The sequence below is a fragment of the Pantherophis guttatus genome, chromosome 5, assembly GCF_059756535.1.
Source record: "Pantherophis guttatus breed Tessera chromosome 5, ASM5975653v1, whole genome shotgun sequence".
Taxonomy (NCBI): Eukaryota; Metazoa; Chordata; class Lepidosauria; order Squamata; family Colubridae; genus Pantherophis; species Pantherophis guttatus.
Genome location: NC_142067.1, coordinates 83,219,650 through 83,363,828, shown reverse-complemented (window position 1 = coordinate 83,363,828; position 144,179 = coordinate 83,219,650). Strand labels below are relative to the sequence as shown.

At 40.7% G+C, this 144,179-nt stretch overlaps 1 protein-coding gene across 1 annotated transcript; it reads left to right on the top strand.

Moving 5' to 3' along the window:
• The first annotated feature begins 28,249 nt into the window (after positions 1-28,249).
• GRPR (gastrin releasing peptide receptor) lies at positions 28,250-107,716 on the top strand. The gene is made up of 3 exons (XM_034435995.3): positions 28,250-29,029; positions 105,249-105,600; positions 106,536-107,716. Exons 1-3 carry the CDS (start codon positions 28,614-28,616, stop codon positions 106,938-106,940), a joined length of 1,173 nt encoding a protein of 390 aa, XP_034291886.1. The 5' UTR covers positions 28,250-28,613; the 3' UTR covers positions 106,941-107,716.
• Positions 107,717-144,179: the final 36,463 nt, after the last annotated feature.

The window sequence follows — 144,179 nt, the reverse complement described above, 5'->3', positions numbered from 1 at the left end:
AAAGCCGCTGAGAGATCTAATAGGACCAGGATAGAGGAACAACCCCTATCCCGAGCCCTCCAGAGATCATCCACCAACACGACCAATGCCGTTTCCATGCTGTGCACAGGCCTGAAGCTGGACTGGAGTGGATCTAGATAGACAGCTTCATCCAGGTACTGTGGAAGCTGCCGCGCCACCACACTCTCAACAACCTTTGCAATAAAGCTAAGGTTGGAGACTGGATGATAGTTAGCCAAAATAGCCAGCTCCAGAGAGGGCTTCTTGAGGAGGGGCCTCACCACTGCCTCTTTCAAGGCGGCCGGCAGGACACCCTCTCTCAAGGAAGCGTTAATAATCCTCTGGACTTCCTGTTGGCACCGCAGGCTCTGTGGACGGTCATGTATGACCGCCAGCCCTGTGTCTCCGTAAAAGCCGCTTTGACAGCACAAATCGGCTGTCTAGTGGCTGAAAAACTCTCCTTCAGGAAAAGAAGGAGAGGAGAGCTGGTGGGCGAGAGTAGAGCCCCCTGAAAGTCCTCTGGATTATTTCCAGAGGCTTGGAGGGTGAGAGTTCCTCAGTCAGCCTGCCAAGCAGCTCCGGAGCCAGGACGACTCTGCAAAAGCAGAGCGAGAAGCCACGATCTGATCCTGCTTTTAAAAAGTGAGTTTGATTGATCCCAAGCGCAGGCAGAATGGAAAACAAGAGAACAAGCCTTAAAAATACAGAGCTTAACTCCAAAGTTACTTTGTTTCAATTTGAATCTCGAGCAGAGGCAGAAGATGGCGTCTTTGTTAGGGCTTTGAAAGTGAAAGCCAGAAATGAAAGTGCTTGAGAACTTTGCACTGGGAGAGTGGATTAGCTGCCTATTAACTGCTGGGAACTGAGAGTGTGGAGGGAAGAGAATAAAGAAAAAAAAACTACTTTGTCTGGCAATTTAGAGACTATAAATTAACATCTTTAAAGACTTTGTTGCTTTTGAAGAAAAGAGGGGGAGGAGGGAAAAAATGGCTTCTAGACAAGTGAAACAAGGAGTTGTTAAAGGAGGGGGAGGCTCTCCAGTTGTGTCAGTGGTGACACAGAAAGCACAACTTCCGGCTGATCCACAGAGCCAGACCCAGAGTCAAGATGTAGCACTTAATGATTTTAAGGAAGCTATGAAAGAAGCCATGAATAATCAAGCAACAGTAATGAGAGAAGCAATGAACAATTTAACACTACTTGTTGAAGGGAAGTTTAAGAAAATTGAGGAAGATATAAGCTCGATCAAGCAGTTGCAAAGGAGCATGATAAAATAAGAGATGATATTGTTTTTGCTGTATCAGGACTCTCAAATCTTGTTATCCAGCTTGATGGGAAAGTTGAAGAAATTAATGAAGCCAACTTAAATCTGGAAAGCAAAATGGGTGATGTCATGACCAGAACAGAGAAAGTGCATGATGAATTGGTAATGTTACAATACAGATCTATGGAGTTTGCTCTGAGACTGAGAGGCCTGAAGGAAAATAGCAAAGAAAATTTAAAAGACATTTGTGCTGATGTTATGGCGGAGATAATTAAAGAAAGACCAGAAGATGTGGCAATTCAAATTGATAAAATTTACAGGGTTAATTCCTGGTTGGCAAAACAAAGACAGCTGCCAAGAAATGTTATAGGAAAAATGACGGACTAGGCCAAGCTCTTCAATGCAGGAAAGAGTTTATTGTGCATGGTTCAAACAGTCCAAAAGGTCTGATGGCTGATTTTGACCAGATATTTATACAGTATAAAGGCAAAGTTATTACGAAGAGTGCGACATTTCACACGTAGAAGTTACCCTTTAATCTATCTCTAGGAAAGACATAACAGCCCTGTTCCCACAGGCTCAGGTTCTCAGCTCCGGAGCTCAAGACATAATAAAAGGAGATAAGGGGCTCAAAGGCGCCTCACGAGCAGTAAAGAGGACAGTAAGGAAAGCAGTATTTCTTCTCTAGAATCTACATGACATTTGGGGTGCAATAAACATTAAACAACAGGATGTATCTGTTTAGGATCAGTTTGCCCTTTTACAATTCTGTACCTACATCAAATACCGTTTGTCATCTCAGCACCTTGGCACAGAAGAGGCACTTCTGTCTTGACCAAAGATTTGGATTTCTAATATTTGAGTTTTATCCCAATATCGAATCTTAGCCTGGCTCAGAGATGTGGTGATTTACTTCACAACTAGGAGGATCAGAAATGAAATTCTACAAGCTTCTTACAAGATTTGTTGTATGAAAAAAAAGTGGATAAAGTGTTTAAGGGTCATATACTGAGAAATGCATTGTTGAGGGTTTGGAAAAAGTACCAATATAAGTTGAACTATAAGATACCTATATGGGCAAATCCCAGACATGTAATAGAAAATATAAGTGCAGAGCAAAAAATAGAGGTGATTATACTTGGTTTCAGTATGGTCAGCTTCAAGCTAGATGGAGGGAGGATCAAAAAATTGGGGTTATGCAAAATGAGGAAAATTTGGTGAAGCAGATTAGAGATCAAAGTCAGATGCATATTAAAAGGTTGTATAATGCATTACTGGAAATAGACTCAGAAACTGAATTGGTTAAGGATTGTATGATAAAATGGGCACAAAACTTTCAGGAACCAGTGATGATGGAAACGTGGGAAAAGATTTGGGTCAGAAATGTTAAATTTACGCAAGCACAAAATTTGAGAGAGAATTTTTATAAAATGTTTTATAGATGGCACTTAGATCCTAAGAAATTATCATGTATGTACTCGAATTTGCAAGCTAAATGTTGGAGATGTGAATGTAATGATGCAACTTATTATCATATATGGTGGACTTGTAAGAAAATCAAGGCATTTTGGATAAAAATTTGGTGGGTGATGCAGAACATTTTGAAAAGAAGGTTGAAATTTACTCCTCAATTGTTTCTATTGGGTATAATTACGGACTGTACAGTTTCAGAGACTAAATTGATTTTCAATTTAATATCAGCAGCTAGGCTGCTGGTAGCTCAATATTGGAAGAAGGACTCTTTGCCTACTATTGAAGAGTGGATATTGAAAGTAACTAACCTAGCAGAAATGGTGAAAATCTCGGTGTACTTGAAGGACCACACGCAAGAAAGATACGTATCGGAATGGAGAAGATGGATTGATTATATTCAAAATAAGTATCAGACAAGAAAATATCAAATAGCTTATGAATGAATGTTAGTATTAGAAGTATTTGGTTATCTGTAGTGGAGTTAAGGTTTCAGTGGGGGAGGCAGTACTTTGAGGATAAGTAGATTAATCTAGTTTATGTTTGATTAAATGAAATACCTTGTATTTTGCTCTGGGAAGTCGGGTGGGAGGGTGGGATGAAGGGGGGAAAGGGGGGGGAACGGGGAAAAAAATTTTTTGTATTTCTTTTTTGTAAAACTTTTCAATAATAAAAAAAAAATCCTCTGGAGCCAGCCTCGTGTAACCTCCGGGGAAGCCAGCACCAACCAGGAGGGACACGGGTCCAATAAACATGTGGTCGCATTCAGCCATCCCAGAATCCTGTCCACGTCTTCGGGAGCCACAGGATCGAACTCCTCCCAGATAACGCTCTCAAGACCTGCCTCAATCATCCCATCCGGACATACCCAGTCAGTGGCCAACCCTTCCCGAATCTGAGCGATTATATCATGCAGATACTGCACAAAATCCTCAGCTCGACCTTGCAAGGAGTCATCCCGCACTCCCAGATGGAGGAGGGAGCAGGTCACCCTAAACAGGGCGACTGGGCGATTATCTGATGATGCAATAAGAGCGGAAAAATAGCTAGATTTTGCCACTTTTATCACCACTAGGTAGGCCTTAATATGAGACCTCACCAGTGTTGGGTCAGATTCGGAATGGCTGGTCCTCCAACTGCTCTCCAGGCATCTTTTCTGGCGCTTCATCTCCCTCAGCTCCTCAGAGAACCAAGGAGCTAGTTGAGTTCGGTGCCAGGTCAGAGAGCACAAAGGCATGACTCGGTCCAAGGCCCTGGCGGCCGCACCATCCCAGGCGGCCACCAGGTCCTCAGCCGAGTCATGAGCCAGAGTCTCAGGGATTGGCCCAAGCTCCATCTGGAACCTATCAGGATCCATCAGGCACCTGGGGCGGAACCACCTAGTTGGTTCCGCTTCCCTGCGGCGGGGTTTAGCAATTAGAAAGTCTAGTCGAAGGAGTGAGTGGTCAGACCATGACAAGGGTTCGATGACTATATCCCCTATATCAAGGCCACTCGACCACTGACCAGAGATAAAAATTAAGTCCAGAGTGTGCCCACCTATGTGAGTGGGGCCATGAATTAACTGAGTCAGGTCCATGGCCGTCATGGAAGCCATGAACTTCCGGGCCACCTCAGACGTTTCGCCGATGGATGGCAGGTTAAAATCCCCCATGACCAAAAGCCTGGGGGTATCAACCGCCACCCCGACTATGACATTGAGCAGCTCCGACAGGGCCATTGCCATGTGGCAGGGAGCCAGGTACGTGATCAACAAGCCCATCTGCACCCCACGACCCCACTTCACAAAAAGGGACTCACATCCGGCTATCTGAGGTACAGTGGTCTCCCTCGGATCCAGACCTTCCTTTATAATAACCGCCCCCCCCGCCCCTACCCGGAGCCCCCGGCTGATGGAATGCACGGAAGCCTGGTGGGCACATATCCACGAGGGGAACTCCCCCCTCCTGGCCCAACCAGGTCTCCGTAATAGGCCCACTCCCCCCTCCTGAATAAGATTGTGGATGAGGGGGGCTTTATTAACAACGGACCTGGCATTGCACAACATCAGCCTAAGGCTCTGGCCCTGAGAAAGTGGACAGCCTGGGGAACAAGAAAAGCATTGGGGACCGGAGTGCGCAATCGCTCTAAGATAGCGAGTGCGCACTCCCCAAACATGATGTGGCCCCCTGCTTCCACCATATCTGCCCCTCCCACTCACTATACTGATGGAACAGCCCTCTATAAATTGCACTCCAACCACCTCCCTGACCTCCGGTTCTGCATCCCTAGTGTCGCAGCCCTCCGCAGAGGCTGGTCTTGAACCCAGTGGATTTCCCCCCAAACCCACCCTAATCCCCCCCAAACCCCTTAAAATTTTTGTTAAAAACTCACTTAAAAACCCACTTAAAAAACCCCTCAAACTCTTCTTTGCCGCATGCCATCTCTCGGGGTTCCAAAGCCCGTCATCAAGATAGGCCCTCGATAACGAGGAGGGCCAGACCTGCGAGAGGGGGGAATCTCGCAGAGCACGGAGTTCGTTCACCAAATACATCTGAACATCAAGGGGAGGTAATGACCCATGGCCAATAACCAGGGGGCAGTTTTGATGTTATCACAGTCAGAAGGAGTGAAATACCGGACTTCAATAGAGCTCCAGTGGAACACATGGGACCTCATTGCCCTCTCACGGCAATGGCGGGAGTAAAATGCTGTTCGATCCAGTAGGGGGTGACCCAGCCCCCTTCTCACGGCGGCTGGTCAACCTCGATCATCCAAAAAGCCAGAATTGAAACAGCAGCTGTAGACCCACTCCACCAAGACTTGAATCCCCAGATGTAACCCTCCATTCAATAGAGGGAAAATGGGATCAGGTCAGTCCTCATAGTCCAAAACAGGCTCAAACTGCGGAGATCATAATAGTCATAACTCCAGGGAAATCAAGATGACACCTAAACCAGGAGATAATTGTCCAGCAAGCACGAGCAGTATGGCATCGCCAATAGACTTAGTCCCTCAAAGAGCCTTAGCAGGCTTCAGGGAAATGGGAGGTAAAAAGGACAGCAGAGGCAACAAAACGCCACAGGGGAAAACCCCTCAGTCATGGTCCAGCTCTCCCCAGCCCCTCCCAGATCTTCCTTATGGCCATACTGCTCACCTCACCCAGCCTCCATAAATCCTCATGGAGGTCTCTGGGACAACCAAGGGGCAAACAACGCCCCATGATCACCCAGGAGGTCCAATGTAACAAGCGAGCAGCTGCTACAAACATCTCCAACGCTCCCATGCACCGACTCCAGCGACTCCTTCCTCATCCTGGCAGCCGCCATTTCCACGCCGCCAGCATCGCCGCCGCTGCCAGCCTCCTCCCTTTAATTATGAAGATTGTAAAAGAAGTGTCCCTAATTAAAGATTATTCTGTTCTTAAATATCACAGATTAGACCAGCCCTTCCCAATCTGGTAGGCATCAGAAGTATTAAGAGTTCATTTTTCAGAACTCCTAATCATCATGGCCTAAAACTGTAAGATCCATCTGTAAGAAAATAAAGGCAATCCTTGATTACCACTGGGACCATTGAGCCCAAAATATATGTTGCTAAGTGAGACAGTTAAGTGAATTTTGTACATTTTATGACATTTCTTGCCACAGTTGTTAAGTGAATCACTGCAGTAGTTAAGTTAGTAACACAGTTGTTAAGCAAGTCTGGCTTCCCCATTGACTTTGCTTGTCAGAAGTTTGCAAAAGGTGATCACATAACCCAGGGACAGTGTCTATGGAGATTCTCAGTCATCCAGGTCCTTGTTGTCCTGATTATCAGAGCTGAAGGAGCTTCTTGGATGAGAAGCAAAATGTCTTCAAAGAAAAACCAGAAAGTCCAGTTGCCTCTTGAAAAAGCACCTTTGGACCAGGGACAGTGCAATCATCATAAATACATGGTAATTGCTAAACATACAAATTTTGATTGATTGATTATTTATTTATTTTGTCGCATTTCTATGCCGCCCAACTCCCAAGGGACTCATGTGATCATGTGACCGTGGGGATACTGTACCGATCATAAATGTGAAAAATGGCCATAAGTCACTTTTTTCAATACCATTGTAATTTCAAACATCACTAATGAACTGGTGAAACTTGTGGACTACCTGTAGAGCCAATAAAATAGAAAATGGTATCTTTGCGTTGTTTTGACTGAAGCTTATTTTGAATATCTGGAAGAAGTGTGAAGGGCAAAGGAAGAGCCCTGAAAACAAATACATGGACAGATATCCTTCTGTTCTGCTTAAAGGAGTTAAATGCACCCTTTTGTTTCACTCTAAAGGCAATTCTCAACTCTAAATGTGCCTTTCAATTTAATACAAACCTGAGTATTTATAAATCCAGAGTTTCTAGTCTCACATATCTAATAAAAACATTATTTTTCCTCATCTTGAGTCACTAAATATGAACATAATATTTTGGGGAAGCTTTAATATTTAATATAATAATTTTGCAATAAGGACTTTATTTTTATTAGAGGATTCCACCCAGTGGTGGGCTGCTACCGGTTCGGACCGGTTCGGGTGAACCAATTGTTACAATTCTCCACAGTTTGGCAAACCAGCAAATCCCACCACTGGCTGGTCCCGCCCATCCTGCTCCGCTCTGCCGTGCTCTGCCCCACGCTCCATCCCTCCCTATATCACCTTGAACCTGCTAGTCATGCCTACAGTCGCGCCCATCTACTCTCAGGCTTGCTCGCCCAGACCACGGGGCCCAGACCATGCTGATCTCCATGCCTCACCTGCTTGCCTGCCTTCACCATGGCTTACCACACTGGCCACATGGCCCAACTGATCTCCATGCCTCACCTGCTCTGCTCACCATGGCTGCCCGCGAAGGTAAGCCACCTTTCGGGCTTGGCTCTCTCAATCCTTCTGCCCACATGCCGCCCGTTCTCTCTTTGCCTCGGGTTGGGGAATGCACCAATCCCTGGCTCTGGCATTCCCAGGGGTCTCTGCCTGCATGCCACCCACTCACCCTTCACTTTGGGTTGGGGGATGTGCCAGTCCCTGGCTCTGGCCTTCCCGGGGCCTCCACTCACATGCCACCTCTGGCCTCAAGCTACAGCCCCCGGGCCAATGCAATTTATCTGGCCTGCGGCCTGCCATACTCAGCCAAAGGGTCATGGGTGGGTGCAGCGCAGGCACAGGGGGGTGCAGGGGCCCCCAAATGGACACTTACCTGTGACCATGCGGAAAGCGCTGCAGCAGAGAGAAGCAGCCGGTTTCAATCTCCAGTGTCGTTATCAAGTTTCAGCTGCTTCTTCAGGCCCTTGGTGTTGGGCGAGCCACGGTTGCTCATGGAGCCCCTCCACATGCCCTCCGAGTCAGCGGCCGCTTCTCTCTGCCGCTGCTCTTGCTGAGAGAGCACACAGCACAGCGAGTAGCATTGATGAGCCACCACTTTCCTTGAAGTCCCATCTGCGGAAAGCGCTGTGGTGGAGAGAATAATGCTTCTCTCTGCCACAGTGCTTTCTGCAAATGAGACTTGGAGGAAAGTGATGGCTGATGGCTTCTACATTTCACTGTGCTATGTGCTCTCCCAGCAAGAGCAGTGGCAGAGAGAAGGAGCCTCTGACCCGGAGAGCACATGGAGGGACTTTGCGAGCAACCAAGTCTCCCCCAACACCAAGGGCCTGAAGAAGCAGCTGAAACTTGACAATGACACTGGAGATTGAAACTGGCTGCTTCTCTCCACTGCAGTGCTTTCTGCATGGGACTTCTTACAGGTAGGTGTCCTAATCCGATTTGGCCCCCTGCGCCCATGCTGCCCCCCATGACTCTTTGTCTGAGCACGGCAGGCCACAAGCTGGATAAATTGCTTTGGCCTGGGGAGTCCGTAGCTTGAGGCCAGAGGCAGCATGCGGGCAGAGCCCCGGGGAAGGCCAGAGCCAGCATCTCTCTCCGCCATAGCGCTTTCTGGGGATGGGACTTTGAGGAAAGCGGCTGCTACATTTCGCTGTGCTGTGCACTCTCCCAGCAAGAGCATCAGCAGAGAGAAGCATCCGCCCACCTGGAGAGCACGTGGACACCGCCACATGCTCTCCAGGTCAGTGCTTCTCTCTGCCACTATTGTGGCCCGCTGTTGCCTCTCGTCTTTGTTAGGGAATGGGGTTGAGGGGTACCCTGGACCGTGAACCAGCTCACGAGCAAACACACTGAGACTGAAATAAATCTGACAGAGATGTCTTGTGTAAAAATATAATTTACTTTAAAACATTTAAAAAGCACTATGTCTTTAAGAAAGCACATTAAAAACAAAGTCTTATCTTGGTTATGTGAAGCAAGGCCATCTCCCTAGATTCCTCTCCACAATACCGAAACAGTTCACAAGAGAATAAAGCTAACATGAAGATAAGCAGCTTCGGCGTCGATACATCATCGAGGTAATAGAAGGGGGGCAGCACAAACTTCACAGCTAAAAGTCACCTGAAGTAAAAACAGTTCAAACAGCAAACATTGCTTGATGCTTGTGGGAGGAAAAAGGTCCAGCAACAGCAGTCCCAATGATAGCTTGCGTGCTACAAAACAGCAAAAGGCAAGCATCCGTGGGAGTTTCTCTGCAACGGCGTCTGGAGTCCTTATCTGCATTCTTCTCCCCTCTGTGGCATTTGCACTGAGCTTCCTGCAGGAGCTGTGCATTTAGGCCTAAACCGGAGTCTAGGCCCAAGTAGCAAGCGAAAAGGTCCTTGCTTATATGGGGAGTTAACCTGCAATTAACTAGGGCGGGGAAGGCTTGCAGGTAATTACAAACAGGAGATGGCTTGATTGAAACCATACTGTTTGTGAGTAGGCAAGTAGCCACAGCAATCCTGGAAACACTCGTGACAGTCTTACACACTACAGCAAAATGTAGCCCTGCTTTCCCAGCAAGAGCTCTTCTTCTGTTCCTGTGGCAAGGGCTTACCATATCCATATGGCTGTCAGGGAGGGGAGGGGGTCCAGGCCAGCTAACCTAGGCTGTCTGTATCCCAGGCTTATTTGAATCCTCAGTGATGTGTGACACTTGTATTCGAGTTGACCATGCCCACCCAGTCTCATGCCCACCCAGCCACACCCACCCAGTCATGCGACCACCCAGCCAGCCATGCCCAGCCACACCCACCCAGCCAGTCATTAGGGCAGAGAACTGGTTGTTAAAAAATTATATATATATTCCCTTTATTATACTGTTCTGGTAGTATCCCCAGCAGAAATATTTCTGGTTTCAGTTCTATGTGTTGTTTTATCATTTTTTCTAGCCAAGTATGTATTTTAGTCCAGTATTTTTTTGCCTTTGGGCATGTCCACCACATATGATAATATGAACCTGGTATCTGATTATAGTTTCAACATTTAGCTGATAAGTTTTGAAACATCTTTGCTAATCTCGCTGGTGGTAAATGCCATCTATAAAACATTTTGTATAGATTTTCCTTATAAGCCATTGACATTGTTAATTTACAGTTTCTATCCCACCGTTTTTAACCCTAACCCTAACCCTATAAACTTTTGAAATAATTACTATAACAGAATATACCAACATGTTGATAGGGTTATCTCTTCTTTTCAGGCTGGGTTCCGCACCAAGAGAAGCTGCTGTGAGCAAGTTCTGACTCTCATGTCATATATTGAAGCTTTTTTCCAAAAAGGACTAAAACTTCCATGGACTGCATCTTATGACATGGTGTGGCTTGATGGTTCGATGCTCAAGCTGAAGAAAACGATTCTGTGTCTAAAAGTAACAAGCCTTCTGGAGAACATGTTTAAAAAACTAATACTTCAAGGTCATTATAGGACACACCACTAGTAATTCCTTTTCTACTAAGAATGGCTTGCCACAGGGATCAGTTCTAGCCCCACTTCTATTTAATTTACTGTAGTATTCCATAAATAATGCAAAGATGATTGTGTACATCTTAATCAGTTTCTTTCCAACCACTTCCAGGACAAACATATAGTACTGACCATCCAAACAAGTAGTACCTTCCACCATATACAATGGTGTATCATTTAATGTGATGAAAATTAATTTTTGCAATTTTTTTCAGTGAGAGATTCTAAAAATATGTTTTTTTTACACCAAGAATTCAAATCTGCTGTTACTTTTGCAATTGCACATTTAGCTTGGTATGGTAAATCCACATTGGATCTGGAATGTGTGGGAGTAGGAACACAGACGAGAAGCCAAACTTCAACCAGCAATGTTTATTGCAGATAATGACTCAGTAAAACCAACATGCAATTTCCGGCTGATAGCCCCTTTTAGAAGAAAACTGTCAGCCTTTAACCAATAACATTAAAATATGTCTCGCACCTGCGTGGCAGAAGAAAAGTCTCTGCTCACGCCTGCGCAGACATAACACTCCTTCCCTCTTCCTTGGGGAAACTTTGTATACCACAAACATAATCATCCAGATACATTGGTCTACAGCGGCTTCACGTCGACTGGAGGCTCTCCTGTATTTCTGTCGGACCCTCACACATCGACTGCATTCTCGACGATTCTTCAACTACATCAGATGGGGGGCCCCACTGAACATATCCCTCAGTTGGAGATAGAGAAAAGCGAGATGACCTCCGTGGCAATGGACCCTCAATAACAGGTGTTTCATTCTGCGCTGGCCTCAGCCCTTCAGATACCCTTTCACTGCATTGTTGTCCCTCTCGTTCTTCTGGATTCCCACCCAGGTTTATTTCTTCCAGCTCCCTAACGGCTGTCCCCCCCACTCAGCTCCGAAGCTGATCAATATGTTGGCACCATAGGTGCCTATCCTTGAGCTCCACCCAGTATGAACGGGGACCCGTAACATCTGTAATCTGTGCCAGCACCCATATGGGTTGACCAGTATAATTCCGGGCATATAGTAGATCACCTTGCTCAAAGGTTCTGACCGTACTTTCCCAGTCTGTGAGGGTTTCTGTTGAATAATCGGGGTGTATTCTATCTAAATTTGTTCTCAGCCGGTGACCCATAAGTAATTCAGCTGGGTTCTTTCCGGTGGCTACATAGGGAGTGACATGTTGGTTGAGCAAATACTTATCATGTTTCTCTTGATAGTCCCCTGGATCCATTCGAGTCAAGGCCTCTTTCATTGTTCGCACCATTCATTCTGCCTGCCTGTTACTCACGGGGTGAAATGGCATGACCAGAGCGTGACGTATTCCTCAGTTTACTAGGAATACCTTGAATGCCGTTGCTGTAAATTGCGGCTCATTGTCTGATACCAACACATCTGGCAACCCATATGTCACAAATATTTTGTTTAATACTCTCACAACAGCGTCTATTGTGGTTGACCTCATTATGGCCACCTCCAGCCATTTGGAATAGGCATCCCCAACAATTAGGAAGGACAGCCCCTTTATCAGCCCTGCAAAACTGAGATGTATTCTAGACCAGGGGCCTTTTGGTGTTTCCCAGTCCCGGGGTGGTGCTGCAGGAAGTGCCGGTCTCGATTCCTGGCATGCTTGACACAACGCCACCCACTCCGCAATATCTCTATCTATATTTGGACACCACAGATAACTACGGGCCAATGCCTTCATCCTTACAATTCCAGGGTGGCCTTCGTGTAGAGTCTCTAATAATGATTTCCTTAGCCTTGAGGGTATCACTACCCGATTCCCCCCCAATAGGCAACCCTTCTGCATTGAAAGTTCTTATTGCCTTGCCCGGAATGGCTTAAACTCTACACTCCCTGTCTCTTTAGGCCATCCCCTCCACACCCAGTTTAACACTTGTATGATCATTCGGTCTTTTCTCGACTGGGTTGCCACTTCTGCGGCCGTAACAGGAATGGACGGCATGGTCTCAATCAGCAGTACTGATGCTGCTGGAACTAGATCCTCCACTAGATTAGGTAGCAGACATCAGCTTAGACTGTTCTATGCTGGGTCAATGTATAAGTCAATAACTATATGCTGCTAAGAACTCTGTCCAATGCGTCATTCTTGGGGACAGGACCTGTGGTGTTTGCTGGTCCCCCGCGATTAGTCCCAAAAGTGGCTTATGATCTGTCACTAAATCAAATCTCCTTCCATAAACATATTCGTGAAATCTCTTAATTCCAGCCACCGCAGCCAATGCTTCTTTATCAAGTTGGCTGTAGTTTCTCTCGGCAGATGATAATGTCCTGGAAAAGAAAGCCTCACGATTGTCTGGAAGGCAATGACTCAAAACTCCCCCGACTCCAAATGGGGATGCATCACATGTCAGGACTAATGGCAGACGTTCATTAAACTGAACTAAGATGCTATCCAAGGAAATTAATTTTTTTACCCCCACAAATGCAGCTGCTTCTCTGCGCCCCCATACCCATGGCACCTTTTTCCCCAATAGTCGATGTAGTAGTTCAGCGACAGATGCCTTTTGTTGCAAAAACACACTATAGAAATTGAGGAGCCCTAAAAAGGCCTGGAGTTCCATCTTATTCCTTGGTGTTGGTGCAGCCTGTATCGCTTGTACTTTCTCCTTGGTGGGGCACAATCCGGATGCATTGACCAGGTATTCCAGGAACTCAACTTGATTTACTGCTACTTTATACTTTTCTTCCTTTACCTTTAGTCCAGCCTCTTGAAATCTTTGTAGTTTCTTTATCTGAATGTCATAGTCGTTCAAATAATTCTATTTTATTGGTAATGGAGATGAGCATGTCATTAAAATAGGGCACAACTCCAGGGATGCCATATAACAAATGTTCCATCAGGCTTTGAAACAACCCTGGGGCCACGCCCACCCCAAACTGTAGGCAGTGACAATGGAATGCCCCCCGATGCGTTATGATTGTTTGGGCTTCGGCAGTGGCGTCATCTATAGGGAGCTGCTGATATGCTTGGGCAAGATCTAACTTTGCGAAGATCTTAACCCCCCCCCCCCCACGAATGTAACAAGTGCTGCACCACTGGTAACGGATAAGCATTATGTTGAAGAGCCCTATTCAACATACATTTATAATCCGTGCAAATTTGGACCGACCCATCTGGTTTCACTGGTATCACAATAGGAGTCTCCCACTTGGCATGGTCCACCAGTTCTAGTACACTTTGCTGAATCAATTTATCTAGTTGTTTGTCAACTTTGGGCTTTAGTGCAAATGGCACCCTCCTCAGTTTCATTCTTATTGGTGCCACTTTGGGGTCCAAACTGAAGGATATCGGGGTACCCCTATATTCTCCCAACTTTCCATCAAACACATCGGCAAATTCTTTACTCAACTCTCTGGTGGTTTCTCCATAGATTTTATAAACCCCGGCAATCTCTAACCCCAATGTTGCAAACCAATCCAGTCCCAGGAGGTTAGGCAGTGCACCTTCAACAACAACCAATTTAAGTGGCCTGGAGAAGTCCTTATATTCTATGTGGAACATTCCGCTACCCTTAATGGGGATGTTATTTCCTTGATAATCTCTCAAACAAATATGACTACGCATAAGCTTCCACTTGTATGCCATCCGTGTGGCACCAATTTCCGTAGAGTCTGCCAGGATACAAATGTTGTTGCTGACTCTGTATCCACTTCCATCCAGCAGGGAGATCCCACAATAAGGACAGTAATGTAAATTTTACTACTTCCCGGAATCCCAGTTTGATTGCTGAATGACAAGCGTCCATGTTAATAGTAAAACAGTCGTCCTCTGGAGTTCTTAGCCTCGGTGGGCCATGCTTTCCCCCCATTTCGAATTGAAGTCTTTCCAGTTGGGAGGGGAAAGCAATGCAGCATGGCAAACTTTTGCTAGGTGACCCTTCTTCCCACACGGTCTACAAATGATGTTTTTATGGTGACACATAGCTCTCAGATGGTTTCCACCACACCCTATACATGAGGAGAACAACTTTCGATCTTCTGTCCATCTACGGTCCTTGCTAGCCACTCTCAACCAATGGACATCATCATGATTATTTCCCTCATCTTCAGTGTCTTCCCATAATTCCACCTCTCCCCGATGGACGGTTTCCCCCCTTCTAGCCACCAGGGAGCTGCCCGACTTCTGTATCTCTTCCATCGATCTATTCAATGTTTCGGTGGCTTGTGCCTCCTCTACTGCTATCTGTAGCATTAACTACAGAAAAGCATTGGTTTTGTCAATAATCGTCTCTGTAACCGAACATCCTGAACCCCACAGACCAATCTGTCTCGAAGGGCTTCATCTAAGTTGCTAAATTTGTAATAGATAGCTGCTTTCCTGAGGGCTGCCATATAACAACTGATAGACTCACCCTCTGCCTGGTTCCTATAGTAAAAAGCATGTCTTCTAGCAATGCAAGATGGTTGAGGAGCATAATATTCCCTCAATTTGCTTAATAATATGTCTCAAGAAACTGTCTGCAGGGGTTGGGGTGCAATGAGGGCCCTCGCCATCTCAACCACTTCTTTTCCACAAATGCTCAAAAAAAGTGCTCGTTTACGATTGTTTGTGATATTTGTATAATCATTAGCTTCCAATATACAGTCAAAAAGGATTAGATAAGAATCCCATGTCTGTGTTTCAGGATCAAACGGAACAAACTGTGGTGAGTTAGCCATTCTCTTTCCAAAACAAACAGTCTCCACTCATGCATGCCTCTTTTATCTCTACATTGGCTCAGGGCCCAGCAATTCCTCCTTCGTCGCCAATAGAATGTGTCAGAGTAGGAACACAGAGGAGAAGCTAAACTTCAACCAGCAATGTTTATTGCAGATAATGACTCAGTAAAACCGACATGCAATTTCCGGCTGATAGCCCCTTTTAAAGGAAAACTATCAGCCTTTAACCAATAACATTAAAATATGTCCCGCACCTGCGTGGCAGAAGAAAAGTTTCTGCTCATGCCTGCGCGGACATAACAGGAACATATACCCCACAAAAGTCTCTTGTAACACAAATACTGTTAACATTATCTTCTCAAAATTACACCTTGTGCTACAAAAGTTAAAGGTTTTTCCTGCATGAATCTTATCTAGCTAAGCAAAAAATAATCCATGCAACCATAAACTAACATCAAAAAGCAACTGTCAGAGTTACAAAAACGTTTAAGCGAGTTTAATCAAATCTTGTCTTGATTTGTTCTGTGACATCAGCCACCAACTCGCTTCCTGATATAACCCTCACATTTCTCACGTGTATAAACATTGCTTGCTGCTTCTTTGACCTGTTTCACACATCTCTCTATTGATTAGACATGACAGAGCCACTCTGGTACTTGCATTGGTTTGTCAATGAACTTCTTTATTTCCGCTGTAGTCAGCTTGCACGTCAAAGGTGGTTCATATCATCTTCAGACCAGTCAATCAGCTCCAGCATAGCAACATTTTTTAAAAGTTTTATTAATTTTCTATTTTTAATTAATTTTCTATTAGCAACATTTGTTATTGCTAATCTAAGTTTCACAGTGAAAGTATCTTTGACATCTAGCTTTCTTCTACCAAGAGATATGTTTTTGGCTTGATCCCAGCTCTCTTGGATCTTGTTCAAGATTGTTACTTGTGAACTTACAACAGGGGTCACAAAAGAACTATTCGCTCATTCCCACTTTTCAAGCACTTTTGGATATATGTCTCTTGCAAGACTGGCTGCTGGGTAGTTTCTAGCATCATTACTACTTTGTTCTCTTAACAGTAGGCCATATCTGAGAATGTTTCACAGTGTTGGGAGTTCAGAAGGCAACAAGTCTCTGCCACCCAATTAGGTTGCTCATATGAGTGAATATTCTCAGATTTGTTCTTTTTTTCAGAAACCATTACAGATCAGTTATCACACTCACAGGAAATGAGGCCAGCAGTATTAATACATTCAGACAAAATAACACTTCACAGAGGAAGACAGCTGAACCTGTGAAAAGAAACAATCAAAATGATAAAAAGTTGTGATATTCATGTAGTTATTTACCAAGCACATCTAAATTATATTAAAGTAACCAAAATATCTTTACAATCCCCAAGGCATGTCACAACATTTGATCAACCTTAATGTTTTGAAATTGAAAGTTGAAAAATTTGACATGCCCTAAACAATGATAATTATAGGAAACTACTACAGATGAATCAGATGTGGATTATATTTTAGTGGGAGAAATGATTGAATAATTGTGGGGTGAGTAGCTGGAAATTCTAAAATTTTTAAAACTATGTGACATAATATTCAAGCTACCCTGGAGTTTACTTTTGCCTACAGGCAAATTTTTATCATTTTAGACTTTTTTTAAATCCATCAATTTGAAGCTGAGTTTGGATCTATGATAGGTTAAAGTACTTTTGCCAAGCAGATGTTTCAACCACAACTGTTTTTGAATCTCAACAAATAACATCCAAGCTTACTAATGCTGTGCCATGTGCAGCCTTTGGTGATCTTTTCAGAAGATGGAAACATGTTGTGCAAGGCTGCTATTTGAGACAAATGATTGATGATGCATTTGGGTGGTTTAAAAAGAGCTGTAATGACTTTCTCAAAAGTGACATAAAAGATTTATAAAGCCATTCCAAACATTCATTATTGTGTTTATGGATACAAGTATAGTTGAATGTACAATCGATCTTAGTATTAATATACTCGTCAATGAAATATTTTCTATAACAAATTAAAGGCATCAGTAAAAATAAATACTATTTAATTAATTTGAAGTCTCTTTTAATGTGATAATAACATTGTAATCAATAATTATGAAAGTCATTGGGAGTATTTTTTTAACCTAGTATTTACTTCATTTTTTATTTGTTGGAAGTTTACAAAATATAAACAGAGTACCAAAAATACACTATTTTAAAGTTTAGAGTACTCTGAGTCCTAGATTAACTGTAATATCAGTTCTACAATAAAATCAGGTGAATTATCTCAGGAATTAATTAGTGAATTTTATTTCTGTTCTTCTGACTTGTTAGTGGCCATAACATGAGACAGCCCATTCCCATTTGGAAAGCAAAATTAACATTCTATACAACATAAACTGCAGAATATAACCACATTAAAAATCAAGCAAGCATCTTGAACTCACAAAAATGTGGCATTTTGAGGTTCAGATCAACTTCTGTTTTGCATTAAAAAATGGAAAGAAATGGGAAACAATTTGTCACTTAGGACTTTTTTTTTTTTTTTTTTGCATTGTAGCCTTATGCTACTTGACTCCACTATAAATTAGCTAGAAATTAAATCTATGTTAGAATTCTGCATTAGAAATCCCTTTCTGGATTTTAACCTTTTTCTCTGTTTTAGCCATTGTAATTGTCTGGTCTTCTGTCCTGACTGTGATTGCCATTGCCTTTGCTTTTTTACTTGCCCCACCCATACTAGAAAATGATATATTTTCAGGGCATGCAGTTTCCATTAATAGACTATTTTTTATGAGCTGCTGTATGCTGATTCCCCTTGTAGTTGATATTTTCCTTCCCTAGCTCCTCTTTTTACCATTCTTATTATTCCCTGACCTAGAAGAACATGGCAGAATTTCTGTCAGTTTCATTTGGTTTAAAACAATGGAAATGTCCACTGTTAAATTGGCAAAAGAAATTTAAAGGCCCACTGATGAAATGAAGGGAAAAATAGCAAGTTCATCAAATGAGGTCCCTTCAGGAGTGAGCAGGCAACACAGAAGCTCAGTGTTAGAGAACAAAATGGCCTTGAGGGCATTGGTCAATCAGCATAGGGGATGGAGAATTCTTGTCACAGTGCAGAAAAGTGCCAGTTGGAGTGGAAATGTTTATTTACAGTGCATTGAAGCACAACAAGAAACCTGAACCGAATTGCTTGTGTCAGGAAAATCACCTACTAAGTGGGCAAACACTATTCCAATAAACCTATTGAATCAGAAAACACTACTTTTGATATATAGTAGGAAAATGATGGAGGTTGCCTTCTTGGAGGGCTGAGGTTTGATAGAGGACAACAGTGTGCATGCCTACCTTCAAGCAACACTCATGCTGAGGCAGCTTAGGCATCCTTACTAATAATATGCATTTCAGTAAAAGGAATTTTTGTGATTGGCCAGACTTCAATTATTTTTCAAACTGAATTAAATCACCCATGGCAGCCTTTATTGACTTGGTTCTTTTTGTAAATGCACATATTTACATTGGAAAATGCAGTATAGCAGGAAAAACAATATGTCTATGCCATTGCTGGGGAACATGAACAGGTTGATACTATTATAGTCATCTTATTTATTGCTTTCGCATAGGTATTTGATTGCCATTGGTGAAGATTGTCACTGCGTTCTTTTATTTACCAGCTGAGCTAATCATTTCTGGACTGTCTGACTTTCCGTAGCTTGCTAACTTCTTATCAGTAAGCTACGTGTTTCCGGATCCACCCACATTCCTTCACACTCTTTTTCCTTTGTTCCCTTGCCACGATTGCCGGTTGCTGGAAAGCAGCTGGCCCGAACTATTTCAAAATGTAGCAATTATCTTTCTTAGTTAGTGAGGTGTTTTATTTTCTTTATAACAAATAAATGAGTTTTATTAGAGAACTTTTCTTCGGGTTTTCTTTTCAGAATATTGCAACTTGGAGGAAGCCACGATCCATCTCCTCTAATTAAATCAGGGTGATTGTCCCAGAGCCAATTATGGGATTAATCAATGCCCTGACATCTGGTAGCTCGGACGGTTTGATTTATGGCTTTTTTTTCTTGTTTGTTATTTCTGATAAGAGTGCATAGGCAATTAGTTCTTAGCTACTGAGGTACGCTAATTATTTTGCTAAAATGCCCAAACAGAAGAAAAAGGGAAAAATGAAACTCAGAGTATTCCCTATTAATGATTTCAATCTCTCCTACGAAGAAGAACAGGAGATAGTAATGCCCTCAAGATTCCAGCCCCTTGCTATGGCCACACGCCTGGAACAAGAAGCCGTGGGAACAGAAATGGAGGGAGATAAGACAGAAGCTGTTTTTGAAGATAATGAATTATGACTGAGGTCAGTAACATTTTCTTCTGATTTTCAAAGCTCTGAAAAAGTCCTCCCAGAACCTTCTGAATTTGTAACGCTCGGTGCAAGGCCAAAGCAAACTGCTGAGCAAAATTCCTCCCACACAGAGAGAGAAACAATTTATTATTCTCCTCAAAGCCCAGAGCTCACCCAGCGTGAGGTGGCCATCAAATCCTATCGTGTGCATGTAAAATATTATGAAAATGAACTGTCTCGATTTAAGAACGCTTTGTTATGCTTGAGCAAGATAAGGGAGAATCTCGTGACTTAAGATTTTCAAAAAGCGCCATCTTGTCTTCTTCCTCAGAGCCAAAGACACTCCCCCTGGTGGATTCTGTGTCAGGCCAATTAAGACAGAGAGCACTACATACGTCACATGAAAGTCTCCCTGATCAAGTTACACATGTCTTACATAATCACTCTTACTCTAAAGCATACAATGCCAGGTATGCAAAGCTGCCCGAAGCTAAAGGTGCAGCACCATCTGCTGGCGAAAGTAATTTACTACAGGAAGCTGAAATGCCACAAGTGTCTCCACGAGCCCAAACTCCAACAACCCCTGGTGGTGATGGTGTCTTTTTAGATGGAACACAACCACGCTTAGTGCAGCAAAGGCAAATGACTGCATCTACAGCAGGTCATGCCAATATTGCAGATCAAGCACAAATGGCAACTGGAATACAGCAGATTCTAATGCCACAGCAGCTACAAATGCCTGCATATGTGCCCCAGCCACAAGTGCAAATACGGCCACCTCCTGGCCCACCTCCAATGGCACAACCAAGACCATTTTTAGGTCCACAACAGGCACAGCAAATACCACAGGCATTTCTGCCAGCACAGCCAGCATATCAAATGCAGGCTCCTTATCAGGCATTTTCTGTCTCTCCACTAACTGGTGAGTCAAAATTAAAAATGTCAGGACACAATTACAAAGCCTGGGTCAGTGAGATTACACTATTGCTTCTTAGAGAAGGCACTCACTGCATGGTTTTTAATCCTCCTGCTCAACCTTGGACTTATGCAATAAGAGATTTAGAGATAAGGGCTCACACAACATTATTGATGTCCATGGATACTGAACTGCAGGTCACTTTTCCACCAAACACAACAGCCCGACAAATTTGGGCTCAATTGGAAAATTGCTACAGGCCTGTCTCAATTGAATCTTCATGTTTACTCATGTCTGAACTCCACAGTTCGAGATTGAAACCCGGTGAACAAATTGGAGGACATTTGACCAAACTGAAAGGTCTGAGAACAGAATTGAGAGAAAGAGGCCATAACATTGAAGATATTCAAATGATCAGCATCATTATTAACTCTTTGAATTATGAATGGAAAGATGCTGTTACAAAAATTAACCAAGTCCCAATTGCTCAACGCACAGTGGACAATGTCTGTAGACTTTTAATTGAAGAAGAGGCATTCATGTTGGCCACGCCACACTTGAGAGGACCACCTGCATCAAGAGCTCCAGCTAGGCGCCCCTTCAGAGGAAGGACCTACGCTCCAAGGATGCCAAGATGCTACACCTGCAATCGTGTGGGACATGCCACTCGGGATTGTCCCCAACGAGTTCCAGCTCCTGTCACATACCAGCCCAGAGGAACAGATTCCAGAGGCAGAGGCAGAGGCGGAAGACAAGGTCGTCATGGTCCCCGGCGTGATCCACAAACTCCACTCGCCACACTGGCTTTAACCAATGATCCACAACCTCAACCAGAGTACGACAGACGACTCCTGTGGACTTTGGACAGTGGTGTAGCATTGCATGTTCCCTAGAGAAAGGAACTTTTCACAGAGATGCACGAGCCAGAACCAGAACTACGTGAACTTTATTCTTTTTCCGATCATCCTTGTCAGATCAAAGGAAAAGGAACTGTTTATGTTGAAGAGCTTGATGCACTCATTCCTGATGTTTATTACATACCAACAGCAACCAGTAATTTGCTTAGTTAGAGTCTAGAATGTTAAAATTCCAGGTTCACCACCTTGAAAATGCAAGTTACATAGTTAAAGATGGAGATATTGTTGCTGGAACCATATTAATTGGTGGTGTTTATTACTTAAAGCCAAAGTCTAAAACACAAACACAGGCAAGTATACAAATTCCAAAAAGGGAGAGCACAGGCCCAGAGAGAGATGCTCCAGAGAGAGATCCTGTTGCTGCTCCAAAGGCTCCTAAAGCCAACAAAAAGAGAGTTGGTAAACAGGTTGCTCAGAGTAAGCCTGAGGTTCCACATAAAAATGTTAATGTTGAGAATTCACTAACTGGTAAACCTTTGCATTCTAGGTGTATCCGCAAATGGCATAGAAGATTGGGGCATGTCAGTTTCCGTGTTCTTAGGAAGATGCTGGCGTTCGCAAAAGGTTTGGATCTAAAGGGGTGTAAGGTGTTTTTGGATTGTGCTGTCTGCAAAAAGGCCAAATCCAAAGCAGCAGCCATTCCCAAACACGCTACACGCCTGTCAACACGCATTTTTGATTTGGTTCATATTGACATAGTTGGTCTATTTCCGCCATCATTTGGTGGTAGAAAATATTTTCTAACAATTGTTGATAATTACTCTAGATATGGATATGGATATCCTATGAAAGAAAAATCTGAGACCTTTCAGATCTTTAAAGACTTTGCAGCCCTTGTTTCTACCCAACACCAAGTTCGCATCGCCAGAATCCAGAGTGATCGTGGTGCCGAATTCATGTCTCAGCGTTTCCAGGACTGGATGCGCAAGAATGGAATTATTCATCAGACTTCGGCCCCTTACACACCGGCTCATAATGGAGTCTCAGAACGAAGACAAGGGGTCCTGCAAACCATGATGCATTGTCTCCTAGAAGACGCCAACCTTGGTAAGATATACTGGGGTGAAGCTATAAAATATGCAAATTACATTGTCAACCGCACTTGGAGCAGTGTAAGAAATCAGACTCCTTTCTTCATGTTGTATGGCTACAAGCCCGATCTTAAAAAACATCCATATTTTTGGTTCATATGCTATGGTGAACATTCCCTTAGCTCAAAGAAGAAAAGGAAGTCCAGCAGCAAAGAGACTGAGATTTATGGGTATTGATGATAATTCAAAATGGAGCAAGTTTATTGACTCTAAACATATAATTGTGATTTCCCAATCTGCTAATTTTGAGGAAGATATTGACTGGTCCAGGATTCATTCCAATGATCCTGGAGTTTATTTTCCTAGAGATGATACTGCTGATGCCACGCAGATTGATGATCAAGATTCCACTGATTCTTCTCAACTCGATGTTCCATCTTCGCAAGCCGCGGATGCTGACGCTAGCGATGAAGGTGAGGACAAGGACGAAGCAGAAGAAGACTGGACAGTTGTCCCGAGACGTTCCAAGAGGGCCACAAAAGGAATCCCTCCACAACGATATTCTTGGCAACTGACAAAAGCACCCTTTCCTTTGATTTGCAATGTTACACTTCCACCTGATAATTTCACACAAATCAAGCAGCTCCCTGATTCAGAGCAAGACAAATGGTATGATGCAATGCAGGTTGAAATGGACAGTCTAAAGAAACTTAAGGTGTTTACACCTGCAAAACCTCCAGCAAACAAAAAGGTCATTGGCACTCGATGGGTCTACAGAATCAAAAAGAAACCAAATGGTGAGTCATTGCACAAGGCCAGACTTGTAGCTCAGGGTTTCGCTCAACGTTATCCTGAGGACTACACAAATACTTACTCACCGACAGTTCGAACTGAGAGTATAAAAATTGCTTTAGCAACTGCAACTATCCTTGGTCTAGAAGTTTTCCAGTTTGATGTTGACACGGCTTATCTACATGCAGACCTAGACGAAGAGATCTACGTGAGAAGTCCTCCAGGATTCCGACAGCAAGAAGGGGATACCTGGTTCCTAAAGTCTTTATGGTCTGAAACAAACTGGTTTAATGTGGTACTTATGTCTTACTGACAAACTAAATTCAATAGGCTTTATTAAGTCCGAAACTGATGAGTGCGTGTTCACAAAAAGATCTAACAATGCATATGAGATAGTTCTTGTTTATGTTGATGATATTGTTTATATTGGTCCAAATAAGCAAATGAGTGAAATTTTTGCCAAAGCTTTGCAGAGATACTTCACACTGAAATCATTAGGTCATATTAGCACTTATTTAGGTGTTCAGATTGAAAAGACACAGAAGGGGTTTAGTCTTTCACAAGAAGATAAAATTGAACAAATTTTGCATCATTGCAACATGAAAGATGCTAACACAACAAAGACACCCATGCAAACAGATTTTCATAACTTGACACAAGAAGCAAGTCCTGAGTTCGAGGATCAAACACTTTATCGTTCAGTCATTGGGTCACTATTGTACATTACTAGTTGGACCAGACCCGACATTGCACTTACTGTTAATCTCTTATCTCGACACGTAGGTAAGGCAAAACAGTTTCATTGGACATGTATTAAGAAATTATTGAGATACCTAAAATACACCAAACATTTGAAGTTATTGTTAGAACCAACACATACTGATTATGCAGAATTATGTTGTTATGCAGATTCTGAATGGGCGAGTGATAAGAAATCACATAAAAGTACTTCAGGTTATATGATGTTCTTAAATGGATGTCCTGTTTATTGGCAAGTGCGTAAACAGAATTTTGTTTCTTGTTCATCTACTGAAGCTGAATATGCTTGTGTTTCAGATGCATGTAATTCTCTAACTTGGTTTGATACTTTAGTCACAGATATCTGGACGCACCCGATCCGACCAATCACAGTGATGGAAGACAATGAATCGGTGGTTTATATTTCTGAATCACATTTCACAGGTTCTAGGTCCAGACACATTGACATCCGTTATCAAAACATAAAACATTTAGTGAAACAAGGTTTTGTCAAAATGCAATATGTATCTACACATGATCAAATTGCTGACATGCTCAACAAACCACTTCCAGCAGCTCAACACGAGTATCTGCGTAAGAAGATGTGCCTTATTTGATGATGTACTGATATTCGCTCAACTGGCAAAAGAAGGGGAATGTCACTGCGTTCTTTTATTTACCAGCTGAGCTAATCATTTCTGGACTGTCTGACTTTCCATAGCTTGCCAACTTCTTATCAGTAAGCTACGTGTTTCCGGATCCACTCACATTCCTTCACACTCTTTTCCCTTTGTTCTCTTGCCACGATTGCCGGTTGCTGGAAAGCAGCTGGCCCGAACTATTTCAAAATGTAGCAATTATCTTTCTTAGTTAGTGAGGTGTTTTATTTTCTTTATAACAAATAAATGAGTTTTATTAGAGAACTTTTCTTCGGGTTTTCTTTTCAGAATATTGCAACTTGGAGGAAGCCACAATCCATCTCCTCTAATTAAATCAGGGTGATTGTCCCAGAGCCAATTATGGGATTAATCAATGCCCTGACAAAAACAAAATGATGGATTATATTAGGATTGTGCACTATTAAAGTGCAACTTAATTTGAATTTATTCAGATAGATGCATTAGAATTACACCTGAATCTAAGTTAGATTATTCTGAAGTAGTTTGTACTCACTTCAAATGGAGGCCTTCAGAAGATTATTTACCACAGAGGCAGCAGGTTGACACACACCATCTTTCTGCAAGAACTGATGCGATCCTTATTGCTGCTCATTTATGAGGTGGTAATGACACAAAAGAGCCATTTTGGTGTAGTGGGTGGAACATCAGATGAAAAACTGGGAGACTGTGAGTTCTAAGCCTATCTTAGATACAAAGCCAACTGGGAGTCCATGGACCAGTCACTCTCCCTCAGACCTAGGGATGAGGCAAGTTCTGAAAAAAAAACTTGCCACGAAAACCTGACCAGGCAGTCACCAGGAGTCAACATTGACTTGAAGGCATTGCTCCCCAAAGATGCAAGAAGTGAACCACTTAATTTAAACTGGAAACAGTTTAACATTTAATTAACATGTTGTTATAGCCAATACAATATAGATAGATTATAGGCTTGGAGTAAAGGAGAAGACAGAGAAATACTTCCCATTTTCTAAAGTAATATTAAAAATTGCATTCCTAGATCCCACAATCTCCACCAAATCATTATTTCTGGAAAACAAAATTAACAAACTCCAGCAAATTCTAGAAAAATTCCGTATTGCATTATTTCAACATTCCTCCTAAAGCACTTTGAAATTCCTGCTAATATAATTCACTGTCCATTGAAGATAAAGCTGCCTGCGTTAAAGCTACAACCTCTTCTCCCCATACTGAAATTTTCATGGTATGGAAATCTTGGGAAGTTTGAGGAGGCTAATATTTACTGAAAAATTAACTTACTCGTGTCATGAGAAATAATAACATGTTTCTTTGCATATCCTTTATGTTCCAGGTCAGAGTTGTATCCAAACTGGTGTTAATACATTGTTTTGCTTTAATGACATAGCCCTGCAGTTCTGAATTTTACAAATTTGTTGTTTAAATTGCATCTGTGATATGTGTATATTTCTACTGTTGGGAGGAAAATGCCTCCCAATGAGGATTCTTCCAGCTGGGAAACAACGCTTTGAAGAATAAATGGAATAGCAAAGCAAAGCTGCCAGAAAGAAGTCTTTTAATGGCAAGAAACCAAGACGAGTGACATTCAGCAAAGTTTCTTGGCTAGCTAGAGTGATTGACATCCAAACATGAGTTTATATATTCTTTCTGAGTCTTTCAGCTTAACACATGCCCTTGATAATTAAATCCTGTATTTGGTGATGTATTAATTCTATTTCTATTGATGGGATCATTTTCTTAGTTTGACTTTGTCTGGAAGGAAAAAAGGGTTTATTTCTGTTGAAAATAGAAATGGAGTTGGGAAATTTGACTAGTTCCTGTGTCTTGTTTATTTAACAAAAGATGGTAATTGGTTTAACAAGATATTGCTACTGGGTTACGTGTTTGGCTACTTTGTTGCTACATTCTGATGGTTTTGTTAGTCTTTCTGATTAGCCCTCTGGCTGTCAGTTCTGGAAATGAGTCAGACAAGGCTAGTGTTTTAGTTGAAAGGATTTAAACGGTTGTGATTTAATCATTTGTATTTGATTTATTTGTATTATGTTTGAATTATTTACTGCCTCATAGTTTCTTCTTCTATCTGGGGAGAGGGACCTTTCTTCACTACAAAAAGAGAGACTTTAAAATCCTCTTGAGAACAATCAAGTTTTGGGCTAAAGATTCCATGGAAAGAAATTTACATCAAGACCTTTTGTCCTAAAACCAACATTATTGAGAACCAGGGCAAAATATAAATGCCAACATAAATTGTAACTTTAAGGGTGAATGTGGCAGTAATAAAATGTGCATTTGTGACCAAATGGATAAAGTGTCATTGGCCAATGGTTTCCTTTTGATTTCCTGGTCCGTGTTTTTTTAAAATTCAATTTCTGCTGACATTGCCTTAACTGAATTTTTGCGATGAGATTAAAATCTAACTGCAAGAAAATTGCCTGTTTTGCTGCTCCGGTGTGCTCCCTACCAGTCCTCCAAATTTTTCAGTTCTGATTGTCACTTTCCACACATGGAAAGAAAGAAAGAAGATTCTAATTTCTGTGCTTCCCTTTTTTGCTTCACTAGGGCATTTTAAAAAAGAGCTTGAATGACCTGGGTTTTGAAAGGGTAATTGCAAAAAATATTCTTTCTACCCAGAAAAAAACAAAACTCCATTTCCTCTTTCTACTTTATTGTCACTTACCAGTAAAACAGAGGTGATGCTTTTGCTTTGGACAGTTCATGGGGGTTTTGGATGATGTGGAGTCCTCAAACAAATGAAACCTAATTTTTTGCATCTGTTATCATCTGAGAAAAATAATTCAAGTTTTCCTGATATCTGACTTTTTTTCTGATTTAATTTTGGAGGAGTTCTTATTGCTGCTTTTTTAGTACTTGCTTACCACCTATCTGTAATGCAATCCTGAGAGAAATAATTTCAGAAGTAATACTTTCTGGGACACCAGTTGTAGTAATTGTAGTAAATTCTGCCTTCCCCCAAGCAACACTAGCCAAATAAACAGATGTGAAATTCAGCTTGTTTGCTGGACAGCACTTATGTCCTATTCACTGGGACTTACTCCTTCATAAGTTGCTGGATTCTGATTCTCATCATTTCTGGCCATACTAGATGGAGCTGATAAAAACTAGAGTTTAATAATATTAGAAAAATCAGTTTTCCTTCCACGATTATATATCATTTGCATTATTCAACTGAATACACAGAGCCTTTCCCTAACTCACATTTCTAAAATAAACCATAAACTATTTTTTCTTTCTCTTTTCCCCTAAACCAAAGGCAAAAGTCTGGGGCTTTTTTCACAAATGTATCCTACAGAGAAACATTAGAACAAAAATATTCCAAACAGATTCTGACTCTATTTGGTGGGGCAATGATGAACTTGTCCAGTAGGTGGCTGGCATGCCCCAAAAAACAGGCAAGAAATTTCCTACATCTATTAAATAAATATCCATTGAAGGAAGCTTGCAATATTATGTGAAGTAAAGCAAGCAGTGCTGACGTCCCAGAGATCCTGCCTCTAGCATTTGTGTGTTTAAAAGAGCTGCTCCTTACTTTTGCTGTAAACACAACCTACAAATGCAGGCTGAAAAGACAAGGCAGGCAGCAATGACCAATTGTTCTTGCAAAATGTGATATATATATTTTGGCAGTGAAAGCTGCATAGATCTTGGACCTGGATAGCTTTGCATCAATGGCATCTTTTGCTCTTGACAAACTAGGAAAATATTTATTCACCATTCTAACTAACTGACAAAGAGAACAGTTTTGGAAATGAAACTAGGTTGACACTTGCTCATTTGAATAAGCTTATTTATTATGAGTGTCTTTCATGATAAGGAATATCACATATAACCACTTCTGTCAATAGTTACTGAGGAGGAAGGCAAACAACTCAAAACAATTTGCTCGTGCTTTTTCCTTTTAAACTGAACATTCATTTCCTAGCCAAATCCCAAGAATGGCCGAGGACTGCATTTTTCTAGATACAGAACTCAGTGATTTAATTCTTTGTAATGTTTCTACTGATCAACATACAAATTTCTCTTTCTCGGGTGAGGACTTGTTTTATTACAGATTCCTATATGCAATTCCAGCTATTTATGGGATCATCATTTTGATTGGGCTAATTGGCAATATCACCCTGATTAAAATCTTTTGTACAGTAAAGTCCATGAGAAATGTCCCCAATTTGTTCATTTCCAGTCTGGCTTTTGGAGACTTGCTTCTTTTGATCACCTGTGTTCCTGTGGATGCCAGCAGATATTTGTCTCCTGAATGGCTTTTTGGTCGAGTTGGATGTAAACTTATTTCTTTTATCCAGCTTACTTCAGTGGGGGTATCAGTCTTCACCCTCATGGCTCTTTCTGCAGACAGGTACGTGCCTTTTTGAACATCTCTTGAGATTCAGTCGTATTGTCTGAAGGCAAACCTTGATTGCAGTTTTAACATGGCTGAAATGTAATCAAGAAAAAGATTATGACTAATTTATAATGAGAAGCCAAGAAAATCATGCTTAGTATCACTTAAAGCTACATATGAAACATGGTAAGATAGTTAACTTTTCAAGGGGGATGGCTGTGATATCTTTTAACTTCAGTAATCTATTTTTGTGCTGAATCATTATTATAATGAAATTTGATACAAGTTTATTCAAAGTAAACTCTTTGAATTCAATGGGATTTACATACCTAAATGTATAGATTTAGAGTTGCTGCTTTAAACTGCTTTTAACATTTGAAATCAATGCAAATAACTTTTAACACTTGATAGGTCTACAGGTGGAATATTATTTACTCATTTTGTTTTTTAATTAAAAATTCAAGAAATATTCTAAGCTTATTTGTAATATTTAAAATATTTTGTATTGAAAAAATAAGGTTTCCTAGTGATAAATCTACTTAAGATAATTTACAATTAACACATTTGTAGTTTGTATTCCTTTGTGATGAATTGAGGTAAAACACATGTTCAGAACCCATATTAATTTATTTTTCTGCAAATCTTAGGAGTTTAATGAAACACCTTAATTATCACAGAAGGAACAGCTTTATTTGGTGCTAAATTCTTTTGCTTCAATTATTTAGAATAATACAGAACAAAAGAGAGCTTTGCATAGATTTTTTAAATTAATAAATTCCTTAAGATAAGGAATTTGTTCCTGAAGAACAAAAATAATCTATATTAACCAATTCACTAGGCATCTACTTGTATTGTGAGCTGCCCTGGGTCTTTGGAGAGGGGCGGCATATAAATTGAATAAATAAATAAATAAATAAATAAATAAATAAATAAATAAATAAATAAATAGGAAATGAATAGTCTGTCTAATAATTTTTCCATTTAGTTTTATATATACATTCATTGCTTAAATAAGCTAATTTCTTCTAAAAAGAATTAGATGCAACCATTAAAAAGTACCTCTTCATAATTAAATTTATTTTGGTTTAAAATTATGTCTAAAATCTAGAATTCTTTGTCCAAAACAAATATGACAAAGAATTGACATCTGGCATAATTTCAAAGTAAATTATATGATTATTTTTGGGGTGGGTTTGCTTTCTGGGCATTTAGAGAAGGAAAGTGAAAAGAACAGCCATAGGTGTTCCCCAAAGCTGTGATTTTGTGCCACATTTGTACATCTTTGTACATACTTGTACATCTATCTGTGTCCTTTTATCCAATTAAAAAATATCATTGCATAAAGCAGAACTCATTCAAACAAAGTAAGGACTAGTATTAAAATTGTAAGGGAAGGTTATTATCTTGACTTGCAACAAAGAGACTCTTCATTTAGTATTAGCTACAGAGTCATTTTGAAGAGATTCATAAACAAAACATGATTAAAAATCATTTCTACTTAATCCCATTGTCTGGTCATCTGACTAGTGACTACAGTACATTTTTTAAACATGAAGAATGAATTTGTGACATTGAAAACCTCAATGTCTCAAAGCCAACAGATTTTTCTTTTTGTAATAATAAAGTTCTTTAAAAGGACACAGATAATAGACATGTCACAAAGCCATTTCACATATTATCCAGAATGAACTGGAGGAAATTTGTACTGAACTATGTTCTTTGGAAGGGGAAATAACTTTTTTAGAAAAGTTGTCTTAAAAAATAACTCCATGGGCAAGTTATCGTTATCTAAAAATATGAAAAGCTAACTGGCAATAGGCAGCTTCAAATATGCATAATAAGTCTCTGAGTGGCTTCTACAAATATGATGATCGTGTAGTAACATGAATTTCCCATGGTCCCAACAGAAGATGAGGTATAACAGCACCCCTTATAGAAAATAATAAATGTATGCATGGATTTTCAATAACTTGCAAAAATGCTGTATAGAAATGTATAAAATTAATATTTAATATTGATATATGAGGAACACAGTCCAAATATGAAGGAAAAACAAATACACTTATTTTTATTGAAATAACAGCCTTATATTCCTCAACCACTTAACCAAAAAACAGTGTAATAGAGTTGCAAGGGAGGCCTAGGAAGTCTTCTAGTCCAATCCCCTACTCAAACAGAAGACCCTATATCATTTCAGACAAATGGCTGTCCAGTCTCTTCTTAAAAATCTCCAGTTATGGAGCACCCACAACTTCTAGAGGCAAGTTGTTTCACTGGTTAATTGTTCTCACTCTCAGGAAATTTCTCCTTAGTTCTAGGTTAGGTTTCCTTGATTAGTTCAAGGAATTAGTTCTTAATTTAAAAGTTCTTAATTTAGTCACTTTGCTAAAGTATGCAATAAGATTTGTTTGGCATGGTTTGTTTTTGACAAATCCATATTGGATTCTTAGTTTCGTTAGAGCTATGAAGTGGAACTGATACATAGGGCTCCTTTAGATAGACTGACTATCTATATATATATATGGAAGTCAGGGATCTTCTGATTAAGCTTCTCCAATAGGATGCCTTTCAGACTAAAACATATTTTACTGGTAGTCCTCAACTTACAATTGAAAGTGACTGTTCAAAGTTACAATGGCACTGAAAAAGGGACTGATGACCATTTTTCAAATTTATGACCATTGTAGCATTCCCATTGTCACATGATCAAAATTTGGATATTTGACAACTGGCATGTATTTATGACAGTTGCAGTATCTTGGGGTCATGGAATTGCCTTTTGTGACCTTCTGACAAGCACAGTCAATGGGGAAGCCAGATACATTTAACAACTGTGTTATTAGCTTAATAACTGCAGTGATTCACATAAAAACTGTGGCAAGAAAAGTCTTAAAATGGAACAAAATTCCCTTAACAATTGTCATGCTTACCAAGAGAAATTCTGGCTTAATTGTGGTCATAAAACAAGGATTACCTGTATTTATTTGTTTGTTTATTTATTAAACAAATTTATATAGCTGCCCAATTCTGGTGACTTCAGGTGGCTTACAAACCTTCCATTCTTTCTTTCTATAGCAGCGGTTCTCAACCTGGGGGTCGTGACCCCTTTGGGGGTCGAACGGCCATTTCACAGGGGTCGCCAAAGCCCTCTCTTGCCCCCCCCATGCCTTCACTCACCCTCACTCTCTGCTCTGTTGGATCGCCGGCCGTTCGTTTACCCCGCCCACTCCCAATCTATTGCTGCCTCCGATGGCTAGAGGAAAAAAAAAACTGTTTAAATTCTTGCCGCAGGGCTTCAAAGGGCCGCCCTATAGCCAGTGGTGCAGCTGAACCGTTTGTTAAATTGCTGGCTTGCCCCGCCCCTCCGCACCACTATTTATTGCCAATAAATAGTGGTGGGTGAGAGGGGCGGGGGAGCCAGCAATTTAACAAAGGGTTCGGTGTTTTTTTGTAATTTTATTGGCCCCCGGAGCTTCAGCATAGGCTAATTAGCCCTTGCTTAGATCGGCTCAGCTGTTTTGCTCAGAGCTCTGCTGCTTGCTTGGAAAGAGTGCAGCTTTTTTTCCCCCTAGCTATACTGAAAAACGAAAGAGAAAGTAAAGCAGGCTGTTGGTTTTGCACGTTGGAAAATTAGGCAGGCAGATTTCTTTTTCCTCACCAAAAAGGTAGGTGCAAACAACGGGAAATTTAGGGAAAAAGAGGAGATTTTAAAACACAAAAGAAAAAAAGCTCTATTTAACTAGGGAATTGTAATAATTGAGATACTATTAATTGTATATTGTGTTGAAAGCAGAAATGGTTAAGTTTGATTTGGAGGAATATATGGGGGAAATTATTTGGTTTATTATTATTGGTAAATATAATTAATTGATTTGTAAGAAATTGGATTGCATGGAAATAATTGGAATATTCATGTTCATATTGATTAATATACAAAAAAGGTAGTTATATAACTAATTGATTTATATTAAAATGTTGAATTCATATTAAACAACTGTAATATTACATAATTAACCAATGTAAGGATGGATATAAAAATAGATGACAATGGGAAGGGGTATAATATAGAATAGAAGGGAAAAATTGAATTTGATTAAGATTAGAGATGAGGATGAAGGGTAATATTGGTTTTTTACAAAAATAGATGAGGAATAAATATGGCAAAAAGAAAATATAGAAATTGTAAATTTAATTGAAATGACTAAACACTGTTTAAATTTATGAACCAGCCAAATACTCTGTTCAAAGAAAATACATTGTATGTTTGTATGTGTGTTTCTAATTATTGTTATTTATTCATATTTGTTCTCTTTTATTCTTTAAAGTTTAACAATTCATTCTTTATCTTAATATCTTTATATTTGTTTGGGGTTGGCTTTCTTTCCTTTCATTTTTTTATTGTACAGCAATCTTTCTCCTCAAACCTACCACCTCTCTCTTTTCTTTCCTTCTTACTTTCTCTTCCTCACCCTCTTCTTCTCCTCCCTACTTCCTCTTCCTTTCTCCTTCTCCTCCTCTCTTCCTCCCTCTCTTACCTTCACTCCTATTCTAATTTCCCTTCCCTTCCTTCATCCCTCTCTATTGCTGTATCCTTTTATGCATATGGACTACTCAGAGGGCTGAAAAAGTTATTTCTGACTGGTCCTCGCACTTTTGACCAGTCTTCAAACTTATGACTGTCCTCACATTTTACATTTTTGCCCTATCTTGTCACCATGGTGAAGAGAAGCAGTTGTGAAATGAGTGACACATTGTTAAGAATGCTACAATGGGCATAAGTGTGAGGACCAGTCATAAGTGCGAAGACCGGTCAAAAGTGCGAGGACCTGTCAGAAATCACTTTTTTCAGCCCTCTGGGTAGTCCTTTTGTGCATATGGACTACTCAGAGGGCTGAAAAAGTTATTTTTGACTGGTCCTCGCACTTTTGACCAGTCCTCGAACTTATGACTGTCCTCACATTTTACGTTTTTGCCCTATCTTGTCACCATGGTGAAGAGAAGCAGTTGTGAAATGAGTGACATGGTTGTTAAGAATGCTGCACGGGCATAAATGTGAGGATGGTCATAAGTGCGAGGACCTGTCAGAAATGACTTTTTTCAGCCCTCTGAGTAGTCCCTATACACATAGCCATGGCCACCTGGTCACATGACCAGCTAGCCACACCCACCCAGTCACATGACCTCCAAGCCACGCCCACAAAATAAGCCACGCCCACAGAACCGGTAGTAAAAATATTTAGAACCCACCCCTGGTTGGGGGTCACCACAACATGAGGAACTGTATTAAAGGGTCGCGGCATTAGGAAGGTTGAGAACCATTGTTCTATAGGATATCTGACTGGGGATGATGGGAGTAATACCCATATGGAAAGCACCTATGTCTCCTGTTTATCCAATGTTTGTCTTATTATCATTGTAATGAGCTTCAATTCAGTTATTTAGCTGGAGCCATATTCTCTTGCTCAGGGAATATCCTGGGTTGGGCATTGTGTGCAAGGCAGCTACTAAGAAAGAATTAGGACTAATCTGAACTTTGTGGCTGCCTCTGCTCCAGGATGGGCCACATGCCAATTCAGAAGGCTTTAATGGATAATGTCATGTCCTGCATAACTTTAGCATGCTGGAAAGGTGATCTCCACTGAGGTAATTTTCCCTCTGCCTAAAAAGCAATGTTTAGCTGGCATAACTGGAGCAATCCAGTCCATCTGCTGAACTACCTTTTATCTTAAATAAATGCCCCTGTACCAGTTGACTGGTACTCTATGGCTCTTGGCCTTCAATGGCTGTTTTATACTGGGCTGTCTGCCAGGAAAAGCTGGACTTTGTAATTTAAGTGAGGAGAAGAACTGTAAATATGTTCTGGCTTTTTGTTTGTTTTTAACCTGTCCTCAAAAGACACCCCCAGATCGGGGAAGTAATTGCTGCTTGCTTTTCTTGTGTGCAGAGGAGGAGAAAATAAGCACATTGGGAGCTAGGTGAATCCAAAAAAAAAAAAAAAGTGGGTATCACAGTAGCCAAAATGATGGAAGGAAATGAAATATGTGAAAGGATTTCTTAAGACAACTTCATTTCCAGTTGGTCTACACAGAGGAGACACAGAAGCCCTTAGTTTTCTGCACATTCTGACCTTCTCTGTAGGCTGATTTCAAATGTATTTATTAACTTGGAAAGGCATCTTAGTCAACTTAAAGGGATTTATGAAGAGAATTTAGCCTTCTGTTTCCAGAAATTCAGCATCACTGAAAGTACTAGCTTTAACAATGAAAAGGAGTTCTGGCAAAACTGTACTAAAAGTTGATAGTCCAGGATCTCATATTGGAAGCAAAATTCCCTTGAGTCTGTACTCTAAACTGCTGTTCATAAACTGATGCCACTAGAGAATCAGAACTAAGAATACAGTTCAGAAAGTTTTCAAAAGAAAATGCTCTATAAAATTAAAAAGAAGATAAATAATTATAAATGACAGCATTGATGAAGGTGGTAGTTGAAAATATCAGACATTATTGTATAAGAGAATAAAATGGCTATTATATGCATATAATAATGTTATCTACACTTTGGACAAAAAAAGAAATGAAAAACTGGATTTGAAATAACATAATCATACATTTATTTTTAATTGTGGAATTTATTTTTCAAGAATTGCAAAAATAAAATGGGGAAGAGATGTGCTATAGATGTGTTTATGATGACCCTTTTGCAAATTCCTCACTGAATATATAAAGAGTTACAGACTGTGCATTAAATCATATTTTTATGCATAGATCATACTAGAGGGACTCAAACAAATGAGGACAGAATATGCAAACAATAACCACCACTTCAAAATCAAAAATATTGAATTATTTTGCAAGCAAAGAAGCAAGCAAGAAAAATAACATTATTCATATATTAATATGCTTAATAAAAAGTCTAATATTAAAAACTCAGTGTTCAAATAAATAAGCTTGTAATTAAAAGGGAATTTAACTCTGGGAATTAAAAAAAATGATGATAAACAAAAACAAGAAGTATGATTAAACTTAACCTTGCCATCTGGATAGAAATGGTGCAGAAAACAATATCCATGTGTCCTTAACATTTCCCTAATTATTAAGGGAAACACAAGCATTCTTGCACATTAAAATCAGCAAGATTGCAAGGTCCCAGCCACAAGGTTATTGAATGATCATGGGTGATTCACTTAATCACCACAGCAGAACTGACAAAAGGCAAAAAGGCACTGCCACATGTTTCACTTAACAAATCTATTGCTTAATAACTGAGTTTATTTATTTATCAAATTTACAATCTCACAATACATGACTCTGAGAGGCTTAGAACCACTGAATCACATCAAATTTAAAAAACAGGCAATACAAAACTATAAAATCCAGATTAAAATAAAAACTATAAAAACAAATATACCAACCCTTGGAAAAGGGAGGAAAGAATGGGTATCTAGCAATGGAGCCATCTGAATATATCTCTGATTCCCTGGGAGCTCCAGGCCTGATTACATATCTAGGTATTGAGGGCCTTCTGGAGTATGGATGGAACTAATCTAATTTGGGGAATGGAATAATATTCCATAAAAAAAGTGCCATGGCAGAGAAGGCATGTCTCTGGAGAGTCCCAAATGTAGGTTCCTAGCCAATGGTACTCATTGCATGCCTACTCTGACGGATCTAATGGGGTGAGCCATTGTACCCAGGGAGACGCAGTCCCTCAGATATCCCAGTTCCATGCCATGCAGGGCTTTAAAAGTCAAAATCAGTACCTTGAATTAGTCCTGGAAGCAAACTAGCAAACTGCAGAGCAGAGGGATAACATGTGCTGTTCTAGGATTGCACATAATTGCCCACATCATTGCATTCTGTACCAGCTGAGGCTTCTAGATACTATTCAAGGACAAAATCTTGTACAGCAATTTGCAGTAATCCAATCTGGAGGTGATAAGGCCATGATCCAGGAACAGTAGTTGCCAGTCCTAGTTGTGGCTGTTAACAAGGATTGTATATCACTGTTGAGCTGTCAGCAAAATGTGAGCAGCCCCTGTCCTCAGATTCACAATCTAAAAAAATATGCAGGAATGAAGGTGGGAGAGAATGAAATACTTGATATACAATTTTATTTATTTATTTATTTATTTATTTATTTATTTATTTATTTATTTATTTATTTATTTATTTATTTATTTATTTATTTATTTATTTATTATTCAAACTTCTATACCGCCCTTCTCCTTTCGGACTCAGGGCGGTGAACAGCCAAAATAAAAACATTTATACATAACATTACAGTTAAAAATAGATTTAAAATAATTAAATAAATTTGGCCCGTAATTTAAAACTTGTCAATTTAAAATCCGTATCAAATTTTAAAACCTACCATAAAATCAAGACAGACCGGCTAACTGAAAAAAGTAAGTTTTTAGGGCCCGACGAAAAGTCCGGAGGTCGGAGATCATTCATATCTCTGGGGGTAGATTGTTCCAAAGGGTAGGTGCCACCACAGAGAAGGCTCTCCTCCTGGGGGTTGCCAGCCGGCATTGTCTGGCCGACGGCACCCCGAGGAGGCCCTTTCTGTGGGAGCGAACCGGCCGGTGGGAGGCTATTGGTGGCAGAAGGCGGTCCCGTAAGTACCCCGGCCCTAAGCCATGGAGCGCTTTAAAGGTGATCACCAGCACCTTGAAGCGCACCCGGAAGTCCACTGGAAGCCAATGCAGCTCGCGCAGGAGAGGAGTCACATGGGAGCGCCCTGTCGCTCCCATAATCCCCCGCATGGCCGCATTCTGCACCAGTTGGAGCCTCCGGGTGTACCCCAAGGGGAGCCCCATGTAGAGAGCGTTACAATAGTCCAGACGAGAGGTGACGAGTGCTTGAGTGACCGTGCGTAGGGAGTCCCGGTCCAGAAAGGGGCGCAACTGGCGTATCAGGCGAACCTGATAAAAAGCCCCCCTGGCCACGGCCGTCATATGCCCTTCTAAAGACAGCCGTGCGTCCAGGAGGACACCCAAGTTGCGGGCCCTCTCCGTGGGGGCCAATAATTCACCCCCAATAACCAGCGATGGCATCAGCTGGCTATACCGGGACGCCGGCAGCCACAGCCACTCGGTCTTGGAAGGGTTGAGTCGAAGCCTGTTTCTCCCCATCCAGACCCGCACGGCCTCCAGGCACTGGGACATCACTTCCAAGGCATCGTTGGGATGGTCTGGGGTGGAAATGTACAGCTGAGTATCATCAGCGTACTGATGGAACTCCACCCCAAAACCATGGATGATCTCACCCAGCGGCTTCACATAAATGTTGAACAGGAGGGGCGAGAGGACTGACCCTTGTGGCACCCCACAAACAAGGCGCCTTGGGGTCAACCGCTGCCCCCCTGTCAACACGGATTGCGACCGGTCGGAGAGATAGGAGGAGAACCACCACAAAACGGTGCCCCCCACTCCCAATCCCTCCAGCCGGCGCAACATGATACCATGGTTGATGGTATTAAAAGCCGCTGAGAGGTCTAATAGGACCAGGATAGAGGAATAACCCCTATCCCGGGCCCTCCAGAGATCATCCACCAATGCGACCAATGCCATTTCCGTGCTGTACCCAGGTCTGAAGCCGGACTGGAGCGGATCCAAATAGACAGCTTCATCCAGGTACTGGGGAAGCTGTCGCGCCACCACACTCTCAACAACCTTTGCAATAAAATGAAGGTTGGAGACTGGACGATAGTTAGCCAAAACAGCCGGATCCAGGGATGGCTTCTTGAGGAGAGGCCTCACCACTGCCTCTTTCAAGGCGGCCGGCAGGACACCCTCACTCAAAGAAGCGTTGATAATCCCCTGGAGCCAGCCTCGTGTAACCTCCTGGGAAGCCAGCACCAACCAGGAGGGACACGGGTCCAATAAACATGTGGTCGCGTTCAGCCGTCCCAAGATCCTGTCCACGTCCTCGGGAGCCACAGGATCGAACTCCTCCCAGATAACACTCTCAAGGCCTGCCTCAGTCATCTCGTCTGAACTAACCCAGTCGGTGGCCAAGTCTTCCCAAATCTGAGTTATTTTATCATACAGATACTGTACAAAATCCTCAGCTCGGCCCTGCAATAATCACACAATCATTTTTATATTGTGCTATTGCCCTGTACTCACTTCCTATTGAAAGTCTTTAAAACTTATCATTTATATATTTATATTACTAATATTGTACTTTTCTTCTGAGTGCACTATGTAGTATCTTAACATGGTATTGCCAGTATCTAAGTATGGCATATCCTATTATGCCAGGTGATGGAGAAAAAGGAAGAAAAAAGCAAGGCATTTAAGGGAGGGGGTGAATGGTACTACTTAATGCTTTTGGAAGAGAGTAACTTTCTAATTCAGTGATTTGGGTCTAGGCTATGAATGTACAGTGGTGAGCAAGGGAAATATCCCTTGAAAGGATAAAAACAGGGATTACTGTTACAAGGGTTATGTCTGCAGTCTTGGCAGGATTAATTTGAGATGGATTCCCTGACTCTCGAGGAATGCCTTCAGCTGCGTCTATGAGGTATTTCCGGTTCCTGTCATATGTAGATATATACCTGTAATGATGGCTTGTTGGGGGTTCTTCTTCTACTTATGATTAAACTTACCTGAAACATGGTATCAGAAGTCTGAATCCATGTTTTCCGGATACATTTGAAGCATACTTCTGAAAGCTAAGCAGTGGAAGTATGGCAGTTGCTAACAGTATACCTCTGCCTGAGCCTATGAGGATGAGTGGAAATTGCGGCAGCAATTGGAATAAGTTCAGGGCAGAGTTCGAAGATTATGCCTTAGGCACAGGCTTGGAAGAGAAGTCGGCAGCAGTTCAAGCTGCCACATTAAGGAGATTGATGGGCAGTGAATGCCTCCATATCTACAGACACACCTTAACCCTTTCTGTGGAGCAAGAAAGAGATACCAAAGTTATTCTAGATGCTTTAGAGACTTATTTCAGACCTCTCAAAAATGTAATTTTTGAAAGATACATATTTGGCAGCTGCAAGCAAGAAGAAGGTGAAACGATAGATAAATTTGCCCCACACTTAAAGGAAAAAGCAACCAGTTGTGACTATGGCCCCTTAAGGAATGAGCTCATTCAGGACAAAATAGTTTTGGGCATTACTAGTGAAAGCACATGCCGCTGTCTCTTGAGGGAGCATAATTTAAGATTACAAGCAGCAATTGAGATGGGTCAGAATATAGAACTTACTGACAAACGACTGAGAGTCTTAGAGCGGGGTAAGGATTGTGTTAATAGAGTCTCTAAACAACAGCCAAGTATGATGAATTATCAATACTATAATTTTAAATTATTGGGATTTTTTAATTGTCTTGGGCTAAATTATTTAATCTGGTTTTAATTATGTGTTTTAAATTTTGTATTTATGTATTTTATTTTGTGCCTGTTCACCACCCTGAGTCCTTTGGGAGTAGGGCGGTATATAAATCTAATAAAAGAAAGAAAGAAAGAAAGAAAGAAAGAAAGAAAGAAAAAAGAAAGAAAGAAAGAAAGAAAGAAAGAAAGAAAGAAAGAATACAAGTATCAGAATAGATTCGACTGGAAGCATCGCGGCGAGACAGTCGAGGATTAGCAGGCTATGATGAACCCTGCGAAATCCAGGGCTGACGAACCGCTTCAGAGGGGTCTTTGGATAAGATCTGTCCTGCAGGGACAGAGAAGAAAGAGAGGCAACTCGGAAAACCAAGAGGAACAGGCAAGTTCCTCAGAGGTCGGAGGTTTTTCTCTCTGACTTTGCAGCAGGGGGCGGCAGCCATTACGGCCAGTAAACTGGGGCAACCGGATTAAGCAATGGGCAGGAGCAGAGAATTGAACAGAATATTGAAGCCGGGTGAGTGATATTTAACTCATAGGAGAAAGAAAGAAAAAAAGACTTTTAAAATAACTGTAAAGTCCTGGAGCTATAATAGCAGCTAATAGGTGTGAAGGACAGAAGAAGAAGATTAAGGAGGAAGTTATAAAGTGATAAAACTCGACTAGAAGTTTGTTTTGGATTTAAGTAATTGGAGAACTTTAAAAAAAAAATCAGAAGAATTAAGAACCCAGAAAAGGTTCCAGAAAAGTTACGGCTGAAGAGACAAGCGGTCAAGGCAAGATATGACAACTCAGCTAGAGATTTGCCAGAATTGAAGATCGGATAACGGATTCGGATGAGACTGCTGCCTGGAGATTGAACAGGTCACTGGAAAATGAGTAGTTGCTTACACCAAGTGGCTCCACATTCCTATTTAGTGGATGTTGAAGGAACTTTGTATTGTTGCAATCGGGTAGATTTGCGTGTAGCTGAGCGACCAGACTTTACATATCCTGTGGACAGGTCAGACGTATCTGGTATTACCATGCCACATTTACCCATTGACAATGAGGAATGCACAGGGATGGGGTCTCAGATTAATGTTGATGAGAGCTCGGAGCAAATGGGTATACCCGATAGCACTCGAGCGCCGGACACCCCAGTAAGCGGCGAGAAGAGCTCAGCAGTTCCAGTGAGGTCGGAGAAGCCCATAGTGCAAAGAGAGCCAGTTGGCGCAAGAGGGCCAGTTGCAACCAATGTTAGCGACCACCTGACAGACTCAACTTGTAGAAAGTGTTGATATTGTTTTTTTCTACAATCTAACAGACTCAATTTGTACAAAGTGTTGATATTGTTCCCTTTTACAATTTGAACTCTTTTGTAATGTTTTATAATGTTTTAATATGTGATAATTGTGTTAATATGAAGGGAAGATGTTACAATTGCTTGCATCAGAATGTTACATGTTTCACAATGTAGTGTTTGTAGTGTTTTAGTAATACAGTGTTTTATATCATTTTAATGTATATATGTAATGCTTATAGGGTTAGTGAGGTTTTTTAATGTTTTAAAATGTGATAGTTGTATTAATGAAAAAGGGAAGATGTTACAAGGGTTATGTCTGCAGTCTTGGCAGGATTAGTTTGAGATGTATTCCCTGAGTCTCAAGGAGCTGCCTTCAGCTGCGTCTGTGAGGTATTTCTGGTTCCTGTCATATGTAGATATATACATGTAATGATGGCTTGTTGGGGGTTCTTCTTCTACTTATGATTAAACCTACCTGAAACAATTACCTGTTGAGGAGAGAGGCAGGATGCCAGAAATCAGTTACCTCTCAGAAATCAGATAGACCTCTCCTATCAATAGAAAATCAGTGTTGAAAGTGCCTGTTTGGTAGTGTACACACAGAACAGAATCAATATTGTGAAGCTGTAAAAACGTCTAGGAGTTTGCCTTTTCAGACATTTCTCAATTTGATTACTTCCTGCTTTGACGCTACTTTATTGACTTCATTTTCAAAGCACTATTGAGTGCTTTTAAGGTTTCCATTGCAAAACTGCCATCTATGGAGAACTTATGGATATGCAGCAGCTAGATTATGATGTGCCAAAGCAGCTAATACAAGAAATTACAGGATGAGCCTACAATTGGTGAAAACAAAAATTAATCTGTACTTCCAACAAAAGACCAACATCCAATGAAGGAGCAAAGAATTTTAGAAACAAACCACTGGCTTAAAAACTGGTGTCATCAACAGAACTTTGGCTTCCTAGACCATGATCTGCATTACTATATGGAGGGCTACTGGCAAGGGATGGGGTGAATCTCACAAGAACTGGAAAGAATATATTAAAAAAACAACTGGCTCATCTTATCAAAGGGGCTTTAAACTAAAATTGAGGTGGGATCCCTCCCACCTCAATTTTAGTTTAAAGCCCCTTTGATAATCTTCATGACGTTTAGAACCTAATTCCAAACAAAAACCACTAAATGATCAATCAAATAAGAAGGAAGGGAGTAAAGAAAAAAAATAAAAAAAGAAAAATATAAAGAAATAGAGAATGATGGAATGGATGGAAATCCCAGTTACAAAGTAGGAAATATAAGAAATCTAAGACCCATAGAGGACTCAAATTCCTATACACTAATGCTCAAAATTTAGGGAACAAACAGGCTGAACTTGAAGTATTAGTACATGAAGACAGGTATGATATAGTTGCCATTACTGAAACTTGGTGGGATGAAACTCATGACTGTAATATACTGATGGAAGGATAAAACTATTCAAAAGAAATAGACCTAACAAAAGAGGAGGTGGAATTGCATTATATATAAAAGATCACTACAAAACCAAGGATGAAAACCTCCTAGAATCCATATGGGTCAATATAAAAGTTTTTTTTAAATGACATTGATATAGGCATATACTACAGGCACCCAACCAAGAAGAAGTAATAGATGAACTCTTTGCTAATCAATTAACAAATGTATGTCGGAAGCATACCACAGTAGTAATGGGAGACTTTAATTACCCTGATATCAACTGGGAGACAAACTTTGCAGCAAATGGGAGATCGAACAGATTCTTTTTTTTTTTTTTGAAATTTTTTATTAAGCACTTATTGGACACAGTGTAACCGTCATGGCATTATCTTTGTCATACATACTAAAATAAACAATAAGTATCATATATACTTTGCTACTTATATACATTTGATCTATTCAGTATTTACATATATAAAGACATCATTTTTCTATCTATATTACCTATACATTTGTCTTATCCTCTTTCATTCTATTGTAGTTACTTACATACCCTTAGTTCTCCATTCTATAAGTTCTAGTCAGTTCATATTTTTCATTCCTCCTTTCCGTTCCAACCATTGATAAAATTTGTTCCATATCTTATAATAATCTGACTCGACTTTATTTTTCAATTCCAACGTTAATTTGTCCATTTCCACACATATCAATTTTTTTTTTTGATCATTTCATCTTCTAGGGAAATTATTTTTACAATTTTGGGCAAAAATCATTCTTGCTGCTGTTATAATACATATTATTAAGTAAATTATCCCTTTACTATATTTCCCATTTATAATTCCCAATAGGAATAGTTCTGGTTTATATTATATTTCTTCTCCAATTACTTCTGTCAGCCAATACTGCTTTGCTTTTTTACATGACCACCTCATATGGTAGCATATGATTCGTGATTGCATTTCCAACATTTTAGTGATAAATTTCTAAACATTTTTGCCAATCTCTCTGGTGGAAGATGCCACCTGTAGAACGTTTTGTATAAATTTTCTTTATACGATATTGCCAGTGTTATTTTCCTATTTTTTCCCCATAATTCTTGCCATTTTTCTTGTTGTATATTGTACCCAAAATTTATTACCCATGCCACCATTGTTTCTTTGACCTGTTCTTCTTCCATTTTATAATCCAATAAGAATTAATAAATTTTCTTTACCAATTTATCATTTGTCCCCAGAAAGATCTTTTCTATTATCATTAATTCCCTGTTAATGCCCAACTCTTTCATGTCTTTCAAGTAATGTGATTGGATCTTTAAATAGGACCACCATTCCAAATCTACCCCTTATTCTTTTAATTCTTGCCTCGATTTCAGTCTCCCTTCTATCCTTATATGTAACATATTTTCCCTGATTGATGAGGTTTGGGAACAGATTCCTAACCAACTTAGCTGACAACTTTGTTACCCAAAAGGTAGAGAAGGGAACTAGAGGAAAAGCTATACTGGACCTAATTCTTACTAATAGAGAAAAAGTGACAAAGGGAGTTGAAATTGCCAGAACCTTGGGCAAGAACCACCACATCATACTGGAATTCAACATAATGCAAACACAAACAATAGAATATAATCCAACCAGTGTCTTAAATTTTAAAAGATCTGATTTTAACAAATTCAGAGAAAGCCTAAGCAAAATTTCATGGATAAAAATCCTAAAGGGGAAAACAACTCAAGAAGCATGGGAAACACTGAAAAATATTATCATAAAAGCCCAGACCAATACAATACCTCTGAAAAAGAAAATCCAAGAAAAAAACAGCATGGTTGCTCAAAGGTCTCTCTGATAAACTGAAAGACAAAAAGGATAAGTACAAAAAATGGAAAGAGGAACACATAACTAAGGTAGAATATCAGCAGATAGCCAGAATCTGCAAAGATGAAGTCAGGATAGCAAAGGCTCAGAATGAACAAAGACTTGCAACAAAACTCAAAGATAACTAAAAAAAGTTTCTGTCAACATATAAATAACAAGAAAAAGGTCAAGGAAACAGTCAGTCCAGTAAAATGAGAAGATGGCAAAGAAGTAACAGGCAGTGGTGGGCTGCTACCGGTTCGGACCGGTTCAGGCCAACCAGTTATTATGATTATGCGCAGTTCGGCGAACTGGCAAATCCCAGCACTGGCTGGCTCCACCCATCCCGCCATGTTCTGCCACACTCCGCCACACTCTGCCTCATGCTCCGCCCCACTCTATATCACTTTGCACCTGCCTTGGCCGGTGGCTAGTCATGTCTGCGGCCGTGCCCATCTACTCTCTGGCTTACTCACTCAGACCATGTGGCTGAGACCACGCTGATCTCTGCGCCTCACATGCTTGTCTGCCTTTGCCACGGCCTACTATGCCAGCCATGTGGCCCAACTGATCTCTGCACCTTGCAGCCCTCCCCTGCTTGCCTGCCTTCACTGGGCCTACCACACCAGCCATGTGGCCCAACTGATCTCCACGTCTCGCCCGCTCTGCTCACCATGGCTGCCTGTGAAGGTAAGCCACCTGTCGGGCCTGGCTTTCACCATACTTCCGCTGGCATGCTGTCCACTTGCCCTTCACCTCGGGTTGGGGCCCAGCTGGGGACGTGCCAGTCCCTGGCTCTGGCCTTCCGCAGGGCCTCTGCCTGCATGCCGCCTCTGGCCTCAAGCTACAGCCTCCCAGGCCAAAGCAATTTATCTGGCCTGTGGCCTGCTGTGTTCAGCTGAATGGTTGCAGGGACAGCGGGGGCGCAGGGCAGTGGTGAAATCTGAACTGATTTACTTCCAGTTTGCTGGCTGCGCATGTGTATGCAGTGCATGCCAAAGAAGGCATGGGGTAATTAGAACAGCGCATGGGGGGGTGATCAGCTGTGGCGCGCTATCTTTTTTTTTTTTACTTTTAAAAATAAATTTGCCCAAATAGGTTGTAAAAAAAATGCTTTTAAAAGTAAAAAAAAAAAAAAAAAAGCTGTGATGATCAGGCAGCTCAGCTATGATTGTCAGAGCCTTTTTTAAAAAAACTTTTAAAAGCATTTTTTACAACCTTTCGGCCAAATAGGTTGTTAAAAAATGCTTTTAAAAGAAGCACCAAGCAGGCAACCGGTCAATTGGGTGGGCATTGACTGGGGGGGGGCAGGGATTTTTGTTACTAGTTCTCCGAACCATCCGCCACCATCGCTACCGGATCAACTGATCCAGTCCAAACCGGGACCATTTCACCCCAGTGCAGGGGGGTTCAAGGGGCCCCAAATGGCAGAGAGAATAAAGCTTCTCTCTGCTGTAGCACTTTTCATGGATGGGACTTTAAGGAAAGTGGCAGCTCATTGCTGCTACATTTTGCTGTGCTGTGCACTCTCTCAGCAAGAGCAGAGGTGGAGAGAAGCATCCACTGACCTCGAGAGCATGTGGAGCGGCTCTGTGAGTTACTGAGGCTCACCCAACACCAAGGGCCAGAAGAAGCAGCTGAAATTGATGATGACGTCGGAGATTGAACCCAGCTGCTTCTCTCCATTGTAGCGCTCTCCGCATGGTCACAGATAAGTGTCCATTTGGGGCCCCATGCGCCCCTCTGTGCCTGCGCTTCCCCCACACGACCCTTCGGCTGAGCGCGGCAGGCCGCAGGCCAGATAAATTGCTTTGGCCTGGTGGCTATAGATTGAGGCCTGAGGCGGTATGTGGGCAGAGGTCCCAGGGAAGGCCAGAACCAGGGAAGGCAAGAGCCAGCATCTTCTCTACACCACAGTGCTTTCCATATGGGACTTCTTACAGGTAAGTGTCCCAAACTGCTTTGGCCTTCCTGCTCCCGCGCTGCCCCTCATGACCCTTTGGCCAAGTGCTGCAGACCACAGGCTAGATAAATTGCTTTGGCCTGAAGGGGCTGAAGTTTGAGGCCAGAGGCGGCATGTGGGCTGAGGCCCTGGGTAAGGCCAGAGCCAGCATCTTCTCTCTGTTGCAGCACTTTCCGTGGATGGGACTTTGAGGAAAGAGGCTGCTACATTTTGCTGTGCTCTCTCAGCAAGAGCAGCAGTGGAGAGAAGCAGCCGCTGACCTGGAGAGCATGTGGATGTCACCACATGCTCTCCGGATCAGCGGCTGCTTCCCTCCGCCGCTGCTGTTGCCTCTCATCTTACGCAGCACAGCGAAAGGTAGCCTCACTTTCCCAGCAAGAGCTCTTCTGGTCCTGTGGCAAGGACTTACTGTATCCATATAGCTGTCAGGGAGGGGAGGGGGTCCAGGCCAGCTAACCTAGGTTGTCTGTGTCCCAGGCTTGTTTGAATTACCAGTGATGAATCATGATGTGTGACCCTTATATTCAAGTTGGCCATGCCCACCCAGCCATGTGACCACCCAGCCATGCCCACCCGGTCACATGACCACTCAGTCATGTGACTGCCCAGCCATGCCCAGCCACGCCCAGCCACGCCCACCCAGCCAGTCATTAGGGCAGAGAACCAGTTGTTAAAAATTTTGCAGCCCACCACTGGTAACAGGAAGTAGAGAGAAAGCAGAACTGCTTAACTCATTTTTTGCATCAGTCTTCACACACAAAAAAATTATAGCCCAATCTACCAAAAACATAACTTGTTAAAGACAGACTAGAAATAAAATAAAATAAGCAAGAAAACGATAAGAGAACATCTGTCTGACCATGGTGAATATAAATCACTGGGACCTGATGGATTACATCCCAGAAGAAGCTGGCAGATGTTATCTCAGGACCATTGTATCATATCTTTAAAAAATCTTGGAGCACTAGAGAACTACCAGATTTCCTAGTGAAGAATGATTCTAGTGAAGAAGATTGGAAAAGAGTTGATATGGTTCAGAGGTGAAATCTAAAATTTTTTGCTACCGGTTCTGTGGGTGTGGGTTAATTAGTGGGTGGGGCTTGGTGGTAAGGTGACTGGGAGGGCATGGCTTGTTGGTCAGGTGGGCGTGGTCAAGTCACTGTCACTTCTTTGCCCTTTTTAACCTACAAAACACAACACAACACAACTGGCTTACCACAATATAAAAGCAGCTGTGCTAGACCCCAAATGGCCCCGCAACAAGCAGGAACCTCACACAGCCACAAAAAGCCCAAAAAACCAACTTTCACACTTTACATATGTCAGGGTGTTGATTAATCCCATTCTGCTTTTGGGATAATTGTACCTGATTACGAGGAGTGGATCGAGGCCTTTCCTTGCGAGTATAGTTTAAGAAAATAAAACCCGAAGATATTTTCTAAGAAAACTCATTTATTTGTTATAAAGAAAATAAATCATCTCACTAACTAAGAAAATTAATTGTTACATTTTGAATAAAGTTCGTGCCAGCTGCTTTCTCAGCAGCCGGACCTCTGGCAAGAGAACAAAGGAAAGAATGTGAAGCAAGTGAAAGAATGCGGACATGCGTAGTATCAGTTACTGATAAGAAATTTTGGCAAGCTACAGAAAGTCTGACAGTCCAGAAATAATGAGCTCAGCTGGTAAATACAAAAACGCAGTGACATCCCCTTCTTTTGCCAGTTGAGCGAATATCAGTACATCATCAAATAAGGCACATCTTCTTACGCAGATACTCGTGTTGAGCTGCTGGAAGTGGTTTGTTGAGCATATCAGCAATTTGATCATGTGTAGATACATACTGCATTTTAACAAAACCTTTTTTCACTAAATGTTTTATGTTTTGATAACGGATGTCAATGTGTCTGGACCTAGAACCTGTGAAATGTGATTCAGAAATATAAACCACCGATTCATTGTCTTCCATCATGGTGATCGGTCGGATTGGGTGTGTCCAGATATCTGTGACTAAAGCATCAAACCAAGTTAGAGAATTACATGCATCTGAAACACAAGCATATTCAGCTTCAATAGATGAACAAGAAACAAAATTCTGTTTACGCACTTGCCAATAAACAGGACATCCATTTAAGAACATCATATAACCTGAAGTACTTTTACGTGATTTGTTATCACTTGCCCAATCAGAATCTGCATAACAACTTAATTCTGCATAATCAATATATGTTGGTTCTAACAATAACTTCATGTTTTTAGTGTGCTTTAGGTATCTCAATAAATTCTTAACGCATGTCCAATGAAACTGTTTTGCCTTACCTACGTGTCGAGACAAGAGATTAACACTAAGTGCAATGTCGGGTCTGGTCCAACTACTAATGTATAACAGTGACCCAATAACTGAACGATAAAGTGTTTGATCCTCGAACTCAGGACTTGCTTCTTGTGTCAAGTTATGAAAATCTGTTTGCATGGGTGTCTTTGTTGTGTTAGCATCTTTCATGTTGCAATGATGCAAAATTTGTTCAATTTTATCTTCTTGTGAAAGACTAAACCCCTTCTGTGTTTTTTCAATCTGAACACCTAAGTAAGTGCTAATATGACCTAATGATTTCAATGTGAAGTATCTCTGCAAAGCTTTGGCAAAAATTTCACTCATTTGCTTATTTGGACCAATATAAACAATATCATCAACATAAACAAGAACTATCTCATATGCATTGTTAGATCTTTTTGTGAACACGCACTCATCAGTTTCGGACTTAATAAAGCCCATTGAATTTAGTTTGTCAGTAAGACATAAATACCACATTAAACCAGACTGTTTCAGACCATAAAGACTTTTGTTTAGAAACCAGGTATCCCCTTCTTGCTGTCGGAATCCTGGAGGACTTCTCACGTAGATCTCTTCATCTAGGTCTGCATGCAGATAAGCTGTGTCAACATCGAACTGGAAAACTTCTAAGCCAAGAATAGTTGCAGTTGCTAAAGCAATTTTTACACTCTCAGTTCGAACTGTCGGTGAATAGGTATTTGTGTAGTCCTCAGGATAACGTTGAGCGAAACCCTGAGCTACAAGTCTGGCCTTGTACAATGACTCACCATTTGGCTTCTTTTTGATTCTGTAGACCCATCGAGTGCCAATGACCTTTTTGTTTGCTGGAGGTTTTGCAGGTGTAAACACTTTAAGTTTCTTTAGACTGTCCATTTCAACCTGCATTGCTGCATACCATTTGTCTTGCTCTGAATCAGGGAGCTGCTTGATTTTGGGTGAAATTATCAGGTGGAAGTGTAACATTGCAAATCAAAGGCAAGGGTGCTTTTGTCAGTTGCCAAGAATATCGTTGTGGAGGGATTCCTTTTGTGGCCCTCTTGGTCTTCTTCTGCTTCGTCCTCGTCCTCACATTCATCGCTAGCGTCAGCATCCGCGGCTTGTGAAGATGGAACATCGAGTTGAGAAGAATCAGTGGAATCTTGATCATCAATCTGCATGGCATCAGCAGTATCATCTCTAGGAAAATAAACTCCAGGATCATTGGAATGAATTCTGGACCAGTCAATATCTTCCTCAAAATTAGCAGATTGGGAAATCACAATTACATGTTTAGAGTCAATAAATTTGCTCCATTTTGAATTATCATCAATACCCATAAATCTCAGTCTCTTTTCTGCTGGACTTCCTTTTCTTCTTTGAGCTAAGGGAATGTTCACCATAGCATATGAACCAAAAATATGGATGTTTTTAAGATCGGGCTTGCAGCCATACAACATGAAGAAAGGAGTCTGATTCATTACATTGCTCCAAGTACGGTTGACAATGTAATTTGCATATTTTATAGCTTCACCCCAGTATATCATATCAAGGTTGGCGTCTTCTAGGAGACAATGCATCATGGTTTGCATCCAGTCCTGGAAACGCTGAGACATGAACTCGGCACCACGATCACTCTAGATACTGGCGATGCAAACTTGGTGTTGGGTAAAAACAAGGGCTGCAAAATCTTTAAAGATCTGAAAGGTCTAAGATTTTTCTTTCATAGGATATACATATCCATATCTAGAGTAATTATCAACAATTGTTAGAAAATATTTTCTACCACCGAATGATGGCAGAAATGGACCAACTATGTCAGTGTGAACCAAATCAAAAATGCGTGTTGACAGGCGTGTAGCACGTTTGGGAATGGCTGCTGCTTTGGATTTGGCCTTTTTGCAGACAGCACAATCCAAAAACACCTTACACCCTTTAGATCCAAACCTTTTGCGAACTCCGGCATCTTCCTAAGAACACGGAAACTGACATGCCCCAATCTTCTATGCCATTTATGGATACACCTAGAATGCAAAGGTTTACAAGTTAGTGAATTCTCAACATTAACCATTTTATGAGGAACCTCAGGCTTGCTCTGAGCAACCTTTTTCCTGATTTTCTTTTTGTTGGCTTTAGGAGCCTTTGGAGCAGCAACAGGATCTCTCACTGGAGCATTTCTCTCTGGGCTTGTGCTCTCCCTTTTTGGAGTTTGTATACTTGCTTGTGTTTGCGGCTTAGGCTTTGGCTTTAAGTAATAAACACCACCAATTAATATGGTTTCAGCAACAATATCTCCATCTTTAACTATGTAACTTGCTTTTTCAAGGTGGTGAACCTGGAATTTTAACATTCTAGACAAGTGACTCTGACTAAGCAAATTACTAGTTGCTGTTGGTATGTAATAAACATCAGGAATGAATGCATCGAGCTCTTCAACATAAACAGTTCCTTTTCCTTTGACCTGACAAGGATGATTGGAAAAAGAATAAAGTTCACGTAGTTCAGGTTCTGGCTCATGCATCTCTGTGAAAAGTTCCTTTCTGTAGGTAACATGCAATGCTGCACCACTGTCCAAAGTCCACAGGAATCATCTGTCGTACTCTGGTTGAGGTTGTGGATCATTGGTTAAAGCCAATGTGGCGAGTGGAGCTTGTGGATCACGCCGGGGACCACAACGACCTTGTCTTCCGCCTCTGCCTCTGCCTCTGGAATCTGTTCCTCTGGGCTGGTACGTAACGGGAGCTGGAACTCGTTGGGGACAATCCCGGGTGGCATGTCCCACACGATCACAGATGCAGCATCTTGGCATCCTTGGAGCGTAGGTCCTTCCTCGGAAGGGATGCCTAGCTGGAGCTCTTGATGCGGGTGGTCCTCTCAAGTGTGGCATGGCTAACATGAGTGCTTCTTCTTCAATTAAAAGTCTGCATACATTGTCCACTGTGCGTTGAGCAATAGGGACTTGGTTAATCTTTGTAATGACATCTTTCCATTCATAGTTCAAAGAGTTAATAATAATGCTGATCATTTGCATATCATCAATATTATAGCCTCTTTCTCTCAATTCTCTTCTCAGTCCTTTCAGTTTGGTCAAATGTCCTCCAATTTGTTCACCAGGTTTCAATCTTGAACCATGGAATTGAGACATGAGCAAACATGAAGATTCAATTGAAACAGGCCTGTAGCAATTTTCCAATTGGGCCCAAATTTGTTGGGCTGTTGCATCAGGCGAAAATGTAACCTGCAGTTCAGTATCCATGGACATCAATAATGTTGTGCAAGCTTTAATTTCTAAGTCTCTTATTGCAGGGGACCAAGGCTGAGCAGGCGGGTTAAAAATCATACAGTGAGTGCCTTCTCTACGAAGTAGCAATCCAATCTCACTGACCCAGGCCTTATAATTCTGTCCTGACATATTTAATTTTGACTCACCAGCCAGTGGAGCAACAGAAGATGCCTGTTGAGGAATGTGGATTTGAGGTGCTGGCTGTGGAAGTAAAGGCACTTGTTGCACTGGAGGTGGACCAGGAGCTGGCCCTGGTTGTACAGCTGGAGGCACTTGTGCATGCATTTGTGGTTGAGGCTGTTGCACTGGAATCTGCTGTGTTCCAGCTGCCATCTGTGCTTGAGCTGCAATATTAGCATGACCTGCTGGAGATGCAGTCATTTGCCTTTGCTGCATTAAGCTTTGTTGTGTTCCATCTAAAAAGACACCAGCACCACCAGGGGGTGCTTGAGTTTGGGCCTGTGGAGACACTTGTGGCATTGCAGCTTTCTCTAGTAAATTACTTTCGCCAGCAGATGGTGCTGCACCTCTAGTTTCAGGCAGCTCAGCTAATCTCTCTGCATACATGGCATTGTATGTAATTTGATGAGAGAGAACACCATGTGACAAATGTGACGTGGGCACAGCTCTCTGTTCTGATTGGCCTGACACAAAATCCACCAGGGGGAGTATCTTTGGCTCCGAAGAAGAAGGCAAAATGGCGTTTTTAGACATTTTGAAAACACTAGACTCTCTCTTATCTTGCTCAAGTATAAACAAATCCATTTTTGCCTGGGATAGCTTCTGTTCAAAAATGTCTATCTGGTCACGATAGTTTCTTATAGCTTGCTCTTTGGGAGTGACCCTGAAGGTTTTTATAGTTTGCTCATCCAGGGCGAGCTGAGAGCTTCGAGGAGAATAATGAATTATTTCTCTCTCTGAGTGGGGGTGGAAATGCTCGGCCGTTTGTAAAAACTTTGGCCTTGCACCAAGCGTTACAAAATCAGAAGGCTCTGGGAGGACTGTTTGAGAGCATGCATATTCAGAAGGAGACACTACTGACCTCAGTTGTAGCACATTATCTTCAAAAGCAGTTTCTCTCTTATCTCCCTTCGTTCCTTCTCCCACGGCTTCTAGTTCCAGGCGTGTGGCTGTAGCAACGGGCTGGAAATCTGAAAACCTCCTGTCTGCCACCTCTTCATTGGAAAGATCAATCAAATCATTTACGAAGAGTGGTCTTAGTTTCATTTTGCCTTTTTTCTTCTTTTTCGGCATCTTAGCAGATAGATTAATTAATGTTCCTCAGTCGTAAATCAATCATCTAGCTAACTTGCCTAGAGGTCTTATCAAAGTAACAAGCAAGGAAAAAAAAACATAATTTCAGCCGTCTGACTGCTACCAGATGTCAGGGCATTGATTAATCCCATTCTGCTTTTGGGATAATTGTACCTGATTACAAGGAGTGGATCGAGGCCTTTCCTTGCGAGTATACTTTAAGAAAATAAAACCCGAAGATATTTTCTAAGAAAACTCATTTATTTGTTATAAAGAAAATAAAACATCTCACTAACTAAGAAAATTAATTGTTACATTTTGAATAAAGTTCGTGCCAGTTGCTTTCTCAGGACCTCTGGCAAGAGAACAAAGGAAAGAATGTGAAGCAAGTAAAAGAATGCGGACATGCGTAGTATCAGTTACTGATAAGAAATTTTGGCAAGCTACGGAAAGTCTGACAGTCCAGAAATAATGAGCTCAGCTGGTAAATACAAAAATGCAGTGACAACACACACACAACACAACACAACACAACTGGCTCATCCACAATGTAAAAGCAGCTGTGCTAGACCCAAAGGGCCCGTGCAACAAGCAGGAACCTCACACAGCCACAAAAATCCCAAAAAACCAACTTTCACACTTTACACACACAAAATTTCACATACAGCTTTGTGAGATTTTGTGTGTTTGTGTAGTTAGAATGAAACATTACAGAAACACACTAAATCTCAGAAAGCTGGGGGGCAGGGATTTTTGCTATTGGTTCTCCGAACTGCCCGCCGCCATTGCTACCTACTTGCTTGAGCCGGTCTGAGCTGAGAGGATTTCACCCCTGATGTGGTTCCCATCTTCAAAAAAAGGGAAAAAAAACAGACCCAGGAAATTACAAACCAATCAGCCTAACCTCAATACCTGGGAAGATATTGGTAAAAATAATAATAATTTAAAAAAAACAGATTTGTGAATATCTAGAAACAAATAAAGTTATAACTAGAACCCAGCATGGGTTTGTTAAAAACAGACCATGCGGGGCTTCCAGTGGCACCGTAGGCATTGGAAGATGTTCCTTTGGGAGCGCCAGCCCCAGATCGCGTTAAAACCTCTAGGACAGCGCAAATCAGCTGTCTAGCGGTTTGGATACTTTCCCCTTGGGAAAAGGGGGGGAAGGTGAGCAGCCGGGCGAAGGTAGAGCTCCCCAAGACCCCCAGGAACAATTCTGGGGCTTGAAGGGTGAGAGCTCCCTAGAAGCCTGACAGAGCTCTGGATCCAGGACACTTCTGCTTTAAGCAGAGCAAGACGCCACGACCACCCCTGCAACAATTTCTTAAAAAGCATTGATTCAAAAGCAGGCAGAGCAAAGGCAGGAGTGATTATAACTGCAAGTACTAAACTTTAACTCTGATTGAGCATTACTTCCTTCTGAGATCATTAAGAGGGAGAAAAGAAAAAGGGAAAGGAAGATGGCGCCGTAACTTTAAAGGGTGTGAAAGTGAAAGTTAAGAGGAAAGTGCTCGTTAGTGCTGCTAGCCCCATTCAAAATTAATGGACTTTACCTCAGAAGAATTAAGATTTAAAGACTAAAGAATATAGCACTGATTCTTTACAAAGTATAATATTTACAACTAATTGGACTTATTGGACTTGTTGATTTGGCTGTGGAAAAAGTGCAATTTGAAATTTAGAAAATGGCTTCAAAGCAAATAAAAACTGGTGTGCCTAAAATTGCTGGGGGATCCCCAGCTTTACCATTTAAAATGCAGTCTTTGCCAGCCCCAGCGGATTCACAAACATTGACACTTGAAGCCCTTCAGGAGGCTTTAAAGGTGCAAGCTTCTGTTTTAGAAGGAAAAATTACATCTGTTCTCGAGGAGAAAATTAAAAACGTGTCTGAGGAGATGGCTGAAATTAAGGAGGTAATTTAAATTCGAAATAAAGAAATAAGAGAAGACATTGTTTTGGCACTTAAGGGTCTGGCAGGCCATATCGAATCGTTGGAGGAAAGGGTGGAAGAAATCAATCAGTCCAATGTGACTTTGGAGAATAAAATGGGTAAGGCTCAAGCCAAGATGGAAAAGGCAGACGCAGAAATTACAATGATACAATACAGAGAGATGGAGTTTGCCCTGAGGGTAAGAGGTCTGAGAGAAAACAATCAAGAGAACTTGAAAGAGATTTTTGCAGACGTCTTCGCACAGCTAATTGGAAATTCAAAGGTAGAGATAGGATGGCAAATAGACCAAATTTACCGTGTCAATTCATGGCTTGCCAGACAGAGACAATTACCAAGAGATATTGTAATCTACTTTACCACCCAGAGGACACGAAATGAAATTTTACAGGCTTCTTATAAAAACAAACTTCAGGTGGTGGGACAGGAGGTTTTAGTACTGAAAGAAATCTCCCCAAAAATGTTGAGAACTAGGAAGGATTATGCCTTCTTGGTCGAAGAACTCAGAAATCATCAGATAAAGTACAGATGGGAGGTTCCAGCTGGATTAGTGGTGAACTACTCAGGAGAAAGATATCGTCTCAATACAGTTTGGAAGGCAAGAGATTTTGATATCAATGTGCTAAAGGCTGGATGCCCACTGTCTCCAGAAATTAGAAGAAGAAAAGAAGCAGAGGTGACAAGAAAGGGGGAGAAAGAAGGGCTTCAGGCACAAGCTCAAGAAGAGGCCTCGATTACTCAAGAAGATTTATTGCAACTTTCGGGTACTGTTCAAGCTCTGGAATTATTTGAAAAAAATAGAAGAACCAAAGGATCAACGACAGACTCGAGCAGCAACCAAATGTAAAGAAGAGGAATTAAAGATACAGCAAACTCAGTCGACAATCCAAGAAATTACAAATACAGAAGCAGTGGGAGGAGCAAGGCCGAAGAAGAAAATTCAGGAGGATTTTCAGTTGGCGCTCCAAAAGCTTCAAGGTGCTAAAAATGGCAACTAGATTTTTAACCTGGAATGTTAATGGTTTAAATTCACCGCAAAAGAGGAAGAAAGTATTTCATTACTTGAAACATTTTAAAAATGATGTAATTTGTTTGCAAGAAACACATATTAGAACAAGAGACCAAAAGTATTTAATAAATGCAAGATTGGGAACACATTTTGTTGCATCCGCTCCAGACAAGAAAAATGGTATAGTTATACACTTAAAGAAAGACTTAATGGCTAAATTAATTGAAGCAGATGTTCAAGGAAGATATATAGCAATTGAATTGTTAATAGAAGGGAAGAAAATACTTTTAATTGGAGTATATGCACCTAATCAACAACAAGAAAAATTTTATAAGCTTTTGCATACTAAATTAATACAATGGGATTACAAATTGTGTATATTACTGGGTGATTGGAATGGAGTATTGAATACCCAGAAAGACAAAAAAGGACTCTTGCAAAATATCCAAATGCGTGCTAAATTGCCCAAATCTTTTTTTGATATGATGGATGACATGGAACTGAGAGATATTTGGCGAGAACGGAATGTTGGAGAACAAGATTTTACATTTTTCTCTGATAGGCACCAATCTTTTTCTAGAATTGACTTTATATTAATTACTAATGATTTTTTTTCTAGGGTGAAGAAAATATGTCCAAGAACTTTAACTGACCATAGTCTGGCCTGGATGGAATTAGAACATGGCAAAGGTCTTAGGAGGTCTTGGAGGTTAAATGAAAATTTATTCAGATATGAGGAAAATGTGAAAGAATGTAAAAAATTAATGAAATATTTTTTTGTTATGAATATGTATAAGGGTACACCCATGGAAATGGTTTGGGATGCAAGCAAAGCATATATGAGAGGTATTTTAATATATTTGAACAATACACACAGATGTAGACAGGGATTAAAACGGACGGAGTTAGAAGAGGAAATAAAAAAGAAAGAGCAGATGTTAATATTGAATCCAGTGGATAGGAAAACAAAAGAAGCAATTACACTATTGCGAAGGCAGTTTAATATGTTGATGGCAGATCAACATAATTTGTAATATGCTAAACATAATACCTTTTGTAATGCGAACAAACCAGGTAGGTGGTTAGCATATTTGTTAAGGAAAAAAGAAAAGTTATGTACTATAGAGAAAATAGAATACAAAGATAAAGAGGTGTATCAACATAATATGATTAAAAAAGCATTTTTAGAATTTTATATGAGGTTGTATGCTAGTGATAAAATCCAAGATATAGACATAGATAGATATTTACAGAGGGAGAATATTCCTACAATTACAGATGAGCAAAGGGAAAGATTGAATCAGCCGATAACCTCTGAGGAAATTATCTTGGTAATCAAGCAGTTAAAAGTTGGTAAGGCTCCTGGAACAGATGGTTTGACAGCTGTTTATTACAAAAATTTGCAGTTAGAAATGGTGGAACCACTTAGGGAACTATTTAGTAAAATACAATCCGGAGGAGAAGTGCCTCCATCTTGGAGAACAGCCTTTATCTCTTTGATCCCGAAAGAGGATCAAGATCATAGTCAGCCAAAAAATTATAGGCCTATATCATTACTTAACACAGACTACAAAATTTTTGCTAAAATATTAGCAAATAGGTTAATGTCAGTTATGCAACAAATGACTCACAATGATCAATCAGATTTTATAAATGGGAGACAAATGTAAAGCAATGTAAGGCAAATTGTTAATATATTAGAGTATTTGGGGAAGAATAACCAAGTCCCTGCAGTGCTTATATTTTTGGATGCGGAGAAAGCATTTGATCGATTGAATTGGCATTTTTTACTGAAAATAATACAAAAGATGCAGTTTGGAGAGTATTTTACACAATCCATTAAGGCAATATACCAGAAACAAACAGCAGAAATAATAATTAATGGTAGCTTAACAGAAACCTTTAACATTGAAAAGGGAACAAGACAGGGGTGTCCCCTGTCTCCATTATTGTTTATCTTGACTTTGGAACTTTTGTTGAACAAAATACGTGAGTCAGACAAAATAAAGGGAATTAAAATTAGGCATTATGATTATAGACCAAAAGCATTTGCAGATGACCTGGTTGTTACTTTAACCCAACCAGTGCAATCAGCTATAGGCTTAATGGATATAATTAATCAATATGGACAAGTATCTGGATTTAAAATAAATATGGGGAAAACAAAGATAATAACTAAAAATATGACTATAAATCAAAAAAATGAATTAGAAAGAGTAACAGGATTTGAAATAGTAAAAAGGTCAAATATTTAGGGATTTACATTATAATTTCAAATGTAAAATTATACAAGTATAATTATGAACTGTTATGGCAAAAAATTTAGAAAGAGATGGACAATTGGAAAAAACTACAATTGTCTTTGTTGGGAAGAGTAGCAGCAGTAAAAATGAATGTTTTGCCTAAATTTTTATTTGTTTTTCAAATGATACCTATACTTTAAAAAGATGCAAATTTGAGGGAATAGCAAAAAGGTATTAATAATTTTGTTTGGGCAGGGAAAAGACCAAGAATAAAATTAAAAATAATGCAAGATATACGTGAAAGAGGAGGTCTTAAAATGCCCAATTTAAGACTATATTATGAAGCAGCAGCCTTATCAGCAATCAGTGACTGGATTAATTTAACAGAAAGAAGAATATTGAATATTGAGGGATATGATTTGATATATGGATGGCATGCCTATTTATTATATGATAAGAAGGTGGATAAGATTTTTAAAAGTCATATATTAAGGAATGCTTTATTGCATGTCTGGAAAAAATATCAATACAAATTAAATGATAGGATACCTATATGGGCAGTACCCAGACATGTCATAGAGAACATAAGTGCAGAACAAAAACAAGATGTGATTACATATAAAGAGCTTCTTAATATGGAAAGAGATACATTACAGTTAAAGTCTTTGAATGTATTAAAAGAAGAAAGGATAATTCAAACTTGGTTTCAGTATGGACAGCTACAAGCTAGATGGAAAGAGGATCAGAAAATTGGCATCATGCAAAATGAGGAAAACTTGGTAAAACAAATCCGAGATCAGAGCCAAATGCATATAAAAAGGTTGTATAACACATTGATAGAAATAGATTCGGAAATGGAGTTAGTTAAAGATTGTATGATAAAATGGGCACAAAATATTGAGGAGGCAATAATGATGGAAACATGGGAAAAAATATGGATTAGAAATGTAAAATTTACACAAGCCCAAAACTTGAGAGAAAATTTTTACAAAATGTTTTATAGATGGCATCTAGATCCTAAAAAGTTAGCTTGTATGTATCCAAGCTTGCAATCCAAGTGTTGGAGATGTGAGTGTGATGATGCCACGTATTATCGTATATGGTGGACATGTAAAAAAATCAAAGCATTTTGGATAAAAATATGGTGGATTACGCAAAATATTCTTAAAAAGAAGATAAAGTTTACTCCACAGCTGTTTTTGCTGGGTATAATTACAGACTGTACGGTTATAGAGACTAATTTGATTTTAAATTTAATAACCGCAGCAAGACTTTTGGTGGCACAGTATTGGAAGAAGGAAGATTTGCCTACTATTGAAGAATGGACACTAAAAGTAGTGAACTTAGTAGAGATGGCCAAAATTTCGGCGTATTTGAAGGACCTTCAAATGAAAGATATATTTTGGAATGGAGAAGATGGATTGACTATATTCAAAACAAATATAGGATTAAAAAGTTTCAAATATTTTATGAATGAATAAAGAGACTTTATGTCACGAGTGTTTCCAGGATTGCTGTGGCTATTTGCCTACTCACAAACAGTATGGTTTCAATCAAGCCATCTCCTGTTTGTAATTACCTGCAAGCCTTCCCTGCCCTAGTTAATTGCAGGTTAACTCCCCATATAAGCCTAGACTCCTGGTTTAGGCCTAAATGCACAGCTCCTGCAAGAAGCTCAGTGCAACGCCGCAGATGGGAGAAGAATGCAGATAAGGACTCCAGACGCCGTTGCAGAGAAACTCCCACGGATGCTTGCCTTTTGCTGTTTTATAGCACGCAAGCTATCATGGGACTGCTGTTGCTGGACCTTCTTCCTCCCACAAGCTTCAAGCAATGTTTGCTGTTTGAACTATTTTTACTTCAGGTGACTTTCAGCTGTGAAGTTTGTGCTGCCCCCATTTTGATTGCCTTGATGATGTATCGACGCCGAAGCTGCTTATCTTCATGCTAGCTTTATTCTCTTGTGAACTGTTTCGGTATTGTGGAGAGGGATCTAGGGAGATAGCCTTGCTTCACATACCCAGATAAGACTTTGTTTTTAATGTGCTTTCTTAAAGACATAGTGCTTTTTAAATGTTTTAAAGTAAATTATATTTTTACACAAGACGCCTCTGTCAGAATTATTTCAGTCTCAGTGTGTTTGCTCATGAGCTGGTTCACGGTCCGGGTACCCCTCAACCCCATTCCCTAACAGTTGGTAGCAGAGGATGGTTTAACGAACCTACGCTCATGTGGTAATGCGCTAGACTGGAATGTCTGCAGTTGAACAGATGTTGACTAGGGCAGCAGCAGCAGCAAAAAGTATGAAGTCACAAACTGGACTGTCTGGGGCTCAGGCCAAAAATGTTTTGGCTGAAAAACTCCAAACTCTAATTGATTTAGCAATAGTGGAGCTGTAAGTTTTGGAGCAGAGGCCTCAACTTCTGAAGGGCCTAAGATAGTGAGTAAACCATCATCACCTAAAGAAGTAGAGACTGGAAGAATGCCACTTCAGGTCTTGAAAACAAATACAGAGGTAGATGATGAATTTAGGAAGGCAATCCTTCAGTTTTTAGGTTTGCCTACAGTAAGTCAGAATCCGACTGCTGATTCTAGCAAATTATTAAAGAATCCAGCCGTAAAAGGAAAGAAGATCGAAGTCCTAGAAAACACCAGACCGGTAAGAGACTTTCAATCTTTTCCTAAAACCCCCACCTCAGACCATAAGTGGAGAATGGGGGATAACAGACTGCCTGATTCGAATGTTCCTGCTTCTTTGTTAAACCAGCATGGCCAAGTTGATATTGCGCCACCTGCTGTTGAAGCCATCATAGATCAGGCCATAAAGACTTTAGCTCCCTTGATGACATCAATGACTTCTGCTAAAAATTTAAGAGACTCTCATGTTGAGCGCAAGGTTGCAAGTGTGATAGAAACCTTGGCAACCATTTTAGGTGATGTTTTGCAGGAGCCATCGGCCCAACAAATAATAGCTGCACATACCAAAGTACCCCTGATGTCTGTAACTAATTCAGTGCATGCCATGAGTGGGATATATCCATCCGTGATGACATCGACATCCAGGACGGTTCCGGAGGCTGCCTCAACTGAAGATAGGAATTTGGGAGCGTGTCCAAAAATTCCTAGAGATGTGCATCAGAGAGGACCCTCGAGCTTTTGTGATCAAACCAGGATGAGCTTTGCATCCGCACAACGTGAAGTTTTAATCCCTCCCATTGGGGAGGAACGATAGTCAGAATGCCAGATGGAAGACACTGTGCTGTGAGCTTTCATTCCAATGCCTTATTGCCCGTTCCAGGATGGACCACATTTTGAACATCAATTAGTGTCTGTTTCCATGTTTAATAATGTACAGGTCCTTCCTCCTAATTTTAAAAGTTTAAGTGTGGGTGGAGGAAATTTTAAGGAATGGGTTAAGAGTATCCAAGTAATCTTAATGAAAGAGAATGTTTTATCATTGTTGTTAAAACCCCCACCTAGACCATGGTCCTTAGAAGTCGATCTTTTACATCATAAGGCCTTTTGTATTTTATTGATGTCCATTGACCCTGCATTATATCCCAGTATATCTAGTAACCTGACCGTAACAGAAGTTTGGGTGAAACTGCATAAGCTATTTTGTTCAAAAAGCTCCCATGTTACAAACAGAGTTTATAGGGAGTTCTATTCCGCAAGGTTGAAGGCGGGAGTAGATATTAATGAACACTTATGTGAGTTAAACAGGTTAAGGCAGGAATTGATGTTGAGGGGGGAAACAGTGTCTGACAAACCCTCATTACTGTTATACTCAATTCCCTTGATCCTAGCTGGGATAATTTTATATCGCAATTGGATAATGTTAGTTGTAATAACTTATCTTTAGAAGTGTTATCTGGCAGATTGATTGCAGAAGATAACCTGTGAAAATGCAGGGCGGCTTTTCACAAAAAGGAAAATCCTTTAAGAAGGCCCGATAGTTCAGATAGAGCATATACTATCGGAGAATGCTTCAAACATTATAGAAGGGATTGCCCACATAATGTGAATGCTAGGGCATGCTCAAAGGTACCTTCTGATAATAAATGTAAAAGGAGGCCATTACCTCCTGGTAGAAAGCCAAGTGTCGATGTTCCTAACCACAGAAGGGGTAAAAAGCCGAATGAAGGCAACAAAGGGAACAATCCCAGGTTTAATGATAGCTCTGTAGGTATAGTGGAAACTACTGAGTCAGAGCTTACAAGGGAACAGCAAGAACAACTATGGTTAATGGACAGTGGAGCCAGTAACCATGTTGTCAGTGACCGAAGGTTGTTTGTTAATATGAGAAGGCATCAATCCATGGTCAAAGTTGCAAACGGTAAAAAGGTGAATGTTGTTGGCATTGGAGATGTTTATATTCCTGGGATAGGACAGATTCATGGAGCATTGTATGTACCAGAGATAGATCATAATTTGCTAAGCCTAATGAGGATATGTGAGAACCCCAGAATGGAGATTCTGTTCTCAGGAGGAACAGCTGTGATCAAAAACAACAAATGTGTGATTGGGGAGGTTTTGAAGATAGGTGGCTTGCTTTATTATTCCCCCAATACGAATGCTGAGACCTGCAGTGATAGCAATTATACTATCTCATTTGGTAATAATAATGAATCACAGTTAGAACTAGGTGATGAGGATCAAGACTTTCACCAGAGGAAGCCTTGTAAAGACAAATGTAAAGTTAATAAAAAGTTTTTAAATTTTAATTTAGAATCAGATAGTAGGGAACCTGAAAATGCTAATGAAATTGCTTATAGGTGAGCTGCTGCACAATGAATGTGCTCACTTGATGCATCGCAGGTTAGGTCATGTGAGTTTTCCTATAGTGAAAAAGGTAACCGAACACTCAAGGGGAACCAAGATCAATGATTGTAACACATTTCTAGACTGTTCAATTTGTAGGAGTGCAAAGTTGAAGGTGAAATCTGCGCCCAAAAGGTCTCAGAGGTACTCTGAACACCCGTTTCAGCTCGTCCACATGGATTTGGTGGGTCCATTCGTACCTTCCGTGGGTAAGAGACGGTACTTTCTTACCATAGTAGACGACCATAGCAGATTTGGATTCGTTTTTCCCCTAATGTCCAAGAGTGAAACGTTGACTAAGTTTAAGGAATTTTGTAACTTAGTCCAGAACCAGCACCAGGTCAGAGTTAAGAAGATCTTAACTGACAGGGGGACTGAATTTAATTCCAGGCAGTTCTCCAGCTGGTTGAGGAGTAAGGGCATAGTCCACTTACGCACCGCGCCTTACTCTAAGTTTCAAAATGGTGTCGTAGAACAGCGCAGCGATGTATTACAAACAATGATGTGGTGCGCCCTAGAAGATTCCGGATTAAACTTCGCGTATTGGGTAGAAGCAGTTAGATACGTGAATTACACCCTGAACCGTGTGTGGTCTAGCGTGGTGCAGAAGACCCCATACGAGGTGCTATACAGCCATAAGCCTAGCTTGGCACACCTCCACGTTTTCGGAGTGATGGCCCATTCCCTAACACTTTAGAAAGAATTTAAATTTAGTCATGTAAAAGGGGAGTTAAAAGTACAAGAGGGAGATAGGAGTCTATAGATAGTTAGCATATGTTAGTATATGATTGTTAAATGCTATACCCTGTATTTTGCTCTGGGAAGTCAGGGGTGGGAGGGTTGGGGAGGGAGGGGGGAGGGGGAGGGGAAAACATTTGTAAATTTTAAAAAAAACTTTTTAATTAAAAAAAAACAGATCATGCCAAACCAATCTTATTTCATTTTTTGACAAAGTGACTAAATTAGTGGACCAGCGAAATGCTGTGGACATTTATTTATTTAGACTTTAGCAAGGCATTTGACAAGGCAGACCACAACTTATTTCTTGGTAAGCTAGAAAAATGTGGGATAAACAACATCACCACCAGATGGATTTGTAACTGGCTGACAAACCATACTCAATGAGTAGTCCTCAATGGTATTGCATCTACATGGAGGGAAGTAAGCAGTGAGGTACCACAAGATTCCATCTTAGGCTGAGTACTCTTCAATATCTTCATAAATGATTTAGATAAGGGAACAAAGGGGAACTCATCAAATTTGCAGATGACACCAAGCTGGCAGGACTAGCCAACATCCCAAAAGACAAGCTCAGGATCCAAAAAGATCTTGACAGATTTGAACAATGGGTCCTATCCAACAAAATGAAATTTAATGTGGAAAAAAGCAAGGTTTTACACCTGGGCAGGAAAAAACAAAGGTACAAGTACAGATTAGGCAAAACCTGGCTGACAAACAGTAACTGTGAGAGGGACATTGGAGTCCTAGTGGACAATCACTTAAACATCAATCTGCAGTGTGCAGCAGCAGCCAAAAAAGCTACCGTAATACAATCCTTGGTTTATAAACAGAGGCATAGAATCAAAATCACGTGAAATATTACTACAGATTTATAAAGGCTTAGTAAGACCACACCTGGAATACTGCATCCAGTTTTGGTTACCACATTATAAAAAAGATGTTGAGACTTTTGGAAAAAGTGCAAAGAAGAGCAACTAAGATGATTAAAGGCCTGGAGAAGAATGGTTGCAGGATTTGGGTTTTGTTAATCTAGAGAAAAGAAGGACTAGGGGGATATGATAGCAATAGCAATAGCACTTAGACTTATATACCACTTCACAGTGCTTTACATCCCTCTCTAAACAGTTTACAGAGTCACCATATTGCCCCCAACAATCTGGGTCCTCATTTTACCGACCTCCGAAGGATAGAAGGCCGAGTCAACCTTGAGCCTGGTGAGATTTGAACTGCCAAGCTGATGGCAATCGATAGTCAGCAGAAGTAGCCCGCAGTACTGCATTCTAACCACTATGCCACTATGATAGCAATATTCTAGTATTTGAGAGGCTGTCACAATGAGAAGGAGGTCAATTTATTTTCCAAAACACTAGAGGGCATGACAAGAAGCAATGAATGGAAATTAATCAAGGAGAGAAGCAACCTGGAATTAAGGAGAACCTTTCTGACAGTGAGGACAATTAACCAGTGGAACCAGCTTGCCTTCAAAATTTATGGGTGTTTTATCATTGGAGGATTTTAAGAAGAGATTGGACAGCCACTTGTCTGAAATGGTATAGGGTCTCCTGGTTGAACCAGGGGCTCAATTAGAAGACCTCCAAGATCCCTTCCATTTCTATTCTGATTCTGATTCAGTTGCACAGGTGTTCAGTATCTGATTTTTCAAAAGGCACAAAAACATTCATTTAGACTTGTACTCAGATCTCTCTGAGCATATGTTTTCCTAGCATACTCATTTCTGTGCAATTTTGGATTCAGCAGCTGATTACAAAATTGAAGATAAATGAAATTACTAACATAATTGCTTTCCAATCTGCAGTTTAGTCCAGGAAATTTAAATTCGGTTTGTTGCAATCTGAGTAACTTTTATTTATAGAGATAAAATCCTTTAAAGAATTACTTTGATAGGAGAACAGCAGGGCTAATCTTTCTAAAAATAGTCCTCAACCATTCATTTAGTGATCGTCTGAAGTTACAACAGCACTGAAAAAAGTGACTTATGACCACTTTTCACATTTATGACTGTTGCAGCATCCTTGTGTTCACATGATCAAAATTCAGATACTTGGCAACTGGCATGTATTTATGACAATTGCAGTGTCCTGGTGTTATGTGATCAGCTTTTGCAACCTTCTGACAAGCAAAGTCAATGGGGAAGCCAGATTCACTTTACAACCATGTTACTAACTTAACAACTGTAATGATTCACTTAACAACTGTGGCAAAATAGGTCATTCAATGGGGCAAAATTAGGTTAACAGCTATCTTGCTTAGCAACAGAAATTTTGGGCTCAGTTGTGGTTGTAAGCTGAGGACTACCTATATTACATTTCAATGTTTACAGCTGATCTGATGTAACAATATCAGGTAGGACAGACCAGATCTAACTCCGCAAGTTTGTCTGGAATTGTACTTTATTAATACACACTACAATAACAGAATCTTAAAAGCCTGGCTTCATTTTTCTTCTTTCCTCTAACAGAGATGTCGGATGGAGCCAGACTGAGTCCCTTCCTTCCTTCCTTCCTTCCTTCCTTCCTTCCTTCCTTCCTTCCTTCCTTCCTTCCTTCCTTCCTTCCTTCCTTCCTTCCTTCCTTCCTTCTTTTTCTGCCTTTATTATTGTTCTTCCTAGGGTTTTCTTTGTTTTCAAAACTTAAAGCATACTTTTATATATGTTGAAACTATCTCAGCATAATTCCTCCAAGATCTTCTCTGTGCTTCTCTATAAGAGATCAGAACTTAGAAGTTGGCCATTACAAATTGAAATCCTCATTCACCCATTATGTTTACTGAGTGATCCATGGCTAGTCTTTCATTCTGCTTATCCTACCTTGCTGAGTTCTTTTGAATATAAGTGTAATACATTTTTATTTTCCCTTTAAAACAAATCCTGAATCCACATGAATTTGTGACCAGGCAATTTCCTTAAAGCTCTCAATAAAAACAGACTTCCTCCAACAGTAAAGACTGCTACAATAAATTCTTAAAAAATTGCTTCCCAGTTATTGTTGCTTAATAATATTTATTGCATTCCATGTTTAGCCCAAGTTCAGCTAGACACAATTAATTTCCAGAAACTGACATCCTGCATTGCTTGCACACTCACTAGTACCAATAAAGGAGAATGAACACTAACTGGCAGTCAGAAGACATGACAAAAATTATTTAATTTCACAACATATAGACAGATTTAACCATAGTTTCAATTGGAAAAAATGTGACAATCCTAGACCAGGCCAAGTCTAAAAAAGCCAGGGAATTTTTAGAAGCCTGGCACTCTGACAAATCAGCCATCAATAGACACATAGACATCAACAACATCTATAGACTATGCAAAAGATGCAATCAAGCATCCCAAAAGAAAAAAAGACTCCAGCACCTCTCCACCAGTAATCAGCACTCAGATCAGCATAGATTATCTTCAAGGTTAACTTCAGACAAACAATCAAGTAAGTAATACCCCAATCAAGAAACTGCCAAAGAAACCAACAGCAAACAGCCCAACCAAAAAATCTCTAAGACTGCCCCACCCACACAGACAGGCAAGACACCAGAATATAAACAGCAAACAGCACTCCTTACTAGATTGATGATGTTACCTAGTTAGGGTAATGAAATGTCTGCAAGAAAACAAGCAAGCTCAGAGAGCATCAAGGATCCCACACACTCACTAATGGATGAGGTATTTGGATTTGCATTGTTTCATCTTTCTGATTAAGAGTCACAGCGCAAACATCAGAGTGCTCTGAATTGAAAACAATTCCCAGAGCTATTTTGAATCACACATTTATCCTTTTGCAAAGTGTATGACATTTGTGAGTGTGGGCCAAAGCTTCATTGCGTGCACTGTGCATGAAGGAATAAATATTTATGTTTACAAAATAGGAATGGATGGATTGAGTGATTATCCAAAATGCCTACCAATCCTAAGAACGAACCAGATCTTCACTGCCAGAACAAAATAAATATGGAATGGAATTAGAATGCCAAGTCATGTTTCCTATAAAACAGTACACTTGGAGAGGGCTATAGATAGAATTATCCATATGACAATAGAATATCCATGGATAATAGAATTATGGATAGAATTAGCCTTATTTGAAAAAAGCTATTATTACTATTATTTATTCCTAAATACTATTTTCAGCCTGAAAGTTCAAAACCAGAATAAAAAGTGTTAAGAGGCTTACATATAGTATATAACAGTAGCATATATGTACCCATTTATAAACACATAGTCATTTTATTTTGTGGCAATATTCCCTAAATTGTTGCCCTGAGCTGAAAACCTCATAATCCTAAAAATGAATACTCATTGGCCTTGTAGGCTAACAATGATAGTAGTTGTAGTCTAAAAACTTGGAAGGGAGCAGGTTGGGGAAGCTCTCATTATCCCCTAAAGCATCAAAAAGCTATGCCGTTATACATCTTCACCCCTGGTAGAGCAAGCCATGCCGCTTATGTGGTAACCCAGTGCCTGGGGGCTGTGAAGGTCTGGATGGGGAGGAACCAGCTCTGACTCAATCCTAGAGAGAGATGGAGTGGCTTGAGGTTTTTAGCCCCTCTGAATCCAGAGAGGTGTCATATTTGACTTCTGATGGAGTAGCAGTTGTTGTGGCCCGCCAGCAGCCAGCGCGGATTGTTGCTGATCCCGACAAGGAGGAGGCTGGTGTGGTGCTGTGCCAGCAGTCTGTGCAGCCGGCGCTCAAGTCGGACAGCAAGGAGGCTGAAGAAGATGTGGTGCCAGAGGCAGGGATTCAGTCAGGGCCTTCAGAACCTCCAGAGGCTCCTCTAAGTGAAGAGGATGAAGAGGAGGAGCCTCTTCTCAATGCACGGGCATGCAGAGCTACCAAAAAGCAGAAGTGGCTCCTCAGGAGGATGTCTCCTCGAGAGTAAGGCTTGGGGCTAATTGGCCATTCCCTTAGCCTATTTAAGAAAGTACGCAGCTGATAACAAGCTGCAGGAAACAACTTTAGTTCGCTAATCATCGCGTTGGGATGTCTCTGCAACCTTGCTTCTGGACCTTCTGCCAACTCGAGTAAGACTCTGACTATCTTATCTGTGGAATTCTGGCAGGCTGTTAAGAACACTTTATTAACAGCCGGCATTTGCTAAAAGTGCGTTATTTGAGTAAACTAAGTTTTGTTCAGAGTTTGTGTGTGCTGTGTTCTTTGGGATCCGTAGCTGTTGCAGAACAGCAGTTCCCCAGGCACAACTGGTACACAATTTGGAAATTCTCTTGGAATCGCAGGTCCATCTCAAAAGCAGGTGGTAGCTATGTCCAGGGAATTTTAGGCAGATCCATCCTGTGGCAATTATGCTCATTCCCAGATCAGGAAGACCTGCTCACAGTCTCTTATGTCTTGGTCACTTCCCAGTTGGATGACTGCAATGTATTTGGGACAGCACTTGAAGATCAGATTTAGAATTGCTTCAAAATTGCAGTGGCAGTGGAAGCATTATTTGCAGCTTTGGGGTGAACTGTCATTCATGTGTTTGATGATATCTAATTCTGAAAATTGAAATGAAGTGAAAATGGAAGTAAAGATGTTAATGTTACATGAACTCCCGGGTTTGGTATATGTCCACTCATATTCACAGGTAGTTGAGGTATGTAAGCATTTACAAATAACATTTTCCTTTGTTTCCTTAACCACTTGTTTCCCTCTTATCCACTTCACCAAGCAATCTTTAAGCAGCATTCCTGGCGTTTATTCTGCTTATGTCCCTGCTTCATCTTTAGTTATGGCAGTTTCAGCCTAGTCTCAAAATGTGAAAGAACAAGTTCAAACCTAACAAAGGCAAGATTGAATTGTTAATAGTTTTGGGGACTTTGGGAATTAATGGGATGTGTTCTGAATGAGGTTGCATCCACTCTTCTGAATCAGATTTGTGCCCAAGGATCCTCCTCAATTGGTCATTGATGCTGGACAGCAATATAATATTGGTGGCAAAGTTTATATACTTTGGGTATATAAACTGGGTGCATTCTTGCCTGGAGGAGACCTGGCTGCAGTAACATAGGGTATTAGTGATTTTATTATTAGATTACTGTTAGGCACTTTTCATAAGGTAGTTTGAAGATAATATAAAAAATGCAACTGGCCAGAAATTGTGGCATATAGGAGTTTCCACATGTATTCATATCAAAATTGCTATAATTTCTAGCCCAATTAATGGCGCTCATGATGGGTTTAAAAGTCTTTAATAAGTAAGGCAGAAGTGGGTAATCCATGAATCATGTATTTTCCAAAACTAATATTTTGCTACAATTTCTTCTCTTATTATTATTTGACTTATATCACCACCCATCTCATATAACATTCTGGGTACCTCACAGCAACAACAATACAAATGTATATGAGAAACAACAAAGAAAACCAAAATCCATGTTGCAAGAAACAGCTCTCCAGCCTCATCCTATCCTTATCTTTAAGGAAAGAGCCAACTTTTTATGACCTTCTGCAAGGCTCAAAGGCTGAGGGCTTGCCAACTCTTGGGGAAGGGTATTCCACAGGAGTGGGGCCACTACTAAAAAGGTGCACTTCATAGGTCCCACTAGATTACAACATTTAAGGGAAGGGACCTGGAGTACCTTTTTTGACCTAGTGCAGATGTTTCAGAAGATGGCAGATACCTTCAAAAAGAGGCAGTCTCATAGTTAACTTGACCATACAATTTTCCATATCAGGAATAAAACACATTCCCTCTTTTCTATGATTGTTGTAGCATAATTCTTGTAATGATGCCTGTTGTATTAGTATTGGATTGAACCTCAATTTCTCAAGTTTCATCATTTACAACTGTCCCATTATCTAGTTAGCATAAAGAAAAAAAATCAGGAAGTATAGGGTAGAGTATATGAAAATGCAAGTATCTTTCTTCAGGCTTAAAAATTAATAAAGACAATCTCTTTATGCAATAACCATTGGACATCAGCCATCATTCTGATGTGATGATTAAAAGAAAGCAAATGATCTGGAAACAGCTAGAAGAAAAGAATTACTCGTATTACAGCAAAGTCAGAGGCCCACAGGAGAAGTAAATAAAGAGAACAAGTGAATTCTGATAGGAGGGTTGCAACACCTGCCCTCTGGAACAGCATCCCTCCCTGAGGATCAATCTGCTCCCACTCTGCTATTTTGGATAGTTATTATTTTGGATAGTTGTGTTTTTATTTTTTAAAGTAATTTCAGTTACAATGTGTTTTGTTGAATTTATTTTAATATATTTCTACTGAATATACTGTAAAATGGGAAAACTACTTTGAGAACATCATTATATTTACACAAAAAAACAGATTTATTAAGAAATATATGAAAAGAACACAAGCTAAACTGTGATTAATGGAATGTGAAATAGGGAATTTACCTACTGCCTGTACAAGTAGTCCTTGACTTGCAAAAGTTCATTTAGTGACCATTCAAAGTTACAATGGCACTGAAAAAAGTGACTTACAAAAGTGACTTTTTTTCACTTTTGACCATTGCAGCATTCCCATGATCACATGATCAAAATTTAAATGCTTGGCAACTGACTCATATTTATGATGGTTACAGTGTCCCAGGGTCATGTGATCATCTTTTGCAACCTTCTGGCAAGCAGTCAATGGGGAAGCCAGATTCACTTTACAACCATATTACTTAACTGCAGTGAGTCACTTAGCAACTATGGCAACAAAGGTCATAAAATGGGGCAAAACTCACTTAACAAATGTCTCATTTAACAGAAATTTTGGGCTCAACTGTGGTCATAAGTTGAGGACTACCTGTATTTGCAGTAACCACTCTGGTTGGATTTATACAAGTCAAATAAACAAGTCAACCACATTTTAGGCTAGCATGACATCTTCATTTAACCATGACTTGCAAGAGGGATTTCAAGCAGGCTTAGTCACTGGCCACATGGCTCTTGATTGTAGCAGAACAAAAGGAAAGCAATTTTTTTTCTTCACATCACAAAGATTACTTTCACATAGAAGCAATCACATACCTCCCATTGCTATAGAATTATTCCTGATTCTCAATTCTGATTGTGTTTAACTTTCAAGCTCTTAACTATTATTTATATTATTCCATCTGATTCAAACTAGAATATTCTTTTTTGTGCATCTGCATAAAATATTTAAATAAAGTGCACACCAGTGGTGGGTTGCTCCCGGTTCAGCCCGGTTCAGGGAAGCTGGTAGTGGTGATGATGTAATGTCAGCGAACCAGTTCTCTATGACTGTGAGCTGGCTCTCTCGCCCGCCCCCGCATTATACCTAACTTCATTTGTCATTTTTTAGCCCAGCTGATAGGCGCGGCAGAGTGGATTGCTGCACCTCAGCTGGGCAGAAATCTAATGAGCTTGCGTGAAGAGAACCGGTGGTAACACCGGTTGGAACCCACCACTGGTGCACACAATCAAATAATTCCTGGAAGCTATATTTTTTTTCAGTGGAAAAGCTTTAAATAATACCAAGTAAAAAGATATTAGGCATTAGACTGTTGGATATTATGGTACCTCTGCTGAAAATTCAATAATAATTGGGTAATTAAAGAAAGGAATATTTTTTTATAGGACAGTTTTAAGTAGAAAAGAAAAGCTATGAAAACCAGAGTTTACATTTCTGGCCATTTAAATTTCTAGTGGACAGCTAAGTTTCTAGCAGCAGCAAGAAACAGGAGCACTAACCATTACATGCAGGAGTAATCTTTTAATAAGATAGTGGTAAAAATCATATATTATCCTTGGTTTGCCAAACCAAACCTGGACATGCCAGACAGTTGACATGAGTAACTGGAGTTTCAAAATGCAAAAACAGATTTTACTAGAATGATCATTCTAGATGGCAAACTAGATGGCCATTCATATAAAACCTATGAAAAATCATGAAAATGCATGCTTCTCCATGGAATCATCACATGACAGAGTTTGAATTGAATGTCTTACCTCCATTGCTTCTCCTTTCTTATCTTCATTTATCTCACTTTGATCCATGGCTAAATTAAGGTCATGAAAAGCCCTAGTGGACCATGATGATCTCTCTCTAATCTAGCTCTCAACTCTAAAGATGTACCAAAAAAGAAGGAAGCAATTTTATGCATCAGTTATGCAAAGTGGTAGGGAATTTTCATATTATGAATTTTAATGAAAATCATATTTTATACTGTTGGAAAGCAAAAGCTATTATTTTGTTTGTGAAAGAAAAGTAACACACCTCTTAAGATCTTTATCACTTCACTTGTGAAGCATATAAATAGCACTCAGGAGACATAACCTCTCCCTCCCTCCCTCCCTCCCTCCCTCTCTCTTTCCCCCTCTCCCTCTCTCTCTCTCCCTCCCCCCCCCACACAAACAAACAAACTGGAGAAAGAAAGACACATAACTTGACTCACTTCTTTGGAACAAATGGTCCAAAAAATAGGTAATAGAGACAGGTATAATAATCATTTTTCCAAGGAGGAGGGAATCAGTAAATTCCTTCCACAAGCCCCAATTCCTCAGAACATTCTGTTCCTAAAATAGTAATAGTTTTACACTTAGTTCTTAATATGTAAAATAGAAATGGAGATTATGCCCAGCCGCCATTATTACTTAAGGTGACCAGATGTCCCGCTTTTGGCGGGACAGTCCCAATTTTTAGCAATTTGTCCCGCATCCCGCGGCGTTTTAAAAAAGTCCCGATTTTTCATTCTGCCTCCTGAGTCCCAGCTGATGGCTAGAGGAAAAAAAACTGTTTAAACTCTTGCCGCGGGGCTTCAAAGGGCCGACCTACAGCTGATCAGTGTTAAAAGAAAACAAATGAGTAGACCCATGTCTGCAAAAATAGAAAAAACAGCCCCTTACAGCTTCCGCATAGGTTAATTGGCTGCAAAGAGTTCCTGGAGCAGATTTTTTTCCCCCTAGCTATGCTGAAAAAGTGAAAGCGAAAGTAAAGCTGCAATGTGACAAAATGAGGCAGAGAGAGATTTCTTTTTCTTTTTCTTTTTCCTCACCAAAAAAGGTAGGTGCAAAACTGCAAACAATGGGAAATTTAGGGCAAAACAGGAGAGTTCAAGATTTTAAAACACAAAAGAAAAAAAGCTCTATTTAACTAGGGAATTGTAATAATTGAGATACTATTAATAATTGTATATTGTGTTGAAAGCAGAAATGGTTAAGTTGTGGTTCGAGGAATATATGGGGGAAATTATTTGGTTTATTATTATTGGTAAATATAATTAATTGATTTGTAAGAAATTGGATTGCATGGAAATAATTGGAATATTCATGTTCATATTGATTAATATACAAAAAAGATAGTTATATAACTAATTGATTTATATTAAAATGTTGAATTTGTATTAAACAACTGTATTACATAATTACATAATTAACCAATGTGAGGATGGATATAAAAATAGATAACAATGGGAAGGGGTATAATATAGAATAGAAGGGAAAAATTGAATTTGATTAAGATTAGAGATGAGGATGAAGGGTAATATTGTTTTTTTTAAAAAATAGATGAGGAATAAATATGGCAAAAAGGAAATATAGAAATTGTAAATTTAATTGAAATGACTAAACACAGTTTAAATTTGTGAACCAGCCAAATATTCTGTTCAAAGAAAATACATTGTATGTTTGTATGTGTGTTTCTAATTATTGCTATTTATTTATATTTGTTCTCTTTTATTCTTTAAAGTTTAACAATTCATTCTTTATCTTAATATATTTATATTTGCTTGGGGTTGGCTTTCTTCCTTTTCATCTTTTTTATTGTACAGCAATCTTTCTCCTCAAACCTACCACCTCTCTCTTTTCTTTCCTTCTTACTTTCTCTTCCCCCCCACCCTCTTTTTCTCCTCCCTACTTCCTCTTCCTTTCTCCTTCTCCTCCTCTCTTCCTCCCTCTCTTACCCTCACTCCTACTCTAATTTCCCTTCCTTCATCCCTCTCTATTGCTGTATCCTTTAATGCAGTGGTCCCCAACCTTTTTATCGCCGCGGCCCGCTGAGCGCGCACAGGGGTGGGAGCACGGCCCAGGAGCTTTTGCGCACGGCCCATTGCGCACGGCCCAGGAGCCTTTGCGCTGCAGCGTTCATGTCCCCCGGCCGCTGCGCGGCCCGGTGCCAGGTACTCCACGGCCCGGCACCGGTCCGTGGACCGGGGGTTGGGGACCACTGCTTTAATGCATATGGACTACTCAGAGGGCTGAAAAAGTTATTTTTGACTGGTCCTCACACTTTTGATCAGTCCTCAAACTTACGACTGTCCTCACATTTTACGTTTTTTGCCCTATCTTATCACCATGGTGAAGAGAAGCAGTTGTGAAATGAGTGACATGTTTGTTAAGAATGCTGCACGGGCATAAATGTGAGGATGGTCATAAGTGTGAGGACCAGTCAAAAGTGCGAGGACCTGTCAGAAATGACTTTTTTCAGCCCTCTGAGTAGTCCCTATACACATAGCCATGGCCACCCGGTCACATGACCAGCTAGCCATGCCCACCAGTCACATGACCTCCAAGCCATGCCCACAAAATAAGCCACGTCCACAATGGTGTCCCTCTTTACCAATGTTAAAATCTGGTCACCTTATTATTACTACATCTAGCAGCCCAGTTCATTTTTGTCTTTTTTTTTTTTCTTGAGCAGGGGTGGGTCAAGGGTTGAGCTGCAACCACCCACATGAGGCAATGTCTCTGGGACCTATTTTGGGCTTAAATAAATTGAAATCTGACTGGATCCTGACTGAGAAAGTCAGGCAGATATAAAGGGAGCATCTGTGGGCATATTGGATCCATGTGTCTTTCAATCCATGTGTCTCCATATTCTTGTGAAAATGATACATTCAAAATCATTTAAAAACTGATCCTATTGAAGCAAACATTTAATTTCTAGAGACAGACACTGATTCCTGTAGCTAAAAATTAAATTGTATATTGATTTCTGCCTTCTGTATCCATACAGTTGCAAATTAACTTTGCACAACTTGGATTATAGTTCATTTGATTTTTTTAAATGAAGATTTCAATGAAATTCTCATAGAAAATGAACTTTCTCAAATTGTTAAAGTCAGAATAGAAAAGAGTGTGCATGATTGTACTATTATCTTTCCAGTGTTCTTAAGCCTTGTAGTTTTCCTTACTTCTGTTGACCCTCGAGAGAAGCCACCATAGAGGAACTTCTCCCAATTAGTTTTTGCTTTCTGTAATCAGAAGGTATATGTGTTTATGTGTATGTGTATGCATGCATATGTGCACAATCTAAATCCATCTTTTCTTCTATTTATCCCTTCTTTTCTACCTTCTTTCTTAGACTTACCCTGTAATCTTTAACATTACTTTATATATTTATTTATATCAACAAATTGGACAGTAGAATTGAACACTTAATCCAGTAAGTATATCACAGAGCAGGGCCAAGGAGATTTGCTTGTGGATTTGCTTTAAGCTAAAAAATAATGAGCATGACCAAGTCAGAAGCTGTATCTAATTTCTTTTCATGTACACTGAAATGTAATTAAAATTAAATGCAATGAATATGATTATTCTCCAGTCATGTATATGAAGTCATTTATAGTATCTTCTAGAGTCATTCAACCATCACTAGGCCAATATTGCATAGGCTTTATACTACAATAAGAATAGGCTTTATACTACAGCACTGGCTGGGTGCATTATAATCACAGCTGCAGGAGAATGGACCTAAATTTAGCAAGGTAAGTCACTTATAAACTGTCAATCACTTGCCACTTGTATTGTTCCCTGCTGTGATCATCTGGGCTGGAGGTCCTTCTTTTGCTTTCTCAAGACCTTTACAACCAAGTACCCCAAGTTATAGTCATAACAGTGGTGGGTTGCTATCAGTTCACCCCGGATCGGGCAAACCTGTAGCAGCGGTGGCGGGAGGCTCTGCCCACCTGCCTGGACACTTCTGCACATGCACAGAGACTTCTGCACATGCACAGAAGCATTGTGTGCATGTGCAAGCGCATGAGCACGCGAGCACCCATGAGCGAACCGGTAGCAACTGGTTTTGAAACCCGCCCTTGAGTCTTAACAATCTAAGGGCATAGGTTTAACAGATTAACAGAGTTGGAAGCCACCTTGTAGGTCATCTAGTTCAGCCCCCCTCCCAAGCAAGAGATCCTACATCATTTCTGACAAATGGCAGTCCAGTCTCTTCTTGAAAACTACTAGTGATGAAGTTCCCAGAACTTCTGAAACCAAGCTGTTCCATTGGTTGATTGTTCTCACTGTCAGAAACTTTCTCCTTATTTCTAGGTTGAATCTCTCCTTGATCAGTTTCCATCCATTATTCCTTGTCTAGACTTCAGGTGCTTTGGATAATACCTTGACCCCCTCTTCTCAGTGGCAGCCCTTCAAATATTGAAACACTGCTATCATGTCTCCCCTGGTCCTTCTCTTCACTAGACTAGCCATGCTGAGTACTTGTAACTGTCCATCATATGTTTTAGCCTCCAGTCCCCTAATCATCTTGGTTACTCTTCTCTGCACTTTTTCTAGAGTCTCAACATCTTTTTTTATAGTGTGATGACCAAAACTTCTAGGTGTGGTCTTACTAAGGCTTTATAGAGTGGCATTAGTACCTGACTTGATCTTGATTGTATCCCTCTGTTACTGTAATTTAGGATTGCATTGGCTTATTTGGCTGCCACTGCACACTGTTGGCTCATATGTAATTGGTTGTCGACTAAGATTCCAAGATTCCTCTCACAATTATTGCTAGTAAGCCTGGTTTCACCCAGTCTGTATGTGTACTTTTGGTTTTTCTCGCCTAAGTGTAAGACTTTACTTTTCTCTACATTGAATTCCATTTTCCTAGATAGGGCCCAGTTTTCAAGTCTGTCAAGATCCATCTGCATCTTGAGCCTATCATCTAGAGTGTTGGCTATTCCTGCCAGTTTAGTATAATCTGCAAATTTGGTAAATTCCCCTTCTATTCCCTCATCTAAATAATTTACGAAAATATTGAAGAGTACTGGGCCTAATACGGAATTTTGTGGTACCCCACTGCTTACTTCCCTCCATGTAAACGTAATACCATTAAGGTCTACTTGTTGAGTATGGTTTGTCAGCCAGTTACAAATCCATCTGATGGTATTGCTATATATCCCACTTTTTTCTAGCTTACCAAGAAGAAGGTGGTGGTCTACTTTGTTGAATGCCTTGCTGAAGTCTAAGTATATTACAATATGTCCACAGTATTTTGCTGGTCTACTAATTTAGTCACTATGTAAGTACTTGGTTGTAAAGGTAAGGACAGATGGGAAGGATAATAAGTAATACAGCCATATTAGGTGGTTTGATGTCCCAGGAAATAGACAGTGTTGTAGGAATTAGTTATTTAACAGAGTGATAGCATGGTGGTGGTGGGGGACTGTCTTTGTGTCTGGTTGTTTTGGTGTGCATTGTGCAAAGTTGTATAGTGTAATTTTGAGGGAAGAAGTTGAAACAGTTTATGTCCAGGATGTGAGGGGTCTGTAGCAGGGGTGTAATTTGGACCGGCTCAGATGAGTAGGTAGCGATGGCGGTGGGCAGTTCGGAGAACCGGTAGCAAAAATCCCTGCTCCTGCCCCCCATGCCCAGCTGAGCCCCACGATCATCAGAGCCTTTTTTCCTTTTAAATGGCTCTGACCAGCCAAGTCTGACATCCCAGCTGAGTTGCCTGCTAATCAGGCAACTCAGCTTGGATCGCCAGAGCCATGTAAAAGAAAAAAGGTTTCTTTTTTTCTCCCCCCCTCTTCTAGCCTCCAGCTTGCTTACCTTAGCTGCTGATCGCATGACAATCACAATCCATGCATCAGCAAGCAACTGAATCTCCCTGCCTGCAATCAAGCTCATCGGTGAGCATCTCTTTCTGCCTGCCTGTCTTCCTGGCTAGACTTGTGGACTTCAACACCCAGCAAAGCTGGCTGAGGAATTCTGGGAGTTGAAGTCCACAAGTCTTAAAGTTGCCAAGGTTGGAGACCCCTGTTCTATTGGGTAAGTTTTTTTCCCCTTTGGGAGCTTTAAAAAAATAGTTAATTGGGGTTTTTTTTTAGTTGTTCTTTTTTTAGATCTAGCCATTTAAAGTTTAGGAAGTTTTAAATTCAGCTGTTTTATATAAAAATAAAAATAAAATAAAATAATATTTGTGCAGCTTTCTGAGATTTTGTGTGTTTCTGTAGTGTTTCACTCTAACTACACAAACACACAAAATCTCACAAAGCTATATGTGGAATTTTGTGTGTGTAAAGTGTGAAAGTTGTTTTTTTGGGCTTTTTGTGGCTGTGTGAGGTTCTTGCTTGTTGCAGGGGCCATTTTGGGTCTAGCACAGCTGCTTTTACATTGTGGGTGAGCCACTTGTGTTGTGTTGTGTTGTGTCTGTGTAAAGTGTGAAAGTTGTTTTTTGGGGGCTTTTTGTGGCTGTGTGAGGTTCCTGCTTGTTGCGGGGCCATTTTGGATCTAGCACAGCTGCTTTTACATTGTGGGTGAACCAGTTGTGTTGTGTTGTGTTTTGTAGGTTAAAAAAGGGCAAAGAAGTGACATTGACTTGGCCACGCCCACCCAGTCACCTTACAACCAAGCCCCGCCCACTAATTAAGCCACACCCACAGAACCGGTAGCAAAAAAATTTAGATTTCACCCCTGGTCTGTAGACATTTTTACAGCCCTGTTTCTGGCTCATGCACTATATAGGTCCTCAATGGAAGGCAGAGGGTTGCAATTATTTTTTCTGCAGTCCATTGAAATCTGTGTCTGTCTTGTTTGGTTGCTTTGTCAAACTAGACAGTTATAAAGGTGCAAATGACAGACTCAGTAATTCCTTTGTAGAACTGTATCAGCATAACTGAGATTACACAAACTAGAATAAACCAAATAGTTATAAAAGCACTAATAAGCATTAAAGGGTCGACTCCCTTCAGATTAGTATAGTTTATATTTTTGAATGACAATAGTACTCTTGGTAATATCAGGAGAATGTATAGTTAATTACTTCCATAGAAGGAAGGAAGGAAGGAAGGAAGGAAGGAAGGAAGGAAGGAAGGAAGGAAGGAAGGAAGGAAGGATTTCCCATGCAAATTAGGGCAGATCTTGCTCCAGGTTTGGCAGATTCTTCACTAAGTAAGAGTCTTGGTTAAATGCTTTCATTGTAAACATTTGTTTGAATGTTAGTAATTTATTTCTTCCTGGACCTTATCCGGTTGGGGTTTATATGATGCTTTCCTATAGAATACAAATTGTTTTTAAAATCTCAGTGATTCCCCGCCCCCACCATTTTTCTTTTCTTTGCATCTTTATGATCTTTCTCTCATGTCCATTTTTTCTGGCTTTTATAAATTTTCTCATTTGTTCTCAGTTCATATTGTTAAATATCTACAGTGCATTGTGGAGATTGTTCTAGGAAAAGTCAGTGCAGATAATCAATAAGGATATGCGATAGCTAGGATTCAAAGGAAAAAAGCTTCAGACTTGACAGGAAAATGAACTCAGTGAGTGTTTGCAGCTCCTTAAAGCTGCATCTTAAAGCATTTGTGCTGTTTAACAAGCTATACACAGATAAACACAGATGTTCCCTTGGCCTTTGAATATGAAGCAGTGTATGGTACTACTAGTTAATGAGTATAGATGCTATGGTAATGATCAATCAATGATGATAAAAATTAGAATCAAACAAATAGCTACATCAACAATAACAGATATTTTATGATGTGTTTTTTCCATAACTAGGTTATTCCAGACAGCCTCTTTTTAATCCTAGATTCTTGAGTTGTTTTTCCCTTCAGGATTCTCATCCATGGAATCCTTCCCAAGTTCTCTCTAAGTTTATTGAAATTAGCTCTCTTAAAGTCCAAGACTCTTGTTTGACTTTGTTCTATTGCTTTTACTTGCATAATGTTGAATTCCAATTGTTGAATAGTGGGTTCAATCAAAGGACACAGGACATGTCCAGCAAAGTCAACAGGTTTATTCAGCTCCAGTAACAGCAATAGTAATGCGAGCCATGGCAGCTCTTTGTAAATGGGAGCTGTCCGCAGCTTCAGCCACTGATGCACGCTTAATTTTCCCGCTCTAGCTATGGGCTCCTGTGCCCATCTATTCAATACCTAACACCCCTCCCTTCTAGGCTGGCACTGTCCAATCAGGCTCTTCTCAGGCAATGTAATCACGCAAGTAAGTGGGCCGTCTTTAGGTGTGACTTGACCTCCGTAGTTCAGTTGACTCAACGGCTTCATGGAGAGAGGTTGGGTTCTGTGTCTCTCCTGTGGGTACTCTTGGAATTCTTTCAAACTCAGCTATTGGCGTGGATCTAGCTCTTTGGATATTTATTTCTTTGTTCCCCTGCTGGACTGGTGGACTGTCTCCAATGTCAAGAACTCATCGCTGGATATCAGATAAGTGCCTGCTGACTCTATTCGGGTTTGAGTGTTGTTGTTGTGTGTTTGGCTGTGTATTGGGTAGGGCCTGGTCTATTTCTGTGGTTTCTGTGTGGTGTTTCCTCTCCTGCTCTGAGGCTTCCTCTTGTGTCCCATGGTCCCATGTTCCTTTCTAACTATTCGGCCTCTGAGTTGGTCTATGTATCTCTTTCACCCTCGGCCGTCCTCTGTTTCTATTCTGTATGATAATGGGCTCGTGATTTGAGTTATTTTCGCTGGAACCCATAGGGGATTTCTGCTATAATTCTTCGCATACACCTTATCCCCCACTTGGAACGGTCTATGGTAGAATCTACTGGGTTTTCTCCGTTATATTGGGGGTGTAGCCTGTCTAACTGAGATCTCAGCTTCCTCCCCATCAATAGTTCTGTGGGACTTCTGTGTGTGGTTGCACTGGGAGTTATGTGTTGTATGCTTAGTAGCTTATCTATTTTTGCTTGGATTTCCCCGGGGCACATTCTAGCTAGTGTTTCTTTGGTTGTTCTCACCATCCGTTCCACCTGTCCATTAGTGGACAGATGTCCTGGCACAGATAGTGCATGTCTGATCCATTGGCTAGCTAGGAACATTTCAAATTGATTGGCAGTAAATTGTGGCCCATTATCGGAGACTACTAAATCGGGCAACCCATGTGTTGCAAATAGTCTCTGTAGAACCCTGATGACTGCTTCTGTTGTGGTCAATGATATGAGGTTTACTTCTAACCATTTAGAATATGCATCGACTGTGATTAAAAATGTGTTTCCCTGGCAGGGTCCTGCAAAGTCAATGTGTATGCAGGACCATGGTGTCTTGGAAGGGATCCAAGATGACGCTTCTCTGAAACCTGGTTAAATGAATCAATTGAAGATAGCAGCCTGCGTATTCCAGGGTTTCAGTTTCAATGATCAGACAGAATTGCAGAACATCTGGTAACATCTGATAGGTTCCAGATGGAGCTTGGGCCATTCCCTGAGGCTCTGGCACACGCCTTGACTGGAGACCTAGTGGCCGCCTGGGATAGGGTGGCCGCTGGAGCTCTGGATCGGGTCGTGCCTTTGCGGCCTCTGATCCGGCGCCGATCTCATTTAGCTCCTTGGTTCACTGAGGAGCTGAGGGAGTTGAAGCGCCGGAAAAGACGCCTAGAGAGTAGTTGGAGGGCCAGTCTTTCTGAATCTGACCGGACACTGGTAAGATCTCATATTAGGAATTACCTAGTGGCGATAAAAGCAGCGAAATGTAGCTATTTTGCTGCTCTTACTGCATCATCAGATAATCGCCCGGCCGCCCTGTTTAGGGTGACCCGCCCCCTGCTCCACCAGGAAGCGCGGGAGGACCCCTTGGAGGGTAGAGCCGAGGATTTTGTTCAATATCTGTATGACAAAATCACTCAGATTCGGGAAGATCTGGACTCCGACTGGGTAGTCTCAGGGGCAGGTCTTAAGAATGTTATCTGGGATGAGTTTGATCCTGTGACCCCTGAGGACGTGGACAGGATTCTGGGTAGACTGAACGCAACCACTTGTTTATTGGACCCGTGTCCCTCCTGGTTAGTGCTGGCTTCTCGGGAGGTGACACGAGGCTGATTCCAGGGGATTATAAATGCTTCGTTGGGTGAGGGTGTCTTTCCTGCCGCCTTGAAAGAGGCGGTGGTGAGGCCTCTCCTCAAGAAGCCTTCCCTGGACCCGGCAATGTTGGTAAATTATCGTCCGGTCTCCAACCTTCGTTTTGTGGTGAAGGTTGTTGAGAGTGTGGTTGCGCAACAGCTCCCCCAGCACCTGGATGAAACGACGTATCTGGATCCGTTCCAGACGGGCTTCAGGCCTGGGTACAGCACGGAAACGGCATTGGTCGCATTGGTTGATGATCTCTGGAGGGCTCGGGACAGGGGGTGCTCCTCTGTCCTGGTCCTGTTAGATCTCTCAGCGGCTTTTGATACCATCGACCATGGTATCATGCTGCACCGGTTGGAAGAGTTAGGGGTGGGAGGCACTGTGTTGCGGTGGTTCTCCTCCTTTCTCTCTGACCGGTCGCAGTCTGTGTTGACAGGGGGACAGAGGTCGACCCAGAGGCCCCTCATATGTGGGGTGCCGCAAGGGTCGGTCCTCTTGCCTCTCCTGTTCAACATTTATGTGAAGCCGCTGGGCGAGATCATCCGTGGTTTCGGGGTGGAGTACCACCAGTACGCTGACGACACCCAGCTGTACATCTCCACCCTGGATCACCCCAATGATGCCCTTGAAGTGATGTCCCGGTGCCTGGAGGCCGTATGGATCTGGATGGGGAGGAACAGGCTCAGGCTCAACCCATCCAAGACCGAGTGGCTGTGGTTTCCAACGTCCCGATATGGTCAGTTGACGCCATCACTGACTATTGGGAGCGAATCATTGGCCCCCACGGAGAGGGCTCGCAACTTGGGCGTCCTCCTGGACTCACGGCTGTCTTTAGAAGAGCACTTGACGACCGTGACCGGGAGGATTTTTTATCAGGTTCGCCTGATTCGCCAGTTGCGTCCCTTTCTGGATCGGGACTCATTACGCACGGTCACTCATGCCCTCGTCACCTCCCGCCTGGACTATTGTAATGCTCTCTACATGGGGTTCCCCTTCAGGAGCACCCGGAGGCTCCAACTGGCGCAGAGTGCGGCCGCGCGGGTGGTAATGGGAGCGACATGGCGCTCCCATGTAACACCTCTCCTGCGCGAGCTGCACTGGCTCCCGGTGGTCTTCCGGGTGCGCTTCAAGGTTTTGGTTACCACCTTTAAAGCGCTCCATGGCTTAGGACCTGGTTATTTACGGGACCGCCTACTACCACCAATAGCCTCCCACCGGCCAGTACGCTCTCATAGAGAGGGACTTCTCCGGGTGCCATCAGCCAAATAGTGTCAACTGGCGGCCCCTAGGGGGAGAGCCTTCTCTGTGGGGGCACCTACCATCTGGAATGAGCTCCCCCCGGAGATACGGAGGATCCCGGATCTGCGCTCCTTCCGCCGTGCTGTGAAGACCTTTTTATTCCATCAGGCGGGCTTCGCCTAATTTCTTCCCTTTTTAAATATGTAAATTTTAATCTGTTTTTAAATTATTGGGGTGTTTTAATCTGTCTGGGCCAAAATGATTTAATTTGATTTTATCTGGTTTTTAAATTTTTTGTATTTATGTATTTTATTGTTGGCTGTTCAGCGCCCTGAGTCCTTCGGGAGTAGGGCAGTATACAAATCAAATAAACCTAAACCTAAACCTAAAAAGAAGGGAGGAGGCTTATGCTTATATATCAACAACAGTTGGTCTCAGGATATAACTATAATGTATAAATTCTGTGACGAAAACCTAGAGACATTAATTATCAACTGCAAACCTTGTGAATTTTCCTCATTTCTTCTAATTGCTGTTTATATACCACCACAACCCTGTGTAAACAAGGCATTACGAACTCTAGCTGACCAAATTATGGAGATTGAAGCCAAATACCCTGATTCACTGGCCTTTCTTTTGGGAGATCTATACAAGGCAAACTTAAGGAAAGAGCTACCAAAATACTTTCAGCATGTCAATTGTCCCACTAGAGGCAAGAATACTTTAGACCATTGCTACACAACACTAAAAGATGCTTATTGGTCCTTACCATGAGCAGCTGTGGGACACTCTGATCATTGCATGATTCACTTCGTACCTGCTTACAGGCAAAGACTTAAAACCACAAAACTAACAATTAAATCAGTGAAGATCTGGATGGAGGAGGCAAAGTTAAAGCGACAGGCCTGCCTTGACTGCACTGATTGGAATGTTTTTGAAAGTACCTATGCAGACTTAGATGAACTCACAGAGACTGTAACATCATATGTCAGCTTCTGTGAAGACCTATGTGTACCTACCAGGAACTTGCGAATATACAGTAACAACAAACCTTGATTCACAGCTAAACTTAAGCAGCTACGTCATTCCAAAGAGGAAGCCTACAGAAAAGGTGATAAAATGCTATACAATCAGGCCAGAAATGTATTAACAAGGGAGATCAGAGCAGCAAAAAGAAGCAACTCTGAAAAGCTAAGGAATCAGTTTTCAACAAATGAACCAACAAACATGTGGAAAACTCTTAAAAATATCACCGGCTATGGCAAACCTCCTTCCCAGACTGAAGGAAATCAACAACTGGCAGATGACCTGAACGTGTTTTACTGCAGGTTTGAAAGGAAACTACAGCTACCTATCTCCACAACCCCCATCTTAGACACACTAACAACAGCCAAGCCTTCTACAATTGACCCTGTCCCATTGGGTTTACAGCCCCTAGTGATCACAGAAAAAGAAGTGCAAGGCCTATTTCACAGACAAAAGCCAGGAAAAGCTCCAGGCCCAGACAAGATAACTCCTTGTCTGTGCTGATCAATTGGCCCCCATCTTCACCCGTATCTTCAATAAATCGCTAGAGATGTGCTATTTTCCTTCTTGCTTCAAACGCTCTATTATCATCCCAGTGCCGAAGAAGCTCACCATAAGGAACTGAACAACTACAGACTAGTTGCTCTAACATCTGTAGTTATGAAAACCTTTGAAAGGCTAGTGCTGTCTTACTTGAAAACCATCACCGATCCGCTGTTAGACCCCTGCAATTTGCATACCGAGCAAAATGATCAACAGATGATGCTGTTAATATGACTCTGCACTACATCCTACAACATCTTGAATCTCCAAAGACCTATGCAATGGTCCTCTTTAGTTCAGCATTCAACACCATCATTCCAGACACACTTCTAACAAAGCTAAACCAGCTACAGGTACCTGAACACACTTGCAAGTGGATCATAAACTTCCTAACAAACAGGAAGCAGCAGGTGAAGTTAAATAGAATCGCATCAGATACCTGTACAATTAGCACAGGGGCCCACCAAGGCTGTGTGTTCTCCCCACTTCTCTTCTCTCTGGATACCAATGACTGCATCTCTAAAGATCCATCTATTAAACTACTGAAGTTCACAGATGACACAACAGTTATCGCTCTCATTCGCATACAGACGGGAGGTTAAACAACTAGCCTCGTGGTATGACCGGAACAATCTGGAACTGAACACATTCAAAACTGTAGAAATGGTGGTAGATTTTAGGAGAAACCCTTCCATACTTCCACCTCTCACAATACTAGACAATACGGTATCAACAGTAGAGACTTTCAAATTTCTAGGTTCTACCATATAGCAAGATCTAAAATGGACAGCTAACATCAAAAAAGTCATCAAAAAAGCAGAACAAAGAAAGTTCTTTCTGCGCCAACTCAGAGCTGCTGATACATTCTACAGAGGAATTATTGAGTCTGTCATTTGCACCTCTATAACTGTCTGGTTTGGCTCTGCAACCCAACAAGACAGACACAGACTTCAGAGGATAATTAGAACTGCAGAAAAAACAATTGCTACCCGCCTTCCATTGAGGACCTGTATACTGCACGAGTCAAAAAGAGGGCTGTGAAAATATTTACAGACCCCTCACATCCTGGACATTAACTCTTTCAACTCTTAACTTCAAAATGATGCTTTAGAGCACTGCACCCCAGAACAACTAGACACAAGAACAGTTTTTTCCCAAATTTCATTTCATTTCATTTCATTTCATTTCATTTCATTTCATTTCATTTCATTTCATTTCATTCATTTCATTTCATTAGATTTATATACCGCCCTACTCCCGAAGGACTCAGGGCAGTGAACAGCCAGAAAGATATAACACACAAACTACAAAATTTAAAGACAATATAAAAACCCATTAAATAATTTGGCCCAAAACAATTTAAAATACCCCTAATGTTTTAAAACCAATTTTAAAAGTTACAATTAAAAGGGAAGTTAGGCCAGGCCAGCCTGTTGAAATAAATAGGTCTTGAGGGCATGCCAGAAGGTGCGTAAATCCGGGATCCTCCGTATCTCCGGGGGGGAGCTCATTCCAGATAGCAGGTGCCCCCACAAAGAAAGCTCTCCCCCTGGGGGCCACCAGTCGACACTGTTTGGCTGACGGCACCCTAGGAGCCCCTCTCTATGTGAGCGTACTGGCCGGTGAGAGGCTACTGGTGGCAGAAGGTGGTAAATACCCTGGTCCTAAGCCATGGAGCGCTCTAAAGGTGGTAACCAAAACCTTGAAGCGCACCCGGAAGACCACTGGCCATCACTCTGCTAAACAAATAATTTCCTCAACACTGTCAAACTATTTATTAAGTCTGCACTACTATTAATCTTCTCATCATTCCCACCACCCATCTCCTTCCACTTATGACTGTACTACTGTAATTTTGTTACTTGAATCCTTACGATTTATATTGATATTGTTTCCCGATTGCTTATTTGTACCCTATGACTATCATTAAGTGTTGTACCTTAGGATTCTTGATGAACGTATCTTTTATGTACACTGAGAGGATATGCACCAAGACAAATTCCTTGTGTGTCCAATCACACTTGGCCAATAAAAAATTATATTCTATTCTAGGACTTTCCCAATCATGTGTGGGTGCTGCGTGTGGTGTTGGCCGAGATTCTTGGCAGGGTGTGAATGTCATTACCCATTTTTCTATTTCCTAGGGCCGTGATGGTGAACCTATGACATGGGTGCCACAGGTGGCACGCGGAGCCATATATGTGGGCACATGAATGTTGCCCTAGCTCATTTCCAGCATGCGTGCGCCAGCCAGGTGGTTTTCGGGCCTTCCGGGCCTGCCAGAAGTCAGGAAATGGGCTGTTTCTGGCCTCTGGAGGGGTGGGGAAGGCCATTTTCGCCCTCCCAGGCTCCAAGAAAGGCCCTGGAGCCTGGGGAAGGTGAAAAACGGGCCTACCGGGCCCACCAGTAACCTTTTTGCTGTCATGTGCCAAAAGCAGGGGGAGCGCAGGGGGGTCACACGCGCATGCGCAGGGGGGGTGGGGCACTGGGAGGAATTGAATTATGGGTGTGGGCATGCAGGTGCATGAGCCTCCCCTCACATTCCTCCTGCTTTTGGCATGCGACGACAAAAAGGTTAGCCATCACTGTCCTAGGGCTACTATGAAGAGAGCTGGAGAACTTTCCTCCCTGCAGTCACATGATTCACTCTCTCAAACAGACACTCCTCTTCCCCCTAAAAACAAGCAAATTTACCCATGAGGAGAGCTGGAGGACTTTCCTCCCTGCAGTCACATGATTCACTCACCCAAACAGACACTCCCCTTCCCTCCTAAAACAAGCAGATTTTTTTTTAATTTGATTTATATGCCGCCCTTCTCCGAAGACTCAGGGCGGCTTACAATGTGCTCAGCAATAGCCTTCATCCTTTTGTATATTTATACAAAGTCAGCTTATTGCCCCCACAAACTGGGTCCTCATTTCACCTACCTTAGAAAGGATGGAAGGCTGAGTCAACCTTGAGCCTTGGCGAGATTCGAACCCTGCAGTAATTGCAGGCAGCTGGTCTTAATAACCAGCTTAATAACAGGGTGCCTTAAACCCCTGTACTACCAAGCTGGAGAACTCTCCTCATGGGTAAATCTGCTTGTTATTAGGATCTATAGAGCCTGCGTCCTGAGCACACTCTTGTACTGCAGTGAGTCTTGGACCCTCTACGCACGGCAGGAGAGAAAGTTGAACACCTTTCATATGCGCTGTCTCTGACGAATTCTTGACATCACCTGGCAGGACAAAGTTCCAAATAGCGCAATCTTGGAACGTGCTGGAATTTCTAGCATGTATACACTATTGAAACAGTGATGTCTACGCTGGCTGGGGCATGTCCTGAGAATGGCTGATGGTCGGATTCCGAAAGATCTCTTGTATGGAGAATTAGTGCAGGGAAAGCTTCTCAGAGGGAGACCACAGCTGCGATATAAGGATATCTGCAAGAGGGACCTAAAGGCCCTGGGAATGGACATTAATAACTGGGAAAACTTGACCTCCAATCGTTCAGCTTGGAGGCTAAAGATGCAGCATGGCCTTCTCCAATTCGAAGAGACACTTGTTCCACAGGCTGAGGCAAAGAGGCAGTCCTGTAACCAGCAAAATCTGGGGGCTGGGCAGGGGACAGAATGTATTTGCCCTCAGTGTGGAAGGAATTGCAGCTGTTGGTATGCCTGGGCCAGGTCAAGCTTTGTGAACTCTTTTCCCTGACCCAGGGAATGCAACAGGTGTTGCACAACTGGCATAGGATATGTGCTCTGCTGTAAGGCTTTATTCAGTGTACTTTTATAGTCACCGCACAAACACACTGACCCATCTGGCTTCACGGGGGTTACTATCAGTGTCTCCCACTTAGCATGGTCCGTCGGCTCTAAGACCCCTTGGGCAACGAGTTTATCCAGTTGCTCATCAATTCTGGGCCATAGAGCAAATGGGACCCTCCTTGGTTTTATCTGGACAGGGGCAACTTCGGGATCTAGGTTAAAGGAGATGGCGGTCCCTGTGTACTTGCCTAGTTTCCCATTGAAAACATCTGCGAAGTCCCTTAGTAGTTCCTCTTCCCAGTTGTTGTCTTCAACTTGGTTGATTCCCATCACTGCCAAGCCCAGAGGTTCAAACCATTCCAGCCCCAGTAGGCTAGGTCTGTCCTGGTTTACTATGGTTAGGGGTAGCTGTCCTTTGAAATCTTTGAAAGCTACATTGAAATAACTGATTCCCATTACTGGAATTCAGTTTCCTTGGTAGTTCTTTAGCATCAGTTTCTGCAGCTTGAGTGTGCGGGCTGTGATTCTGGGTACTAGTTGTTTGATGGTTGTCCAGGAGACCATTGAAAGGTAGGATCCTGAGTAGACCTCCATCTTGGAGGTCAACTCAGGATTCTATCTCAATTGACCTCCAGGAAACGGTCACCGCCATCTTCTTTGGAAACAGTTGCCGCCATCTTCTTTGCTTTTCCAGTGCTCAAGTGGCCAACTATTATGGTCTGGTGTGTCTCCCCTCTCTGAACCATTATCCTCATTTTGGCAGTTTCTTCTGAACGGTTGTCTCCTGCTGCTTATTTGGAAATTCTTTGAACGTTGTGGAGAGCTGGATTGACTGGATCTGTGGGAAACTGGTTGGGATGCTGTGCAGGCTCTTGGGATGTGTTCTTTTCAGTCACAGCGCTAGCAGATGGCATCTTGGAATCTGCACTCAGTCCTGGGATGGTTTCCCTCACATTCAGCACACCAGAAGTCCTTTTTTCCTTTTTCTTGGGGTCTTCCTTTCTGTTCCGAATGGAGATGATGTACTTCATCCTCATCTCCATCCTCGGATTCGGTCTCAGCGTCCTCATAGTGGACGGTGGTGTCTTCATTTGCTTGCATTAGTTTATTCATTTTTTTCATCGCGGCTACGGACTTTTGTGATGCTTTGGTCGCCGTTGCTTCTTCCATGGCTTCTTGGAAAGTTATTCTTGGTTTCACAAGCAATTGGCTTTGTAGGGTAAGGTCTCGCAGTCCCAATACCAACCGGTCTCTCATCGCTTTGTCCAGGTTGGAGAAACTGGCAGGTGGTGGCTATTTTGCACACCGACAAACTGGCTGATGGATTTTCCTTCCCATTGGTCTCTCCAGTAGAATTTGTGTCATCTTACAAGGGACGATACTTGGGGAGTGTAGTGTGCCCTCAGGATTCTTTGTAGTGCTGGCCAGGTCATTGCTCTCAATTCCACTGGAGAAGATAGGGCTTTTGCCATTTTAAAACTGGCAGCTCCGCATTGTGTGAGGAATAGTGCTCTTTTCCTTTGTTCGGAAGAGCTCAAGAGGTTGTTGGCTTCCAGGAGCATGTGGAAACGTTCCATGTAGGAATCCTAGTCTTCTCCCACTGAGTTGAATGGTGTGGGTGGAATTATCGAATATATCTTGCGCTGGCCAGTTGTTGAGTTCGATGGCCATCGATTGCCACGTGGAGTGTCTGTTCAGCCTAGTGCCTTTTGTTCTTCTGAAGATCCCACCTTCATTGTCATTGTTGAATGGTGGGTTCAGACAAAGGACACAGGACACGTCCAGCAAAGTCAACAGGTTTATTCAGCTCCAGTAATAGCAATGGCGATGCGAGCCGCGGCAGCTCTTTTTAAATGGGAGCTGTTCGCGGCTTCAGCCACTGACATGTGCTTAATTTTCCTGCTCTAGCTACGGGCTCCTGATTGGTTCCTGCACCTGTCTATTCAATATCTAATATCAATATTGCATGATCAACCCCCACCCCCCAACAAGGCCCACAAGGTTCCTGTAGCTTCAACACCTTCTATCATTCTCTCTGTTAGTGAGAATTAAGTCCAATATGGTTGATTCCCTAGTTCCCTTCTCTATCTTTGGGGAACAAAGTTGTTTGCTAAGTTTGTCAGGATCATGTTTGATCTTCCACTTGGTGCAGAGTTTGTCTTCCACTTGAGACTTGGGGTAGTTAAAGTCCCCCATTACTATTGTGATTTGCTTCCTACATACCTTAGTTACCTGAGTAGGAAAAAGTTCATCTATTTTGTCTGTTTGGTTGGGTGGCCCATAGTATACATAGTACACATCTATGGCAATGTCATTTCCCCCCTTTTATATTTTTATATTTCCCCCCTTTTATAGCTATTCAACAGTCTCTGTCTCTTCGCTCTGATCAATAGTACCACTCCTTATGTCTGAATATAGTTTTCCAGCATAAGATCTTTGACTTGTCTTCAAATCTCATAGAATAATAGAATTGGAAAGAGATGCTTTATCCTCAAGAATGTGTCATTTACTTTTCTGTTTTCTATCTTGCTACATCCTTGCTGCTCTTCTTGGCTTTTCCAACTCCATCATCATTTTTCAAAGGCCTTTTGTTGTCCAGAAGTGGAAAATACTCAGAAAAATGGGAAACCTGGAGTAACTCAATGTTCTCATGAGAAACGTATACATAGGTGAGGAAACCACAGTGTCAATAGAATATGGCAAAACATTTGGCTCCAAGTTGACAAAGGAGTGCCACAAACCTGCATATTCTTCTCTTATTTATTCAACCAATATGCTGAATATATATTAAGAAAAGTAGGATTGGAAGAAGTTGAGAGCAGTTTTAAAACTGGAGGGAGAAATATCAATAACCTGTGCTATGCTGATGACACTACTCTGATAGCCAAAAATGAAAAAGAGTTGCAACCCTAGCAGTAAAATGAAAGAGCACAATTTTAAAAATCGGACTAAAATTAAATATAAAGAAAATCAAACCAATGACAGTAGGTACTGTATTTTCCGGCGTATAAGACGACTTTTTAACACATGAAAATCTTCTCAAAAGTCGGGGGTCGTCTTATACGCCGGGTGTCGTTCTCCTGTAACCAGGCAGACCAGCCCGAAAGGCTCTGACGAGCCTTAAATGGCTCTGGCGATCCCAGCTCTGACGGTCGATCCCAGCTCTGACGATCCCAGCTGAGTTCCCTGCAACTCAGCTGGGATCGCCAGAAACCATGTAAAAGAAAAAAGTCTTTTCCCTTTTACTCTGATGATCCCAGCTCTGACGATCCCAGCTGAGTTCCCTGCAACTCAGCTGGGATCGCCAGAAACCATGTAAAAGGAAAAAAGTCTTTTCCCTTTTACTCTGACGATCACAGCTCTGACGATCCCAGCTGAGTTCCCTGCAACTCAGCTGGGATCGCCAGAAACCATGTAAAAGAAAAAAAGTCTTTTCCCTTTTACTCTGACGATCACAGCTCTGACGATCCCAGCTGAGTTCCCTGCAACTCAGCTGGGATCGCCAGAACCATGTAAAAGATAAAAAGTTTTCCCCCTCCAGCTTGCTTACCTCAGCTGCTAGTCCCAACGCTTGCCTTGCTTCGCTTGCCTGAATCTATTCCATCAGCAACTAACTCCCTGCCTGCAATCAAGCAAGCAGGGAGTTGTGGACTTCAACTCCCAGAATTCCTCAGCCAGCAAAGCAAAGCTGGCTGAGGAATTCTGGGAGTTGAAGTCTACAAGTCTTAAAGTTGCCAAGGTTAGAGACCCCTGTTCTATTGGGTAAGTTTTTTTCCCCTTTGGGAGCTTTAAAAAAAATAGTCAATTGGGTTTTTTTTAGTTGTTCTTTTTTAGACCTAGCCATTTAAAGTTTAAGAAGTTTTAAATTTAGCTTTCATATAAAAATAAAAATAAAATAAAATAATATTTGTGCAGCTTTCTGAGATTTAGTGTGTTTCTGTAGTGTTTCACTCTAACTACACAAACACACAAAATCTCACAAAGCTATATGTGGAATTTTGTGTGTGTAAAGTGTGAAAGTTGGTTTTTTGGATTTTTGTGGCTATGTGAGGTTCCTGCTTGTTGCAGGGGCCATTTTGGGTCTAGCACAGCTGCTTTTACATTGTGGGTGAGCCAGTTGTGTTGTGTGTGTGTAGAGTGTGAAAGTTTTTTGGGGGGCTTTTTGTGGCTGTGTGAGGTTCCTGCTTGCTGCAGGGGCCATTTTGGGACTAGCACAGCTGCTTTTACATTGTGGGTGAGCCAGTTGTGTTGTGTTGTGTGTGTTTAGAGTGTGAAAGTTTTTTGGGGGGGCTTTTTGTGGCTGTGTGAGGTTCCTGCTTGTTGCAGGGGCCATTTTGGGTCTAGCACAGCTGCTTTTACATTGTAGGTGAGCCAGTTGATGTTTTTTTAATTTTTATTTGGTGTGCATTGGAAGAGGGGTAGTCTTATATGGCGAGTATAGCCCAAACCCTATATTTTAACAGGAAAAGTTGGGGGTCGTCTTATACGCCCAGTCGTCTTATACGCCGGAAAATACGGTAGATTAACAAGCCTTAGAACTGACAATGAAGATATCAAAATGGTAGATAGCTTCTGCCTTATAGGATTAACTTTCAACAGTAAAGAAATTAGAGTCGCTCTTCCTTTTGAACTTTGTAACACACCATACCCAGTGCTATGATTGACTTGGTTCATCTGCTCAGTCCCTACTTTCTATCTTCTTAAGGTCATCACTGCTCCTAAGCAGAGGGTGGAAAGTGCCCTGTAACAATAATAAATAAGAACTGATTCCCAGTTACAAATAGTGCTCATGTACAGTGATATTTTGATTAGAAGCATCTTTCAAGAAGGCATTTGTCTTGAGTAATGCAAATATTATGGTTCTTGAAAATATATGAAATGTCATGTTTATATCAGTATACCTGGTCCCTTTTAACTACTTCTCAGGTAACTTGGAAAAGGACATCTGGCACTATGAAACTTCCAATGGCAGAATATCATAGTTATTTTCATTGCTGTAATTTCCCTTTTTACAACAATGTAATTTCTTAATTTAGGGTAGAATTGGGGCTTCTTTAATTACAATTTTCCCCCTCCCAACTCCCATCTCATGAATAAAAATTTCAAATTATCAAAGGTATTTCTTGTTTGCTTCTGCTACCCAAATAAAATCCTGCTTTTGAAAAATATTATATTTGTATAACTATGGTAACAGTTTCTTTTAAAAAATTGTTTTTTTAATTGAGATAATGTCCTGTGATTTCCAAGTGATGCAAATTGGAATATTGTGCAGAACAAGAGAAAATTCATTTGCTAAGAATTTTAGTTTAGGGAGACTTTTTAAAATAATTTGTTGGAGAAAAGTGCTAATTTATTAGCTCATGAGGCTTGATCAATGGTTGGATTAGTCATTAGGTTAAAAGGTCAGAGGTCTTGTCGAATGAGTTTTTTGAAGCACACTGATTATTCTGACCTAGCAGCACCTAAATCTGTTCCTTGTCATACATGTCCAATTATTATTTAAGTCTATCACATTTTACAAATCTTTAGCAAACTATGAAGTCTTTGTTTTGCAACCTACAAATTTATTAGGTTATTTTCTCTACAACTTTGTCAGATAAAAACAATTTGTACTGAATTTTCTTTCATCTGGCTTTCTAAAATATATGCTTGTTTTGTATTTAAATTTCTTAAGCATGTGTTGCTTCATTATTATTATTATTTTTGCTGAGAAAAATATACCATGATGGAGTCCTTATGTGCTTACCATTTTACCCTAAAGAAAATATGGAGTCAATTTCTTTGTTTTCTTCTTTTAAAACAAAACATACTGTGTGGATAGATCCACTGGTGGGATTCAAATAATTTAACAACCAGTTCTCTGCCCTAATGACCGGCTGGATGGACGTGGCCATGGTGGTCATGGCCAGGGGGTGTGACAAGCAGCACTTGGCCTCCTGCACCCCCCTGGGAGCGACAACGGGGGGGGCTGTGCTGCACCCTGTGCCCCATTTTGGGCCTAGGAGGCCTCCCTGAAGCCTCTTTGGAGCAAAAACAGGCCATGGGGGGTGCACTGCACACACACACACACGCACTCCATTTTGGGCCTAGTAGACCTCCCTGCAGTTACCTGGGAGCTAAAATGGGGCCTGTGGGAACTCCTGGAATGGGCAGGGTGGGGAGGGGCAGGGGCAGCCAGCCATTGCGGCCAGGAATGCGACCACATGTTTATTGGACCCGTGTCCATCCTGGTTGGTACTGGCCTCCCGGGAGGTGACGCGAGGCTGGCTCCAGGAGATTATAAATGCTTCTTTGAGTGAGGGTGTCTTTCCCACTGTCTTGAAAGAGGCGGTGGTGAGGCCCCTCCTCAAGAAGCCCTCCCTGGATCCAGCAAATTTGTATTAGCAAATTATCGTCCTGTCTCCAACCTTCGCTTTGTTGCAAAGGTTGTTGAGAGTGTGGTTGCACAGCAACTGCCTCAGTAACTGGATGAATCGAATTATCTAGATCCATTCCAGTCGGGCTTCAGGCCCAGATACAGCACAGAGACAGCATTGGTCGCATTGGTTGATGATCTCTGGAGGGCTCGAGACAGGGGTTGCTCCTCAGTCCTGGTCCTATTAGACCTCTCAGCGGCTTTTGATACCATCGATCATGATATCATGCTGCACCGGTTGGAAGGGTTCGGGGTGGGGGGCACTGTTCTACAGTGGTTCTCCTCCTTTCTCTCTGACCGGTCGCAGTCTGTGTTGACAGGGAGGCAGAGGTCGACCCCGAGGCCCCTTATATGTGGGGTGCCACAAGGATCAGTCCTCTCGCCCCTTCTATTCAACATTTATGTGAAGCCGCTGGGTGAGATCATCCGTGGTTTTGGGGTGAAGTACCATCAGTACGCTGATGACACCCAGCTGTACATCTCCACCCCAGACCACCCCAATGATGCCCTCGAGGTGATGTCCCGGTGCCTGGAGGCCGTACGGATCTGGATGGGGAGGAACAAACTCAGACTCAACCCATCCAAGACCGAGTGGCTGTGGTTTCCGTCGTCCCGATATAGTCAGTTGGCGCCATCTCTGACTATTGGGGGCGAGTCATTGGCCCCCACAGATGGGGTTCGCAACTTGGGCATCCTCCTGGACTCACGGCTGTCTTTTGAAGAGCATATGACGGCCGTAGCCAGGAGGACTTTTTATCAGGTTCGCCTGATTCGCCAGTTGCATCCCTTTCTGGATCGGGACTCGTTACGCACGGTCACTCACTCCCTTGTCACCTCACGCCTGGATTATTGTAATGCTCTCTACATGGGGCTCCCCTTGAGAAGCACCCGAAGGCTCCAACTGGTCCAGAATGCGGCCGCGCGGGTGGTAATGGGAGCAATGTGGCGCTCTCATGTAACCCCCCTCCTGCGCGAGCTGCACTGGCTCCCAGTGGTCTTCCGGGTGCGCTTCAAGGTTTTGGTTACTATCTTTAGAGCACTCCATGGCTCAGGACCAGGGTACTTACGAGACCGCCTCCTGCCACCAATAGCCTCTCACCGACCAGTTTGCTCCCATAGAGAGGGACTCCTCAGGGTGCCATCGGCCAAACAATGCCAACTGACGGCCCCCAGGGGGAGAGCCTTTTCTGTGGGGGCACCTACCATCTGGAACGAGCTTCCCCCGGAGTTACAAAACATCCAAGACTTACGCATATTCCGCCGTGCCCTGAAAACATTTCTATTCCAACAAGCTGGTCTGGCCTAACTCTCCCTTTTTAATTGGCTTTTAAACTGGCTTTTAAATTGGGTTTTAAACCTCTTTAGATAAATTTGGATGTTTTTTAATCTTTGAGCCTAAATTACTTAATCTGTTTCTAAATAGTTTTTAACTTCTATATGTATATGTATTTATTATGGCTGTTCACCGCCCTGAGTCCTTCGGGAGTAGGGCGATATACAAATATGAAAAATAAATAAATAAATAAATAAATTTAACTATCTGTTTGTCCAAACTGGCCTGAACCAGCTGAATCCCACCACTGGATAAATCTCTATAGGTATAGGGATAAACATAATTTTTGTAAGTTTGTAAATCAGTTGGGACCCAGAGAGAGTGATGTCCTTTTAGTTGAATCTGCATTATGTTTGTTAACAAGTCTGCTCCATCAGTTGTTGTTCCATGGGAAAAATACAGGGTGTCTCATATTTATCTGTTTAACTCATATCTCATTATTCTTAGAGGTATTGTAAAATGTATGGATCATGTGAGAGTCATAAATCAAAAATAAAAAAACCCTAATGCTTTCAAATAAATAAAATTCATGTAGTGTTGACAATGTCTACATATTGTGTCAAGGGGGAAAAGAGAAAAAGAGCTAAAGTATTACTAGAAGTTGAAGCATTCTGTGTGCACACATGAGCACCCCTGAAACCAGAAATCTAATCTCAGCATTGTTTAATGAATCAAGCTTTATTACAGAGAGGTTTATTTATTTCTAAGAAATATATTTCAGACAAAGCCTAATACCTTATTAAATCCATCCTACCAGGAGAAGAGTCAAGACATATGCATGCCTAGAAGGAAGGCGGCGGTAAATAACCTGGGATTATCTCTTAGATAAAGTTGGCAAAATGAATGACAAAGAGAAGACAGGGTATAGATACTTAACTGTTCATTTACAGCCCATTGATACATTAAAAATTCAACCATTACTGGATTGAGAGCAGGGGTGAAATGCTCCCGGTTCGGACCGGCTCGGACGAGTAGGTAGCGATGGTGGCGGGCAGTTCAGAGGACTGGTAGCAAAAATCCCTGCCCCCGTCCCCCATGCCCAGCTGAGCCAGGCAATCATCAGAGGCTTTTTTTCTTTTAAATGCCTCTGATGATCCAAGCTCTGACGATCCAAGCTCTGGCGATCCCAGCTGAGTTGCCTGCCAATCAGGCAACTCAGCTGGGATCGTCAGAGCCATTTATTTATTTATTATTTATTTATTTATTTATTTTTCATATTTGTATACCGCCCTACTCCCGAAGGACTCAGGGCGGTGAACATCCAAAAATAAAATACAAAGACATACATTCACCCCAAAACCACGGATGATCTCACCCAGCGGCTTCACATAAATGTTGAACAGAAGGGGCGAGAGGACCGATCCTTGCGGCACCCCACATATAAGGGGCCTCGGGGTCGACCTCTGCCCCCCTGTCAACACAGACTGCGATCGGTCAGAGAGAAAGGAGGAGAACCACTGTAAAACAGTGCCTCCCACCCCCAACCCCTCTAACCGGTGCAGCATGATATCATGGTCGATAGTATCAAAAGCCGCTGAGAGGTCTAATAGGACCAGGACAGAGGAGCAACCCCTGTCCCGAGCCCTCCAGAGATCATCAACCAATGCGACCAATGCTGTCTCTGTGCTGTATCCGGGCCTGAAGCCCGACTGGAACGGATCTAGATAATTCGATTCATCCAGGTACTGAGGCAGTTGCCGTGCAACCACCCTCTCAACAACCTTCGCAACAAAGCGAAGGTTGGAGACAGGACGATAATTTGCTAACACAGCTGGGTCCAGGGAGGGCTTCTTGAGGAGGGGTCTCACCACCGCCTCTTTCAAGGCAGCGGGAAAGACACCCTCACTCAAAGAAGCATTTATAATCTTCTGGAGCCAGCCTCACGTCACCTCCCGGGAGGTTTTTTCTTTTAAATGGCTCTGAAGATCCAAGCTCTGACGATCCCAGCTGAGTTGCCTGCCAATCAGGCAACTCAGCTAAGATCATCAGAGCCATTTAAAATAAAAAGTTTTTTTCTTTTAAATGGCTCTGACGATCCAAGCTCTGACGATCCCAGCTGAGTTGCCTAATCAGCAGGGTTTTTTTAAAAAACCTTCTGATGATCAGGCAACTCAGCTGGGATCATTAGAGCCTTTTGAAAGCATTTTTTTACATGGTTTTACATGTAAAAAATGGTTTTAAAAGTAAAAAAAATGGCCACACCCACCCAGTCACATTAAGCCATGCCCCCAGAACTGGTAGTAACAAATTTTAGATTTCACCATTGATTGAGAGGCACTAAAGACTGGGTGCTATTGGACCCCCATCCTCAACAAATATGTATCACCATTTGATGATATTCAAAATGTTTGTAAGACTAGGCATATTTTGAAAATAAATCCCACTGGTTTGTTAAAAAATAAGATACCCTTCAAGTTGTATTCATTTTTTTAGACTACATGAATAGTTCTATAATAGGTAGTACTAATACCGTATTTTTCAGAGTATAAGTCGACCTTAGTTTTTGGGGAGGAAAATAAGAAGAAAAGCTGATTGGTGAGTGGATCGGCCTCCCGGAATACCCCCAATCAGCTGTTTCCAGAGGTGAATTTTAGCAACAGGTTCGTTGGTTGTGAGCTCTGTGCCTTGCTTTTTTTTTCTGCCTCTGAAACTTCTGAAACTCCATTTCAGAAAAAAACTTTTTTTTCTGCTTCTGAAAGCCTCCGGAAAGGAGCTTCAGAAAAAAAGGCTTTTTTTCTGAAGCTCTGTTTGGAGGCTTTTTTTCTGAAGCTTCTTTCAGAGGCTTTTCTTCTGAAGGACCAGGGGTGGGTTCTACTTACCTTTACCACCGGTTTGCAACGGGATGCGCAGATCGCTGGTGATGACATCCGGGGCAGTGGGTGGGGCTTCTGGCCGGTTTTACTACTGGTTCTTGCGAACTGGTCCGAATCGGGGGCAACCCACCACTGTGAAGAACTATCTGTACTCTGTTCAATCTCCTTTCTTTGGTATTGGTATGTAGAGTAACCTCTTCCGATCTGTTGGTTATTGTGTCATTCTCCAGATTTGTTAACATAGTATGGTTAGAGCCTTTACTGATTCTTCTTTTGTTGCTTGCCATATTATTTTAGATAAAAGCCTTTCAGAGGCTTTTTTCTGAAGCTTCTTTCAGTGGCTTCTTTCAGCCTCTGAAATCTTCATTTACGAGGCTGGGCAGGGCTACATTCAGAGTATAAGGCACATCCAGATTTTCACCCTCTTTTTTGGGCGAAAAAGGTGTGTCTTATACTCCGAAAAATACGGTAGTTTATCATTCTTTTGATTTTTTTTTAAAAAAATCATTATTTCTGCTTTATTTGCAATATCAGTTACATAGAGAGAAAACATTTGATAAAGTTGATTAAAGAACAGTAACAGAAGTGAAGAAAGTTACAGAAATATAATTATATTAATCATTTGATACAATATGAAACAATTGGAAAAATGTAATATGAACTTCAAGCGTTAAAACAGTTACATTTAATATATATTTCTGACAGTTTGCTGATCTAGGAAGAGAATTTAAAAACAAATCTTCTCTGTTACTGCTAAACTTGATACTCAGTGCTGTTCATTCATTAATATATACAAATTATGTTGTTTTCTGGACTGATGGTTGCTGTAGCAACACAAAATACCAGGTGTGCAATTGGCTTATGGGACTGGTGTGAACAGACTATGGATCAGTAGTTTAGCTGGTGCTTACAAGCTGAAGATACCACATTCAATCCCTGAATAAAAAAATGCCTGAAAACCTGAAAAGATGCTACCAATCAGAAGAAATCAAAGTAGTAGATGGGGTAGGATTACAACTAGTTGCAAAGCTTGCTCTCCTAAGACTAATTTAGATGTGACAATAGCAATTACATGTGATGAAACACAATTCTATCATCTTTATTTGAGTATATATATATATGTGTGTGTTTGTGCATGTAAGATTGTGTATTTGAGAGAATGAGAGTGCTATAACTGCATAGCTAAAGTCAGGAAAATCCTGCAGATGAAAAATCCCACCTCTCATTTAGACCATATTAGACTAAGTAAATGAAAATTTTGCCACAGCTGACATTTCTATTTCATTTTAGGAAAATAATTTGATCTTTTCTAAAGTAATCTGGAATGTTCATATAAAACCAGGAGTGGGGAAATATGGACCCTTTATGACCTGTGGGCTTCAACTCCCAGAATTCCTGAACCAGCATGGCTGGTGTTGAAGTCCACAGGTCATAAAGGGGACATAGTTTCCACCCCTGAATTAATACTAACATAGCTTATCTTGTTAGGTGAGAGTTCATGAGGGGTTCAACAAGTTGCTTTTCTTGCACCATTTTCAATCTACCCATTGACATCACTCAGGCATAGATCTAAGATTCATTAGAAAGCAGGTTATTATAAATCCTGAGGTATGCAGATACAGATATCCTGCTATAAATATATTGTGTCATTGCTATGGATATAAAAGCTTATTATTTTCATTAAGTAGTAGATCATCCAGTTGCTACATTATCCTTGCCTCTGTTTCTTCTTCACATTTTTAAACCAACATGAAGAAGAAAGAGAGGCAAGAATAAGGCTGCTCCTAAAAAAGAAATGAAGCCATGAGCTGATACAAAGTAAAAAAAGCCTAGTTGAGGTTCAGCCTTTGGTGGGGGTAGAGGAAGAGATTTTTAATTCAGGATTCCTGCTTTCCAAGAATATTGGCATCTTATTTTTTAATTATTTTTAAAGAACTGCATAAATAGATATCTGCATATACATCTCATAACTTTCAGTTTGTACCCATGTTCCCCCAATCTTCAAATTACAAGATTACTCTTACTCCAGAGGTTGCTATTTAATATATACATATAAATAATAACCATAGTTTTTCAATCAATCAGAATAGAGCTGGAAGGGACCTTCAAGGTCTTCTAGTCCAACCCTCTGCTCAAGCAGGAGGCCCTATATCATTTCAGACAAGTGACTGTCCAGTCTCTTCTTAAAAACCTCCAGTGAGGAAGTGTCCACAACTTCTGAAGGCAAGCTGTTCCACTGGTTAATTGTCCTCAGTTACAACAGCACTGAAAAAAGTGACTTAAGAACATTTTTCATAGTTATGACGGTTGGAGCATCCCTATAATTCATATGATCAAAATTAAGATGCTTGGCAACTGACTCATATATATGACAGTTGCAGTGTCCCAGGGTCATGTGATTCCCTTCTGCGATCTTCTGTCATGCAAAGTCAATGGGGAAGCCAGATTCTCTTAACAACTGTGGCAAGAAAAGTCATAAAATGGGGCAAAACTCATTTAACAAATGTCTTAGCAACAGAAATTTTGGGCTCAGTTGTGGTCGTAAGTCGAGGACTATCTGTATTTTAAATATTTTTAAATTATTTTCATTGTATGTCTTCTAAAAATATCTCTAGCCGAGTTGCTTCATGATTTTCTTTACTAAAATTCTGGAATAATCAAAGTGAGCAATATCAAGCCACAGATAAGCCTTTCATATGCTATTGGCTCCAGTAAGATTGATTAACTTTCCATTGACATTCATTTTAAAAATATTGCTTTTAGAATATTGCTTTTTCTTATCAAAGAATGGTCATCTAGAACAAACATAAATCAGTCTGTGATTTGACATTGACCAAGATGTGCTTGACACAGACTTGTTCCAACATCATAGATTCATTTTGACATACATTAGCTACCCTGAATCCTGTAGCAATGCATTTTTATATAGTGTATGGCAAATTCTGTTATGACATATTGTTTGCCTAGTGAACTGATTTAACAGCACCAGGTGTTTGTGGTCACATTGCTTGAAAACTACATTTTGAAGCACTGTATGTCATTGATTAACAACTGTGAGCATAATAGCTATGTAGTGTTTTATCAAGAAGGATAATAGATTCCAGCCTCAAATGATGAAAGTAGTTATCATAACCATTAGATACATAGATCTACCAAAAATATGACAATAGCATTATGAACAAAATAGAGAAATAGGCTTCTTTCGGTTTGGTCTCAAAACATCAACATCTTTGATAAACAGTTGTGAGCATGATAGCCATGTAGAGTTTTATCAGTTTGTGAAGAAAAAAATAAATTCTAACCTCTGATGAAAATATTTATCATAGCCATTCAATACACAGATCTACCAAAAGTATGACAGTAGCATTAAGAGCAAAAATGACAAATAGACTTCTTTCTGTTTGGTCTCAGGCTATCTCCTGTAGTTCTTATTAATTAATTAATTCAGAAATTAATTCTGAACACCAAAAATAATCTTTTTCTGTACCAAATTTGTGAGCGGAAAACTTGGATAATGGATTTCCCTTTTGGCAGTAACTGTACTGTTGAAATATTAAAAAGCCCCAGGTCTTCCACTGGAATTTAATTGAAGTGTGGAAGACCAGGAAACTACAGTTTGCTGGACAATATTATATCCAACCTTTGGCTATGTCATAATGACATAAGTGCAATTCAACCATGATAATTTATCTGAAATTCCCTGTATTTCCCAAAGCAAATCTTTTTTGCATCGATCTGAATTGATAGATAAATACTGGAAAATTTTGTTGAAAAGAACAAATTGCTTCATTTGTCAATGAAGCTTACCTTTTTCACAAAATGTCCAGGTGAAGTTTTGATTAACTGGTGTCATAACTGGAACCAATTCCCTAAGAAAGCTTCCTGTTTACTTATCTAATTAGCAAAATTAAGTAATTTTACATCATTGAAGAAACAACAATTATTATGCAATCTGTGGTACTGTAATTCAAAGAAACATGGAAGGAAACTGGGTGAGAAACAAAAAAGTAAGCATTAGCTGGCATATGTTGATGTTAAACGCAGCTCCAAAATTAACCATACATAGAATAAATATGCACACTTAGCAATATGTAATATCAGCTATGGGAAATCAAAGACAAGAATAAACATTTATTTCTGTAGTTTGGAAATAGACACCATCTAAACTATTATATGCAGATGGAAAAAAATGTGGCACTGACAAGGTAGATTCTTTCCTTTCAATTAAGATTGATTATGGCAAAGAAAAGGAATAACTCCCTGTTTATACTTGCAGCTTAAGAGTTTCCTGTGATTTTTATTTAATTGTTGAATCCCGTCATCATCTCTAGTTTGATTTCTACAGAGTTTCCATTGGAGATTTAGTGTCTTTATAAATGAACAACTATTCATTCATGTTCAGCAAAAGAGATATTACAATTCAATATACTGTAGATTCAGTGCCTAGGGTGGAGAAATAAAGCAGAAGGTGCAATCCTGCTTTAGTATTTAAGGAACCATCTCCCCCCCTCCCCCCGTAAGTTGTATACATTTTACAAAAAAAGCACTACTCAATATGATTCTGTCCTAATAAAAATCGTCTGATTTGGTCAATAACAGAACTCTTTCTCTTGTCTTTAGGTATAAAGCCATAGTGAGACCAATGGACATCCAAGCTTCACATGCCCTGCTGAAGATTTGTTTGAAAGCTGCTACAATTTGGATTTTCTCCATGCTGCTGGCCATTCCAGAGGTTGTGTTTTCAGACTTGCATCGTTTCTATGACAAGGGCACTAATAAAACATTTATTAGTTGCACACCTTACCCACTTACCAATGAACTGCATCCAAAAATTCAATCCATGGCTTCCTTTCTCATCTTTTACGTAATCCCGCTGTCTGTTATTTCAGTATATTATTATTTCATTGCAAAAAATCTGATCCGGAGTGCTTACAATCTACCAATGGAAGGAACTATTCAGGTTAAAAAGCAGGTATGTTATGTTTGGTTTACAAAGACATATACATACATAAAGGTAAAGGTAAAGATTTCCCTCGCACATAAGTTCTAGTTGTTCCCGACTCTAGGGGACGGTGCTTATCTCCATTTCTAAGCTGAAGAGCCAGCGCTGCCTGATGACAATTCCGTGGTCATGTGGTTGGCATGACTAAACACCGAAGGCACACGGAACGCTGTTACCTTCCCACCAAGGTGATCCCTATTTTTCTACTTGCATTTTTACATGCTTTTGAACTGCTAGGTTGGCAGAAGCTGGAGCGTACTGATTAGGTAAAATGCCACCACACAAGAACCTCTAAACATAGATGGAAAAAATACTTAATAATATTATGATTTGGTAATGCCTAGTTTGTATCAGGGTAAGACAAAGACTGCCATCACTAAATATGCTGAACTATACTTACTCTGCCCCTTGCAGTAAAGCTTGTATACTGTATAATAGCAGCCAATAAGTGACTGATATGAGGATCAAAATCTGGTCTTGTAGCATATGAGATTTAATGCAGAAAACATGGCTGCTTCTCATGCTGAGTATCAAGTAGCAAATATAAACATGGAGCACTAATTTCAAAAGGTAGTCTGGGTCAGATTATGTAGGCCTCTGCCTACATAATTACATTACAATCTGGTCCTAAAATACAAAGGAGATAAAAGTCATATTCCTATAAAACATCAGTATTTGGATGGGACTTCAAATGGCTGTAATTAGGGATGCAGAGCATGAGTGATATTTAGAATGACCAATTTCAAAAGAAAAGCAATTCTTTAAGAAAATAAATAAAGACTAACCCAAGAGAACTGGAAGTCAGAGTGATCATCCATGTATTACTGTCTAGATAACTAAAACTAAACATAGGATTTCATCTTATCTTTGGCATTGTTGAGCTAATATCTCTTTTTTCTTTTCAGATGGAATCTCGGAAACGCCTCGCCAAGACAGTGCTAGTTTTTGTCTGTATCTTTGCTTTCTGTTGGCTCCCTAACCATATCATCTACTTATATCGGTCATACCATTATTCAGAAGTGGATACATCTGTCCTGCACTTTATCACTTCTCTTTGTGCTCGAATATTGGCATTTATTAACTCTTGCATAAACCCTTTTGCCTTGTACTTGCTCAGCAAAAGTTTTCGGAAACAATTTAATCACCAGTTATCTTGTTATAAAACCCGTCTTCTCATTCGATCCCAGAGTACAGCCAGAAGCACCACCCGGATGACATCTTTCAAGAGCACCAACCAGCAGTCCATGATCACCTTCAGTTTTATTAATGGCAACCACAACTGTCATGAAGAAAATGTACAGTATGCATGAAATTAATACTCACTGCCAGAGTTTACTAACTATTGCTGCCTATTTGTATGTAGTCAGCAATAAATGTACATACCATAAAGAAATGGATCTGTGGCCAGACCATGAATTAGGTAGTGTGCAAGAAAAAATAATAATGCAGATTTAAAGGGCTGTCCATACCTGCATTTTGTTTTTATGATTTCCTATTATAACATGCTGGTCCATTTTCATTCACATGGTGTCTGATCCTTTGTAGATGTGAAAGGACTGCAACACAAGCCAGGAATTCTGAGATTTGGAATCAAAAAATATTTGGTTAGATGTTAGATAAAGGGTGGTCTAGTATAGTTAGTTAGTGTTAGTTATCACCTTTAAAGCGCTCCATGGCTTAGGACCTGGGTACCTACGAGACCGTCTTTTGCCACCAATAGCCTCCCACCAACCAGTTCGTTCTCACAGGGAGGGACTACTCAAGGTACCGTCAGTCAAATTATGTCGACTGGCGAATCCCAGGGGGAGGGCCTTCTCTGTGGGGGCTCCAACCCTTTGGAATGAACTGCCCCCGGAGATACGGAATATCCCTGATCTCCGTGCTTTCTGCCGTGCCCTCAAGACCCTGATGTTCCAACAGGCGGGGCTAAACATACGAACATGTAAATGATTTTTTAAATGTTATCTAATTCTGGGTTTAATTGACCAAACTAAGTAATAATTTTAATTAGCAATTTTATGATGTTTGTGTGTCTATATTTTTCTTGACTGTACACCGCCTTGAGTCCTACGGGAGAAAGGCGGTATAGAAATATAATAAATAAATAAATAAATAAAATAGTGTTTCCCAATTTTGGCCCTTTGAAGATATGTGGACTTCAAATCCCAGAACTCCCTAGCCAGCATGACTGGCTGGGGAATTCTGGAGGCTGAAGTCCATACAACTTCAAGGGGCCAAGGTTGGGAAATACTGTTCTAAAGCCAAATAAAGGCAGGGGGCTTAATGAAAGAAAATAATTTTAGAGAAACTATTTTATATATGCATATTCTTTCTAGCCAGGTTTTACCTACGTAAGCTAAGATGTTCCACAACCCTATATATATATATGTATATGTATATGTATATGTATATGTATATGTATATGTATATGTATATATATGTGTATATATATATGTATATGTATATATATATGTGTGTGTATATATATATATGTGTGTGTGTATATATATATATATATATATATATATATGTCTTTTTTCCTTTTTCGTAGGCTTTTATGTGCATATTCTTTCTAGCCAGGTTTTAGTTTTAGTTTACGTAGGTAAAACCTGGCTAGAAAGAATATGCACACACACACACACACACACACACACACACACACACACACACACACACACACACACATATATATATATATATATATATATATATATATATATATATATGTACACATATACATATACATATACATATACATATACATATACATATACATATACATATACATATACATATACATATACATATACATATACATATACATAAGCTTTGGACTTTTATTTATTGCTGGAATGAGCCTGTCCGTCACTGGGTTATCTGTGATATACAAAAAACAAGCACAGGATTCAGTGCAAAGCCAGCTTTTTACTCCCTTTTGAACCTTTCTTCTTATCTTCCCCACTTCTATTACACCATTGATATTTAACTTCTCTTTTTTAAAGTGGAAGGTCACTTTAGGACCTTCCTAGGAGTTTCAGGACAAACTGAAGAACTCTAAAGGCCAAGGCAGAACAATGCCATGCACTTGCATTCAGTTAACAGATAAATGTGTACAGCATGAGATTGTTCTTCTCCCTTGGACTGATATGTTAGATTTTTACAGTCTCTCAGTTTCTATTGATAAAATAATAGAATCTCCATTTATCCATATTCAAGCTTAAGAACATACATTCCTGGTTCTTTGCTTTCTGTATTAAAGAAAAGTAAGCCAGTTTGCTAAAGAAAAAGCACCATTTCTTCAAAAAAAACATGTTGAAACATGTTTAGAGTCATGTAACTAAATGGAAGAGCATGCTGCTGCTGCTGCTGCTGCTGATGATGATGATGATGATGATGATGATGATGATGTCTTCAGTTCAATTCACAGTCTGGGACTGATAAAAACAGTTCAAGTCCTAACCATGTACCTAAGAGCTGTTAAGGTAACGTCTGTGTATATAGGCAATTCTGAGTAGGGTGGTTTTTTGCAAAGTCAAAATATTCAGGTCTAATAAGTTCAAAATTCCTATGTATCTAGGCAACCTTGTGGGTATTGCTCCAAGGACTCCTATTATTATTGGTACAACCATTGATTTCTTCCTCCACAATCACTCAACTTCAATTTGCAAATCACAAATAACTCATTTTTTCTAGTTGTTTCTCTTTAATTTGTGCATTATTGGTATTGTAATATCAATGAACCAGACTTTTTTTCTTTTCCACAATAGTGATGTCAGGTATATTGTGGGCCATATGTCTGTCTGTTTGGATCCAAAAGTTCCACAGGATCTTGACCTGTTCATTTTCAAGAACTTTATCAACTTGGGTGTTCACACTGATTTTTCAGGCAGTATTAATCCATGGTGCTTTTTAAAAGGTGTAAAGAGAATTAAGCTTACTGGGGTTTGTCTCACTACTTTGCCCCCATCTGAATGAAAAAGTATAGTGTATATAATTTGAATGTGAAAAGTGGTGCCATTTCAATAAATGTAAGCTTCATTATATTTACAGGTGTATGCATTTTACATATGTGGGGTAGAGTGTGGGGAGAGTAAAGCACTCAAATGTCATAAAGTTTTTATAAGAATGTTTTTAGCCCATGTATCAATGTTGTCAAGATAAGTCATATTGTGCTCTATACATGTTTTGTTATGGTGAACAAATGTAAAAGGAATCTCCATGTTTTCCTTACATTTTCAAAGATAGACTATAGTAATGATGTAAGTGATCAATGCTAAAATCTCAACCATTTTTCTTCTTCTGCCACATTATACTTCCAGATGATATAAGTAATATAGTTTAAATGTTTTGATATTAATAGACGCAAAACAAATAGAAATTCCAGATTTTGCAATGGTGAAAACATTTTTAACATCTGGCATGTATTATAATCAAAAAGGATGAAACATGATGGAAAATAGCTGGCTTAAAGCTTGTCTTATTCTCAGTTTGATTCCCCATGGGGAGATCAGCCATGGGAAAAGCACTGACAAGACTTCCAAAAATAGTTATCGTATTATAATTTTGGATGTAACAGGAAAAAAAAATCATAAATATGGAATGACAGAACAATTATACTAAATGTAAATTAAAATTAATTTAAATATAAATAAAATAAAATGTAGCTTTTGTCCTAGCATCATCCCTATTTTTTGGAATGCTGTCTCCCTCTACATTCTGGTTTCTGATTAGGTGGATTACTAAAACATTAAAACAAGTAAATATTTGGCTTTTATTTTATTTTATTTCTTCTATCCTGCTTTATTATTTTTACAAATAACTCAAGATGGCGAACATGCCTAGTACCCTTCTCCAATTTTCCCCACAACAACAACCCTGTGAGCTGGGTTGGACTGAGAAAGAGTACCCTAGAGTCACTGAGTTGGCTTTCATGGCTAAGAGGGGCATGAACTCATGGTCTTCTAGCTTGGTGTCTTATCCACTAGATCAAACTGACTCTTACAAAAGCTATAACAAAGCAATACCTAAATGCTAAAGAATGGTTGCTTGGTATTTTTTCAAATCAAATATTAAGCACATTGTGTAAACAAACTGGTCCTCCAGATGTTATGGAACCACAACATATAGCACATCTCACAGTAAATCATGCTTCCTAAAGGAATGTTGGGAATTGAAGGTCAACAATATCAGAATCTCACAGATTCATAGAAGAAAGCAGTAAAAACTGCTTCAGTAATCATGGATCATGAAGATATCAACACTGAGCTTGACTTTTATCAATATTCATTAAGTTACATTAAATTTCTACTTAGATCTCATGTTATTTATTAAAGCAATAAGTAGCAGATATAGATGCTATAGAACAAACCAAACTTATGGCTGAAGCCTGTGTAACATAGCTACTGCAGATAATTATTCTAAAACAAATTTAATAAGAATAGAAAAAATCATAGTTACCAAGATCAAGGCTTTAATAGCTATTTTTTTTTTTAAACAAAGACTTCCTTTGCTGCATCAGTGTAGAATAAAATGAGCCAAACTGAAACATATACACATGTAGCCAAATCATCAAATATTGTAATATCTGGAATGATCTTCTGTTACAATTTTGCAGCATCTTATCAGAAGGTAAGTACCTTTCCTTCCAAATTGCTCACTCGTAAAATAAATGCAGCCATAAAGCTCCACGTGAATTGTCATTTCAAAAGGTCAGGGAACTTGTAATCAGCTATTTAGGACTAGAGACAGGAAGTGTGCTCCATATAATCTTAGGAGACTAGACAAGTCTAAAATTTTAAACTACCAAGACAGGAGATTACCATCATCTGTTCTATATGCACTGTTCTGAATTCTTTTGAAGACAGAAGTGAAAGAAACACATATATCCCTTTTTAGAGAATGGTCTTTTATTCAAATGGTCTTTTATTCAAAGCCAGAGAAACTTCCATGTTGAAAGAGTTCAGCACATTTAGTCTTTTCTAATGCCATGTATTACAGATTACAGATTAACAGAGTTGGAAGGAACCTTGTAGATCATTTAGTCCAACCCCCTGCCCAAGCAGGAGATCCTACAGCATTTCTAACAAATGGCAGTCCAGTCTTTTCTTGAAAACTGCCAGTGATGAAGCTCCCAGAGCTTCTGAAGGCAAGCTGTTCCATTGGTTGATTGTTCTCACTGTCAGAAACTTTCTCCTTATTTCTAGGTTCAATCTCTCCTTGATCAGTTTCTATCCATTATTCCTTGTCTGGCCTTCAGGTGCCTTGGAAAATAGCTTGACCCCTTCCTCTCTGTGGCAGTCCCTCAAATATTGTAACACTGCTATTATGTCTCCCCGGTCCTTCTCTTCACTAGACTAGCCATGCCCAGTTCCTGTAATCGTTCTTCATATGTTTTAGTCTCCAGCCCCATAATCATCCTGGTTGCTCTTCTCTGCACTTTTCTAAAGTCTTTTTTATAGTGTGGTGACCAAAACTGGATGCAGTATTCTAGGTGTGGTCTTACTAAGGCTTTATAGAGTGGTATTACTACCAAACTTGATCTTGATTTAATCCCTCTGTTAATGCAATTTAGAATTGCATTGACATTTTTGGCTGCTGCCGCACACTTCTGGCTCATATTTAACTGGTTGGCCACTAAGATCCCTCTCACAATTACTGCTATTAAGCCTGGTTTCACCCAGTCGGTATGTGTACTTTTGGTTTTTCTTGCCTAAGTGTAAGACTTTACTTTTCTCTACATTGAATTCCATTTTGTTAGATAGGGCCCAGTGTTCAAGTCTGTCAAGATCCATCTGAATCTTGAGCCTATTTCCTAGGGTATTAGATACTCCTGCCATTTTAGTATTATCTGCAAATTTGGTAAGTTCCCCTTCTATTCTCTCATCTAAATCATTTATGAAGATATTGAAGAGTACCGGGCCTAAGACAGAACCTTGTGGTACCCTACTGCTTACTTCCCTCCATGTAGATGTAGACCAGTGATTCCCAATGTGGGGCCCATGTGCCACAGGGGGGAAATTTAATTTTTAATGGGGGCAATTCGAAACTGAGCTATTAACTGGATTTTTGAAAGCCCGCCAATTGTTCTTATATATTTGTGATGAAACAGCTGTGTTGTTGACAGCTATTGTTGTCTTTGTTAAAGTGCATTTCCTAGGGCCTGGTCTGAAAAGGATATCCCAGCTGGGGGGAGGAGGGAACAACTGCCAGCCAATCAGATGTGTTTCCACTAAGGATCCATGGGACTGGCAGAGTTTCTCTCTCTCTCTTTCATGTGGGCTTTGCTGCTGGGTGGTTGCAGGGAGAGCTGCTCTGTGGGGAGACAGAGTGGATGACTGCTGGGGGAAGCCCAGCAGTGAGGATACAGAACCAGGACCCAAGTTTAAGTAAGAAATTGTTAGATTTACAGTTATTTTTAGTCTGTGTTTTCCCAGGCCGTGTTTTACAAGACTTTTCCTCAGAGCAATCTGGGGCTGGGCCACGCATGTGTAGGCTTTGCCAGGCTTGTGTGATTCACCTCCACCTACTGAACTACCAAAGCATTTCCCCACTAAGCTGCAGGTTCAAACCGAGTGGGCAAGTAGGGGGTTACATCCCCCATTTCATTCATGACAATCTTGTTATTCATAAATTAAGCTAAGAATGTTTTTTAAATTTCCCTCTTTCTACGCCATCTTCTTTTAATAGTTATTTCTTTTAATAATTAGCATCATTTCATAAGTTTTTCTCACATTTATTTCTTTTAGTCACAAACCCTATGCATAAAAGGCATGGCTTTGTGATGAGACAGAAACTAAATACCCAAATTCAATCTACTTTGCAAGAAAACTGCTGTACCATTCCCATCTTCATATTTAGCTGAATGTGGCTTTAGTGCTGTAAATGATTTGCTAGTGAAGAAAAGAAATTGACTGGATATCACTGAATCAGGAGACTTGAGAATGAAGCTGACTAAATTGGAGCCTAATATAAAATCTCTGCAGCAGGTATTAAGCACAAGGATCTCACTAATTTAAGTAGACTAAAGCTGCAATCCTACAACATTTTCTCGAGAGTAAGCTCTATTGAAGACAATGGTACTTACTTCTGAGTAGACATGCATAGGATTGCATTGTAAATATGATCTTGAGGTGAGCTCAAATCGTATTTTGAATTTGTTAGATACCTTTATTTTAATATGTATAGTAATTAATATGATCAAAGTATTACAGAAAAAGCTTTCATTAAAATTATTTTATATTTATGCATTTCAGTTTATTATATGTTTTGAAACTTTGTTTGCTGTTTTTTCATATCCCTTCATACTATTATTTTTTAAGATCCTCAGTACTTCTACTGTCTTTTGTTCTTTTATTTTTCTCTTTCATGGATGCCATGTTCTTTGGAACCTTGTTTAAACCAAGTTAATGGCCTTTTACGCTTCCTCTGCATGAGTAGGCATTCACTTTTTGAATAGTAAAAATTATGTCATGGGGAGGGGCGGCATCAGGATTTTATTTTTATTTTTTAAAGTTTTTTTTATTTTTTACACAGACAAACAAACGAACACACAATGTATTTTTTCTGAACAGAGTATTTGCCGGTTCACAAATTTAAACAATTTTTAGTCATTTCAACTAAATTTACAATTTATATATTCCCTTTTTGCAATAATATTTATTCTCTCTATTTTTTTAAAATCAATATTACCCTTCATCCTAACCTCTAATCTTAACCAAATTCAATTTTTCCCTTCATCTCTATATTAAACCCCTTAAATTTAAAATCTCACAAATATAATTCCTAGTATTCCCTTATATTCCTTTAATATAATCACTAATGTTTTCCATTGTCAGCTGTTTCAATATCTAACATCTTAATACAAATCAATTAATTATGTGGTGTTACAATTATTCATTTCTTATAAAAATAGTAGACCCAATTGTTTTATACCCTACATTCCTTAAATCTTATTCCAAATAATACAATCCAACATTTAATAAAAAATAGTTAATTATATAGCCATCTTTTCTCTTTATATAATAATAATAAAGTTTCTACCATATAATTCCTTGAATCTTATCTCTAGTTTTCCATTATTTTATCAAACATATGTATTTATACCTCTTCAAACAACATCTTAATCATTTCTGCTTTCACCACGATCTAATTAGTTCATAATACAATATCATTTCAATTTTTCCTTTTTTGATTAGGTTCCAGATATGCAATTAAAAATATTCCAATTGTTACAATTTTCCTAATTAAATTTGAAAATATTTTAGCTGTTATCCTCTGATTTATTAAACTTATATATATTTCTAAAACTTTATATAAATTCAAACAATGCAATTAAGAATATTCCAATTGTTACAATTTCTATAATTTTAGTTAAAAATATTCAAACTATTACATATTTCTAAAAATTATTTCAATTCATCAATTCTTATTTCAATTCTAATTATATGTAACATATTCCTCTTTCATTTCTTCCTTCCTTTCCCCCTTTCTATTTCTATTTTTTTATTTTTCTTTCCCCTTCTTTTCTTTTGTGTTTTAAAATCCTGAACTCTCCTGTTTTGCCCTGTATTTCCCATTATTTCCCATCTCTTTTCCCTTTTTCTTATTTCTTCATGGTTAATCCCAGTGTAATCATTTTATATTTTAAAATCCTGGACTCTTCTATTTTGCTCTGTATTTCCTGTTCTTTTCCATCCCTTTTCCCTCTTTCTTGTTTTCCTACTGTTAACCCCAGTGTAATCATTTAAATTTTTTATATTCTTTCTATTCCATCCTTTTTTCCCTCTTTGTCTCTTTCCACCTTTTCTATTTTTTCCATTGTTAATCTCAATCTAATCTTTAAAATTCTCCTTTTTATTATTACTATCCACACAATCATTTAGTTTTCCATAGTCAATTTCGTTGTCTTTGTCTTCTTCTTTATTTTCAATCTCTGTGACTTGCTTCTCATTCATTATTTCCTTGTCAGCTTGAGTATACTCTAACACAATTTTTGGATCATCTGGTTTCGGTTCTCCATGCATCATTGTAATTATTTTCCTTACTTCCATTTTCAGTGACAAATACATCATTTTCATCATTTCTCTAATTTCCTGCGCCATTTTATTCTTTCCGGATTAATATTGTTCCAATTTAAAGTTTCGTTGTATTCCTCTTTTTTTAATAATCAAGCTGCTTTTTTTAATAATCAAGCCGCTTACAGACAAACAAATCCTCCTTAGAAATTCTCACGGCTGTTATCACCATCAAAGTTCAAGGTTTTTTCCAAAGCAAAAGTTCAGTGTTGTAATGATTTTATTTCTCCTGTAGATGTCTCTCTACAATCCACAATTCCAATCAGCAGCCTGAAAAAGTATCCATTTTGTTTGCAATCCACGTTAACGGTCTTTGCTAAAAAAAATTTCCTTTTCTTCTTTTTACCTTTATATATGCCAAATCAGTTTTAAAGTCCAATCCAAATTACACAGTCCGTTTCCCCCCCCCCTTTTTTTGGTACAAAACTTCTATTACAGGGCTTAATTTCAAATTTCTCTTTAATTTTTCTCCAACATTCAAAAAAGGATCTGCTTACTTTCTTTCCAATCCTTTACACCGTTATGGGGTTTTATTTCTTCTAATTTTTAAAGTTCTCAAAATATTTTTATCCAAAAATCAATTTTCTTTTCGGGTTTTGTCAATTTAAGTTTCTATTTTAATCTTCTTCCTTCCTTTCTCCCATGCCCATTAGCTGCTGTTATTCTGCTGGGGCTCTTTCAGATTTAAAAATCTTTTTTCTTTTTTTGCCTATGAGTTGGCTGTCACTCACCCAGCTCAAAACTCCATTCAGATCACCACTCCTGCTCAATGCTTAGCCCGATTGGCCCAGCTTCTTGGCGGTCACAATGGCCGCCACCCCCACTGCCAAGTCAGAGAGGGTTTCCTCTGACCTTTGAGGAACTTGCCTGTTCCTCTTGGTATTCTGAGGTGCCTCTCCTTCTTCCCCATCCCTATGAGACAGTCCGGTCCAAAGACCTCTCGGCAGTGGCTTGTCAGTCCAGGTTTTCACAGAGCCCACCGGAGCCCACTAATTCCCCGACTGTCTCGCCATGATGCTTCCGGTCGAATCTCGGGCATCAGGATTTTAGAGATGGTTAGGTGAGGCATAGCAAAAAAAAAAAAAAAAAAGGTTGGAAATCACTGATATAGACCCATTAAGGACTACTCTTTGAGTACAGTTTGTCAGCCAGTTATATATCCATCTGGTGGTGATGCTATCTAATCCATTTTTTTCTAGCTTATCAAGAAGTAGGGTGTGGTCTACTTTGTCGAATTCTGTGCTGAAGTCTAAGTATACTATGTCCATAGTATTTCACTGGTCTACTAATTTAATCACTATGTTGAAGAATGAAATAAGATTGGTTTGGCATGATCTGTTTTTAACAAACCCATGCTGTTTGCAGATCTATTTTTTTTTAATTATCTTTTCCAGTATCTTCCTGGGTATTAATGTTAGGCTGATTGGTCTGTAGTTTCCTGGGTCTGTTTTCCTGCCCCCCCCCTTTTTTTTTTGAAGATGGGAACCACATCCACTCTTTTCCAGTCCTCTGATAGTTCCCTGGTGCTCCAGGATTTTTGAAAGATGTGGTACAGTAGTTCTGAGATGACATCTGCCAGCTCCTTTAGAACTCTGGGATGTAATCCGCCAGGTCCAGGTGATTTGTATTCATCAAGATCAGGTGTTCTCTTACTATTTTTTTGTTGTTGTTGCTTATTTTGACTTTTTTTTTAGTCTGTCTTTTACAGTTATGTTTTTGGTAGGTTGGGCTATAGTTTCTTTTTGCATGAAGATCGATGCAAAGAATGAGTTAAGCAGCTCTGCTTTCTCTCTGTTGCCTGTTACTTCCTTGCCGTCTTCTCTCTTTAGTGGACCGACTGTTTCCTTGATTTTTTTTCTTGTTATTTATATGTTGGATTAAACTTTTTTATTATTATCTTTGACTTTTGTTGCAAGTCTTTGTTCATTCTGAACCTTTGCTTTCCTGACTTCATCTTTGCAGATTCTGGCTATCTGCTGATATTCTGCCTTAGTTGTGTGTCCCTCTTTCCATTTTTTGTACTTGTCCTTTTTGTCTTTCAATTTGTCAGAGAGATCTTTGTGCAGCCATGCTGGTTTCTTCTTGGATTTTTTGTTTTTCTTTCTCAGTGGTATTGTGCTGGTCTGGACTTTCATATTTTTCAGAGTTTCCAAAGATTCTTGAGTTGTTTTCCCCTTTAGGATTTTCATCCAAGGACTCTTTCCCAAGTTCTCTCTGAGTTTATTAAAACCAGCTCTTTTGAAATCTAAGACTCTGGTATCATTATGTTCTATTGCTTGTGTTTGTGTTATGTTGAATTCTAGTATGACATGGTCACTCTCACCCAAGGTTCCTGCAGTTTCAACTCCCTCTATCACTTCTTCTTTGTAAGAATTAATTCCAGTATGGCTGTCACTCTAGTTTCCTCCTCTACCTTTTGGACAACAAAGTTGTCAGCTAGGTTGGTTATGAAACTATTTGATTTCTCACTTGGTGCAGAATTAGTCTTCCAATGGATGTCAAAGTAATTGAAGTCCTCCATTACTATTGTAGTGATTGTTACATATATTTGTTAGTTGGTTAGCAAAACCATTTGCTTGATTGGGTGGCCTATACTATAGACCTATGGCCATATCATTCCTTTTTACTTTTATATTGACCCATATGCATTCTAGGTTTTCATCTTTGGTTTCATGCAATTCTGTAGCAATATAGTGGTTCTTTAGAGAGAAGAGAAGAGAAGAGAAGAGAAGAGAAGAGAAGAGAAGAGAAGAGAAGAGAAGAGAAGAGAAGAGAAGAGAAGAGAAGAGAAGAGAAGAGAAGAGAAGAGAAGAGAAGAGAAGAGAAGAGATATCTCTCCAGCTATTTCCTGGTCAGTGGCATTACTCAGCTAAACCTGGCTGTTTAGTGATGGGAGAGAGTGGATTATGGCTGAAAAATCATAAATGTAGAAAAAAATGGGCATGCTTTGACTCTATCTCCTTTGGGCTGCCAAATCTTCCCTTTTGCTTCCAGAAAACTAACATGGTGCCTGAATTCCCCTGAAGGTTGCACATTCATTTGTCAGCAAATAAGAGCTCCAATAATAAAATCAAATTAACAATGAAAACATGTTGCTGAGAACAAGCTGTAAAAAGCATGCTAAAAGTAAAGCTGTGAGAGCATAGCAAAAAAAAAAAAAAAAACAACCACTTCAGATTTAGGATAATAAAATAGATTTAACTTGAAGCCTAAAATATTAAATCTTCAAACAAATATTTCTAAAAAAACCTAATCCAATTCTGACGTGATAGTCATCTGGACTGAGCCTTTGCAATGGAGCATATTAGAAGCAAGATAAAATAGCAGTAACTAGATAAATAAAAGAAAAATTGCATGATTTTAAATACTGCTGAATGATTGAGAAATAATAAGAAAGTGTCGCTGAGGATGAACAAGAAACTTTATTGCTTTCCCTGTTTTCCCTTCCCAATTCTATAGAAATTCTTGGTAGAAATTCTATCAAGAATTTCTCTTTCAGGACTTCCGGTTTGCTTCCTGCCGATGAAAGACAATCCCGTTTTTGGACCACCAGCCCCACTGCCTGTTAGAGCCGCTTCGATCCAGAGAAGCGGCTCGGAAGTTCCCAAATCCGAAGGATTTGTGGAAGAGAGTGGGCGAGGAGCAGGTTGAGCCCCTGTGAGCCCCCAGACAGCTATTTCTGGGGAGGAAACAGGCGCGGCTCCCTTTCAGCTCGCCGAGACTCCGGACGGCGTGGGACGAGTCTGCCCAGCGCAGAGCAAGGCGGCAGGAGCAACCTTTCCATCTAAACAAAGTTAACTCAAACAACCAGGGGGAGACAACAACTTGAACCTCCAAATCTCGAAAATGCAAGTATTATTACCCCTGTGATTCAAAATAGAAGCGTGAGTGAGTGAAAGTTGCTAGAAAATGGCGCCCGGCTTCAGCGTTAACAAGCTGAAAGTGAGAGTGGATTAGCAACGTTACTTCAACTAGCTACAAAGTTGCACTGTTTGTAACAAGGAAGAAAAGAAAGGAAAAATTCTTTTAAAACAAGCCTGATCTTGCTTCAATTTTAATCTTATCCCCAATTTGATTAAACCTGGGGGAATTTTTTAGAGGACTTTGTGGTGGTGGAAAAGGAAAAAGGATCTCCTTTTTTGGAAAGGCTAGCCTACGTGACAGAATGGCTTCCAAGCAGCCCAAACAGGAAGGGAAGGCGGCGGGGGGGGGGGAATCCCCCACACGTAAATCTGAACAGCAGCCTCCCAGCCAGCAGAGCCAGAAAAAAGAGTTTGATTTTGAAAGTTTAAAGGATTTTATTACTCAGGCTCTGGATGAGAAATTTGAAAAGTCACAACAGGAAATTAAGCAGGAGATTAATGAAATTAAAGAGGTGGTGCAAGAGAAATATGACAAGGTGACTAAAAAATTAATGACAGTGGTGTTTGGTTTGTCAGAAGCAATTATTAAAATGGATGCTAAGGTGGAAGAATTTAAATCAGAAATGAATGTTAAAATGAAGGAAACTGATTATAAAATTTTTGATGCTGATAACAAAATGCAGAGTTGAAAATGAAATTACAATGATGCAGTTCAGGTCCATGGAATTCGCTATAAGACTGAGAGGCATAAAAGAGAACGATAGACAAGATTTGAGACAGATTTGTGCTGATGCTCTAGCTGTGTTGTTAAAGATTAGCCCTGAAGAGATTTTTTACAAAATGGATAAAATTTACAGAGTGAATTCGTGGGTGGCCAGACAAAGACAATTGCATAGAGATGTGGTGATATGTTTCACAGACAGAAGAATGAGAAATGATATTTTGCAAAAGACTTTTCTCTCTGCTGTGCAAGTGGAGGGAACTCAGATTGGAGTCTATAAAGAGCTACCACCTAAGATGTTAAAAGATAGAAAAGATTTTGGATTTTTAGTGAATGAATTAAAAAAACAACAAATTCCATTTCAGTGGGATGCTCCAACTGGCATAATTTTGAGGTATAATGGAGAAAGATATCGATTAAACACTGTTGAGAAGGCAGAACAATTTTATTCTACTGTTCTTAAAGAGAGTTTACCATCCCTACGTACATCTACTGTGTTGGAGATAAAGGAGAGTGACAAGGAGAAGCAACTTCAGCAAGAGATGGAAGAGCAGCTTAAGCAGGTGGAACCAGAGGCAGCGGAAATGCAGGGAGCTACAGGAGGTTTTCTGGAGGAGCCCCTGCTAGACCCCTCTCTGATTGTGATTGACCCACTTAAAACTACAAGAGATGTGGCTTTGGACCTAGCCCGGATGGCTGAAGCTAAAGACCAGCGCGTAACTCGAGCAATTTCTAAGCAACTTAAAGAAAAGCAACAACAGGAAAGGCCCAAGCCACAACAATACAAGAAGGGGGTCAAGAGTAATACACAAGAACGTGAAGCCATGGGGGGAGCAAAGCCGAAGACTATCGATTCGGAAGATATTCGGCAATTCTGCTCGTCGCTTCAAAAAAGTCTACATGACAATTAAGTTTTTATCTTGGAATGTGAATGGATTAAATTCACCACAGAAAAGGAAGAAATTATTCACATATTTGAGACAATTTAATAATGATATAATTTGCCTACAAGAAACTCATGTTAGAACACAAGATCAAAAATACTTGATAAATTCAAAATTAGGAACACATTTTATAGCCTCAAATTTGGAAAAAAAGAATGGTGTGGTTATTTATATAAATAAAAGACTGTCAGCTAAAATTATAGAAGCAGATGAAGGTGGTAGGTTTATAGCAATTGAACTGCATACAGTAGGTGGCCTAATTCTAGTGATTGGAATTTATGCTCCTAATCAACAACAGGATCATTTCTACAAAACTTTGTATTCTAATATATTGCAATGGGACTATAGATCTATTTTAATCATGGGAAATTGGAATGGAGTAATTGACTCTAAAATAGATAAAAAGAGTTTGGCGAAGTCAAGGATTAGACTACCACAGACTTTTTTTGATATGAAAGAAGATCTGGAATTAAAAGATATTTGGAGAATACATAATCCAAAAGAATTGGACTTTACTTTTTTTTCAGATAGACACAGATCCTTTTCTAGGATTGATTTTATTTTACTATCAGCTGATTTACTTGTTAAAACAAAAAGAACAAAGATTTTTCCAAGGACTTTAACCGACCATAGCCCAGTATGGATAGAAATTGAGATGGGAAAGACTGAGAGAAGATCATGGAGATTAAATGAAAACTTGTTTAGATATGAAAAAAATATAACAGAACTTAAAAAGCAGATGAAATAATTTTTTGAAATGAATTTGAATAAGGGTACCCCTATTGAAATTGTGTGGGATGCGAGTAAAGCGTATATGAGAGGGGTACTCATTCATATGAACTCTAAACATAAATTGAATCGACAAAAGAAAAGATCTGAAATGGAAGTAGAAATAAAGAACAAAGAACAGCTACTTATAAAAAATCCAACAGATGAAAGAATACGTGGTGCTATAAAACTTCTGAAAGATCAATTTCAAATGCTTATGGTGGAACAAACAGCAACAAATTTACAATATGCGAAACATAATACATTTTGTAACGCTAACAAACCGGGCAGATGGTTGGCTTACACACTAAGGAAGAAGCAGAGTACACGGACTATTGATAGTATTGATATTGGAGGGAAGGAAATTTCTCAACAAAAATTAATTAAAGAAGTTTTTGTAGATTATTACACTAAATTATATGCTAAAGATGACAAGCAGAATGGACTTATAGAAAAATATTTAGAAAACAAAAGAGTTACAAAAATTACCAATCAACAAAAGGAGAGAATGAATTATCCTATAACAGCTGAGGAGATTATTGCCGCAATTAAACAATTGAAAACAGCTAAAGCTCCTGGGACAGATGGTTTAACTGCGGTGTACTATAAAACTTTACAAGCAGAAATGATTGAGCATCTTAAAGATCTATTTTGTAGTATGCAACAAGGGGGCAAAATACCCCCATCATGGAAAACAGCTTATATTTCATTGATACCGAAAGAGCAAATAGGTCCTAAAAAACCTGAGAATTTTAGACCAATATCTCTTCTGAATAATGATTATAAAATATTTGCAAAAGTATTAGCCAACAGGTTGATGCCAGTTATTCAAGAGGTGATTCATTGTGACCAAGCGGGATTTATAGAAGGCAGATATATGAAGGACAATGTAAGGCAAGTTATAGATTTACTGGAATATCTTGAGAAGAATAAACAGATCCCTGCAGTGCTGGTTTTCTTGGATGCGGAGAAGGCCTTTGATAGAGTGGATTGGAATTTTCTATTAAAGACTTTTAAAAAGATGGACTTTGGGGATCAATTTATACAAGCGGTTTCAGCAATTTATCAAAAACAAAAGGCACAGATTATTATTAATGGAAGTTTGACAACAGACTTTAATATTGAAAAAGGAACGAGACAAGGTTGTCCGTTATCCCCATTGTTATTTATTTTAACATTAGAAGTCTTGTTGAATACAATACGGGACTCAAGTATCTTGAAAGGAATAGTGATAAGGCAAGAGGATTACAGAATAAGGGCATTTGCAGATGATCTGGTTGTTACCCTAACACAGCCGATGGAATCAATAATCCAGATGAAAGACATTATAAAAGACTATGGTACAGTATCAGGATTTAGATTGAACCAGAAAAAAACTAAGATGATAGTTAAAAATATGACACAAGATCGAAAACACGAACTTGAAAGCAAGGCAGGTTTTGAGATAGTACCAAAGGTTAAATATCTAGGAGTTCAGGTTGCAGAATCAAATATGAAACTGTTTCAAAATAATTATGAGGTGTTGTGGTGAGATGTACAGAAAGATATGGAGACTTGGAAAAAACTGCAGCTGTCCTTACTTGGAAGAATAGCAGCAGTTAAGATGAACATTTTGCCAAGATTTCTTTTTTTGTTTCAAATGATTCTGGTGCTTAAAAGTGATAAACAACTGAAAGAATGGCAAAGTGGACTGAATAAGTTTGTCTGGAATGAGAAAAAACCGAGAGTGAAACTGAAAATTATGCAAGATGTTCCAGAAAGGGGAGGTCTTAAACTTCCAGACCTACAATTATATTATGAAGCAGCAGCTTTGACCCAAGCAAGTGATTGGTTTGGAAGGAAAAAGACTGGAATATTGAATATAGAAAGTTTTGATCTTGAATTTGGTTGGCATGCCTACTTATTTTATGAGAACAAAGTGGATAAAGTATTTAAAAGCCACATACTTAGGGACTCCTTGATGAGAGTTTGGAAGAAGCACCAACTCAAATGGGATTACAAAATACCGCTATGGCTGGATCTTGGTCATATCATGTGGAATACAAATATAATGTCACTCGGGGGGGGTTTATATAAAGAAGTTCTTTTTGCAGGTGGGCAGATGGCAACTGAAGACTTTAGAAATGCTGTTGGAAGAAGGGATTAATTTAACTTGGTTACAGTATAATCAACTTCAATTGAGATGGAAAGAGGACCAAAAAATTGGTATAATGATGCATGAGGAAGAATTGGTTAGACATATAAAAGAGAAAGGTCCAATGCATATTAAAAGGCTTTATAATGTTTTGTTAGAAAGGGATTCGGAAACTGAATTGGTTAAAGACTGAATGATTAAGTGGGCACGAAATTTTGTAGAACCAGTGATGTTGGAAACATGGGAAAAAATATGGGTTCAGAATGTTAAATTTACACAGTCGCAGAATTTGAGGGAAAATTTTTATAAAATGTTTTATAGATGGCATTTAGATCCTAAGAAATTGTCGTTCATGTACTCTAATGTTCAACCAAAATGTTGGAGATGTGATTGCTTAGATGCCACATATTATCATGTGTGGTGGACTTGTAAGAAAGTGAAGGCTTTTTGGATAAAAATTTGGTGGGTTATGCAGAATGTTTTGAAGAAAAAAATTCAGTTTTCTCCACAATTGTTTTTATTGGGTATAGTTAAGGGTTTTACATTGGGTGAAACAAAGTTGATATTGTATATGATAACAGCAGCGAGATTACTGATAGGTCAATATTGGAAAAATGAAGCTATGCCTACTATTGAGGAATGGACTTTGAAGATGGCCAGCTTTGCAGAGATGGCGAAGATTTCAGCATATCTAAAAGATCGCTCACAAGAGACTTATGAATGGGAGTGGAAAAATTAGATAGATTATGTGCAGAATAAATATCAAACTAGGAAGTATCAGATAGCTTTTAACTGAAAGTATTATATAAAGATAGAAATATTTGAATTTTGTGAAGATGTGAAAAATATATAGGGGGTTCAAGTTTTATAAAAAGGGGATTTTGATTTGGATTATATTCTGTGGAAGTCCGGGGGGAGGGGGGGTTAGGGGGGGTTAGGGAGGGTTAGGGAGGTTAGGGAGGGTTGGGGGGGGGAAATGGGGAGAAAATGTAATTGTAAAACTTTTCCAATAAAAAAAAAAAGTATTTCTCTTTCACATTTATTACTGAAATGAACCAAGGGGCAGATCAAGTTCCTTTAAGATCATATCCAATAAAGTAATGTCAGGAAAAAATTCAGTTCATTTCAAGACTGTGTAAAATGAGGTGCTGCAGATCTATGAACAAATCTTCCTAGCATCTTTCATTATATATGTCTCACTCTATATCATTTTTATACATATGTACAAACTACAAGATTTCCCCATATCTAACTGTAGCACAATCATGACTTAAGTTCATCTGTATGCCATGGCACAATCTCATTGCCCACCTCATGACTGTAACAGGCTTCAATCACCCTTAGCAGAACCAGTGCTAAAGTAAAAGAGTGGGGGATACCTTCAGTTTAGTGTTGACTCCTGATGATTGCCTTGACAAGATCTTCAGAAATATCAGCTGTTGCCATATTCTTAAGGCCGAGAGAGAGACTGGTCCAAAGCTTCATGCCTAAGGTGGGGCAGTCTTCCAGTTTCTAGCATAGTGCTTTAACCACTACATCAAACTGGTTGTCCTCTAAAGTAGTACTTTTTTTAATGCAAGGGAGACAATGGAATCTGGAGACAGTAGCTTTCATTTCAGCATAGTTTTCTGTCAGCTCAAGAATGTGTAGACAGCGCTTCAAATTTAGCAATGGAGAAAAGCCCATATGTAGGACTAATCAGAACTAGACTGCAAAATCTGAATGATAACTAGATTCATAGCCTTGAAGTATTAGAACATTCTGTACCCTGTTTTCCCCAAAATAAGACATCCCCTGATAATAAACCCAGTTGGGCTTTTGAGTGCATGGCAATAAGGCCAAGCACTTATTTCAGGGTTCAAAAAAATATAAGACAGGATCTTATTTTTGGGGAAACATGGTAGCTCTTTGTACTATATAATGCTCACACATAATTTTGTAGCCAAGATCTAGTAGCCCTATCCATACAGATAAAGGAGAACAAAAGTTTATTCACAGAAATGTTTACCAATCAACAGCTTTAACCTGCTTTATCTTGTGAAAAGTATCCAATCACTGCAATCTCCATTCAACTTCCATTGTAAGAGATATCCTATTGCTCCATGAAGTGCGGCACTGATACTTCATGGAAAGGAAAGTGTCTAATAGCTGTTCAAATCACCTCAATACAGTGTGGATGAATACAAATCTATACATCTTCCTCAGAAATGTTCTAATGGTTCCAAGATTCAACATTCATTGTCAAAGGCATATTAGACCCCATATTCTTAATAATGCTGAGCTACAGTTCCCTTTGTTACTCACTATTGATAATGTTTCCTAGAATGCTAAGAATTGTAATCATCAGCATTTGAAGTGATACAGGTTACCTATCAAATGTGTTGTTGTTTAATCATTTATTTAAGATCCATATTTAATGTAATGTTGAAGGCCATTTATATGGGGAATCAGCCTTCATTTTAATTTCACCATTACCACCCTCTGATGTAGGGTAGCCTGAAATAAATAATCATCCAAAGAATTTTTGTGGCAGAAACTAAACTTGAAGCTGGCTTTTCCCCTCCATAGTTTGCAAATATTTACATCTCAATGACTCAATTTTCGCTCTAATCAGCATCCAGTTGACTCTAATATATATTCAGGAATGTGAACTATAATTCCATTTCCATATATATATTATGTCAAGAAATTGAGAAATCAAGTGGATGGAAGTACTAACTCTAGGATATATAGCAATAATTTTGAAATCCACTAAAATGTTTGTTTAGCACTCTTTGAGGCAAATATATTATGCTGGATCTTTGGACATTCCCAAATAGACTGTTAGCAAACCAATGTAATGGTGATTCTAACCTGTGGCTCTGATTTAAACTTATATCAGTCCATTCTAATTAAATGAAATGGGTGTTAGCAGAGGTAATTATTGTATTTATAATATATTTATGTACTTGTATTTATTGATAGTACAGTAAGTGATTTTTTTTCAATCTTTCCTTGTCCAGTCTAAACTGTACCATGTCCCTTTGTCTTTTCATCATTTTAGAAAGTTCACCCCCCCACCCCCCACCCCCAGTTTCTTTCTTACCTATCTTGTAGAAATTCTCTGCAACTCTACCATATTTTCCATACTTCTTGGGCATTTTCATCCTTCAGGATTTCAAGTCATTGGCTCTGACCTGACATGCCATCTCATCAAAATTCTGTCTTCTGAAATCCATAAGTTTGACTCTTCTCCGCCCCCTTCTCATGCAAGCAACTTTATTACCCTATAGGGACATATTGGAAACATATCAGTCACCAAGGGATTTAAGAGCCCATGATAAAGCAGCTGAATTACATATGGATTTTCTTTTAGCATTTCTTTTAGCATTAGACACAATTAGTTCTTATATTATTTTTATCTTAAATGCCTTTAAATTCCAAACACACCACGAAAAGCAGAAAATAACTACTTTAAACAAAGCATTGGAAAGATAATCAATGGTCTAAAAATTATTTTGGTACAATGAAAAAGGTAGAAAAAAATAAGATCAGAATCAAAACACAAACAAGAAGAGGACAATCCTAATTCTAAACAAAATCTAAGGATTTGTAGATAGGACAAGCATCAGGGACCGATGGCACTAGGAAAGACAACTCAAGGGCCCCCTTCCCTCCCAAAATATAATACTTCTTAAACTGTTTTCACTGAACCAATCTTAATCAATTGTTCTTTAAGTTAATTTGGATAAGTACGCAATTAGTTACTATGGTTGTACCCTGCCTCTGGTCATATGCTTATAATGTTATAGTGGGCCTGAACTATTTACATATAATTTAATTTTCCCAATGGCATTTGATTTGGCCCATATTCTTTTGTTGAAAGTAGAGTCTTGTCTGGAATGAATAATTTGTGCAGACGTTGCTGATGAGGCTGAGATCATATTTTCCATTCGTCACGTTTGATTTCATTAAACCCTGACCCCTGCCTGCTTTCTAGTTCATGAAAAATGGAGCAGTACATCTGCTATTACCCAGACTTTGCCAGTCAAATATCACAGACACTTTATTCAGCAACTCCAAATAGTATGAAACCCCATGTCTTTAAATGTGTATTGAAGCATAGGAATTGTAAGTACTCAAAAGACACATTTGGAATTATAGATATATTTGTGCAACCACATTTTATTAATTAAAATTCAGTAGATCCCTGGAATGCTACGAAATGAAAATGCTAATTATCCTATTTAGTTATGCTTTAGATATTATTTTAGCAGCCAAGGGTGGTGTATGTGCTTTGATTCATTCACATTGTTGAATGTATATTACTGATTATAAAGCAAATATTTCAGCTACAATTGAGCACATGGAAAACATGATTGCAGATAATCCAATTGGCTCCACTATTCCACAATCCTCATGGGAATGGTTATGGTCTTGGCTTCCAGATTTTGGATGGGTGCGACAAATAGTATCCATCGTTATAATAGTCATCATTGCTTTAATTTGTTGTTGCTGTTGCATACAATGTTTGCCTGGGTTATTAGCGATATTTCGTCCAAGAATTCGGCCTTCCAAATCTGAAATTATGTATGCTTGCAAAATATTAAAAAATAAAATAAAAGGGCATGTGGAGATTGTCAGCCTCCTCTGGAACCACCTGTGTTCCGCCGAACAAACACCACACGCACACACTCAAAGGTGAAGCTATCCGGTTTAATCGTAGCTTACATGGTGGTCATACAGTAAGCGCTGAAGTTTTCTGATGAAAAACAAAGTCGAAGATGCCTGATTCCTCCGCTTATCCGGCTTTATAGAACGCCCCCAAGCGCCCCACCCTTGCTCAATTGTGCATTTAAAGTGACCGCGCTATTTACTCCTTCAGGTTCGTTGTGAATTGCCAGTTACTTCCGGATCTCGCTGTCCCTCGTATTGAATAGCGTTTGTTTCCTTTGACATCGTTTTATTGACCCTGCCCCCAGATTCCCTATACCGTCCACCACCTGATATCACCGTGCCCTGCTAAACGCTACAACACCTCCCTTCACTGTGTCTCTGTTCTTCTGGCTTGTTACAGTCCCCGGGATCATGTGTCGAGGGAATGGCTGACACTCGACATGCGGCTCCCCCCACTAGGTCTCTTCCTGTAGGGACATAAAAACATTCGGTTATTCTCATTAAGTGGTAAAGTGTCCACCTGGTTTGTTTCGATATGTTTCCTGGAATTGTTTTAGTAATCGTGGAGCATCTATATCTTTCATTTTCACCCATGTTGCTTCTGATATAGGGTATCCCTTCCAATGTACTAAATACCTAAGCTTCCCATGATATATCTTAGAATCGAGGATCTTTTTAATTTCGTATGAGCTTCCTGCCACGGGCCCTGGATGTGTTCCTGTCTCTCTTATTTTGGCTGCTGGTTTTAGGAGACTACTGTGGAATACTGGGTGTATTCTTTTCAGTAAGGGGGGTAGTTGTAAGGATACTGTTACGGGATTTATTATTTTGGTGATGGTAAAGGGACCTATATACTTTGGACCTAATTTTTTACTGGGCATACACAGATTGATATATTTTGTGGACAAATACACTTTTTCCAGCTCACTGCTCATGCAATCCACATATGGGTTGTTCTCCCCATCACTTATCTCTGACTGGGTAATTTTTCTTGAATCTCTCCCTTCGTGCTGTGGCCACGCCCTGCTGTCCCATGATGCATCAGTCTTTTTACTCAGTCGCTTCCAGACTGGTGCTTTTCTCCCTTCGTGGTGAAATTATTGCGTTTTTCTTAGCTATTGCGTTAGGTTTTTTCTTTATTTTTGTTTAAAATTATTTTTCTTCGGCTGAGCCCTTATTCCTGCTGCAAGATGGGGGTTTGAGTTGGGAGCCTTCCCCTCGCCCCTCGCTCGGGCTTTCCTGTCATTTACTGCCCGCAGCTGGGGATTCCGACCTTCGGGCGTTCTCCCTTCTGGTATTTTTAGCCGCCGGTGTGCGCGAGGAGCTTGCGGCTGCCGCTGCACCCCCCACACCACTTTCAAGTTTTTTCTTGCTGGGCTCGTAGCAGCGGCTCCGGAGCTCTCCGCATGGTTCGCCCTGCAGGCTCTGACGTCATCGCCTCATCGTCGCTCTTCTCCTGAGCGCTTCGCTGGCCGGCTTTATTTAAAATTTTGGCGCTTTGTTGGGGATCGGCTGCAGGAGTCTCCGCTTGTGGTGAGCAGAGCAGGTGTCTGTCCCTCGGGCGGCGCCTGCATCTTCCCAGCTTCTACGGGCCATGAGGACCTTCCCAGTGACAGCCCGCGCTTCTACAACGACCCTGCGGCCGCCATTTTGGATTCCCCCTGGGCGGCCATTTTGAGTGCTCGGCTCGCTTATAATTCATCTGGGCGGCCATTTTGAGTGCTCAGCTTCCTCTGTCCCTCTTAGCAATGCCCAGGACTTGATTAGTGGCATTTTTTTGCCTTTTCAACTGGCTGGCCAATTAAAGTGCCCTTGACTGTTGCCTTTGCTGTCCCTGTTAATTGGGACTTTTGGCGTCTGCTGCCTTTATTGTTGACCTGTTCTACCTGTTGCTTTAAAAAAAAAAAATGATATGATATATGATATGATAACAGCAGCAAGATTGTTGATAGGTAAATATTGGAAAAATGAAGCTTTGCCCACTATTGAGGAATGGACTTTGAAGATGGCCAGTTTTGCAGAGATGGCGAAGATTTCAGCATACTTAAAAGATTGCTCACAAGAGACTTATGAATGGGAATGGAAAAGATGGATAGAATATGTTTAGAACAAATATCAAACTAGAAAGTATCAAATAGCTTTTATTTGAAAATAATGTTTTAGAAATATTTTAATGTAATGAGGTAAAAAGAAAAATTATACAGGGGAGGGAGGGGTTCAAGTTTACACATAAGTGTCATATTAAGGGTTTTTTTTTGTGTGTGTGTGTGTTTTTTTACGAGTTATGAGTATATTATAGGGAAGTCTGGGGGGAGGGGAGGGTTAGGGAGGGTTAGGGAGGTTGGGAAGTTGGGGGGGTGGGGGAAAAAAAGGGGTGAAAATGTAATTGTAAAACTTTTGCAATAAAAATAAAATAAAATAAAATAAAATAATAAAAATAAATAATAATAATAATAATAATAATAATAATAATAATAATAAAGAATAAACAGTATATATATACTGATACTGATTACTGAACCTTAACTGATCAAAAAAAAAAAAAGAAAAAAGAAAAAAACAGTCAAAATGGCAGATGGTTACCTTTCATCGGATGTGGATCGGGAGCCCAGCCCACCTAGGGCCCCTTCCAAACATAAGTCAAAATCACGTACCAGACCTACGTCGGCCTCTGGGGATACCCGCCATCTCAGGTCATCGGCAGCAGACAAAGATGCTCAACGCCGCCACAAGGCTCTTGAGCGACATTTTGACAAGGCCAGACAGGCCTCCTTGGCCTCTGTTTTTCCGTCTGATCCACCTCTGACATCATTGACCTCAGCTTCTCACTTATTGCCAGCTTCACCTTCTTGCCCCTTGGTCTCCAACGATCCTCAGGGTATCTCTGGCACTTTGTCTAAACGGACATCCGTGTCTTTACCGGATGTTTCATCTGTGGGTCTTGGAGGACCGGCTCATCCTCCTCCACCTCGCCCAGAGGCGACCTTCACTCCAACCGCTGCCGGACTTCATGACCCGGATGGTCAGTTACGGGCAACTCAGATAGATTTGCAATCCTTACTCTCCAATGCCTTGTCCTCTCTGTTAGCAGCTGGGATTCATCAATCCTCCCTTCATCAGGTTCCCATTGTACCTTCTTGCATACCTCCTTCGTCGGTTCCTACTCGGGCCAAATCCCCTTCACGCTTGGCACCCGCTTCATCGGATGAATCTGACGGTGGTGACGAACCTATGGAGGATTTGGAACTCTCTGAAGATGAAGGTCTTGCACCTGATGCGCCTGCCTTTACTGGCTTATTCAGGCCTTCCTTGTTTAAGTCGCTGCTGCATAAGGCACGGCAGACCACCAACATGACCGAATCACCTTCGTCGTCTTCTGACGCTACGCCGTCCACCGCCCCACACGAGGCTCTGTTCTCCTCTTCAAAGCAGGGCAAAGATTTCATTCCTTTTCCCCAACTCTTTTCTGATGTACTGCAGTCTCCCTGGTCTCAACCGGGTTCGCTAATGGGGCCCAATGCGCTCGATAAGAAACTCTATTGCGCTGTGCCAGAGTTGGACGCCTTATTATCCCTACCAGTGGTTGACCCTCCGATCACCAACATGTCTTCGTCCTCTCTGGTCTCCACTGATTCCCTGGATGCCCTTAAATCTGAGGACAGGAAGTCGGAACTCTCCTTTCGCAAGGAGCATCAAGCTCTGGCCTGGGCGATTAAGACTGCTACCACTACGTCCTTTTTTAATCGAGCGACGCTGCTTTGGCTGAGGCAACTCCAGGACAAATTACCACCGGAAGATACGCGCCTCCATCAAGATATGAACAAAATAGTTGCTGCCACCGAGTATTCGGCAGATGCATCTTTGAATTCGGTCAAATTCACTTCAAGGGCTTTGGCCTCCTCCATAACATCGCGGCGCCTGTTTTGGCTTAAGAACTGGAGAGCTGACTCCAAAGCCAAATGGAAATTGGCAGCGGCCCCATATAAGGCCTCCTCTCTCTTTGGTGCCGCCCTAGATCCCGTCCTGGTCGAGGACAAGGACAAACGTAAAGTTATGCCTACTTCATCCTATCGCTGCCCTGAGCACCTCTATACACCATACTATCAGCGGCAGTCCTTTTGAGCCTCGTCGGGATCAGGAGCTCCCTACTCACAACGCTCCTACTTTCAAGGTCCTGACCGTTCGTCCGACCGCCAGCGCTTTCGAGACAGGTCCCGTAACGCCACAGCCAAGCATCCCTTCCGTGGTGCCGGCTTCCGTCAATACCGCAGAGGAAAGTGACTACACCCAGTTGGATCCCATTGGTGGCCGCCTCCATCTTTTTCGTCATCAATGGGAACAGTCGACCACGGATGCGTGGATTCTTCGTACAGTGTCAGAAGGTTTGGCCATAGAGTTCCTGGATCGCCCTCCATCTCGCCACATTTGCTGCCCTCCTCTCCAAATGGAGTTGGACTGCCAACTACGGAAGGAAGTTTTCCATCTATTACATATCAAAGCAATAGAGCCAGTTCCTCCAGAGCAACGGGGCGAGGGCTTCTATTCAACCCTCTTTCTAGTTCCGAAGCATTCCGGGGGTTGGAGGGCCATCCTCAACCTGAAACAATTGAATCTGTCAGTATCTTACCGCAGATTCAAAATGCACTCGCTGAGGTCCATCCTTGGAGGAATTCGTCGAGGGGATTTCCTCCAGTCAGTCGACCTCAGGGAGGCATATCTGCACGTTCCTGTCCGACCGGCACACCGAAAGTTTCTGCGTTTCCAGATTGGGGAGGACCACTATCAGTACTGCGCCATGCCCTTTGGCTTATCATCAGCCCCAAGGACTTTTACAAAGTTGGTGGCGGTAGTGGCGGCCTCCCTCAGGAAGATTCCTGTCAGGGTCTTATGTTATCTCGACGACATCCTGGTCCTGTCATCGTCCAGAGCTCAAGCGTCTCGAGATCTTCGCCATGTCGTCGAGGCCTTTCAGATCCACGGCTTTTCAATAAACTTCCCGAAAAGCCACCTTCACCCTTCCACCACTCTGCTGCACCTCGGTGCGATTATAGACACTGTACAGGGGCAGATCTTTCTTTCCCCGGACAGAATTCAAAGCATTTGCGACTTAATCCATCTAGTCCTATCACAACAGTCCATTCCTCTCCTTCATCTCTCTCAGTTGCTGGGGAAAATGGTCTCGAGCTTCTCAATTGTACCTTGGGCCCGTCGTCACACGAGGCCGTTACAATGGTTTCTCCTCCCTTACCAACGATCAGGCCAAAGCGACTCTCTACGCAAGGTGCCACTTCCACCTCAACTTCGTCTCTCCCTTCGTTGGTGGTTAGGACCGGGACTTCACAAGGGCTCGCACTTCCTGGTTCAGGACCGCCTGACCTTGACCTCGGATGCCAGCCTCCAAGGATGGGGGGCTCATCTTCATGACCAGATTGTACAGGGCCGCTGGTCCGTGGCAGAGAGACGACTCAACATCAATCTTTTGGAATTAAGGGCCATTCGTCTAGCTCTGTGTCATTTTCAACCTCACTTGTCGGGCCATCATATCCTTGTCCTGACGGACAATATCGCAGCGAAGGCCCATATAAACAAAGAAGGGGGCACTCGGTCAAGACCCCTGATGCTGGAGTCCGAACGCCTTCTGCGTTGGGCGGAGAAGCATGTCCTATCGTTGAGGGCCGATCACATTTCCGGCATGGAGAACACCAGGGCCGATTGGCTAAGCAAACGGACCATAGACCAGTCCGAATGGCAACTTCATCCCGGTCTGTTTCGCACGGCTTGTTTCATCTTTGGCGTTCCCGTGGTGGACCTTTTTGCCAGCCCGTCAAACGCTCAACTGCCTCGATTTGTGACTCGCTACCCGTGTCAGTCGGCGGAGGATCACAATGCACTCAGGTGCCATTGGCCACCGGGTCTCTTATACGCCTTTCCTCCACTTCCCCTGATTCCTCAGGTGATACGCAAACTGCTGGAGGAACAAGCGGAACTCCTTTTGGTGGCGCCAGATTGGCCGCGCCGCCCATGGTATGCAGATCTGGTAGCGTTGTCGATCCACCCACCGTGGGTGATTCCGCCAGAACGTCTGTCGCTTCGTCAAGGGGCCATCGCTCATCCAGACCCAGGATGGCTCAAATTGGCCGTCTGGCGTTTGAGCGGGTCATTCTGCAAAAAGACTGTATACCGGACTCTGTCATAGATACCATCCAGGCCTCATGGAGACCTTCGACTTCTTGGATATATGAGTCCTCATGGAAATCCTTCTGTTCCTGGTGTGCTGTCAAATTAGTTGACCCTACCTCGGCTCAGATTGTGGATATTTTGTGCTTCTTACAAGCAGGTCTCGACAAGGTTTTGTCACCGTCTACCCTTCGGTGTCAAACTGCTGCCTTGTCCACGGTCATCAGATGTCCTCCTTATTCTTCTCTGTCTCTGCACCCGTCGATTAAAGGGTTTCTCCACGGGGCTGTTAATCTCCGTCCACCGCCTGTCCATCGTTACCCATCTTGGGATCTCCCACTTGTTCTGCAGGCCCTTATGTCTCCTCCCTTTGAACCCTTGGGTTCTGTTCCTCTCAAGTACTTATCTTACAAGGTGGCCTTCCTTTTGGCGATCACCTCTGCAAGACGGGTTTCCGAACTTACCGCATTGTCAATTAGAAAAGATCTCTGCATCTTTCAACCCAATACCGTGATTTTGCGCCTGGATCCTACGTTCTTGCCTAAAATAAACACCTATTTCCATCGTGCCCAAGAGCTCGTGCTTCCGGATTTTTGTCCCTCGCCCAGGCACCTACGAGAGAAGGACTGGCATACCCTCGACGTCCGTAGGGCTTTACGTCGTTACATTCGTAGAACTGAATCGTTCAGGAAGTCTGAGGCACTTTTGGTTTCCTTTCATCCTTCATCCTTAGGTCAAAAGATATCTCCGTCTACTGTAGGCAGATGGATCAAGAAGTGCATCGCTACGGCTTACGAACAGCGAGGCTCTCCTGTCCCTCTTCGTGTTTTGCCTCACTCTACGCGTAGCGCTGCAACATCGGCTGCTTGGGCTACGCAGGCGTCGGTCTCGGATATCTGCCAGGCTGCCACCTGGTCCTCTGCTACGCCATTTATTAGACACTATAAGATCGATGCTTACGCCTCAGCGGAGGCTTCATTTGGACGACGTGTTCTGCAGAGTGTTCTCGCAGGCCAGGTCACTGGGGGCGATTTGTCTCCCATCCTTGGGATCTGAACTTTGGTATATCCCATATGTGGATTGCATGAGCAGTGAGCTGGAAAAAGAACGTTGTCTTACCTGAACGTTCCTTTTCAGCTTCACTGCGAATGCAATCCACTCCCACCCTATTGTTGCATTTGTTTCTTTTGTTTCTTTATCCTTCTGCTGGGTTCAGTTCCTTCTGGCTCCAGTGTGTTTACTTATCTGACTCTAATCCTCACCTAGGTGGTCGCGCCTTCGTTCAAAGACTGATGCATCATGGGACAGCAGGGCGTGGCCACAGCACGAAGGGAGATATTCAAGAAAAATTACCCAGTCAGAGATAAGCGATGGGGAGAACAACCCATATGTGGATTGCATTCGCAGTGAAGCTGAAAAGGAACGTTCAGGTAAGACAACGTTCTTTTTCTCCTATTTAGAAGGGTAGGTTATCTCGTCTCCATTTGTTTACTTGGGTTTTGTACGCTTCAGAAGCTTTTTCTAATGCATTTTTGATGTGTGGCCAACTCTGTTTAACCTTCTCTGTCCATTCTTTTGGACTATGGGAACTAGTCATTTGTACATCTAGATCGGGGATGGCTGGGAACTCTTTTCCAGAAACCACTAGGAAGGGTGTATAACCTGTACTGCTGTGCACGGTGTTATTATATGCTGATTCTGCGAAAGGTAAGAGTTTGTACCAGTCTGTTTGTTGGTATGACACATAAGAATGTAGATACCTTTCTACCATGGTATTGGCTCTTTCAGTGGCTCCGTTGGTATTTGGGTGGAACACAGAGCTCAGTCCCTGTTCTGTTCCTAATTGTCCTAGGAAATGTCTCCAGAACCGGGCAGTAAATTGGGGACCTCTGTCTGAGATTATACGTTTGGGTGTGCCATGAAGTCGATATACGTGTTGGACAAATAGTTTCACTAGATGCCGTGTGGACGGTAGTCCTTTACAGGGGACAAAATGCGCCTGTTTGGAAAACAGGTCAATAATAGTCCATATTACATTATGTCCTTTGCTGGGAGGCAATTCGACTATGAAATCCATGGCTATATCTTCCCAAGGCCTCTGTGGTTCAGCCACAGACTGTAATAAACCAGCTAAACCTGACAAGGGTTTAGCTCTTATACAAACGGGACAACCTTGTACATATGTCTTTACCTGTTTTCGCATACGTGGCCACCAGAACTGTCTCCTCACTAGCGCCCCACCCTTGCTCAATTGTGCATTTAAAGTGACCGCGCTATTTACTCCTTCAGGTTTGTTGTGGATTGCCAGTTACTTCCGGATCTCTCTGTCCCTCGTATTGAATAGCGTTTGTTTCCTTTGACATCGTTTTATTGACCCTGTCCCCAGATTCCCTATACCGTCCACCACCTGATATCACCGTGCCCTGCTAAACACTACAACACCCCCCTTCACCAGGTCTCTGTTCTTCTGGCTTGTTACAGTCCCCGGGATCATGTGTCGAGGGAATGGCTGACACTCGACAGAGATGGTGTTATCTCAGTCATCGGCAAACCGTGCTGAATAAACAACTACCACAAAATCCTAATCTTCTCAGGAATGTAAAGACAGGATGTCTGGCAGAGACCTTATCTCAGATATACAAGGCATGGGGGCCCAACACGTAAGCATTGTTTGTCACAGGAAATAACATGAGGGAAACATGAGGGATCCATTCACGAGCTTTCTTTAGCCAATCAGGACAAGTAAACGTTGATTGATGTTTTGCCATGATAGTTGTAAAATGACAATAAAAGGAAGCCTTCTGGATGGGGTGAGTGTGCCTTCCCCAAGGTACCTTCACACCGAGGGGCCTTCCCGTGAATCATCATCCTGCCTACGCGTCTTTCTTCATCGAAACAACAGGGTTTGCTCTCTTTTATATACTTTTATATACAGTGGATAGCCCTGTCGGTGTTGGTGGGAGTGTTCTTGGTGGTTCCTTGATTAGGCTCTTGTTTACAGTCAGTTTGTTTATTTGAGTTGGTAGTTCCTTAATTGGGGTAATATTTACTTCTCAATTGTTGTTCTAGTGTTAATCTTGGTCATAATCTTTGTTTATTGAGTGGTTATTACTGGTGAAAATATGTTTTAGTCTTTTTGTTTCCTTTGCAGCTTCTGGATTCTCTGTTTAGAGTGGTATGTAGATGTTGTTTATTTCTATGTGCCTGTTGATGACTGATTTGTCTGAGTGCCAGGCTTTCAGGAATTCTTTAGCATTTTTGGAGTTTGTTTAGACTAGGATGGTCACAATTTCCCTGAAACTGTCCATGAGTTGTGAAATTAAGGAGTTTTCATCATCTGACATGATCACCCGACTTCCTTCCAGCACTAATAGCAATAGCAATATCAGTTAGACTTATATACTGCTTCACAGTGCTTTACCGCCCTCTCTAAGCAGTTTACAGAGTCAGCCCCCAACAATCTGGGTCCTCATTTTACTGACCTTGGAAGATTGAATCAACCTTCTTCACCCAATGAGATTCGAACGGTTGGTAGTCGGCAGAATTAGCCTGCAATATGCATTCTAACCACTATACTACCACAGCTCATGATGTTTTCTGGGTCTGCCAGAAAACAAACAATCTCAGAGAGTACCAAGGACCCCAGCATGATGTTTCTGGATTGGAGTTGTAATTCTCACTTTCCAATGACTTTGTTCGATGAGAATAAACAGAATTGTATGTTAACATGTCTGAGCTATTGTGATATAATGTAATTACTAGATTAGGACTATAAAGATCCAGGTACAATATAACAAATTTACCTTCAGCAATGGAAGCTCACAAGGTGACTTCAGCCGGTCACTCCTGTCAGCCAAATCTATTCTGTAGAGTTGCTGTTATAATAACATTGGGGAAGGAAGCTCTACTTATATTAAGGAAATATGCTGGGCTGAAACAATATAATGACTACTGTACTTTTTGGAGTATAAGACGCACTCCCCCCCCCCAATAGTGGGCGAAAATTGTGGTGCGTCTTATACACCGAATGTTACCAAAGCCCCGCCCACTCACCAGCCCCCATCCTTGAAGAATTTGTTTTTGTTTTTTGCCAATACGGCAATTTAACTTTTTTGTCAAACTAAAATTTGTAAGGGGTTTCTTTTGCTCTCTTTCTTCCTGTTGAAATTGCTCCAAATAAAAAAATGAATTTAGTTTTGCTGTGATGACAAAATGTTACTAATTGTGGGGGAAATGAAGCCATTTGTGCATTCTTGTTTTCATAAGAGGAAAACATAGTTAATAGCTAATCTATGTAATCTGACACTACTGGTTACAATTATATAGAAATCTGCAATTTCAACGAATGAATGAGTTTTTACTTGCAAAATGGTCTACTTAATAAAGAAGCAGATTAAAAGATTACATTTACTTAGCTGCTTTGGAGAGACTTCCATGTTCATCTCCCATTTTATTTAATTATACAATTAATTATAATGTGAACAACACTTAATTGACTTTGGCTGCTGTGCGTGTTTCAGCTGAAATCTTTATTTCAAGAGGGAAGAGTGATTAATGTGTAGAAAGTGACCTATTGCCCTCCAGGAACTAATTTCTGGATTTGAGAAAACATATTTGCTGTATGTAGCACTTAAAAACATGCGGTAATTATAGCCAGCAGTGCAAATGAGCTTTGTCCAGTAAATTGCCAAAACATAATTTATCATATAGTCACAAGGCAACTTCCATATGATTTAAGAACAATGAGAAAAACTCTTACAGAATACAAAAAGAAGCATTGGTTAAACACTGAGCCATTTCTGTAGCGTCAAAGGTATGAAAACCTAAGTAGTTTCATTTAAGCTTAGTGTAAGTAACTGATTCTTGATTGCTGGGTGAGGATTTTAAGATAAGATTTGGCAGTTGCAGTGAAGCTGGAATAAACCATGGGGTTGCGAAGAGTGGGACAGAACTTAGCAACTGAACCAGTGGTGGGTTTCTACCACTGGAGTGGTAGTTCACTCTGATTCGGGCGAACCGGTAGTGGCAGTGGTGGGAGGCTCCTCCCACATTCCCAAACATCATCATGAACGCTCTGTGCATACACAGAAGGTTCTGCGCATGTGCAGAAGCGCTGCACATGAGTGAAGAGAGCATGTGCGCATGCACTCTCACAGTTCCAAACCGGTAGCAAAGGTAAGTGGAACTCACTACTGGACTGAACAACAACAAATGAAGCTTGGTGACTAGTTTGATATATGGAAACCTGAATGAGACAGTGGCAGCTGCTGGCTTGATGATTTGACAAAAGAACCTGCGAATGGGAGCTTGGCTGAACTAGAAATTTATTTCTGGAGAACAAAAATCTAGTGTGAAAGAAACTGGATTTTATTGCTTGAGCTGGACTAGTTAGTTAGATGAGAGGAACAAAAGAAGAAAAACAGTTTTGGTTTAGGGAAAGAAAAAGTGATACTTTGGAGAAGAAGGAGCTGGAGGAGAGAAAGTTGGATAAAGAAGAAACAAAAAAAGGAGAAAAAAAGAGAACAGGGCTACAGAAGGAGAAAAAGGCAGACCCTATTAGGGACTTTGGTAAATTTGAGTATGTACCCATCTGAAAATGACAGAGTAGATTAAGGAAGTGTGGGAAACATTATTTGGCCTTGATCAATGCAGGAAGCAGATCTGGTTTTGAATCCAGGCAGAAGAAGTATAGAGAAGATGTTGAAAGATGTTATTTTCTGGGGAAGATAGAAGCTTGTCTGTGAGTTACTAAGTTTAATGAAGGAAAAGAAATGGGTAGTTGTCAGAGTTTGTTGCAAAAATCAAATCCAGACAACACATACAGGTAAATTGAGTCAGCAGGATTCATTAACTTCTTTATATACTGTACATGATAACACATGAAGTACATGGGTGGGTTCTACTTACCTCCACTACCGGTTCACTAAAGGACCATGCACGCGCACTCGCTTTGCTCATGCATGCGCAAAAGCTTCTGCACATGTGCAGATCATTCATGATGACATCCAGGTGGGTGGGCGGAGCCTCCCGCCACCATTACTACCAGTTCACAAGAATCAGACCAAACTGGGAGCAACCCACCACTGATGAAGTAAATTTACAATACCAACAGCAGATTTTTCCAATGTGGTAGAGAAGAGAGATTGCTTTCAGTTCCAGTAGTTCAGAGCAGACTAGTTTAGTTTTAGAGCTGAGCACAGAGCTACAGAGCCATGCCCAGGCTCCTTCCAGTTTCAGTTTCCAAAATAGTTCCCATTGGCTGACTTTGTTACTATGCCTATTCATTGGCTGACCTTGTTACCATGTCTCTGCCAGTTCATGAATATTCTAACAGTAGTTGTGGGAGTTACACTATATATTATTGAGACTGATATTAAGTTATATTTGGGAAAGGATAGGGTTATGATAAAATGTTTGCTCTCTCAGTGGAAAGGAGAAATGGCTCCCTCCACTTCCATGCATTTCTCAATTATGAATCATGACCTTCTTGAAATCATGTATATAAGCAGCACTCATTGTCAGGCCTTTCAGGATATAGCTGCAGCATGTCAAAGTTGAATATATTTTGGCAAACAGAATGGTCCACACATATTTGATCAATGCAAAAAAAGGGACCCCTGCTGAAATTTGCTGGAGCTGTGGAGATTTATCCAAATGAACTGTCTATGAAGAGACCTGAGATATTCTGAATATATCAATAGACCAGAGTTGTTTTTTTTCAAAGAACTACATGGCAGCATCAAGAGCATAGTTCAGCTGGAGGACCAAGTGCCTAATTACCTACCATGTTGTTATGGGGTTGTGTTGCTTTTAATCTTTATCTCCATGTGCTTCTATGAGGTGTTTCCGGTTCCTGGGTGTTGCCTTTGAAGACGCTTTATAAGCGTTGTTTGTTAGTTTTACTTTGTTAATAAAAGCATATCTGAAACATGGTGTCAGAAGTGGTTCGGCCCTGAAAGTGGAGCATTCGAAGTAAGAAATATAGCACCATGGCAGATAATATACCACTGCCGCAACCCATGCGAGTAAGTGAGGACTCTAGCACTAATTGGGAAAACTTTAAGGGAGAGTTTGAAGTTTACTCTTTGGCGACAGGCTTAAATGATAAGCCGGCAGCAGTACAAGCTGCCACATTAAGAAGATTGATGGGTGCAGAATGTCTTCATGCCTATAAACATAGTTTAACTCTTACAGAAGAGCAGAGGACTGATACTAAGGCTATTTTGGATGCTTTGGAAGCTTTCTTCAGACCACATAAGAATGTTATATATGAAAGATATCTTTTTGGCAGCTGCACGCAGGAAGAAGGGGAGATGATAGACTCCTTTGTAACATGCTTAAAGAAAAGGGTGGCAAGTTGTGATTATGGTTCTCTGAGAGACGAACTCATCTGAGACAAAATAGTTTTGGGTGTTGCCAAGTACACACCACCGTTTATTAAGGGAACATGGTTTAACTTTGCAATTAGCCATAGAAATATGTTGGACTACTGAACTTACAGATAAACAGCTGATGGCGTTGGAGCGAGATAAACAGACCAACTGTGTTAATGTAGCTTCCAGACACCAGCCAAATGTGAGGAATCATCAGCAACAGCAGCAGTTTAAAGAAGAAGCCTCGCAATTTGTCAGCAGACAACCACACACCGTGTAAATACTGTAACAATGTGCATGCACGTGGGAAAGATCGGTGTCCAGCAAATGGTAAAATCTATAGGGTGTGTGGGAGGCTGAACCATTTTGCTGGGGTGTGTCTGGCAGCAAGGAAGTTGTATATGGTCGAGCAAATGATGGACTTAGAGGATGTATCGCTGTTTACTACAGATGCGATCTATATGAAAGAATGCATTGGTGCAATACATTCAAAAGGCAAAAAGTGGTTTGTTAATCTTCAATTTAATGATATAACTCAATCTTGTCAGTTGGACTCAGGGGCAACATGCGATGTGATGAGCCTAAAGGATAAAAGGAAATTGGCACCTGAGACACCCCTTCAGCCTAGTAGTGCCACATTGAAGTTATATTCGGGGGAACTGATGGAGTCACTAGGCTTATTTTATACAGAATGTAACATACATGGGGTTACTCACAAATTGGAATTTGAAATTGTGGATGTAGATCAAAAGCCGTCACTGTCAGGCTCAACGTGTGAGCGTTTGGGACTGATGCGATTTACCATTCCGAGGGAGTTGCATAATGTTGAAATCTATTCCTCCAAAGCCTTGGGGAGACCATTGATAAAGCATCAAGTCCTCCAAGTTTATAGGGAGGTGTTTGAGGGCCCTATTGCATCCGTTCCAGGAGAGGTTCACTTTCAACTTGATCTTGCTGTCCCTCCAGTACAAAGTGCCCCGTGCAATGTCCCTATAGCCATTAAGGCACAGGTTAAAGCACAGTTGGATAAATATGAAGCAGAGGGACATATTGTTTCAGTAGCCGAGCCAACCGACTGGATAAGTAATATGGTGGTAATTAGGAAGTTGGAAAAGATCCGAATTTGCATCGATCCCAAGTTTTTGAAAATGGCTTTGAAACGATTGCATTACCCAATGCCAATGTTAGATGATGTTTTGCACAAGCTGCCTAAGGCACAGGTTTTTACACTTGTTGATGCCAGGGATGCCTTCCTACAGTGTAAACTGGACAAAGAGAGCAGTTATATGACTACGGTTTGGACTCCTTGGGGCAGAAAGAGGTGGCTTAAACTGCCCTTTGGTGTCTCCGTAGCACCAGAGACGTATCAAAGGAAGCAGCAGGAATTATTGAGTGGCCTCAGCGGAATTGAGCCTATAGCTGATGATATCCTTATAGTTGGGTGTGGCGACACTGATGATGAAGCGGAGCATGATCATGATGGGAAATTGATGGCACTATTGGAGCGGTGTAAGCAGGTGAAACTGAGGCTCAGTATAAAGAAGCTACAGTTTAAGGTGCGAGAAGTCCACTTTCATGGACATATTTTAACATCAATTGAAAGCGGACCCAGACAAGATCAGAGCTATTGTGAACATGCCACCGCCTACTGATGCTAAAGCAGTGCAGAGATTCATTGGCTTTGTTTAAGTATAGTTTATTGAATAGCCTGAAGGCCTTTTCAAACAAAACAGAAAAGAAAAAGGGAAAAAGATAAAACAGTTACAAAAATAGCAATCTAAAAATATATGATAGATGACATTAAAATTTTACAATATCAAATTTCAATAGCTAAGTTGCC

Excerpts from the sequence above, each read along its gene's own strand:
- GRPR (XM_034435995.3), top strand. The coding sequence starts at position 28,614 with ATGGCCGAGGACTGCATTTTTCTAGATACAGAACTCAGTGATTTAATT. Across the intron at positions 29,030-105,248 it reads ATGGCTCTTTCTGCAGACAG|GTATAAAGCCATAGTGAGAC; the intron begins GTACGTGCCTTT and ends TCTTGTCTTTAG. Across the intron at positions 105,601-106,535 it reads CTATTCAGGTTAAAAAGCAG|ATGGAATCTCGGAAACGCCT; the intron begins GTATGTTATGTT and ends TTTTCTTTTCAG.